This window comes from Channa argus, chromosome 7 (assembly GCF_033026475.1).
Source record: "Channa argus isolate prfri chromosome 7, Channa argus male v1.0, whole genome shotgun sequence".
NCBI classification, from domain to species: Eukaryota; Metazoa; Chordata; class Actinopteri; order Anabantiformes; family Channidae; genus Channa; species Channa argus.
The window spans coordinates 4,029,787-4,152,500 of record NC_090203.1 but is presented as its reverse complement, the minus strand read 5'-3'; the positions used below and the strand labels follow the sequence as shown (position 1 = coordinate 4,152,500).

At 40.2% G+C, this 122,714-nt stretch overlaps 6 protein-coding genes across 15 annotated transcripts in view; 4 read left to right on the top strand and 2 right to left on the bottom strand.

Annotated features, from left to right (window-relative positions):
• thsd7ab (thrombospondin, type I, domain containing 7Ab) overlaps positions 1–42,209 on the bottom strand; it is a 140,489-nt gene extending 98,280 nt beyond the window's left edge. For 3 of the 8 annotated variants that reach the window (XM_067510482.1, XM_067510487.1, XM_067510488.1), the window contains exon 1: positions 41,305–42,206. In XM_067510482.1, the coding sequence (XP_067366583.1) occupies positions 41,305–41,455 (151 nt within the window). In that variant the 5' untranslated portion in view covers positions 41,456–42,206. Of the gene's footprint in view, positions 1–41,304 lie in introns of all 8 variants that reach the window. The other 5 variants (XM_067510481.1, XM_067510483.1, XM_067510485.1 and 2 more) reach the window with 3 other exon arrangements.
• A 26,064-nt stretch (positions 42,210–68,273) lies between these two features.
• Positions 68,274–75,496, top strand: tmem106ba (transmembrane protein 106Ba). Its single transcript, XM_067510851.1, has 8 exons — positions 68,274–68,439; positions 70,210–70,420; positions 71,469–71,532; positions 71,669–71,828; positions 72,288–72,428; positions 72,982–73,031; positions 73,116–73,169; positions 74,265–75,496. Exons 2-8 carry the CDS (start codon positions 70,222–70,224, stop codon positions 74,380–74,382), a joined length of 786 nt encoding a protein of 261 aa, XP_067366952.1. The 5' UTR covers positions 68,274–68,439; positions 70,210–70,221; the 3' UTR covers positions 74,383–75,496.
• Positions 75,497–79,604: 4,108 nt separating this feature from the next.
• seraf (Schwann cell-specific EGF-like repeat autocrine factor) lies at positions 79,605–83,253 on the top strand. The gene is made up of 5 exons (XM_067510850.1): positions 79,605–80,085; positions 80,583–80,678; positions 81,440–81,544; positions 82,504–82,599; positions 82,902–83,253. The coding sequence occupies exons 1-5, from the start codon at positions 79,872–79,874 to the stop codon at positions 83,009–83,011; spliced, it is 621 nt and encodes a 206-aa protein (XP_067366951.1). The 5' UTR covers positions 79,605–79,871; the 3' UTR covers positions 83,012–83,253.
• Positions 83,254–108,586, bottom strand: vwde (von Willebrand factor D and EGF domains). Its single transcript, XM_067510849.1, has 31 exons — positions 108,173–108,586; positions 105,884–106,074; positions 104,457–104,688; positions 104,094–104,168; positions 102,941–103,170; positions 101,189–101,278; positions 100,703–100,850; positions 100,338–100,549; positions 100,079–100,152; positions 99,707–99,980; positions 97,486–97,682; positions 96,412–97,265; positions 95,999–96,135; positions 95,405–95,569; positions 94,772–94,876; positions 94,316–94,430; positions 93,332–93,588; positions 92,008–92,227; positions 91,772–91,909; positions 89,746–89,937; positions 88,797–89,204; positions 87,731–87,826; positions 87,471–87,566; positions 87,272–87,367; positions 85,694–85,789; positions 85,459–85,554; positions 84,987–85,082; positions 84,792–84,887; positions 84,349–84,444; positions 84,037–84,134; positions 83,254–83,897 (listed from the first exon to the last, which is right to left on the bottom strand). Exons 1-31 carry the CDS (start codon positions 108,246–108,248, stop codon positions 83,883–83,885), a joined length of 5,271 nt encoding a protein of 1,756 aa, XP_067366950.1. The 5' UTR covers positions 108,249–108,586; the 3' UTR covers positions 83,254–83,882.
• Positions 108,587–114,120: 5,534 nt separating this feature from the next.
• si:dkey-30e9.6 (uncharacterized protein LOC564083 homolog) lies at positions 114,121–117,914 on the top strand. Its single transcript, XM_067511170.1, has 4 exons — positions 114,121–114,641; positions 114,778–114,862; positions 114,978–115,120; positions 116,082–117,914. The coding sequence occupies exons 1-4, from the start codon at positions 114,204–114,206 to the stop codon at positions 116,178–116,180; spliced, it is 765 nt and encodes a 254-aa protein (XP_067367271.1). The 5' UTR covers positions 114,121–114,203; the 3' UTR covers positions 116,181–117,914.
• A 159-nt stretch (positions 117,915–118,073) lies between these two features.
• Positions 118,074–122,248, top strand: arl4aa (ADP-ribosylation factor-like 4aa). Of its 3 annotated transcripts, none has more exons than XM_067511172.1 (2): positions 118,074–118,179; positions 120,425–122,248. In XM_067511172.1, the coding sequence occupies exon 2, from the start codon at positions 120,514–120,516 to the stop codon at positions 121,111–121,113; it is 600 nt and encodes a 199-aa protein (XP_067367273.1). In that variant the 5' UTR covers positions 118,074–118,179; positions 120,425–120,513; the 3' UTR covers positions 121,114–122,248. The 3 variants fall into 3 exon arrangements, with proteins under 3 accessions (XP_067367273.1, XP_067367274.1, XP_067367272.1); XM_067511173.1 differs by lacking the exon at positions 118,074–118,179 and adding an exon at positions 119,269–119,440; XM_067511171.1 differs by lacking the exon at positions 118,074–118,179 and adding an exon at positions 119,271–119,444.
• The last annotated feature ends 466 nt before the right edge of the window (positions 122,249–122,714 follow it).

Genomic DNA, 122,714 nt, shown 5'->3' with positions numbered 1-122,714 from the left:
TAGTGCGGAAAATAGTAAAAGTTAAAGGAGAGAGGAAGAGGACCAGAGGCTAATACTTAACATCTGAATGAACACTTTGAGCAGCTTAGCATTCACGGATGATTGTTAACCCCGGCCTGCTTTCAGTGTGATCGGTGCTCTGGGCTTCGCTGCACTAAGCCACAATGACTAAGGCTTTTCGCTCACACTTCATCTAAATTTCATTAGCAGTAATACCATGATTGTGCTCGCATGGCTCGAAGGAGCTTCTTTGATGACTCTTTATTCCTCATGTCCAGCACGTAACTGCGAGGGAGGCAGTTCACAAATCATTCAATGTTAAACAGTCCTCTCCTGTCTGCATACAGTAGATTCCATATTACAGCTTAATAACAGCATGCAACAATCACTTGGAAATTGAGAGTAGCATTGTAATCTTTACATTATTCTTTGGAATTAAATGTGTAATCTATGAAGCAAATTTATACAACAAAGTGTGTGTTTATCATATTTAATGAAGAAAATCGAATGTTTAGAGGAAAACTGCCACTCTTGGTTGTATCCTCCAATATGTTCTGGCACTAAAGAGCATGAGGTTTACACACAATCATCCTGAAGAAGCCATACAGATGTGGATTACAGATCACCTTAGGATGACCTTGGTTACTGTTTGGCTCTCACCATCTTCTGGTCCTGGCTCGTTTACCCTTTAGAGAATTAAATGGAAAATGATGTGCAGATATCTCCGCTGTGTCGTATAACGCGTTCGGACAAAGCCAGCTTTTTCTGAAAGGAATCCGTCAGACATGTCAGGTCTGTGTTCTTCAACATATTTCATGCAGCACTGCAATAAAAACAGGCCTGATTCTCAACTGAGATGGGCTCAGGAACACTTCCAGAATTCACTTTCTGTGAACACAGTTCACTGTTCGATCCACAAATGTAAGTTAAAGCTGCATCAAAATCATCAACGTCGTGTCCTGCTAACTATAGAAGAAAGAGACCAACCAGCTTGCTATCAGCAGATTGTTCAAAAGCCTGCATCTCTGATGGTCTGGGGGTGCATTAGTGCCTATGGTGTGGGCAGATTACACATCTGGAAAGACAGCATCAATGCTGAAAAGCACAAAGGGATTTCAGCCAGAAAACATCTCTTTCAGGGGAGACCTCACATCTTTCAGCAAGACAATGCTCAATGAGCAGCTAGAATCCTGCATCAGACAAGAATGGAACAACATTCCTCTCCTAAAACTCCAGTAACTGGTCTCCTCACTTCCCAGACATTTGTTAAAATGTTACACAATGGTCAACATCCCCATGTTCCACCTTTTTTGAGTTAAAATTAGTTCATATTTTCCATGAAATGGTAAAATGTCTCAGTTTCAACATCTGGCATGATGTTTATGTTCTATTGTCAATAAAATATGGGCTGAGGAGATTTGCAGATCATTGCATTCTGTTTTTATTTAGCTTTTTCGCATCGTCCCAACTTTTTCTTTTGTAGGTTGTTGGTAAAACTTGTATGGTTTGTGTTCACTTTGTCTTGTCTGTTGACAGTTCTTCCTTCCTTTTGACTGAAACCGCTACAGTTTGTGGATATTTCTTTAAATGCTGATTATGTTTTTCTATTACGATTATAAAGCTTCGTTCAGCTGAATCCCCCTCCCTAATCATAATGAAAGTGACTTGATTTTGGAGACTATTATGTTTGAGGTGATGACCACAGTCGTCAGAGAAGCTGATACAATATTAGCCTAAGTAAGTTGACTTTCTCTCGACTGCCCAACAATAGCTTTCTACCATCACCTGGAACCTTCCATCCTGTGAGTCTGTGGGTGTCTGGGCTGTAGCTGTCTGCCTTGTAACTACACAAATGGAAAACAGTTGGTTTCTAAATGTCAGTCAGGAAACCTTAACTGGATTTTAAAAAAAGAAGTCTATTGCACAAAGAAATTAGTTAATCCAGGTCGGACACTGGCAGCCATTACACATTACACATGACACATGACGGACAGTCAGTGGTTGGTTTTATTGTCTGTATGGGAATTGTTTAAAATATCATTAAATTAGAAAATGACCAAAGTTATCCTTTAATACCGACAGTCATGTGAACACTTTCTAACGCTATTGCAATATTTCCCTGCATTTTAGATTTTGATCAAAGCTAATATGAGGCCCACACCTGCAGCCACATCAAGGCTATTGCACACCTGCAGTCTTTTAGTATAAAAATTCATATTCAAGTCATTAGAAGCAGCATCATTATATTTCCATGCACCTTGAGTTTAGCTCCAGCAAAAACACACATCAAGCGGTGGGAATAGCCAAAAGTAAGAAACGGGAACACTAGCTTGTTGTTTTGTGTGAGCTTATAAACAGCCCCAGAGGATGGAGGAGTGACAAGATAAATTAAAGAGAACATGCTCCAATCCGAGCAACACCCACGCGCTCGGCAGTGACGATATCACTATTGGCAACATCAAAGAAACTTTTCAAAATTCTTCCGAGTCAAAGGGTCAGGACCGGGCGCCGAGCCAAAGTGAAGCACCTGCAGCTTGACGCACCGCTTCTCCATTTGTCCACACAACAACACCAGCAACAAAGTGTCTGAGTTCAAATAAAGCTTTCTTTGCTTCACAATTTAAACTGTCAGCGTCTCACACACACAGATCCCCTGCAAGTCAAAAGCGATGATGTGTGTAGACGCCTGTCAGGAACAAAGCGGGGACTGTCAGATTCGCTGCACAGATCATTTCCCATTGCACATTTTAGCATTTTCTGATCAGCCTGCAAAAAGATTTTGAATGCAATAAATCAAACAATAACACAATGCATCACCGAACACGCTTGTTCCAGTGAAAAGGCTTAGTTTCCTTCTATGCTTTTGCCTACTTTTTCCACAGGAGACCATTGACATGAGCGCTTCCTTGTTCACACTGTACCAGTATTAGTGCTGTGTAACGCTCACTGATGCTGGTGTTCAGGAGGATGGCTGTACCTAACGTTCTGTCAGCCTCTTCTGAACAGAGGCCAAACACATTTCTGAATACTGCACTGAGGGCTGAATAGTGCAATAAATCCTTTAGTTCTACACTGATTTATGGAGAAATCTGTGTAACCTAACTGTTACAGAGACTCAGAAGTAACCGTGAGGAAAATATAATGCGGCTCCATTCAGACTGTGTTAGATAAAATGTGTGTCCAGCTGCTTATTACCAAACCTTGTGTTTGAGCTTGTCTCTGCAGTGACCATTTGCTCACACGTCCTAATCCGATTGTTAGCAATACACTCATTAGTCTCTGCTTTTCCCACCTGGTAAAAACTCCACCCTCACCCCCCACATTGAGCCAAGCTGTTTTGATTAATTACTGTGAAGCGAACGTACAAGACGACAGATCAATCAATCTATCATTATCCCCCACTGAGCTGAATCCGACACATCATGAGGCATCTCGTCTTTTTGTTGTTCACTTACTAGATGACAGTGGTAACAATTAGCTCATTAAATAAATGGCCTGTCTGTTGCTCCCTGTAAAAACAACTATCTACAGAGTGGGAAGTAGAGCACAGAAAGTTTTTAGAACCTCTGTATAACCATTGCTTATCGAAGAGTGAGGTCATAACGACTTGCACTTTCACTACAACGATGAATCGAATCGGTTCATCCATTAGACACATGTGCCAAATTCCCTCGAGGCATTTATGAGATATCATGTTCAAGACAATGGGGCGATGGATGAACAACCCGAAACCATAATGCCTTTGTTGACAATGTTGAATTTCGAGATGCACCGATTAATTCCTTCATTCTCCACAATCAGCCATGTGAAGTAATGGTTCCACTGTTTTTACATTAGCGTAAATTCATTTACCCTTTAAATTTTGGACTTTTTGTCAAGTAAAACGCTATTTTGTATTACGGGGTACTATGATGGAAAGTTTAGGGCAGCTGAACTTTGCAAAGTAGTAACACAAATGAACCAAATCGACATTTTTCTTGTAATGTAATAATCGTTAGTTGTCAATTTTTTTTTTAGCATACGGTTACATTTTTATTCCTTATGTCTCACTTGGCAGCTAATGCTAAATACAAATATTTACTAGGTGGACTGGAAGACAGTTAGCAACCGGTAATAGGAAAGAGATAGAGTTCGGTAGGAGCAAAAGAAATTCTGGTCTTTAGTGAAGCAACGGGGACACGAGCTTTTTGAATGAAAGGAAATTATGTCGAAGCATCCTGGAAAACCACAGCATTGGTGTTTGTCACAGTGTACAGTAGCTAGTCTCACTAATGAGGACATACAATATTATCTTCATAAACAGACTGGCTTTAAATATAAAATAAACTATTGATGGTTTTATGACTGAAAGCACGGCTAATGAGTTGTCTTGTTCTTTTTGGAATAAATGTTCTCTGCAGTAGATTGAAAACATACAACCTCTATCCCAAATAAAAGTGTTGTTAATCACGGTTAAATTGAATCGTCATAATATATGTGTAAACAGAAGAAAAAAATCAAGATATATGGAATATCAAAGTTCCCAGAATAGTCTTCAAGGCTGTGGCAAGGACAAATAATCTCTGAATTTTAAGAGGAGGAACTGAGAAGCAGCAGAACAAATAACAGTGGCCGTAGCCATCATTGTCAAGATAAAAATAAATACGAGTGTGGACTGTGGCACACCGTTTTATCTTTATTTACAGAGAGACGGATGCTCTTGTTCTGCAGTTAGGTGATGCAAACATTCTAAACACGTTGACACCCATGAGCTCTGCGATAAACCCTGAATCCTCCACTACTGGCCACTGAGCCGCTCCAAATGTCTGGTTTTGTTGACTTGTTGAGTCATATCTGAGCTGACAGGCCCACGGATGTCTTGCCTAAAGGGGTGTGATAGTTTGGCAAAGGGTATAGCAGTTGGGGGATGCGGGTGAAGAAAGTTTCTGTGCCACACAGGGAGTGTCAGAGCCTCAGTGAATCTGCCCTATGGATGAAAGCCTCTGGTCTGTGAGACACTGGTACTGGCAGATTTTACAAGAGCAGCAGTGACACAGACTCTTCAAGGCGTTTTACTGTGAGCAAGAAAACCAGAGTACACACAGCAGGGATGCTTGTTTTCCCAGTGGATTGTATTCTTCTAGTCAGGGTGTGGTATTTCATCTCCATCTCACCCTGACAAACATACAATATGTATTCAGCTCATTGCAGCTTTTCAGGCACAGAGGCAACAACAAAAGCGTGATGACATGTTGTAGCACTGATCTCAAACTAGGTGTCAGCCAGACAGTCTGCCCAAACCAGACTTCCAATCTGATATCCACTTTTTCTGCCGTCAACGATACTAACACTGAACACATTATACTGAATACGTAATACATTCACTCATGACAGATTTGTTTTCTGTCGATCTTGCAATACACTATCCACTTATGGCTACTACAGCTTTATCATAAACTGTGGTCCTATAATAGTGTGATACATAAAAGTCAGAAGTGCTTTTGGTAGCTAAACCCAACTACATACAGGAAAAATAAAACCCTGCCGCTAAATCCAAAAGCCAATTAAATTTGCCATAACAACAAAATAAAAAAAAAAAACACAATTCAGTGACATAGAAAAGTAATTTGTAGGAGACGGCATCGATACATGAGCTGGATTAAATTGCTCCTCATGCAAAACAAAAATGTCCTGCTGCTTTATGTAGGAAGTCTACTGTGAGTGAACCAGCACGAGGCTTTTATTGTGAAACAGCCACAGGATGTTGTTTTTAGGTAACAGTGGAAGGCACAGTTGCAGTGAACTGGTTATATTTGAGCAGCAGATGACATATTAGTGTGAACTAGCAACAACAATTTTTAACCTGCAGCTGAAAACCACCGACTTTGCCCCAGCAGGGCTTGAATAGAGTGGAATAAGTAACCATCCAGTCATATTTAGCCATACAAATATTTTTCATGTACTGCATCTGTCTCTGAGGTTTCTGCTTTCATGCCAATCCATAGGAGAAGTGCACAGAATTTCGCAAAGGTTTAAGAAATTCACATATCAAATAGTCAACAGAAACGTGTCTTTTTAAACACAATGCTCGTGTTAATCCACAGACCTCACTGTCAACAGATTTTATTGAAACTACTTTCAGAGTCCTTTTGAAAACTGCTGACAGAGTAGCAGGGACACTCTCTAAAAAGACACAGCTGTTGGATATGCACCTCTATTGTACTGGGGTGAGGACTGGAATTTTACAGACACATCCAGAGTACGAGGATTTAAATGCACACAGGAAAAGTATCTGCATACATAGATAACACTAAAGGTAATTGAGAAAATCCTAATTCCCGGTAATTTAGGATTAAACCGTTTATTAAAAATAAAAGGGAGCAGTTAGTGCAGGTGTTGTGTCATTCTGCAATACGTGAAACGTCTTGTAATGCTGAGCGAAGTTTTCTCATCTGTGGTTACAAATCTCTTCTTGATAGTGATATTCAGCCACGTGCATGTGGCGGTTGGATAATCTTTTGCATTTTTGTGGCTTAAGCTCATGCTGTATGGATTTTCTTGAAGAGGGATGCAAAAGAAAATGAATGAATTTCCACGAGGGAAAAAGTGCAGGCAGGATGAATCAGCTGGTGTGTTTTAATATTACTCGTGTGGGATGCACGTTGTTATGAATCAAAGGTTACAGGTGTGTGTGTGTTTTCTGCAGGTTTGCTGCAGCGTATCTGCATGTGTTGTTCCGTGCAGGTGTTGCTTTTGCTCGGGGAGGGGAGGAGGGGGAGCAGCTTGATGATGTAGCTGTCACTATATTAAGATAAATTTTCCAATCACATGGCAAGATCTCCCCCCCCCTCCCCCCCTTCCTCAGGAGAACCAGAATGGAGGATTAGATTACCGCCTCCCACAATGCATTGCGCTTTACATCACAATCAAATAGGAAAGTAATACTAGAGGGGCGGTACTCTGTGGCCTCACCTCCTAAAACGAGGGGTTTAAAATTACCTCTAGGGCCATCTAGGGAATAAATCACAACAATGAGAATCGACGCTATAACACCATTAGGAATCAATTTAAAAACACTGAATGCAGGATCAGCAAGAATATATGTGAAATTAGTGGTGTGAACTTTAATTCCATTAAAGAAACAACTGTGGCTATAAACGCATTAGAGACAATTGTTATTTGCTTCATGCTTTGATTTGAGCCGTTAACAACAAATGAAAACTGTGGACTGGTAAGGTTTGTAAGACACGATGAGAAAGTAATGAAATATGGCAATAAGTATAAGCTCACATGGGATGTGCATTGGAACATAACACCAAAGGTAATTAATACTGTTCACTCAAGACTGATATTTTTAGAGAAAAGCTGGTACAAGCTGCTTTTAACAAAGTCTACCGGCAATTTTATTATTTCAGTGTGATTAGATTCACGTTTTCCCACAGAGGCAGTTCATATCAAGCAATGGGTTGGGAGCAGAACACTTTCATTTTTCTGCTTCGACAAAGCTTGGAATGACATAGCAATAAGATTACAATCAGCTAACAGCTAACCACCACCTATTGCAGAAGAACTTCTGCATAAATTGTAATAATGTGAAAGGAGTAAACCCCATATAAGTTAAAAACACTTAAAATGATGAATAAAAAAATAATATGAGCCAGAACTGGATCAGAGATAAGCCAAAGCTGAAACAGATAGTTTGGTGCATATTGTTGGTTAACTAGTAATTAACTACTCTAAAGTTGGCAGATCATGTAGGAATCTAGTCTGTTCAATGTCCTTGGGAGTGACACAGATTTTGTGATACGAAAAAATCCTTAATAATCCACATTTTAGTCATTTTGCATGGAACAGCTTTAGCGGCTTTGTTGGCGCTTTGTTTTTACCAGCAGTTCTTTTGTCTGTCACAGTAACTATATTAAGTCCTGTGTTAATGGCACATTAACAAAGGACTTTGAAAGTGCAGGACCTGGTGAGCAGATTTCTGGATGATAAAATGACTTCCAGCCTTAGTTTCCGCTGGAATCCTTTGCTAGGCATTGGATCTCGACTCTGCATCAATCTGCAATTGCATAAAGCCTGCAGTGTCGCTCGGCTCTTGTCTTGCTGGGGATACACAGCAGAACAGTTGGCTTTTTTTATTCGCAAAGAATAGGCAGCTGTCACTGGTCCAGGGATGCCCTGTACATCGTAAACGCTGAGGCAGGAGCTTATCCACAACACCCAGACATAAGCAGGGCAATGTAGTGTATGTAGTTTGCAGAACGCACAGACAGACAGCGAAGAAAGAAAATAACCACTTTGCAAACACCTGGTACAACACAGCAGAGCCAGCTCCTCAGGGCCTGTGACCCAAGACGTCATCTACATCTGAAAGACAAGGGACAGTATGAAGACCCCAATGTCCACGTTAAGGCAGATGATTTGAAGAAGGAGTAGGGGAGGTCCATCTTTGTCAAACTCTAACAACCATCATTAAACAGACGGGATGGACTACTACACCACTTCTCACGATCGAATAATGTAGTCTTGGCATCCCTTCCGAGGCAGTTCAAAGCTGACTCGTGTGACGTTAATCATACATTTATTCATTCGTCCATTTGTGCCAATTGCATGGAAGCAATGAAAAGTAAAAATGTTTGCTACTTAAAAGAAGACAACTAGAAGTCCTGTCAATTCCCTAATACACGTCTACAGCAAACGTACAGTACAGCAGTATTTCCCCTCAGCCAACGTGTATGAATGTAGGTAAAACTAACTAGTGTGGTTATTGTCCTAATAAATAATGTTAAAATCTGCAAACTCTTATTAAACCCAACGCAGGACACAAACTACAGTGAAGTGGTAAGTGAACAATTGTCTGTTCCGAATTTCCTGCTCATCTATCCCTGCTCCTACACTCTAGTTGTTAAGGTGGCTAAATACCAAAATGTAACCAAAATGTTAAAGGCCATGGCTTTCTGTCTTACTGAGACATAAAAACCCCCAATTTACTCTTAACAAATTCTAGGACACTTCTTCACACGAAAGGAAAAGACACCCAGTGAATATTAGAAAGTTTCCACTCCGACAAAAGGCCACCAATATCAGGTTTGTTTTTTTTAACAAGGCGCCTTTGGTATTTTTGTATCATAAAGCATCATAGAGAAACATGTGAATAGCCTACAAAAGATTTTGGTGCTCTATTGTTTTTCTAAATCATGGAGGCGTAGGAGTGGGAAGGTGGCAATAACATGTTAAAGACTTTGTTGATAAATCGGCACTGAATTTACACAAATTTACTGCATTGTCCGCAACGGTAAGGCTTTGAGCACTCGCAATTATTTAAAATTCGAGAAATGAAGCCTGCTACGTTCTTTTGTTTCCGTTAATTAAAGCCCCGGTGATGCAACGTTGATGGAAAATTACCGCCTGTCAGGTTGTTAATTCAAGCAACAGCGGGGATTCGTGTTTTACCAATCAGCTGAACATCCGGGTTTAAAAAAAAAAAAAAGAAAAGAAAAGAAAAAGAAGTAGCACTTCTAGGGCAGTTGCTGCTAAACTTATTGAGGTGCAGGCCCACTTTTCGGGGCCTACAGGGGATCGTTCTTGGACACGGATTCGAAAGCAGTAGGGAGGTGGGAGGCATTGGACAGAGAATACAGATATCAGAGCCAAGCTTGATTCAAAGGACTCACACATATGCACGCATGCACACACACTCAAACATCCAAACACACACACACGCACGCACACGCACTGTAAACATGCACACAGCAGGCCAAAGCAGACAGACCGTCATCGTGCCACCACATCGACCCACCGCCTTCTGTTAGCTCTTTTCACGCTCGCCTTAGTTTCGTGTCACCCCGAAGTGTATGATGAAAACAGAGAATAAGGAGGAGAAATCAGGGTGAAGCCTTTGAATTTTATCATCACGACTCCAACTTGCAATAAGAAACGTTGCTTTGTTTCATCTCTGTTGCACGCGATTGTCTTTGTTTTTCATTTCCTGCCAAATTGCGAAGAAACAAATATTACTTCACTTGGCTTTATTTCCTCGTGAGTAAAATAGGTCATGTCATAAAGCTCTGGAATCTGAAAGACGCAGCTCACCTGTACGTTTTTAAAAACCTACAACTCAACCAGAGGACAGATGTCTCTGTGTGCAGAAGGGACAAGTGAACCTTCCTCGACCCTCCTCAACTGTGTTTCCCGGCAAAAAATACATGGGAGTCATTGATTCATCCTGGACTCTGTGGTCAGGAAGGGGTAGCTGCTGATCCCTCGGGTTGTTTCTTTCTAATGACTTTTTTTTTTTTTTTTTTTTTTGGACAGGACGGTTCACTCAGAGTTAACTGTGCTTCGTTGAGAGGAGTTTCAGCTGCTTGTGCTCAGCAGAGTAATGAGACATTTCCAGCCATCTCAGCTACCAAATTGACAGCGTCACTGACTGGTGGTCCACTGGGAGATCTTGTTAGGATGTTGAGCTATAATTGCACAATATGTTGGCAGGGGGGACATAAAGAGAAAGGGCAAAAGGAAGACATTTTAGCATCTTGTAATAATGTTATCTGCTATGTGTATATGGGCAGTTTGTTTTTTCAAACCTTTGAAGACTCTTGCATTTGATACCATCAAATAACAGGCTTCTTTTTATTTATCTCGGTCCTCACCCGTATTAAATTGCAAAACAGCCACGGGACAAATGATTGATTACTATAAAACCTGTCAGGCTCCCTCACTTCCCCAGTTGTGTGAAGACTCCCACAGCCAGGAATAGAACTGAAGACTGACAGCTGCCTCTCCCAGAGGACACCAGCCTCTTGCTTGTGCTAATTTGTGCCAGTGCCTACGCATGTGGAGGTGTGAGCATATAATACCAGAGAGGTTTTGGGCACACTTGTCAGATTCAGTCAGTCTGCCTTGACTGAATGAAAAGAATAGCTTCCTTGTGCAGGTGCTATTCATACTGCTTTATGTTTATTATGCAGCATATATGCATTTCTAAGTGTATTATGAATAGTACAGCAAAGATGTCTTTACTGTTCAAGCAGAAAAGTTGCCTGGAAACGGTTGCATTTCTATTTACCACCATACAGTATTGCATTGTCCATGGAGGATACCACAGATAAAGACCAACTCAATGTCAACTCTGCAACTATAAGAACAAAACCTTTGAATAATTCATGGGAGCCGCCTCGTGCATCTTATGTGCCAAGGAATAGGAGCGATACTCCCACCATGGCATCCCTGTGAGATAAAAGAAGCGCAGGGTATAGAGCACTGACGTTATTATCTGCCTTTCACAGAAGTGGTGAATAACTGTCAAACTGTGGAGGCAGATGAAGGCCTTCTCTGAGATGGGGTGAATTTGATCCAGTGCGTACCTGAAGGATTCTGCCAGATGAAGGTGGATCCCGATATCCTACTGCGAACATTAGCGTTCAGCAGGAAGCCATCTCCCAGTCAATTCAGTTTGGTTCATTTAAGGAAATTCGAGCTGTGCCCTTGCTTTTCTACGCTGCACTGCATATAGAGGTTAACCTTGCAAGTGAGGCTATTTCTCCTTTTTGCGCCAACGTATGGTCGCTGAGACGGAAGCAGCTTAATTGCAGGCAGGTGGTCAGGGCTCAGTGGCGATCCGTTCCACACCGCACCGGACTGACAAGTAATGTTGCACCCAATCAAGGAGCAGAAATGAACATGGAGGGAAAGATGCCACCTGGGTGCTGTAAAAATAACCGAGTGGAAGTGATGAAGCTGTGATCTCCGTCTCAAGGTTTTCCATTTGGAGCATGAAGCCCAGATCTCTGCTCCTCTGACCTGCTTGTCACACCCTCCTCACTTGTTAATTGGCTAGATGGGTAAGATTATAGAGCCCCTAGGAGATGGTTGCTAGGATATTGATGACAGAATGGACATGGCTCTGGACATTTCGTGCTTCCCTTTGGTGTAAAGGTCTCCCCATTCGATTTTTCTGAGGGGAATAGATGGATGTTTTTTTTTTCCATTTTCTGTCTGCAGTTACCAACACATTATTAAATATCACGTCCATGTCAGAGAACGCTGGCGACACCTGAGTGGTGAACGCGCATGAACAATCATTTTTATAAAATCACATAAAATCTCAATCTACTGAAAATCATTTTGCAAGTCTGAGAAATCAATGTCCATAATAATAACTGAAGAGAACCTTTTAAAAAATAATCATGTGACCTGAGGGCTTCAAAAAAGCTCCCCGAAGGCATAATTTAGTCAAGGCAATGGATTGACCGGAGGGCAAATCAATGCAAAAGGTGAGTGGACACTTCAGCACAAGCATAAATCTCTGTCCAACAACATGTATTGCAATCAGACAGTTCCACACGGGCAGATTTAGTGCGGCTGCATGAGCGATGGGGAAGCTGCCATCACTTCCATATGGCAGCTACAGCCATGTGCTTGGACACATATGCTGACTGTAAAGCACAGCAGAATAGACTGACTATATGTTCTTCTATTACTGGTGTTTACTGTGAACATGATAAAAACACACTGCCGATGCACAAAAAGGCCAAGCAAACAAGGAAAGCATCTGAAGCTCTTAAAGTGGTGAGGAGACAAGTACAGAGGGCTGACAGTGCATGCAAATAAGCTTAGGATTAAAGCTTGTCCTCAGGCATTATTTTGGTCCCTCATTAATTTATGTATTTAATTTGTGGAGTGAAGAGTTATGAGCTTTCAATTTTTGCATTAAAGCAATGCAACATCAGTTTCTTTCGGACACCTTGTGGATACGAGCTTTTCACGGGCAGTTTTACTGTCTCGTACCACAACCTGACATACTGTAATGTATATATTGGGGTTGCCGCATGATATCTACTTCAGTATTTGCTGCGGTTTCTGGCTTTCAAAACTCTCTCCCCAGCCTGTACTCTGTTTTAGAGCAAGAACTTTTTAGAGAAATTGGAGTTTCAAGTCACCTTCAAGCCCTTCTCCTTCTCATACTGTCAACGGTTCAGTGCTGGGGGACAGTGCCATGAACGAGCTTCTGGCACTACAAGACATTTCATTCCCCAGCAAGCAGATCAACAGAGAAAGAAGAAAACTATTTTTATTCCTGTATTTTGCATGGTAATATTTTATGTTTTTCCTCACCGAAGCATAAAGTTGACGTGTTTTGTGTGTTAATTGCAATTTACGAACATTACTAACTTTAAACACAACATGGCGTCTCTTCATCTTGAAAGTTTATCAAGTGTGTTTGTCAGTCTTTTACAAATCCCTGTCTGCCACCATTTTAACATCTCACTAGAAATCATAGGTCGGTCACCTGAACTGCAGGCTGTAGAATATAGTGACTAGAAAACTATATATAAATAACTAGGAGGCTCCACATGAAATAGAGTGAGCTGTATACAGAGATGAAGCATTAAGCATTTGGCATTAACACGCGACAAACAGGTGGATTTCAGCAGTGGCGGGTAACACTAAGCAAACACCGTGTTCAGGTAGTGCTAGCGGTAGTGACATTGGTCCATCAGCATGCAAAAGTACTTTTTTTTATTTAAAATGCATTTTAAATTAAAAAAGAGCCATAGGTCTTGTTCCCCAGTGCTTAACATTTCTACATGCTATAGTTTTCACCAGTCTTACTGTATTTTTTTATCAATCCCCACGTAGACGCTAAACCTGCCTCTACAGTCGGATCATCTCCGTCAGTCTACATCCTGCTTTAGTTTAGTCTTTGGTGCTGTAGACCGCTTAAGAAGTAAAACCACTATCTCCACTGGGTGAATTGTTCTTTATTCAGAAACACTAAGTTTAGAGTTTTTTTGGGTTTTTTTTTAACAACGAATGCCCCTAAATCACCATGACATGCACAAGATCCCTGAAGTTTGGTGTGGTACTTTTTAAGGTCATCCAATGTAATATAAATCCAGGGAAGCTGGCTTGAAAAATATATAAATTCTGTCTCACTCAGACATTAAGCTAAAAAAATTCATGAAACTGAACATAAACCAAAAGCAAATTGTAGATGTAAGAGTTAGAACCCAGTAAGAATAATAACATTACATTTGGGTAGATTAAGAAGGACAATTTCTCAAGACAAAAGACAAGTCGTCTACATAATCAAGATAAAAACACTGCAACCCTGAACCAGACATCACCTGGAGGACTTGTTGGACAAGGCAATGTCCCAGTCTGTTAGACTGGACAATGAAGACACTTCTGTCAAACCCTATCCCAGTACAAAGCCCATGTAATGTCCACTTTAGACATTTCTATCTTGCAACAGTCCTCTGTTTTGATGCACATTCATCCACCCTGATCTCCACACTAAGAGGACTTTGTCTGCCTTTAAAATATGTCACAAACAGTCCCATCGTTTGTAATATTTACTATGGCTCAGAACATATGTCTATTTATCAGACCTCTGGAAGGTAGAAGGTCACCTGCTGCATTATATTAATGGGCCAATAACAACTGATAACGTCCCATCAAACAGTAATTTCCACAGCCTACATTTTGCATCATGTCCTGCATCATGTCCTGCATCGTGTCCTACCCAGACACTATCCCTCATGTAAACTAAGTGTTTCTAGTAGGTGAAAATGTGTCTGACATGTACAGTCTCCTGTTGGGTGCCACATGTGTAAATGGGCAACATTCATTCATATTAGCAAATGGCTCAAGTGATGAGATGTGAGACTGATGTGATGGTGCATTTCACTTCGACCAGCTCTCTAAGGTACAGATTACAGGCTTGTCCTTGAAAGTGCTATACCTGTACAGTACATGCATTTAATCATGTGGCTCTCATTTGATCTTCCTTATGCTCTGTCTTCTAAGTTAGTGAGATAACAAGAAGTGACATCACAAGGAATATCATTAGGCATAAATGAGCCACCCACTGCCTCAGTTTCCTCCATAAATTAGCAGGCGTACAAGAACAAAGCTTTCAAGGAAGAGCAACATGATATTAAAATCCTGGCTGCTTACTGCAGTGCGAGAGGAGGAAAAGGACGACTCATATTGAGCTGCAAGAATATCACTGTCTGATAGCTCAGGTAGGGCATGGGATCTAAGGTGAGGGAGAACACACAAGCAACACACATGCTGAGTGCTATGATCGCACTAGGGGGTGTGAGCTGTAAAAACTGCCACCCTCCATCCGAAGGTGCTGAGATAAATGAGCACGCAACTCTGTGTTTCTGTCCTTTGATTTCACTGCTGCTGCGCTCCAGGTAAACATGAGAAAGAGAGAGAGGAGATGGGGCCACTGAGCATGTGATCTCATACACACAAACCAAAATGTATGTGCACGCGCGCACACACACACACACACACACACACAAAAAGGAGAGGGGTGTTTTGAACATATGCACTTTCTCGCACAATGTGCAGACACACTGTGCCATCATCTACCCGAAGACGACTTAGGGTTGTGTGAGCCTCTGATATTTTTACCTCACATAGACCCAAACAATGAAGCAGAACTCTGTATTTGCAGGTTGACACAGAATCATCATCAATAAAACACACACACTTTCTCATTTTCCTCCATCCTTGTCGTCAAGTCCTCAGCAGGGCAAACAAACAGGGGCGAAGCTGAACAATCATTCAGGTTCTGCTGAGACAACACAATCCAATTAAACACATATGAGGTAATAGCTTCTCTGTACCTGTGATTGAACAAGCCCCCTGGGGGGCCAATCGATTGTCTCAACTCGAACCGGAAGAGACTTGTGTGCTTCGAATCATCTAACATGGACACCTTTGCCTCTTACTCCATCCAGTTGAAACATCTGGGTAGTAATACGTTCGAGGTTTAATCAGGGGCAAGCCTCGGGACAGGAGGAGAGACTGTGCTGAATCCATTAAATATGGATTAGAGTGGTGAGAAATGGGACAGGAGGGCAGAGGGTGTGGGAAGCAGCCAGGTGGGCAAGCCGGTGGGACATGAACCACAACAGGGGGTGGGAGGAGATGAGATCCAGCATGGGTGTGGCAGCAGCAGCCCTGACTTGCAGACTTAGTAGAGAGTGCTACATGCTAACGTACGGCTCTGTGTGTTCAGGAGCAAACAACGGAGCAAAGCAGCAGGCAAACATGAATGAAGCATGCAGCATCTGGGTGCTGATAACAGCAGAAAGGAGCGGGTGTTTGGGGTCTGTACACGGAGCCCTCGGAGGGGTATGAGCTGCAACAACACTGTGCAATCTGGGAATAAATGTGGGTTAATGAAGCAGCAGACCAGATGTGTCACTCATATGTTGGACGCTGTGCAGATGCTACTGAAAAGTGAATGGCTACATCATGTGGCTGCATATTTTTACAGTGACTGCTCAATGTGTTATTTCAGTCTGTAACAACGCAGTGATCCACTGGTGCTAATAGGAAAATTATGCGTAAAATATTTACTTTAAATGCAGCAAATGAGGTGTTTAAATAGCGCTGTGATGAAAACCTTTAATGCATATTTGAGTAAGATTTAAAAAGATTTGTGGCTTTTACGTCTGCATGCAAAATATATGAAAACGACCAAACAGATTAGGATTTTCAAGTGTGGTTTTGCCGTCTTGGTCATATACTGGAGCAAACTGAATATCTGTTGCTGTCGGACTGATGTAGATAACCAGTAATTTTTCTACTGATTAATTAACTGTTTAATTTGGAACATTTGGAATCATCAGACATCAAAACACTACACAAGCAGATGACGATAAACCTGGACGTTCCCCAAAGGAGCAGCTCAATCATTTTAGGTTGATAATAGAATTATATTTGAATGCTCCAAAAATGAAGAGTTGCGTGAAGCCGAGTGGATTTTGAGTCAGATTTTAATGGTTTGGTAGACAATTTTTCTTACCATCTCCTGCACCTGAAGGCCAACCAAGAACAGCCTTACACGATTTTAGACCGCAATCCTCCTTCAGCCATACTGTAGCTATATCTAACGGACAGACACCGGATCCACAACCGTTAGATGCGTTTGCAGAACATTTCATTTTTAAGCTATTGGAAGTACAAAAAGCCAGCTCACATGAAATCCTCCGTACCAGAGAAGGCAAAAAACGAAATTCCATATGAAAGAGAGTTAGTGTTGGATTTGGCAAAGGGTGTCTGGTTTGGCCACCAGTGTGTTTTTTGCTTCAAGCACCGTCCTCGGCTGAGTTGTATTTTGTAGATTAGACCCTTGACAGAGCACTCCTCACTCCAAAGAGTCACTTTCAAAGGCACCCCAGTAGGTGGAGGATCAAAGCAACTCAATAGCTGCCCTGGACCGTCATCTTAAATGCCATGTTTTTTGGAGAATCAAACACTGCTCGGCAACGCTTTCCCCCCCGTACTCAGCAATGAGACTAAGCAAAGAAATTGGAAGGGATGAACAGGTGATGTGAACGTCTGCTTTGATACTGGATTTAGAAAGAACATAAAGCAAAACTACTTTTTTTTTTGTAAAGATAAGAAGAAAATGCTTCTGTGAAGAACTATTGCTCATGTACTTTAGCTGAGGTTGCTGTATTGGATTTAGCTTGATATCTACTTTGGAAGTAAAATTCTAGATTTTGGATCCCACATTCAAACTTAAGTAGTATGAAAAAGTCTTCCCTCAAAGGCCAACATGGCATCTTTGAAGGATGTTTGATGATGGCAGCTTAGAAGTCAGCCAGTTCTTTTGACAAGCAGGCTTTGACAGACATATCAGAGTAGACTGGCAATATCACGGATACAGTGAACCTGACAGATGGAAATACATTTCAGATGAAATGGCGGAGTGCTCTTCCCTCTCATGCTTAAAGACACATAAGAAAACCAGCTGCTGGCGATATATGATCAGCGTTAATAAAGACAGGAGCTCTGACTTGATCGGCCATAGCATTTGGCAGCATAGTGCACCACCAGCTCCACCACTCTTATTATTTCTCTCCCTTGAGTATGCTGCTCCATCCTGTGAGCCTGCATTCATTTTCACAGTGGGACTCTGTTGTCTCTGCTGCGCTCATCCTCTTTCACACCCATTCCATCATCTCTATTCTCTTAAGGTTTTTTTTTTTCTCCCCCTCTCCTTCTCTCTCTTTCCCTCTCATATTGCCTCCACTTTCCTTTTATAAACACAAGTATTCCAGTGGAGTAAACCCATACGTGAGAGGCATCTGGAATCGACTCTGACAAGAAACTATTATAGTGTCAAGCAGCACTAAAGGTTAATACTGTCAATTTCCATGCTAGGAGACTAAAGCCTTTGATGATAGTCTATTTCTTTTAAACGAGAAGGCTGAGCGGTGGAAGGGACAGGATGACACCACCAAGAGCAGCTTGTCTCGTCGGAATCTTCCTGTCTGTTATCGCCCCCATCACCCTTAAGCAATGTCAGTTTCTCTGTTTCAGTTTCTCTTTCCATGAAGTGGGATTAGCTGTGCTTTGGAGCAGTCATGGGGAGAAAGTTGCTATGCTGGAGACCAATGTGTGAAAAACATTTAAGTAACTAATTAGGGAGTTCAAATAATAAAAAAGTGGTGGCACTGGAATCAAATTTACAGAGGTGGTGATGCCCCTCAAAAAGCTTTAACGATATACTCTCCCCCCTATTTCTTCTATTTTCCATTGTTTAAATTTTGCTCCAGTCATGCAAAAGCCAAACCTTATTATATTGCAAACAGAACAAGAACAAAAACATATGCAGATGTTGTCAGAAACTGTTATATAACGATAGTAAGGTCAAGGGTCTCACATCAAGCAGAAAACACTGAGTTAAATGATCTGATTACAGTGACTTTTACAGAAAACTTTTAGTGTCAGCTGTTTGAGCCAAAATGTAGACAGATGGTACATTTAAAAATTGTTTCTTTCATCTTTATTTTTATCAGATAAAGAAGCATGATTCCCCTAACAGACATGCATAAGCAAGCCAAACTTCACTACTAGCCATTCTGGAATATTTGTATTTTTGCCTTTTTTAATAGAAATGTAACTGAAGACAGAATAGAATGTGTGTGCTCATGGTTATCAAGACTCTTGTCTAATAACTGCAGACCGTTACTTATACTCTTAACAGAGTGGGTCAAGAAAAAGAGGATGAAATTTCTCATTTGCTCAAACGTCAACACCCCAAGAACACATGCTGCTACTGAAATCCAAATGTCAAATTTCATCAACGTGTTACTTGAATGAAAACACTACTGACTGTGACAATTTAATTGGAATAAACTGAAAACAAAGGTTTGTCATTTTAATGCTAATGTGACAGTAAGATAACATTATACAACAGAATATGAGCAGATGTGGCATTGTTCCTCTCTGAGAAAGTACTTTCAGTCAGTTCCAGCTGCACATGAGTGGAACTCTGTTCCAGGGAACATCAGAGAACTGACCTCATACAATCTGTTCAAAAAACATCTAAGAAACTGGTTCATTAATAGTCAAACATGCCACCAAAAGCATTTGCGATTATCAGTGTGGACAATCTGTCCTGACCCTACTATGCTACGACTGCATCATGCCATCTTGTTATATATATATATATATATATATATATATATATATATATATATATATATATATATATATATATATATATATATATATATATATATATATATATATATATATATATATATATATATATATATATATATATTTTTTTTTTTTTTTTTTTTTTTTTTTAAACTGTTGAGACCTTTTAGGCCTTGTTCATATTTTATTTTGGGTCTATTCACTGCATTCATCACTATATTGTTTTATTTCATTTATTTTTTTGTTATTTTTTTAGGGAGACAATGTGAGCATCTGTCCAGGGACTGCAGATGAAAAATTGCCTTTTGGCTAATTCTGGGACATTTGCTAAAATGCTTATTAATGTATTAATGTACCTGCAAAATAAACCTATAAATAAATAAATACACAAACTTATTAGTATTGAAGTATTGAATTTGAAGCTGTTCACAAGAAATGTCATAGTCCACATTTACTCGACAAACTATCCTGTTTAGGATGAGATGTTACAGATGATGGATGGATAATATCAACTTAGAAAGTCATGGGGGGGTTACGAGAGGTGGGTGTACAGGTCGCCAGTCTACCTCAGGACCATTCCAGAGAGACATACAACCAGCAACCATTTACTGTGGACTGTGGGATGAAACTATCGACAGGGAGCCCATGCAAACTTCACACAGAAGGGCTGCAGGACCTTCTAACTTTAGATTATTTCTTTCTGAACTGCAGTGGTAAAAGTAAAATAAATTGCAAATATTCCAATAATGAACAAATTCCTCAAATTACTACTTAAATACAATAGTTAATTACCAAATATAGGCTTTGTAAAAGGTGGTAAAGATTAGACTAAATTACGAAATTTCTTTTGAGCTTGAACTTCGACACATCTGTATGACTCTGTCTTTGATAAACATGTTTGTTTCAATTTTTAAAAATGGCACCTATAGCATCCCACCACACTCACCAGCAATTCTGCACATATCCTTCACGTGCTGACAATTCTCGGCTCAACACTGTATTGAGCAGTAAAAGTCCATTACGCTGCTGTAACATGAAACTCATCTATCAGGAGGAGACACCCTGGAAACAGTCCTTGTATAACCTTCAGTGACAATGCAAGAAGCACTGTGACATTTTCATTGAGCGCAGTGAAACGCAGACATGTGGAGGTCAGGGTGATGGATAGGAGTGGACATCGGTGGCTCCAGTTTGTGTCCCAACTTACAGGGGTCAGCATTATTATTATAATTGATCAGGTCCAAGGTTTAGATTTTGAACGTCTCATACAGTGCTCGTGTCAGTATGTATATTGAAAGTCATTCCTGTCCTTTCTGCTGGTCCTATAGAAATGTATTCTGTGTTTGACACCAATGTAAAAGAACCATAGTACTTATACTGCGTGAAAATGTTTATCCACCCATCCATTTTCTGCCACCTCTCTGAGGCTGGGTCTCAGTGGGAGCAGGCTAACCACGCTGGTCCAGACGTCTCTCTCCCCAGCAAGGGTCCTGATGACATATATAATCCCTCCAGCCGTTCTGGATTTTCCCCAGGGTCTCAGGATCCCTCAACCATCGCATGTTAAACAATTTTAATATTAGGTGGCAGCAATTGCAAGAAAGGTTACCACTGGGGGTCTGTATTCACCTGCTTACACTTTCAGTCGCTATGCAAAGCTCCTGAATCTAGGTAGAAAAGCCCCCACCAGGATTCAAATCCAGACTTTGTAGCTGTAAGGCGCCAGTGCTAACCCCTGCACTACGCGTCAATCCAACTGTCAATTTCTTGCTCCATTTCTTTCACTCATGAACTAGAATCTGAGCAACAACAACACAGAGATACTTAAACTGCTTTACTTAGGGCAGCAACTCACTCCCACTTTGAAGGAAGCAACAATCCACAGCAAACCACTGAACAGGAGGTGCTGACTTTTTATCCCAACCGCTTCACAATGCACGACGAACCATCCCGGTGCATGGTGCCGAGTAAACCAGCAAGGTTCACTCCAGTCATATAAAGACTGGATGGCTGACAGCAAAAGCCCTAATACACCATAGTCCCACAGCACCTCCCACAAGACTCCCCGGGGGGATATGGTCGTAAGATTTCGCACAACCAGAATTGTTTTATACTGGATTTGTTGACAAAAACAAAATTGTTGCAAACCGTCGCTTTTATTAACATTGGAATTGCTAAAGTAAAAGAGCAGATATGAAGGAAAATAAACCAAAAAAATGGGATGGATTAAGGTGATGGCGGGGGCTTTGTTTTGCTGTCCATTTACTGAGTTACTGTATATGTCAATGGTGTTTTTAAGTTGAAAACTAAATTCAATCTTCTACCTTGAAAGTGACAGGTGTTCAAACTGTGCTCATTGTGATGACACGGCCAACTGTGAAATCAGATATGTGAGGATGGGCCCACTGCGTCTCAGGGGGTGGGAATACATAACTTAGATAGTTTGCATTGCAAGGTGGCATGTGGGAAGCACTCTTTAAACGCTAACTATCCGACGATCGTTTAAAACAAGCACATCGTTACCTTCGGTTACTCGGCTGAAGGGACACAGTGTGTGTATTCATTTGAAAAATGACAGCAGGTTCTTCCTCCTGACTGGTGGTAGTGATTATCCCTACGTAACTGCTATCCGACACGGTTTTCCAGTGGTCGCCATGATGTAGATAGAGAAACAGCATAAGAAAGTGAGGGAAAGCTGGGGGAAGTCGCGCCTTGAATCAATCGGAGAATGTCATATTTTTTAAACTCTGTATTAATAAAAAGTATTTAAAAGCGGCCATAATGCCAGCTCTTTAAGGTTGCTTTGCTCAAGAAAAGATCGAGGTTGTTGTTAAATGTTAACAGTCCAAAGAAAGCTGTGGTTTACTGAGAACAGAAACAGGAGATGGACACCGCTGCTTCTTATTTTGTAAAAGTGGATATTCGGTGAAAAATTGAGGGAAAAAAGTAATCTCCTTTCTTTTTTCCCCCACTGCTTTTCTCAGTGTAATTCATCCGTGAATCAAATCTCTTTTGGTCATCCACTCCTCAATTTCTTCCTCATCCTCAGTCTCCAATCATGTAAACAGCAAAGCGCTGCAGGGTCTTGGAGCTGCAGTTTTACTCACTGGGGACCTGACAGTCACAGAGAAAGGCCGTGAGCGCGGACGAGCAGGCTTTAATGATATTAATCCTCGGTAAATTAACAGTGGACTAGGGGAAGATTTCATCAGTCTCTCTTAAACAGTGTGCATGAGGCGCGGAGAGTTGACCGATTGCTGCCACTTGCAGCATACTGCTCCCACCCTGGCTCTTCCTACTATGATTTAGATTTCTTATTTCTGGGCTGGAGTGCACTTTATGATGGTAGGCATACTGAAAATGCGGAAAAATAAAAAACAAGCACACACGGAAGCTCGCTGGACGTGTGGGTTCCTACAAAGCCATGTGCCCGTGTCTGAGTGCAAACATGCCATTTCAGATTGTCCACAGTCTGACTGGAGGGTTCACCAGCAGGCTACAACAGCAGGACTGACCTACATTTCACACACAGACAGACCCACAAGCATCCACACACACACACACACACACACACCGCACTATTTCCACTACCATTTTTTTTTTCTTTTTTTTTTTTTTTGGTGGATGGAAAAGCCTCTGAAGCAGCATCTGGATGAACGGTGGACACTAAAACTCCCAGCTGACAACCCAGAGCGAGAGTGGATGTGTCTTAGGTAGAGTGACCAATTTCTTATGTTTAATGGGGAAGTCAGATTCACACATGCTCACACTAAATGGCCTTGTGAAGTCAGGCTGAAACACACAAACCAACTGTGAGAAAATGTAGCAGCCTGCATTACACATCACTTATGGGCTTAAGATCTATGATTAAATGCCATTTGAGGTGCTCGTTTTATTTTTACGTCTTTAATTGTTTTCTATCTACTTTGTAGGTTAAGACTTCACATTACACAGCAGATCAGAAGACGTCATTTTTTTCAGCTTTTCTGAATTAAAAAAAAAAACAGGTTTACATTCATTAATTTGACCGAATGTGACCTCGAAAACCTCTTTTAAACCTCAATTACAACAATTATTAATTCGATTCAATTCATAGCAATTTACAAGTAACGGCAGATACTACGGCAACTCCCATTCGTGGACCTCAGTTCTTTAGAGAGTTCATGCACAACACTGACGACAACCAGATTCCAGATTTTATATAAGTCACACCAAAACCCTGAGAACATGCCAAATTGCCAACTCTAATCCTTAAAAACATTTAATTATTATAAATATGGGAGGTAGAAATCAACTCAAAACATTATCTAGAGGCTAATGAATCATCATCAAGGAAAAGAACTAAAGATTTCTTTGCAATTAGTACATTTCATAGCTCATACATATACGTGTTTACTTTTAAGTAGTTATTAGAAGAGTATTACTAGTATTATTATACAGCAGGACTGATTTTATTGTACTTTTTTTCCCCCAACAACTCACATGTAAAACCAATGCAAAACAATCAACTAACTCTGTCTTTCAACAGTAGCGCAGTCATGGTCCATTTATTTTTACTGAAGTCACATATACTGTATATACTTTATGTGGTTTTAGGGAATTTTTTGAAATGTATTATTACAAAAACAGGTGGACAGGAGTTTTTAGCAAACTGAAAAAGCTAGGAAAAGGTCATCCAATGTAACAACTGGCCTGATTTGCATGCTTTTACTAAACTGTGGACAATGATGGAGCACATGCAATACTTAGGCAACTCTCTAATATTGTAATCAACATTTATTTTCATCACTGATCGATCTGCTAAAGTTTTTTCAGAGTAATTGTTCAAAATTTGGTTAGAGCATTTCTGACGGCCACTATTGTCAGGACCACATATTGAAGGCTGCCCCCCCCCCAAATTCAGTACTGAAATGCTGCTGCTTCTACTTGTGTAAAGCATATAGGTTTTTCTAAAACCACGAAAACATGCTATACAAATCTTATTTCTGCTCTGATCCTTTCAGTTAAAATTTATAATTACACTAATTCAAAAATATTGAAAAATAAGATTTTACCAAAAAACATATCGTTCTCACAAAACATGTCCCTGTGCATTGTAAAAGAAACTGCCTACTAATCTACCACATAATTAACTGTATGTGGTTAAAATATTCCAATTAAAAAATGTCAAGTGTGCTAGACAGGTACGGTAACAGGTAATGGGTCAGAGGCTTTGACATGCAATACACAGTCATCATATTATCACTGTTGCCATGACTACAGATGTCAAAAGCTCAGATGGAGTGGGGGATGGATGTGCAGGGGTGGCGGGGGCCGCTCGAGCCTTGACAGACAGCTGTGACAGCTATATAATCCTGTCGGCCGGGCTTTTAGAGAAACCCACGAGCGCACAGGCTATATTCACTGAGGCAGGTGTGCCTGGATGAATGAGGGCTGGGTCAGCCTGTTTCACTCCGCGGCCAGCGACAGCTGACGAGAACTTCTAATGACACACTGCGCCAGGAATCCAAGGGCCCGAGGACCATGAGTCGTGTTGTTTCTCTCTTCTTGTTTTGCTCGTTGGCGTAGAGCAAGGCAGAGGCCAGAAAATTGCATGATGGATAGTCTAATAAATTGTGAGCAAGCCGTTGCTCACCAACCTCCAACTGGCTAAGTGATGGAGAATGTGGCTAATACATCTGGGGGAGAAGATGTAAGCTCCAACAGTCCCGCAGGGGATGTTTAGCCTTATTACTCTTTCTTGCTCAATTACTGCTAGCTCTGTCTTCTTATTTTCAGTAGGTAAAAAGAAAAAAACATCACCCCATAAAACAATCATCCATTTAATATTTGTTTCCAATTATAAGAGTAAATGATTTCTGGAGAGCTGACACAAATGAAATGCCTACGAGAGAGCGAGAGAGAGAGAGAGAAAACCAACCTGCAGTCAATGATGCCAATTCATCAACTGACATTTATGACAACTTGGGTTTCCAGTCTGTTATCTTTTTTATTCTTCGTTTCTCATATACAGCGAAAGCACCCTTGTTCTCTAGGACTTATTGAAAGTAATTCTGAAAGTAGAAGAAAATGGGACAGGTTCAAGACAAGCCGATAACCCGGAGAGGTAAATTAGAATGATTTTACACACACACACAAAAAATAAATAAATAAAACTGATATGTAGATGCCTAACACTGTGAGATCCTCAAAGAGAGCACAGCAGCACGCCCTCAAAGAACTGACACAGCTGTAAATCCACATAAGTTCTCATCCTGAGTGTTAGCGTGTGCCAGAAAAGGGATGAATACTTGTATTTTTCATTGCTTCCAGGAGGAAGTAACCCCATTCTTCCCCATTCCTCTACGTGACCACCAGGTTCTCAGCATAGGCACTTTTAGAAAAATGAACGGGGAGAATGTAAACATGGAGGTGACGGATGACATTTTCCAAAGCTTTGTCTTGCAATTAGTTGTGGTTCAAATACACTGAGGCCCCTTCAGAATCCTGCAGACATTTTTTCTTTGATAACAAAGATTTCCTGCTGTGGAGTTTGGGGATTTTTAAAAGCCAGCAACACAAAGGTAAGAGTCTCCCCAAGTGATTTGTGTAGCCTCCATTCTTCACCAAGATCAAAGTGCCAAAAAAACATGTTTTAATAAAGATCCTGCTGGGATCCAATGTTACTGCTCTAAAAAAAAAAATATAAGTTTGTGAAATATAAGGTTTTGAAATAAGCTTAGTTATGAGAGTTATGAGAACAGAGCAAGACGATTAAGGTTGAATTACTTCTATTGGGCAAATTTCGAAACAAACAGCTCCCAACAAAAAGCAGCAGGCAAACACTGCGAGATGCTCCTCAAAGATTTACTACATGTGCCTTCAGGAAAGGCAGGAGCCAACGTAAACATGTGCCACATTTGATCAGACAAGTCTCCAGCGATATGCAATGACATCCGTATTACACTAACTGGTCTGCTTCTAGCTATAGGTCATGAGGAATGTATGGAAAGAGCAGCAGCAAAACTAAGGCTTAGTTGGAACATTTATAAGATGGAAAAAAGTTTGTCAGCAATGTTAAGTAGCACAGGCAGACAAACAGCTCACACAATAAAATAATAGAAAATGCACAACGGAGGATGAACCTAAAATGACAGAAATTGAACATTTAAATCCGGAAAAGAAATGGTGCCACAGGGCGTATCATCGCACATTCCTGTGAGTCCATGGAGGATGAAGAAGGGCACGGTGAGAATAGCCAGCAGCACTAAGGAGAGAGGTCACACGTGCCAAGATGAATTACAGTAGCCAGGGTTGTCTCGTCTGCTTGTTCATTAATGAGTCCTCTTAGACGAGTATGCCATGTTCCCGTGCTGCACAAAGGGACACATCATTTGCTTTTTGCAGCACGTCTGTAGTGGGCTGCCTGTTTGGGATCCAACTGTGTGCTCTCATAATCAGATAAAGCTCGGCTAATCTTGAACTGAAAAAGGATTTTTAATATTTTATGATGCTACTCTAATTGATCGGACCACTTAAGACTGGGAAACACACATTACAGTGACACATTTTGCAGTTATTGTCAAAGACTTTAAAAATTTGTCTATCAAAATTCACGTTGATTATCAAAATCCATGCCCATGGGTATCTCAGCCACAGCATATGAAATACTTGATGCCTTGCAATGACTTTTACAATCCAGGTACTAATGATGCAGTACTGGACTTCTACTGCAAGTCTCTCTACAAACACTTGCTTGACTTTATATACATTTGATATATATATATATATATATATATATATATATATATATATATATATAGATATAGATATAGATATATATATATATATATAGATATAGATATATATATATATATATAGATATATATATATATATATATATATATATATATAGATATAGATATAGATATATAGATATATATATAGATAGATAGATAGATAGATAGATAGATAGATAGATATAGATATAGATATAGAATATGGCTGTCAGACTGGACTCATCAATTCCAATAAAAGTTTAAATTATTCAGTATCACAAGTGCATAATGCACCACCCACCAACCTGACAATGACAGATGCTGTGAAAACTAAAGGTTGACTTGGTTTAACAAACAGCTGTTTTGCTGTGTTGGACTTAATTAATAAAAAAAAAAAAAGTAAATTGCTGAATATTTCCTGTCTATATTAGGAAAAGACTAGATACTGACCTGTACTATACACGTGTTAGATCCAAGACAAGGGATCTTTATGGATTATATCGGGAACTCAATTGACTCAGCTGCAACTACACGCCATTTGCTGATTTATGTGCCCTTATTGAGAGTAGTTCAATGTACAGGCTACTTGAGCAACCTTTTAAAAATCATATTCCCTGTACACCCACAGGCTGTGACAATGTGCAGGAATTACAGTCAGTATCGGCGTTGCCATTACAGCTATTGACTCTGGAGATACAAATGCAGTTATTAGCCAGTCAGGTGGTTTTTATTGTTTTCGTTGTTTAAAATGAATAGGACAAAAAAAAAGACCGATCAAAATGAGACCTAGAGGTTTTAGGGATCTACACGGATATATAATGAGAAACAGCTTTTGCCTCGTGTCTCAATAAAATATGATAAACTATTCCACCCACCACCCCCCAAAAAAGAAAACTAATCTCACATTATGACTACCTGAGGAATAAATACATCAGCTAATCAGCAGTCTTGGTGAAAAATTACAAGATATAAATGATATACAAGATCCTTCCTGTCAGCAACAAAAAATGTTATTTATTGTGTTGGGAAGAATAAGACAAATTATTAATTTTAATTGTGACCCCTCCCCAGCGATGCAGTGCCGGTCCAAGCCCGGTAGAAATTGGGGAGGGTTGCGTCAGGAAGGGCATCCGGCGTAAAAACTGTGCCAAATCAACATGCGGACAATGATCCGCTGTGGCGACCCTGAACTCAGGGGATAAGCCGAAAGGAGAGTAGATTAATTTTAATTGTGAAGTTTCTATGCCTGTTAATGGATCATGCTGCTGCCGTGTTGGTGTGGCCTCTCCATTAGGTTCTGTTTGAGTTGGTCTCCACATGTCCATCATGGACTGCGTCCAAAATTCTAGACTTTGCGGCAAGAAGTCAGGGCCAAAGTGCACAGCTCTTGGTCTTTCCAAAATGTACTTCAAAGTTCCGCTGAAACTCGCTTGAAGCTTCAACAGTCGCACTAAGCCAGTGGTATTTTGGCAAATAATTGTAATTTAGTTTACGTCCAGTCAAAAATGTAAAAAAGCTGGAAATTTTAGTTATTTGATTGTAGTTTGTTTTAGTCAACAAAAACTAAAAGCATTTTTTCATCTGTGATAGTTCTGTCTCGTTTTCATCTTGGTTTTTTAATATTTATGTGTATTAAAATTGAAGATTTGAGGTAACAGTTGTCGCCATTTGGTTGTGTACAGTTTGTTCACATTAGCATTTAGTTTTTATTCGTTGACATAAAATGTATAACACATTGTTGAAGTTTTCACTTATGTTAATTAATCAATTTGGTTTCCTTGCAATCTGTAATGTTAGAACATCTTATACCACTCGTGTGCAGGATTGTTGTTGGCTCCTCTTGAGTTGTGAACAGTTTACTGCGTGAATTTGCACTTTGCGGATTCGATAGCTCATGTGTTAAAACACTTCTCTTAAAAGAGTCTTAAACAGGCAAACTGATCAGATCACAGGCAGAGACCAAACTCTACTGTAGTTTACATATAAGCACATTTAAATTGTATTAAGACCTGCTTCCAGAATCCCAAAGCATTCTTTTTAAAACCTTTGCTAAAGCAATTATGAGTAGGATGCAGATCAAGTTGAAAACACAAAGTAGAGACGGGTGATCCAGCCAAAGGTGGAGGAGTGAATAAACGTTTTAAATTGGTTTTTAAAAGGCAACTAGAGCCTATGTGAAGCTTAACATCAAAATGTGCCTCAGACTCCTGATGACCTGACAGGCTGAGTGGGTTCATATAGTGAAAGACAGTCTGGGATGTATTTTGCTCCTGAGAGATGCAGAGACACTTTCAGTGATTTGTGTATAAAGACTCTCGGAGTAGCATTTGAACGAGCTGAATAAACAGACCTTGGTATTGGACTGTAAAAATGTTGATCTGAGTCTATAATTACACCAATGTTTCTCTCTCTGTTTGGACTCAAACACAGGATGTCAAGATGCAGCATCTCAGCATTTATTGTTTTGCAGCAAAGAGTGGTATCAAATTATATACCTTCAGAGTGTATTTATATGAATGAAGGTGTATCCAATCATTGTTGAATTCATACAGAGAGAGAAATAACAGCTATATTTGAGTACTGTCTGCACACTGGGAAAAGTGTGAAGAGTTTGAGGGATTAATTCTTCTGTATTTCTAAATGTCATGTTGGGTCGAATAGAAGCATGGTTGATGAATCACATACAGTAAAGAGTGCAGAGGACATTTTTAAGTCTGTGTCCAAAAGTCTGCAGTGCAAATTAAGGTGATCAAACAGGAGCGTCCACATTGAAGTAACCACACTGAAGTTTAGTGACTTTTTATTTCTTATCACTTATTAGGTGGAAAATTTTTGGATCTCAATATCCATGTCGTTTTTTTCGTGCTCACATTTTTTCTCTTTATATTAGCAAAATGGAATCGAAGTAATTAAGGATATTGTAATTAATAACTGAAAACAAACATTACCCAATGATAAAGAGTGTACCTCATTATTCTAGTTTCCAAAATGTGTTGCTTTTAGATACTAAAACATAATTTGGGCAAACCGACAGCATCGCTGTTGTTCCCTAAACCTTTTGATGTAAACAGACAAGTGCATACAGTATATGCATATTTATGGTATCATACAGAAAATGTTTTGCAAACTCTGATCTCGAGAATTATCCATCCATCCATCACGTCTAACCATTTATCCTGTTCAGGGTCACGGGGAGCTGGAGCCTATCCCACCTGTCACTTGGTAGGAGGTGGGATACACCTTGGACAGGTAACATGAATGTCTTTGGACTGTGGGAGAAAACTACAGTACCTGGAGGAACACGCAAGCTCCACACAGAAAGGCCACGGGCGGTCGAGGATTCAAACCGGTGACCTTCTAGCTTTGAAGCGATGGTGCTAACCCACTCCACCCCCTCAGAAATGATGAAATATCACATTTATTCTCACTTAAAAATAAACCACCAAACAACAGACCTAATGACTAACTTCCACACCAAAATGACATGAGACTTAAACTGGATGAGAAACAGCCTCTCACAATCTGTCGCATGCTACCACTGAGCTACATTTACCAGGAGGTGTGACCACCGATGACTGTTCTTGCATGACTGTAACTGCTAAATCAAGTAAAAAGCTGCCTGCTTGTCAACACAGCATCGAAGAAAAATGCAAACCCCCCTCGTGTGGAATTCACTGAGCGTGTGCACGTTTGTGTGTGTCAGTTGAGGTAAGTATTTGCCAGAGACCTACTGTGTGAAGTGACACCCGTGAGAGCGGGCCCACGCCAAACACCCACGGTACAATGGGTAGTGTGAGGAAAAGCTAATGGATGAACAAATGAATAGACATTTGAATCAATGGATGTAGGTTTGGTTATGAAACCATTTAAAACATTAAAAGACATAGTAAAATAACCACAGTCTACACTTATCTAGTTACATTTAGACAAACAGAGGAAAATATTGTATTATTTTCTCCTGTATTAAATAGCAACTTCTCCAACTTTGGACTTGCATCCTGTGGTTCTAGCTGGGGGAGTAAATGTAATAGTATTAGACGTCGTCTGCCTTTCATGTATTAAAATGTTTTGCAGTTCTGATGATGACGACATCTGGTTGCTCATACTACAGAGGTTGCAGTTGGGTCCAGCTGCCCGAGAACTGTTTCAGATGACATGATCCTTATTTCTGAAAGACTAAGCTTCTCTGGGATGCTCCTAATACACATTCATAATACTGACTCATTAATTGTGAGATGTTCCAGTAGGTGTTTTTTTTTTAGCTTTACACCACTTTCCAGTTATTTCTTGCCCCTGTTCCGACTTTTCTGAGAGGAGATACACGCAACAAATGCAAACTGAGCAAATTTTGGAAAAAACTATGGATTTTCTACATTTTAACATTTAATATGTGGTCTTTGTATTTAAAATAGGTTTCAATGTATTTGAAAATAATTGTGTTCTCTCTGTTTTTACATTTTACACAGGGTCCCAATTTTGTATTTTTATGAATGAATAACTTTCCTCTGTCTTCACTGTGTTAAAATATCTCCACTTCCAGCTGTAAAAACATGTGAAAAACCTCATCTTTGATGATGTAAAGCAGTTTGACTAAACCTACAGTCTTTAAAGTATAAAAAACTAGATGACAACCAGCAACCACACATTTATAGTGATGGTGTATAGTATTAGGACTGGTCCCGAATATTTAACTATTCAAATAATTGTCCACTATAAGCAGCACACAGGATGCTGCTGTAGAAAAAGAAAGCAGAGGTTAAGTTTTCTTGGTACATAAAGGCAGTGTGCTGATTGTCTTTAGAAACATGTTAACTCATTATTGTTTTTACTGCGATGAGGTGAAGGAAGTGGTTAGGTTTTGCACTGGCACTGGGTTTTGTGCACAGTGACCATGAATCCAGCAAGACTCTTCTTGGATGTCCAGTCAACCCACTTCTCTATGTTGCGTCTTCCTCGTGTGAGGCTCCTTGGCCTTTGGCAAACAGCTTTCTGGTGCATTACTGCCACTGTCCCCACTCATGATGCCAATGTCACCACAGTTCAAGTTCAGATCCATCCGGTATCTGGTTCTCCCTGGGAGCACGAGCCCATTTTGGTTCAAAATACTTTGAAGGAGAAGGAAACTGGTTCTGTGGTTGGTAAAAAAAAACAAAAACTTTTGGTGAGTAAATAAGCATATGTGTGGGCCACCACCAAAACAGTGACAAGTACTGAACATACACCAGGCTTGTCTGCTGTAGGCAGAGGAGTTAGTGAGCCTGATCAACCTAGTGGGGTATTCATGTACAGTCAGCCTTGCCCTGCCTGGGGCCATCTGCCGCCCTCCCTCTAATCCAGGGGCTTGTCACTGGTGATTAGCCAGGCACTCTATCACTCTCTCTCTTCCTCCGCCATAATATATTTGTGGCTTATTATGTTGATACTAAAGTTAAAGCATGCATTGCTGTGCTCTCTCCCTCTAATCTCTTTGTATGGATTTTTGATGCCTACAAATCCTCTATGCTTCCCCTCGCCATCTCTCTCTCTCTCTCTCTCTCTCTCTCTCTCCTTGCCTCATTATTATTTCAGGCCTATTATGCTGATCTTAGGGCTTAAATGAAGTGTGCTCTCTGAAAATTATTTTCTTTTCTATGCATTTTTAAGTTGGCAAATTAACCACCTTTTCCAATTTCTGTTGGCATATGCATCTTTAATGGGGCTAAGTATTTCTGGGCACAAAAAGACTTGAAATGCGGTTAAATTTCATCGGTTTCAAGAATAAAGTGCACACTAATATAACAGCCTAAATGCAAAGGAGATTAACATTATCAATCACATTTATAATTGTCAGGTTTACTAATAAGTGCTGGAAATCTTTTTCCGTCTTGAACCATGTATGTGTGATTAATAAGCATTTACCATTACTGTGAAGGTTAGGTTGGCTGGAAAGCACAGGGTCACTTGGGTGCTAGGTTTAATATGTTAAAATTATAATTCTACTCTATGCAATCAACATCCCTTTGTGTTTATATGCACAAATTAGTATTTTGCTTAGTCACCTTGGCATGATGTCAGTCTATCCACCATTTTGTCCAGACTTACATACACCCACTGGCCACTTCATTGGGTACACCAATACAATCTGATGCCAAAACATCAGAAGCCTAATATATTGCTCCAGTATGACTCACTCACACCCATTATGACCTCAATAATAAACCTTTCTGACATTTCATGTGACAGACAATTTAAAAACTGAGAAATTATAACCTTGCAAAAGAAGAATTCATGTCAGAGCTGGTCTATTTGATGGCATTAGGTTGTACAGGTGTACTTAAAGAAGTGGCCAGTGAATTTACATGTCTACAATTGGTATGAACTGGATGGGTTGTCCGGAAATTCTGTACTGGGTCCAGAAGATGGATCCTAATGACCTAGTGACCCCTGACTTTTGCTTTAGCATCACTATGAGGTTGACACTCGGGTTTTGAGGGAAATTAACTTGACAGAGAGTGATAGGTGGAGTGGTGCAGCATCAGCAGTAATGCAGGCACCGCATCAGGCTGCTGCGATATTGCTGAGCTAGTCAATCTACAGTATGGTCCAAACCTCACCTATGGCAGTGAACTAGAGAATGAAATCGCAGATACAAGTATAAACATCAATTTGAAGCTCAAAATACATTTGCTGGTCCTTTAAGTTGCAAACAGCCAGGTGACGTGGTTTGGGAGTCAGGATGTTTCCTGGATGCCTGGCAAGTATAAGTGGTAGGAGACCAAGTGGCAGATGCAGAACACATTGGTGAAATTACACATCTCATCTGGTCTGGTAAGGCCTTGGTATGACCTGGAGGAGCTGAAAAAGGTTACAAAGGGAAGGGGGGTCTGGAATACCCTGATTCTGCCAGGAAAAGATACAAAACCAGGATACTAGCCCACATGGAAACACTCATTGTCATTGCGCCCATTAGCATGTTGATATTAGCATATGGCTCAGAGCACTAGCATTCCTAATTAGTGTACACTCTCACAGAGCTACTGGCATGGCCCTAGACTCTTAATCTGCTTAATTACCTTTCTTTAATGACATTACTTCTGCATTTTACCACTGTGCAGTCAAACCAATGTAGGACCGAAGCACGTCGTGTACAAGTCAGGAGACACTGGGCTCAACAATATTCCACAGGCCAACACCATCAAATCAAGCATTGGCAAACATTGTCACAAACAATTACCTAAAGCCACTATCCTGACACTGTTTCTTAGAGCACTCAGAAGAATTACTGCACCATTTCTACTTACAAACCAAAAACAAGCAGAAAACGATTCATAAATGGGGTCACAACTGCAGCACTACAGTGGGACTTTCAATAACAAAAGCCGTGTAGCTATATGAGACCAGCAGGAGCTCAGTGTTCGGATGTCATATTCTCATGGTATTCAGATAGATTTAATAGCTTTGATATATGATTCCTTAACCCGCAGATCATAGCAGTCTTTGTTTACAGCTCATCACACAATCTAATGATGAATTAATCTTCTTATAGTGCAACAATAGGCACTTTCCAGAGCATCAAGCTTTCCATCAGTTTCACTCACAAGAGAGCAATGCACAACACCAACCTACTATGAAACAAGAAGCTTTTATGCTAAAAAAAAAAAAAAAAAAAGTGTATCTAAAATAAATTCATGACTACTGCACAGCTGAGAATAAAACTACTTATGGCCAATGGGAGAGATCAGCGATTAATGACAGGGCTGCAGGATGGACAGAAGGATATTTGCTCCTAAGCCTTCTCCATCTTTTTGGCTTTATTAAAATAGCATCGGAGGAGACAGCCCAGGCTCTTTTCAGGTAAATGTCACTGCTTTCTTCAATGATGCTGCTTTTCCTCTCGGCCCACTGAAGCTGTCTTGTTGCATCTTGTGGGAGTCAATGGCCTGTTTTGAATGCCACTCCCTGACCACGGAAGCCTTTGGTTTCCCCCCCAATATGCGATAGGATTTATTTGTGTTGAGCGCAGATTTAGGTCCTTGTTTGTGAAGAGACACCGTGGGGACACGACCTCTGTGCAACTCAACGAACTAAAGCATTCTCTTCATTTTAAAGGGGAATGTGGAGAAAAACGTGTAAAGGAGGAGAAACTAAAGAGCAGAGTTGTGAAGCAAGACTGAATTAATTAAAATTACCCTCAAAGAGCCTTTGAGCAACAGCACCTAATCTGTAATTACAAACTCCCAATTAAGTGAGATTGTAATACAAAGGAGATTTGTATTGGAAAAATGACAAAATTCTGATGTGATATACACACAGACACACACACACACACATTTTTTTTTTTTACAGCAGTACGTTACTTTGATGTAGCTGGGTGAGGCTAAAAATCAGAGCAAATCATCCCTACATATCATAAATCTAATACTGATCTGCTTACTCATGCCATGTCCATGCAAAGTACACTGGTAGTGTAGATCAATGACATAGTGCCCCATCTAAAACATGTTATGAGCTATTCAAATATGGCAAAATAAGGCAGTAGGAATCCTCTTATGTCACTCTAAATAAAGTATTTTGGATGAAGTGTAATCTCTAATCCAGCCATCCCTCCTATATCAGTAATAGCCAGCTCTTAGTGTAAGCTCTGCGGTTTAGATTAAACAAACTCTGGCATATCTTTGCCATTTTTCTCTGCTGGATGGATTGGCCATTTCAAAAAATGCAGCAGCCTAGAGCAGGGAGCGGTGGGGTAATATGTCTAAAGCCACACATCAGATCAATCTGGGTCAAACATGACGTATTGCGCTGCAAATACCTTTAAAATCAAGTGCGATGTCACGGTCCATCGTCGAGTAGCTCTGTATCATTTCAGCTGCAGCGGAGCTTCAGCCACACATATTCTTTCTCCACTGAGACAAAAAAAGTCCCTTTGAAAAGTAGCTTCCTTCCTCTTTTATACGGAAAGATGCTGAGGCCACATGGCTACTGTTGCTGCTGCCTTTCTAAAGCAAGGTTCCGCATGCTGCTGAGTGCTCACTTTCAGATGGTTGTAGGGCCAGACACACACAACAGACACACAATTAGCTTCCATTTCCACTTTAACTGAACTAAAAATGAAAACAAAAACAGAGGCATACTGAATTAAAATAAACCCATTGGCACAATCTGTAATGAAAAATGAAAATCCCAAGGAAATGGTCCTAATTTATATGCATGGCCTTAATTTTTTTGCATGTTGCTAAGGAATTTAAGCAGTGGCCAGCCAATTACCTAGCAGACTCCTGTTTGCCCTCAGGTGCTATGCTAATTAGGGTCATATGGGGTCATGCTGTAATGCACTCGCTGAAATGAGGCTGGGATCTCCAAGGGATATTCTCATTTGGGATGATGCCAGTCACATTCCTCCTGCCATCAAAGCTACAGCCACTCAGGCGCCAGTTTGTTTCTGGATCATTTAAAGAGAACCGTCGGACATAATACACATCGCAGGTATTAGCACACAGCTATTTAGGGAAAAGGATTTTCGGGGCGTGCAGAGAGAGCAGGTTCCAATTTACACCGGTGCCCAGGTGAACTAAGGACGGGAATCAATTATGTACGCAGAAAAAGAAACCCATTTATAGAATGACAAGCCATACTGTAAATGAGAACTTCTGATCAAGGACAGTCCAAATACATTTTAATGATTAGACAAAATACAACAATCTATTTTAAGTAGTCTATGGACAGATGGTGTCGTTATACTGTGCAGATTTTATAGACATATGCTTAAATATACTGCTGCACTTGAAAGAAAGAAATACTTTACATTTGTTCTTGGTATCTTAAGGCTTTACTGTACTTCTAAACTCACTCCGTCCCGCGTTCAGTTACTACACCCAGTTTGGCTGAAGGCTCTTTGCTATATTAATGACCTTGGCTTTCTGTATTGAACTTGTGAACCTGTCACACCCGCTCTCCCTCAATTCCGTGGATGGCCTCTTCAGTGGGTCTCCCATAATAGCAGGTGATTGTGGGAGAGGCACTAACAACCCTCAGCAATGGTGACATCTTTCACTGCTAGTGCCTCTGTGAAGGCAGGAACGAATGCGCCTAACAATAGCCTGCCAGTGCTAGTCGCCCTGTCCCCATGTACTGAAAGGTGACATCAGCGGGATGTGGTGACACACAGCACCACGTTCGGAGTGCTGAAAGCCGCAGTGCTCCTCATTGTATGATTCTGTGTAGAACTAAAACGCCATTGTGTCTGAGAAGTGGCAGGTCATTACAAAGGCGAGGCTGCCAAATGTACAGACCTACACACAGAAACACACTCACGTACAGACACTGTAGACACACGGAGAAATGTGTTTCATTTAAACTCTTTACTGTCTTAAACAGTCAACAATGAATAGACGTTTTTAAGTCTGTGATTAACTTTAACAGCACCTACAATGCTCCTGCTCTGTGAAGAGACCATAAAAGGTGGCCAATAAGAAGCCTGTGTGATGCAAAGCCATGGGTTTGCTGTTGCCTCTTTAAACTTTGGTAACTTATCTAAATGTGATGGCCATTTTGGAAACACGATTTTGTGAGATACCAGCTACTTTACACTGGATGGAGTTGAACTACAGCAAAAGTTCCCTTGAGCCAAATCTAAAAGTAGTACTTCAGACTGCTTTCCAAAACAATCATGTTGACAATGTACAATAGATTAAAGATTATTACATAATGCAAAGAAATCCCATGACAGAAACCCCTCCCTATCCTTTTATTGCCCCCAATGGTTGGCAGTTTAAGTAAATGGTAAACAGTCTGCACTTATATAGGACTATAGGTCGCCCCAGTAACAGTTAACAACACATGGCAGAAAAGTACTTAAACTACTTGAATCACTATGAAAACATGCTGATAAACTACCACCGAGCTACTGCAAAGTGTAGTTAAACTAGTAGTTTCTTTAGGCTTCAAATAGTTCACTACTCCCTGCACTTGTGATAGATGAAATCTGTTAGATTATCCATCAAGCAAGGATTATTTCCAGCATGATGCCGTGTGTTAACACACATACTGAGAAACAATCCCATGTGTGTTAAGTAGGTGAGCTGGAGCAAGAACTTTGAATAGGCTGTGCATGACTCAGGTGACTTAAAAGGACTACAGCAAAGAGACACGTGCTGAGAAGTGTGACTTCACCTTCTCAGATAAGATGGTAGGTGAAAGGAGATTGGCCTGATCAGAGACAAGGGGTAACACCTGGGTAATCTGAATGATAGCTAATCCGGATCAAAGTAAAGATTACAGGCCCGCATTCGGGTGAGGGGGGGTTTAATCAGAATGTCAAATCAGACTGATAAATTATTCAACATTAAAAAAAAAAAGAAAAAAAAAAGCAGCTTTTCTTTGCAAAGTTCATCTTCTTTTTCTATCAATCGATATATTTAAAGATCCGGTGAAAGATTACCTACCTGCCTAATCTTCAAGCCACATTCAACCGAACACAGTCAGGCATAGAGAGAATTGCAAGATATGGAGATGTAACAGTGTGTGTTTTCTAAAATTCACCATCACCACCTGTAATTGCTTTGTCCTCAGGCAGACATGTGAGGTCCTGACAGCTCAAACCTGGCAACCTTGTCTCCCCAACAACACTAATGAAGCACACAGATACAGTTGCACCAGAATTGCAAAGATGCACCTGCTGTGTGTGTGTGTGTGTACAGTAGGACTATGCTTCTACACGTGTGGCAATTAGCAATTCTCTGTTGAAAATTATTACACAAGATCTCGCAGCATTTGTTAGACACATTTTCATCCACGTGTTGGCTACTGAGTACTGGCACCAGAAAAGGTTTTTTCTAAAACTTGAACAACAATGGTGGAAAAAGCCATGACTCTTAAAACAGCAATGCAAAATATAGCATAGAGTGCCAGACAGTGAAACAGTGCAATCGAGCTGCAGAGGAACAAGTGCAAAGGGAGTGCACATTTGAGAGGAAGCGACAGAAGAAAAATGGTGTGAAAATAGCATCTGAGAGGGAGACAAACTCTCGGCAATCTCTCAAAGGCTCCGGAAAACTGTGGCGTGCCATTATCACCATCATCACCACCATCATCCTCGTGGTGGCTATAATCATTCTTCTTTTTTTTTTCCCCCCTCTCCTTCAGAAATATCAGTTGCAGTGTATGGCAGAGCATGTTGTCTCTCTCTGCCTCATTTGAATAGTATTCCAAGAGGAAAAAACTGCATTGAAGTCTCTCACCTTCTAAAACAGATACATCATATTTTCGGGGGAGGCAATAAAGGCAATGCAAGCCCAATTCCCCCCAGTTTTGAAGACAGGGGCTGTATTTCAGCTACACTCATCAATATGCAAAACATCAGAGCATTGCTTGCCACAAGAATATTCCCTCCACTGCACACTCTGCCAATGTGCACAAACATCATCACATTTTGTGTTTTTGTTTTTTTTAAACAAGTATGCAAATCTTTTTCAAACATAATCACATTTCGATTAAAAGCACTGGGATTCAAAGCCCTAAATTGCCCTATGTGTTTTTGATAGTCTACAGGCAATTGTCAAACCAAAAAGGCAGAAGAAGAAAAAAAAAAAAAAAAAGGACACTCCAGGGCTGAAATCAATGAACTACCTTTTATTTGGGAAGAAGTGAACAATTTCCCAACATTGGATTACATTTCAAAGCACAAAGCCTAGAGCTTTCCAGTCGAGGAGCATGTATAGTGTGGGAGAAAGGTGCCGTAGCGTGGGAGAGAGGCATAATCACAATGACCTACAGTAGGGTGGATGTAGGTTAAGTTAGTCCCTCACTCTGCCTGCAGTGCTCACTCTGCCTTTCTCCTTCTCAAGTCTGTTCCCTGGGCTGTCTTTCCTGGGTTGTTAAATCCCTGCTCCTTTAATCTCCTTATTCAGCTACATCCTCTTTAAAGATGCAGAATCACAGGAGAGACGCAGGACACGTCAACCGGGGACGGGTGCTGGGCACGGCTGAGCAGGACACGTGGGTGGGGGGGTGTGTGAGTCAGGGTTTGGAAGAGAAATTGTCCTGTTCTTGACAAACAAAAAAAAAAACAAAAAAAAGCTTTCAGTAGACCACACCCCAACCGCCTGAGTGTTTGTCTAATTATGAACTGGAGAACTTTCCAAGAAGGCTCAGAGATAACCAAATTAATTTTCTCAGTGTCCATTAGAAATCATCGCTGCCGTAATCACAACTCACTTGACTCTACAACGTTAGCATCCGTGATTGATAGTGGGCCTCTCCTGCATGTCAACACTGATAACACACTTCACTAGATGTCACTATCAAACGCAACTGACTCCAAACGATCCTTTCACTGATAGTTAACACAGCTACAGTACGTTTAGTGCACAAAAGCAAGTGTGTGCTAAGAAACACTGTAGCTACACATCCTACACACCTACTGCATATGAATGAATTTCACACACACAACACACACTTATTTACCGCTGCTATTGTACCATCAAAAACCATTTCCCTTCACTTCCCTCCCCAATCACTCCTGTGCAGCAGTGTCCACCAATCATCTGAATGCTGTAACACATAGCAGCGACATTTCAATAATGGGGAATGTAATGAGACTCAGGGAGATGAAAGTAATCCATTCAAAAATGGATCATGTTTGTCCTGCATGCCAGAGACTAGTCAGTATGAGGAGATTGTTCTGATGGGAGATTTCTGGGTCATCTGTCAAATGAACATATCTTTGAAGTTCAGCAGCGTAGCGTCACATACCTCAAATAACACATTTATGAGACACGAAAAGCGTGTCAACTGAAAGCACTGTAGATCAAGTCAATTAAGCCTTTGAATAATTCTGTTACTGTACTAGAGCCAAAAATAAGCTTCAAAAAAGAAAATGCTGCTGCATGCACTGATTTGCATGCTCCCTAAGAGGATACATAAAAAGTTAAACACACCATTCAGCACACTTCCCACTAATAATGAAACGAAACAACACATATGATTAGCTTTAAGTGATCATTGCTTCTGAGTGTGGGAGGTCACATACATTACCAACACCACCAACCCTCTTAAACACTCCAAATGCAAGTCACGGGATCACATATAATTAGAGGTTTAGCGATACCTGTTTCCCAGAAGTAGACAGACTTCCCATCATCTGTCTGTGTGTGAGCCTTCCAGAAACCACAGAACAGCAGCAATGTCACCAAAAGGTACCAGCTCCCCTCTGTCCTTGTTTGGAGGGTCCCTGCTGCACCCCTCCACCCCGGCCCCATGGTCCGCCACAGGGTAAAAGTAAATCCACTCAGCTCAGAATGTCACCGAAGGCAGTGAAGAGAAAAAAGAAGAAAAAAAAAAACCCCACAACAACAAAAACACACTAGTCCAAAAGGCAGCGAGAAGTGAAGTGTGCTTCAGGTTGAGAGCGACGGTGTGAGTAGGTGTGTGTGAGTGCGAGAGAGAAAGAGAGAAAATGAGGTGTGTGTGGTGTGTGTTGTCAGTCTCGCAGGAGTTAAGGTCCGATACTTGGTCTTGTGAAGGACAAAAAGAGTAGTTTTCTCCTTTTTTTCCCGTTTTGCTCCCGACTTGGCAGGATGGTCCCAGAGGGAGGCTGTCAGTGACGGGGACTGAGCTGAAGATGGATGATACAGTCCTTCCCCTCCATCGTATCCACTTCCACGGTTGCCGTTGCTGCCTCTGTCCTCTGGCTGTGGAGCAGTGACAGTGGGCGAGTGTCTGCAGTGTTGTTCGCCTCCCTCCCTCCTGCTTGCTCCTGCTCACTCTCTCTCTCTCCGCTTCCTATTCGCTCACTCATTTGCCTCTCTCCACTGTGCTGCTCTCTGTTTTTCTACTCTTGTTTTTGTTCTATTTTTCTATCCAGCTATCATCTCCTTTTTCACTCATTTTCCCAGTTTTATTGACACTGCATCTCTCACGTGCTCACTTCCTACTGTTCTCTCCCCTTTCCTCTTTTTCATTTAGGGCACGAGCACAGATTCTCCCCTTTTCCTCCTCCTCCTCCTCCACCTCCTCCCACCCCCCACTCGTCCTCCACTTGCAGTTCTGGGGAAGGCGACTGGAGACCAGCAGTGCGCGCACTGGTCTGAGGAGTTCCCATAAGCACTGCTACCAGGATCAGAGAAACAGAGAGACAAGCAGGGCTTAACTCTGAACGGAGGTGGGGTTGATGGAGGAAGCAGGGAGGAGCAAAACACCAAAGCAGAGAGGGGAGAGCGTAAAAAAAAAAAAAAAAAAAGAGAGATAAAAGAGAGGGGATATTTATGCTTGTGAGAAATGGTTGTGAAAGTAAAAAGGATTAAATATGTTTATTGGAAAAAGATTTAAAATAACAAAATTGTGAGTGACCTTTACTTATTTTTATGTAGGCACAGCACTGGAAAGCTGACAAGCCGCTGGTTCCAGCACCAATCTTTGACTCCGAGCAATTAATTTATTTCAATATTCCTGAAAGCAATGGGCATTTAGCATGATACCCACACTTGCTGAAGAGATAAAGAAAAGAGTGCCACCATGAGGAACCCCAGCAAAAAATAAAAAATAAATCCAGTTTTAAACATCGCACACGTCGTTGCATTGACACTGGGCCGCAAGTTAAAACTTTAAAGAAAGTCCAAAGAAGTCTGGCCTTGCTGATTCAAACAATATTTCTTTAAATCCCCTATCATTTCCATGGCACACAAAAAAAGCTTCTTTTTTTTTTTCTCCTAAAATAGCTGAGCACTGTAGTTTTTAGCAAATGCTGCATCTGCTGGAGACTATTTTGGGCAGCAGATTAGTACACGTTTGGTGCACTAGTGAGTATTTATGGAAACAGGATGTGTGTGTGAAACTGGCTCAAAGTAAACAACAGCCCCTCATGTTCTTGGTAATGAAGGAAAGTGTTGTGCAACTAGGAAAACTGATGTCATTTTAATAGTTCATGGACAACAACAGAGCTCCAATAACACAGGGCAATGAGCTATGACAGTCTTTAGCTCTAAACAATAGTTTTAGTTAGTAATTAATTTCAGATTTGGTCTTTCCGTGGGTTTTTTTTCCAGTGAAGATACAATATATTGCTCTACTCTTAATGGCAATATTTATAGTAACATTGGATACACAATAATCCGTTAAACCAGAAAAAAATAGGTTATGTGTGCCAACATTTTGTATCCACAACAGGAGAGAGTGACTTTAAATGGTAGAGTCAAATAGAGTGTGGATGAGATTGTCTTTAAATCTCGAGCACAGCCAGCACACAACCTTCAATCAAAGAGACAGCTAGATTAGAGCGGGGCAATGCAGGTGGAATTCATTTGCCTCAGTTTAATGTCCCTGTGCTGTCTCAACCGTTCTCCCTGCGCTACTGACAGAGCAGCAAGGCTAAGGTCGTGTCAGGGCATATGACTGGCAGGCTTTGAGGTTGGTAGAGTCAGCCTGTCATACCTAATTTCACCTTGGCTTTACTAGGACAAGGCAAGTTGAAGGGATAGGAAGCCTGGATACTGCCACATTTCCAAAGGATTCAGCGAAGCCCAGTCTTTTTCTAGGAAGTGTTCTTTGTTCTAATTAGCCTTCTATCATGTATCTGAGGAGAACAACTGAGCATTGCCAGTTGAGCTAGTGTCCGTGTAAATGCTGGCTTTCAAAATACCACTGAAATGTGTTTTTTAAGCTCTCGCACTCATTTAAAGCTCTCTTGCCATCCCAGTAGAACCAACTGAACATTCTCTTGTTCAACAAATGTATACAAATCTATAGTTTCAGGTAAATGCACATAGCATAATCTACCCACCCAAACCGTCTAAGGTGCTTCATATGACAGATTGCATCTTCCACTTTGAAGGGATAAATATGAAAGTATTAGTTAAGCTTTCTGGGAAAGCTTATGCAAAGAGCTACTGGCCGAGTTTGGAAGCTCACATTCAGGAGAAGCAGTGCAGATTGCATCCTGGTCATGAATCAGCCAGTCTCTCCAGGAACTTGCACTGCCCCAATTAACAATATCAACCGTGACCTTGCAAATTGAACCCTCATAAAAACACTTCAACATGCATCACTTCTTTTTTTTTCTTTTTTTTTTTTGAGAAGGTGTTGTGAAATCAGGCATTAGAAAGGTGCTGGAAGCGAAAACCTGGAGGGACTGACCAGTGAACAACCTGTCACAAATATACCAGATGGATCATGAGACCTTTAGCATCTAGACTAAATGTGTGTTAACTAGAGTAGTGTGGTGCTGCATTAAGGCTTTTGCTCGAAGCCCTTTCCAGAGATGTATCCATTTAAGGTGAAGTTTCTCCTTTGGATTTTTTTTTTTCCTCTGTCAAGGTTATGCACAAATCTAGTTTCTAAACTTATTTACCTTCTAAACTTGCAACCTGAGCCCGTGGTTGTCCATTAGAAAATGGTTTTATTTGGAACATGTTGCTATCTCGATTGACGGAGCATCAATGTGGTGTTATCATTGATCATAACTAGTTTGTAAGTCATGTTGGAAATCAGCAATGTTTACAGCTGTTCTGAACAACCACTATTTAAGAGAGGGTGAAAAGCCCCCAGTCACAAGAAGGGCAGGGGTGTGATATTCTTTCAAACTGAAATGAGTTTGACTGTGCTCAACTTCTTTACACAAAAAGTTTCTATCCTGTGCCTGGGTTCCATCACCCACCCACACTTTTGCTATCATTGCTATGCTAATGACACACAGCCTTTACATTGCGTGACTCCACTGTAATCACACATTTCTGCTCGTCCCTCTGACATCTCCGCCTGGATGAAACGATGAGATCTTTAACTCACTCACTCTCAAAAAACAAAAAGTTCTGGCTTCCCCTGCGAAACAAAACAAAGCATCAGCATCGACATAGGATAGTCCCCACAAATTCTGCCAGAAATCTGCTGGTCACCACTGACAACCAACTAAGCTTTGCTGAGGACATCTCCTGCATCTCTCAGGGATGCAGACTTGCCACCAGAAAGATCCAACCCTTACCTTCTGAATATACTTCCAAATGTATCGTGTTGTACTAATCATACCTGATCTTTACTAATGATAATTGCATCGTCCTCCAGATGATCCAAAATGCAGCAGCATGTCTCATTGTGATCTGGCAAAAAGGACAAAAGTCAGACTGGCTGCCAGGGTCTAGCTCCGTCAGACTCAAAGCTCAACTCAAAAGTACCCCCCTGCATGCAAAACCTCTCGCTCACTGTGCTCTGCCAATGAAAAGCACTGTCCTGGTCCCTACACACCTACACAGCAAATGACCCCAAGCAAAACTCTTAAGCTCAGTGGTCCCATAATGGTTTACCTACCAATTTTTCCTCAGAATGTTTACAGAAAAAAGACAAAAGACAAAAGTCTCCTACAACTTTCTCTGCACTTAAAACAGAAAAAAAAAAAAAAAACACAGAGAGAGAAAAACCTCTTATCTCTATTCTTTCTACCTGGCACTTTTGTGAAAACTAAAACATTTTCTCCTCTGGCACTTTGCTTTCAAAGTCTTCTCCCTGGGTTAGCATTTTGGTTTTGTTTGTACTCTACTTGTAAGTAGCGTTGGATAAAAGCATCTTCCAAATGACTAAATATAAATGTAAGTGTTAGCTAATGCCATAGGTTCTGGGAGTCACTGTCTTTGCCATTAAGTTTCAGCTGTGAGCAGTGCACTGGATTCATTCAGACAGACGGGGAAAACCACATAAGACAGGTGGGTGGAACTGGCAGGTTGAAAAGTCAACAGCAGCCACCACCTAAATACTGGCAGACTAATCTGACAAATTAACGTACTCTACAAATCAGCTTTGCCGCTTACATAATCACCAATTGAGCGTCCTTCAATCAAAACAGTTTTCCAAAATAGTGGACGGGGCAGCTACAGTACTATCTCCATGGTAGAAAAACCAAAAAAGGAACCAGATACAGAACGATGACACCAGCTAAGCCGTTGACAGGACACATTCCTTATCTGTATCGCAACATATTCGATACTTTTTATCACAGAGCTGGCAAGAATAGCTTTTGACTGAAATCTGAATAGGATGACAAGCCATTATCTGGCTGTCAGTGTGAAGAGACAACACTGGCTGTCTTTTATTCAGAAATCCATTGTATGAAGTCACTTCCTTTGCAATTAGCTTTGCAATCACGAGAAACTACTAAGAATTAGATGCCAATATTGTTTTGTCTTTGCGTTGTAGGATCATTTCTACAAAAAAGACCAGCTAGGTTTTTCAGCTATTGCTTTATATTTGCAAAGACAAAACTCTAGAGATAATAATCACACTTTATTTTGTCCCTAAAAGTGGATTGTTCAGCTGTTAATTTGTACATGATTTGGTGCCAACTACGAGACAAACTAACCAAGAATTTATTTCTTTATCTTCTAAGGAAGTTCAGTTGAACACAGACTTCTTTTTATCGATTGGTTTTCAATCCCACACCTAAGTAGGACAAAGTGGATGTCCAGGTTTTGCAACGATAAATGTTTGAATAATATTTTTAGATTTTGGATTTTTCACTGAGGGAAAAAAAAGTAAAGCTCTTCAATTGAAAGTGCATTTAAATGTAATTGAATGTTTAATTGGTTCACATTTATGAAAAGTATTTCTTTGACCTTCTAGTGTTAAACTACTATATTATACCCAATTATAAGTTGCATTTGCGTATAGGATTTGATTTTATTTTTTTCAGAAAGAATTACTTTTGAATTAAATTGCTGGACACTGGGACAGTGAACATTCCACCGCTGGAGTGAAATGTCTGAAGCATTAATGACATTTTGACACCTTTTTTTCCCCCTTATGTTGAAAACTAGTCACTACTGGGCTGGGATGGACAAACTGTGCTGAGACTCAGTTGTCCATAAAGGACATGAAGGACACTTCCCTACAAGCTTACAGGGATGTTTTTCAATGCATTAATTTTGAATAGAGAGGAAAATATGTATTTAAATGTTATTAAACTAAATTCACATTTATCAAGCTGAAAAGCAATAAAATAACAAAACTGTTAAGAGATGATGACTATATATATTATATTCACAAAAAGTAACGTGTGAATCAGATATTTTATTAATATGAATAGTGATTTACTACTCATTTGCCCAAGGCTGTTTCTTGCTTGACAAATTTTCCAATGCAAATGTCTTTTTACAAACTACTCTGCTTATTATTCAGCACAAATGGGATGTTCTCCACACAGTTCTTAATGGTAAAGGAAACTATCTCCAGTGTTCAGATAATGACGGTTATAATAGACAATAATTTGTTTTGCACAAAGTTTTTTTTTTTTTCCTACATAGTAACTATAGTTTTTAATGACATACATAACAAATTCAGTCTATTCTCCTCATCATTTACAGGCGTAGCATCTGTAAGTGAATATGTTGACAAGGTGGATATTCATTATGCACATCCTGTGTATATTTATGGACATCTGTAGGCATGTTTTTGCACCATGTACTTCAGCTGCTATCACTAGTAAATATTGCATATATACTGCAACTGTCATATTATAGCAGTTGCAACATCATTTTATTAATATTATTATACTCATAATAATTTAATTCACCTTGAGACCTGTGTAGAATTATTCTTACACAATAATTACCATAAATCCATACATATAAAGCTTTGTGCTGTAAGTTAATATTATTTAACTCATCATTAACACATATTTTGATCATTCTAACTGTTGCCCTGTGTTGCTATGCTTCAGGGGGTGGAGGGGGTTGCTTATCAGGGATTTGGTTTTTATTTGAGTAATAATTAAAGAACAGGAAAATCTACCATCAGACTACAGCACGGATGTTACATTATGTAGGTCTCTGTGCGTGCTGCATATATTTTTGTGTTTTCTCTTGACACTTGCACTGATTTGCTTTTTCTTGCTGCTTGGCAGATAAATCTGATGGATCTAATTTGATTAGTCACTTAAAGTTTGAGAAAAAAAATCCACTTAAAAAGAGACTGCGACTTTGAATGTTTTTTTTTTTTTAATTAAACACAATGAATGAACCAAATATTACTGCAATCTCTGTGGTCAATCATAAATCAGTACTCAAGGAGTCCGTGCTATGTGATGATTTGATAGTCAGTGCAAAGCAACACAAAGATCCAAAGATCAGCTTTGTAAAGCCGCATTAAGACTCAGCCGGGCTTCTACAAATTGATAAGCAAAGAGCCGCATTTGCAATAAATTAACACATGATTTTGGGATTTGTTTTCGAAATTGTTTTAATTTCTATGAAATTAAAAATAAAAGCATGCATGTATAAGAAATTAAATAGAGACAGAAAGCATTCTAAACAAATTATAGTCCTTTTACAATGACAGAAGATCTAAATCAAAACTGTTGTGAGTTTATTAAGAGCAGCTTGTAATATTATTTTTTAGATAATGTTTTTTGGATCTGTTAATTAAGGCTGTCTGAGTGATTCCCAGGCCCGTTGCCTACTCTAGACTTGTACAGAGCACTGACATGTGAACATTATTTTTGTGTATTTCAGTTTGTTTATATGCACACACAGGAAATGGTTATTGACTAACAAAAATGTATTCAGATTATGCAGAAATGTCTTTCTGCCGCTGAGAACAGTTTACCAAAATGTCCTGTCTGTCAGTGGGTTTTCATCCAGAGACTCAACAGTTTACAAGCAAATAGTTGGGAAAACAGCCACCAACTGAGCAAAAACCAGAGAGCACGGAAGATGGCTTTTCCAAAAGTATTACAATTATTGCTCATCTCCATGTTTTGCTGAAACTGAAATGTGGGCAGCCATCGCACGTTTTTTGTTTTAATCAGAATTAGTATGACGTGGTACCTACACTCTGATTCGTCTACAGCTATGCAGCAAGCTACAATGCACTTTATGTTCTGGCACCTGTGAATCATAGTCACCATCACATTCTTCCCATGGTGACCCTCTGTCTACCACAACATTTCTGAACAGACGGAAAATCAAAAACATGACTTAGCTAAACATTTGTCCAAACAATGTCAAACCTAATCATTGAGTCTTTGTGATAATTAACTGTCGGAATAAATGTCACATATTTGAAGACAATTGTACTGCATCACGCTATCAGCGCTATCAGACAAAATGAGAGACTGCCAGACCTATGCCACATGCAACTGCTGTAGTCTGCTCTATTGATTAGAGCTGTGAAGGGGGATTGAAGAGTGAAGTCATTACAGTAATCTCACAGAAGGCCAAACACCATTTGTGGGTAAACTGAAGATAATCACATGATTGGAAAAATAAACTTGTTTTTCACACAGCAAATAGAGCCACTGTGCTGGCTGAAAAGTCCTGTGACAAAATGACAAATACCAGTTGTCAAAAAGAAAAATCTATTTGTGGCGTTAGCGAGGAGTTCTTGAATGACTGCGGTGTTATTAAAGCATCTATAAAAAACGTTTTTGGACAACAGGTGATGGTTAAACCAGAATGTATTATGTCACATTAAAAATGTGAGTTTAACTAAGGTGAATGGCATCTCAGCTATTGCCACAGTCAACCTGGATTCTCTGCATACTTTACCTGCGCACGTGTATGAAACTTGGCATCATTTTCAGATCAGAATCAGATTTGTCACGACAACTGCGTGATGCTTTATGGCACCACGTAAGGAGAAGCAAACTCATCATGGCAGAGGCAAAGAAATCCAAGATGGCAATGCCAGATAATGCGAGATGTGACTAAGACCAGAGTGACCAAGTAAAAGCAGCACAGGGGACTAAATATTGGACTGGCTTTCACTCACTGGCAAGAGCTGAAAGAGACAGAAGTTGGCCTTCTTACGAGCTGACAAGTAAGTAATCCTTTTATATATATAAAAAAACACAGTTCAGTAACAGCTTCAGCTTCAGCTTCAACAAGTGCATATTATCCACTGTCCATGAAGACACTCAAATTGCCACCTGGTATTTATGTCAGTGGTCTCATAGTGAACAACAGCAATGATAGGGGGAGTCACATACCAAAAGAACTCTGATATATTACATTTCTAAACACGTGATGCCCATTTTTGGCTTTTGTAGCTCTCGTTTAAAAATTTTTTTAACTAGTTAAAATAGGAGGATAATCAAATTTTCACAATGATGAAACATACAGTTTTGTCCTGCAGTGGTGTACTGTAGCTCATCGTTTCGGAACAAGAACAACAGAGGTCTACAGCGGAGACCATTAGGCTAAATCAGGATCTGGATTCATAGACATTTGTGTGAGAGGTTACACGTCTTTGCGTGTTTTATCGCTGCAGTGGATGTGTGGATAGATAATCAATGGCGCTTTTCTTTAAGTTGACAATTGAGTTTAAAAAAATGGATCAGTCTTCCTTCCTTCTTTACAGAACCAAATAAAACCCTTTGTAATAATGATGAATATCGTCCTTGCTATTGTTATTGGTTGCGTGTTCCAGGACAGTGTGACTCACAAGGCAGAGGACAATGACAATGACATCAATGATCAAGTCAAACAGAGCGGCAAGCCCAGGACTCCCTTAACACAAGGACTCGAGAGGATGACTCGTGAGGATGACTCATGTAAACTGGGGACACAATGATTCCAGAGCACTTGGAGATCTCAAGCCAAAATATTCCTTTATACTGATGCCTTTAGGAATCGGTGACCATGCTCCAGTATGTAGGTATGAACGCACTGAAAGTGACATAATGAGATCAGTGTGCTGTGCAACAGAGAATAAAGCTTTAGGACGTGTACAAAAACCTTCCCCATCGCTATTCTGAACTTTGTTTGAGTTGATTTACTTTGCACATTGATAAGCTGCTGAGGTGAAGCAATACAAACACAATAATGCAAAACAATAACAAAAAAATCTATGAGAGTTGTATGAGACACCACCTCTGGCAGTGTGTTTTTTTTTCCCCTCCATACAACTTGGTGCAATTTGATTAACAGCTGAACGAGCTTGTCTCTTGGCATGTTTTGACAAATAATTAATTTTGCGGCAGCTGCAATAAAAACATTCTGCTTTGTTTAGTCGGGATTTAACAGAGAGTCTGCTGCTTTGACAAAAGGCTAGTAAATATATTTAACTAGTAACTTTATTTGTTAAGCACTTTAAAACCAGTGCACAAAAAGAAAACAATAAAACCAATATAACAGATAAAAACAATTAATAACGGACAGATATAATGTATAATTTAAGATGTATAAGACGTTAGTATGTTCTCTTTGACTATTTCTGTTTTTTCTGATGATAAAATAACAATGTACCAACAGAACATGCGTTAATATTATGTTGGGCTTAGGTTTTCATTCCCTTATATTTAATTTGAATGTTCTTTCCATAGTAGAAATTAAAAAAAAAATGGTCAAAGGAGTGTATTCAAAAAAGTTATAGTAACATAATGAAAATTACATTGGTGCAAAAGTTTGAATTCCTCTTGATACATGAAATAAAAATGTCCTTATTAATTTATGATGAAAGAACAAATGTACTAGCTGAAGGCACAGATGATGACACTTGAAAATAAGGGGATCCAAACCTAAATGGTTTTTATTCCTTGCCTGCTTGTGATTAGCTGAGAAGTCTCTGCTCATATGTGTTTGATGTCACACAAACTAAAAAGTGGGTGGGTGAAATTGATTAAACATAATTTTTCCTTTCTTCCTACAAATATTCAACATTAGCAGGGAGTGACCCTGCAAAAAAATTGCCCTTGCAAGGGAGCTTTGCCAACAGGGGGGGGGGGCTAACAAAATACTACACGAACAGCAGCAACAGCAGCGATGATAGGTGACTGTAGCATTTACAGTGGAGTTTAAGACAAAAACAATTCATACATTCATTAGTGAGAATTTGAAATACTGAGAGAAAGACGAAGCTCTTTTGGGTTGAGTTCCTCTTGATCTCAGACTCAAACAACTCAGACTTGCAAACAGTGACCAGTCTGAAACAATTACAGTAATATCAACTCACACAATGCTCATTTTATTTAAGGATCGCTGGAAGGCACTGCTTCACAGCAACATCACTGACACACATAATCTTGTAATGGATTCGGTTTGCCCGGAGCTCTGTTGGAGCCGCAGGAACAGGGACAGATTGTAGGAGAATCTTACATTTCATTTATTTCCATTGCACACAGCAACGTAAATCCAGACATAAAAAGCATAGAATGTCAGAAAAAAAAAAACATCGGCGCTACTAACAAAACTTCATGTGGACATGGATTACAAGGCTCAACATCAGACATCCGACATCGCAACACAGAGAAAAATTGTTTGTTTACATGTATAGTTTATCTACAGTCGCAGTATTTTCTTTACTCCCTTCATGTGACAGAAAAAAGATTTTAAGCTTAAGAGCCTGAAGCGACACACGCCAGTGGCACACAATTACATATATACTACTGCAACACTCCACTCTGCAGCAGGAGGAGAGAGGAAAGCGGTGTTTGATTCCTTGACCACAATGTTATGAAATTGATTAAATGCTGTATTCTGTGAAATGGTCCCCATACATCTTTGCTCAGACAAAGCTGCTGCCTGTGGTAAAAGTGAGCGCCAAAGTCACTAGGGACGGTTTCACAGTGAACTAGCTCACATTAAGATTAGCACAATCTGTAGTGGTACAGTATCCACGGAGTCTGAGATGATTCAGCACAGTTGGGCTGAGTAATATTTGCAAGCAAAGCATAGAGGTTTGTGTAAGGAGGATAAAGATGAAGCAAAGCAACAAGTACCTGGAACGGCAAAAAAAACTCAAATTGTTCAAACCCCGTCTCCCCTTCCGACAGGTACAAAGTACAAAGTAGTGAGCCTCACAAGCTCAACAAGTAAAAAGGTACAACTCCAAAGCACAACTTAATAATCAGAAAGTTATAGTTAAGGCCCAATATGATCACTATTCACAGTAACAACATTTATAGTACCTAGTGGCTTTAATGTAAAGATAGTTTATGGTTTTATAAAAAGAATATTGTGAGCCAATAAATGCTGATGTATCTTTATGGATTAACTACCTCTCAGCACATGGAGTTTAACATCAGCTCCACCTTTAGCAACAGAGGCTGTTTTTTAGTGATTACTGTACATAAAATACACTGTTTTCTTTGTGGAATGCTGTTACATTTCTACTTTACGTAAAATGTAGACAATCTGCTTACTACTTTTACTTGAGTAAAGGATTGAAAATAGTGCTTGTAGTGTGGAATATTTTAAGGAAAACAATTGCACTTTTACTGGAGTGCGTGTGTAGCTTCAGGACTGCTCAGACTGACCATGTTGACCTTTGTCCTCCGTGACATTATTATGGCCCTCAGTGTAAATACCCTCCATCTCACAATATTTAACTCACTTACACTGAGATGAGATCTGATTGGGAAACATGTGGTTGTCAAACTCTGCAAGTCATATCAAAGTAATCCAGTCTCAGAGACTTGTAATCCAACTTCAAGAATCTGTAGAGAAGCACAATGTGGGTAATGGCTTAATGAGATCAACTCTGAGGTTGGACTACTTCTAAATCTTTACAGAAGTCTTCTGCAATGCAGATCACAGACCCTGGCTTGCCACCAGGGAGAACGACTGCAGCCATTTCTAAACATTTGACTGAAAGCCATATGGCAAGATAAATATTTACTCAGAATTGCTGTAATATGCAGGCACAGTGAACTTGATGATGTGAATGTTCTCTCTCTCTTAATGTAATGTGTACACATTGCATTGCACATACGCCAATGTATATCCACGCTTTCACCATCAACCAGCTGTCATATTCGCTCACACACAAACACACACACACACACACACACACACACATTCCTTAAACAAATTGCACAAACACAGTTTTCTGATCCTACTGAAGCCAGACCACTTTGAGTAGTTTACCTTCCAAAAAAACAAAAGCACTTTAGTAAGACTGAATTCATGGGTGTTCTGAGAGCAGCTAAGGTGAGTGCACTGTGTATTATAACCATGTGTATCGATTTCAAAGTGCTCTTAATTAAAGGGCTTTAATATTGTATTTCCAAGAAGTTGAGTGACTAAACATGAAAAAACAATGCAGCTAAATCCTCACTGCACACACTGATACACTAGATGAATACGTTAGAGGAGTTCATCTAAGCAGATTATCGACATTTTAAAAATTACTCCGCTAACAAAACAATGCATTCTGAACAATGCTGACAATGGTAAATATGGCAAAACATGTTATTACACCAACATTTATTAAGTCACAATATCTTTTATTATAAATAGTAATAAAATCAGTGGGTAGTGTTACTGTGTTCTTTGAGGTCAATGGTTAAAACAATGCTCTGATTATGGAAAAATGGCCGTTCTTGTTTTGCAAACTACTACTACTCAGCCCAAACTGACATTAATATCTCAGACTCGACAAAGCTCCCTCGAGATTCCGTAGGGGATTCTGTTGTCCTCTCACGGACCAGTGGACTAACCGTTGTGTGTTCAAGTTCCCTTCTCAAATTGGGAAGATGTTCATGTTCAGTTTCACAGCAGATGTGGAGCTACAGCTAATGACAAACAAAATCTCAAGTGTATTCTTGCTTTCAAATATTTGAAAGTGGTTGGAATATTAATGCTTCCTGAGAACAGCTCCAGATTCATGCATACTTACAGGAGACCCATATATACACCAAGTATAATTATTTTGTAACTATGAAGTAAATTCGGACCAAAAAAATGTGACAATGGACTATTCTTCACTGTCTCGCATTCATAACCACAAAAATGTAAAGTAAATACATTATTTGTGTAATAACTGTGCTCTAACTAACTAGTCGGGGCAAGCAAATAGATCTGTAGTCCTTAGAGTCAAGAAAACCATAAGATAAAGGGTTGACTCTATCCAATTTGCCACTCCCAGTCAACCTCAGCAAGTGGTCATTAGCCAAAGCCAATTAGTCTGATGACACACAGGAACGTGATCCATTAGCATCAAAAGGTTTTCTCCGGGAAAAAAGGCCGTTACTTTATTTAGTTCACCATTTATTGAACGTAGTCCTCCACACTAGCTCGACTTTCACCTTTCACTATTAAATACAACAAATTAATTCATTGAATCCTTTATCAATATGTTAAACTTTGTACCACTGCCAGAGTAAACAAACCTGCATATTAATGCCATAATTAGTTTGATATTTACTTAAATGTCACAGCTCTGCTCGGTTTTCTGCTCTTATGTCCATTTTTCCCAACGTATCTCACAACATCACAGCATCTCCGGTTCATATAGGGGGCGGCCATGGCTCAGGGCGTAGAGCAATGTTGTTGACCAATCACAGGGTCAGTGGTGCCTTGGCCAGGACACTGAAGGTAGCGTCTTACAGTCATCAGTGTGTGTGTGTGTGTGTGTCTGCGAAAGGGGCCAGCAGACCTCTTGTGCCTCGACTTTGTTACAGCTACATCACTTCCTGCATTCTGGCTGGCTGCATGTAACCTACTGTCAAAGTGGTGGAGGGGGCCAGACAAAAAGCAGCATGTTTTGCAATTCTGAAATTCTTTTCCTGCAAGGGGATGCATCAAGATGCATTAGTGTATACACTGGAGAAGCATCAGTATGTCGTCAAAGGAGTCCAAGACCTCCTCTTCAAGTGGTTTGAGTGATTAAAATAAAACATTAAAATAACCTAGTGATGCTGTGGCTCCTAGAAACTGGACGTTTTCCTGAGTTAACTGATCCTGAGTCTGTTTTAATACATATCAAAGCTACTTTTTTCAGTACTTGTTGTTAGAACTTCTAAACCTGCTAGTAACTCTCCGTTTAAGGATTTCCAGTTGTTTTAGCCTTTTTTGTTAAGAATAAAAGCTGTTGGGTTTTTTACTGTATATTTTGTTTTGTGATTATGTGTTTGATTCTGTTTCCTAAAATTTTTATAAGCCAAACAGATAATGAGAAGACAAACTCTGGGGTTTTATCTCTAAAGTAGACGTACTCAATAATTAAACTACAAATTCCTCAAATACACATTAGTGTCTGTCAATGTTAGTAAAATGATCCCAAAGTTCAGTGTGAGCTGTTTGCGCCATTTAAAATTGAGATGATTATTAAAACAATTGTTCAATATAAAACATAAGACATGACATAACCACTGTTACATCCTTTCAGTTTACTCATTTCAAAGTGTAATTACTACTACATTAGTCTGGTTATATGATTATATTAGGAACTATAGATTTTCAACACATACAATCTGACATGTAACATAAAGAGATAGGAGAGACTGTAATATAAAAAAATGGACAAAGAAAACATGTAGACATCAATAGAAAGAAATTGCAGTGCAGCGTAAACCAGTGTGCTATTGATTGGATCTGTCTGGGTCTTTGTATAGGTCTGTATAGAAGAAGGTTTACTATATTTAGTGTTTATGCTGTGCACAAAGATGGGAGAATGGCAATCTGACAAAACATGAAGAAAAAAAAAATTTAGCCATGTTTTGACCAGGATGAACAACCTGTCTGTTGTCAACAAATCTGTGCAATCACTGCGATAAAAACAACGCTGACAAGTGCAGCTTGAGACACATTTAATGCTCCTCTCAAAGGGGCAAATGAATTAAATGTTGTCAATGACTGTAGCTCAGTCATCCAAGAACCACAGGGTCAGGGGTTCGATCCCCGTTCGCGGCTACATGTTGAAGTGTCCTTGGGCAAGTCGTCACTGAACCCCAGGTTGCCCCCGGTGGGCCAGGTGAGCACATTGCATGGCAGCCATCAACACTGTAAAGCGCGTTGGATATAAGTGGCCATTTACCAATGAGAAATTACTCATTTATCAATGAGAAATGTTTCCTGAATTTAATTTGATGACATTTAAAGATGCTTGTGTCATTATACAGCACTGTGTTTGATCTGCAAATAAAGTGCTTCATGTGGGTGTAAAATACATCAACTGCCATCAAGAAAACTGCAGTCTGTCACATCCAACAACAGTTACCTTCTGAAATTACAGTCTGTGAGATTTCTTACATTTGTATAGTGCTTATATACTGTAATCTACAAGTATAAAATATAATTAGAAACATCCAGGGGTAAATGAGGTTAAAGAAGAAGAGGCTGTCTACAACTTTGGACCTGCAAGGTGTCTGTCAGGCAACATGGACAGGGCGTGAACACACAGTCCACCCCATTTAAAATGAATGGGGTGTCCAAAGCATTAGGAGGACCTGTTCTTATGAAGCATCCAGTATGACTCCACCATCCACTTTGCCCTCAATAATAAACACATTCCACATTTCTGACAGTTCCATCCTAAAAACTGAGAAATTATAACCTTGTAAAAGTAGAATTTATGGCAGAGCCACTTTATTGGATTGCATTACATTGTACAGGTGGTTATAATGTTATGCCTGGCCGGCGTATAAACAAAGTATTAAAACTGCGATAAATATTTTTTTTTTTACCACCAGGTGGTTTTGTGGTCGTTTTACGCTTAAATACATGAACCATTTTTCGGTTCAAACGGATGAAAGGCTTCAGTGCTTTAACATGGATTCATGCCACATTGCTTTTCTTACAGCAGAGCAATGATAAAGTAACAGGGCAGCTTTTATTGGCTGTGACAGTTAATGACAAGTCACTCGTGCCAAGTTTGGTTTCAGTTAACTGCATGTGATGTTACAGTAGCACCTGGTGCTTTATTCCTCAGACGTCAGCTGTTATTGCTTTCTCCTCTCCACACGGGAGATTGTTTTTTTATGCCCACTTAAAAATATCTTGTGATGTCATAGTCGGATGTTATTATTAAGCTCACATTTGACAAACATAATCTGATTTCTGAGCATATCGTTTTGAACAAACTTGTGTCCTAAACAACTTTCTCCATGAATAGCCACATACGAATATGGGTCAGTGTCATTTTCCAAAGCGGCCATTAAAGGGGCAGAAGCTAAATCAGGTCAGATAGGGCTGCTTTTTAGTGGCCACCCTGCCAAGCCACTAAAAAAAAAAAGAAAACGTTGACCCACATGCCAAATCTCTGCATCCGTGTGATGCAGGCATACAGCATCTTCCTGGCTTAAAAACGTCTACAGCAGATAGACACCTCAGATGAATATGAGACAGTGGAGGAGGTGTCACATGTCAGTATAAGGTAAAAGTTGCCACTGCAACTTGGTGATTTGTGTAACACTGCGGACAAGAAATGCAGTAGTAACTTTTCTTATGTGCTTATTGTACTTTATTAAAGAGATCTTCATTCCGGATTTTACTCCAGCTCACTTAGCAGTAAACAACATGTGCTTCCAGATTATGACAAAAATGCCTCGGCAAACCCATTTTTTCACAGCAGTAAAACAACAACGACACAATGATCACATCATTGCATTGCATCATTACTTTCTATAGAACATCATTGGCACAATCTGACCTAAATAGATATTCATTATTTTGACATGTGCCAAATGAAACTAATGTAATTCGACTGGAGGATTCCTGAGGGCATATTTTAGATTTGGGACAGTATGTGTGACTTCAGAAAGTTAACACACTGATTTAGATTTAACTGGGGCCAAAAACTAAGGAAATTAGCATGTGTATTATTTGTGGTTTACATGCATGGATTACACCATCTTATCATTATTAAAAACAGTTTTATCAAGTCAAATATTCTTATTAAGACACAGTTAGGAAAAGAAAATGGGCTAAAGCGAATAAGCAATGGTTTTAGTAGCAGTAGATTTTTTTTAACGTTGCATCTGGTGCTTTATTAGATCAGCTACCTCAGTGAGAAATATTAACAGAATAAGCTTTTACAATGCTTTTAATGGATAGATGTGGAGGCCTAAAAGGCTGTGCCCCCTTTTTACAATGACAAATGTGCACTTTAGTTATGCCTGCATTCTCGAGTCACACTCGTACAATACATTAAGTAAAGCAATGAGGAGCAAGCTCTTGTGGTTACACCAATCCTGCTGCTGCACCCTGTTGTTGAGGCGCCTATACGGCCCATGGACGGCCATTTTTCTCTCACTGCTGCCATAGCAACCAGCTCAAAAAAAGCAGCCCGACCTGATGTTAATATGATTTGACAGGGAAGAGTGTGTGTGTGTGTGTGTGTATACTTTTTTGTGAGGACGTGTTCTGGACTATAGTGGAAGCATATAAATGGGTGTGTGTGTGTGTATGTAAAGCTCATTAACTCCTCAATGTGGCATTGCTATGCTACTTAAACAAAAACTGGAGTGAAGACAGCCCTTACTCCCTGCGCTCACTTACCAGGTTGTGCAGTTTTGTGCATGTGTGGTACCTAAAATAATCTCTGCTTTTCTGGAAAAACCTCATCGCCGGACACAAAATATCCCTAGTACATCTATAGGGAATTATTATAGTTATTGATAGATAATTACCCCCAAATAATTCATATTCTTACATACCACAGGTGAGTGGCAAGTGTTTAATTAGATTCTGTATCCTAACACCTGTTAGATGAAGTAGATCCTTAACCACAAAAGCTAGTCCAGGTAGCAAAATGCTCTGTGTGTTTTGTTTTACTCACAGAAATAAAATCATTTCTGTCAATAGAGCAGCAACACATGAGCGACCTCAGCCAGAATGAAAAACACTATAATTTCTCGTTAAACAATTCTGACTCAATTATTTTCCAAATCTATTCATCAGAAGTTTTTGACAATTTTCACACTGTATGCTACATTAACAGATTAAGCGGTGTGAATGAAATATGACATGAATATTAAACTCTTCAGTAGTACAAGCAAACTTATTAATACATAGGCCTATACATCATTTCACTTTCAGTCTGGAAGACACTTGACAGCTTTAAAATAACCGCTAGCTACATGTATTGATCTTAGTTTTCAGCTACCAAACATAAAAGCAAACATGAAAAGATGCCCTCTGTGTTAAATGTACATGCAATCCTCATTATGGAATGTCACATATGAACAGGTAAAACTGTAACTGTGGTATTTAGGCTTCTCTAATCAGCAGGGTTTCTGCTTTACACTGTTCTTTTATGTAATTTAGGTCATAGCAAATACAATAATAAAGTTACATAAATGTAGATGCACAGTATGAGGGAGAAAGAGATCCTTTCTACTGATACTGTCATACATAGAGCTCTATGGCCCAAGAACCAAGACCTTTTAAGGTCAAGGTCAGGCCAACATGCCGGATAGCCACTCAGCCAGCCCTGCATTAATGCCGAGCCATTTTTGTCTCTGTCCTCTCGTATACAAGCTGCAAATTAGAGAGATTAGAATAACTGCGGACTGCCATATTTCATTTGCCATGCTAACATCAAAATAAGCTCTCAGAGAGAATAAAGAGCCTTTATTTTATGCCATCAGAGCACCTCTTACCGTACGTCTTCTTTCTTTTGTATTCTACACATCTGAACGCTGCACAAAAAATATTTGTACATTTATTTTTTGAATCTAAATACTGTTGCTCTCCATGCAGGACTGGTACCATTGCCATGTGATAATAAGACCTGATGAGATGCATAGTCAATTTGTCAAGAGGCAAGCTGCAATATCTTGTTGAAATCAAAATAAAAGCCACAATATTGTGTTTAATAATGATTTTGTTCAAAGTCCCTGTATACAAAAATGTTTTAATTAAGGTAAAGTATAATTTAGCTTTTTATTAACTATGCCATACAATGACAGATCACAAAGAGGTTCTTATAATGATGAAAATTACATTTTTGTTAAATTTAGTTTGGGGACATAACAAGCCTTGCCAAGGCACCTGCCTCCCAACTTTGCCAGTGTGTGGTCCATCTACATGGCCTCCTAATTTCCCCTAGTCCTGACTTGAATGCCACTAATCACTGGTGGATAATGAAGACAGTTTCTTACTCCACTGCTGGTATTACTTCGATGGCTGATGAACTTTTGTGTTTGCCACATTTTCAGTTAGATCATCGTTAAAACTTCTGATACTCATTATGAATTTCTCTGTGACAAAAATGTTCAGTGTAGCCTTAGTTTTGAGTGTAATGAAACTATTCCTCATGTCCACCAGTGATAGGAGCAGATTACAATGCTCCAAAGCTGAAGATTAATGCAATATATTTCTGATGATTGCCTTAGTAACTGACCTTGACCAGAATGGGAACCCAATTAGATCACAAGAAGGCACACAACTGAGAATTTAGGAAGAAAAAAAGTGACGTACATAACTGGTTTCTAAGTGAAAGCAGTTGAAACTGGGCGATCAGTTTCCCAGCTAAAGCCTTATCTTCCAGACATGAGAATATATGAGTTGAATTACTGGGATTCTTCCTCCGTCTTTCCTGTTCTTATCGGCCTTCTAACAGTCTTTGTGGATCCTGATATTGTTTTTGCCGCATTGCAACCATAGTATTCTATCTGTAGCTCTCCCTTTTTCAAATTGAGCATCAGATTGGATTCCAGCGCACGTTAATCAGAAATGTTGCATGGTGTTCAAAGATGACATGCTTTATAAGCAGAGTGGAAAATAACCATCAGGCTCCAGCCTCCAGACAACATGCTGGCAGATTCGGACAGAAACTAGTATGTGCGTCAACCGTCCACATTGGCAGGCACCCAATCATTGTGTGATTCAACCATTTCTGATTCTAAAAATTCTAAAACAGTAAATGTCAGATTTAGTGGCTTTTGCTTAGGCTACATTGGTCCCAATGTAGCTTTAACCTGCAGCTAATCCCAAAGCTCAGCTAAGATCTTCTCTTTCAGTGGATGCATGTCATGCCAGAGTCAGACAGATGCGAGCATCACTGGCTGAACGGGCCAGAGTTGAATCACAGGTCGGTTGCACGAGGCAACAACAACCAGAGGATATTGTACACTTCCACCGCATGGTAGATATGCTTGGAAACATCTGACAAGGCTCCCTGCTGGGGTCTATCCAGTCTCTAAAGTGTCACGGCACTGCCAGCGATGAATGTTGGTTAAGTGCCTGGATGCATAAAATAACCCAGCTATTGTAAATCCCCACATCTCTGGTGCCTTTCTGCTGTATTTACCATGTTTTCCTCATGTGTCATAACAGTAACAACTGAGAGAAAGAAAAAAAAAAAAGATGATCACATTGTGAAAAGAAAAAGAGTTGTTCAAATGCTTGTTGTCTAAACTAAATTCCTTATTTTTTATGTCTAAAGAAAGGCATTTCTTTCATCTGATGATACATAGTCACAAAGCAAAAGCACGTCGGAACAAACGGAAAACTTACTTTAACATTTACAGATCAGTTCTGAAAACATGCCTTCACACGTGCATGCATTTCATGCCACTGTGGCAAATAGGCAATCAAATTCCTCAAAACAACATTTTGTTAAAATCCACATCACAGTTTCATAACACCAAACATCACTCATTTACAAATTTGGGTTTCAATTTGTTCTACATATTTAGCCGATTCAAACGCAGTGTGCAGCCGTGTGGCTAATTCTTTTTTTATCCTTTTCTCAACACTTGCTTCTGGTTTCTGCTGCGTAGAATCCTTTGCAAAATAAAATCCTTTTGCTGGGTCAGACCATGAGGAATCCCCATAAAATTTAGTTCAACGTGCCATTTTCCAGCCTGCTGTTGTTAAAAAAAATTTGATTTCTATTGGCAGTGCAGAATTCCTATAGAGAATCAATTTCAAAACGGAAAGATTTTGTGTTGAGTCATAATCCTACATTATGATAATTTTTGGGATGATTCCACTCTGACCCCATATTTGATCTCAGACAAAACAAGCCCATGATAAATGCTATTTGTGCTGCCACCCGGCCGAGCAAAGTGATTTTTTTGTGAAGAAATTGTTGCTAGTGATATCATAAAACCATGTGAACCAGTTTCATCCCTTAAAACTTTATTCCATCAATTGAGACCAAGTGTGCTGCAGTATTAAAGTGTTAATGTGTTTGAGAGCGCAGTCACTACCGTTTATTTTCAATGACGCTGCTCGGTTTTTCAGCCTGGGACATATAAATAAAAACCTTTTTAGTAATTTCCCATTAATTCAAACAGGCCTAGTTTTACATGTCATCAAATGTTTGACTACTTCAGAAATAACGCGGCCTTATACTGGACTGGTATAAATGGCTGTAATATAAAACGAGAGGCTTATCAGTTAAACATGAAGTGTTTCGGTGAAACGTCATGTTTTGTTCTACTCTAAAGACGGGAAATTTAGTGAACCACCACTCTGCAGACTCATTTTCAATTTAACACCAGACATTAGCTCATCAAATACTATAAACTCAAAATATCCTCTACTTCACCTCTGCAGTGTGGAGTTCTACACATTCCTTCTGAAGCCGTGCTTCTGGTTTGAAGTGCTGACACCTGAAGTAGGCTGACATGTCCTCACCGCTCGCTCCCCCTTATCAAGGACACACAGGCAGCTTCCTCGCACTGCAGACTGGACCAGCGCTGCCACTTTTAACCTGCCGCCTCAAACTAGTGCTGAGGTGTTTTCATACGCCTCATGGTGATTCGAAATGAATTAGCCCTCTCTGCGTACTACACGACTGTATCGGTACTGAGCTGCAGTGACAAGGAGAGGAATCTGAGATTAGGGAAGACACAGCGCTGCATGAATAAACAGGGCAGGAAGCTAACCTGTGTGCCTGCTGGCAAGCATGAAGTTTTAACAAGCATGTTGACAGCACATTTACTTCTTAGGTTAGATGGTTTGGCAGGTTGTGATAACAACAATGCCTGAAAGCCCAGAATCCTCCCTCTCTCAAGCTAACTGCACTCAGTTTATTAGGCGTCACGATGTGATGCAAACTAACTGCACGAAAACAATCACAACACACACACAAATCTCCATGGCTTTAAGGTAAAGAATATTGACAATATTGACAATATTCCCATGCTTGGAAAATTGAGTATAACACATAAAAGACCGAATAACACAGTGTGCAGCAAGGCTCAATTTTCCTACCCAAACTTCCTAACAGGAAAGAGCACCAGAGGGAAAAAAAAAAAAAAAAAAAAAAAAAGGATGTGCAATCTATAATGCCCAGTGAAACAATCACAGAACGGAAATCAAGTGTTAAACATCTCTAACTTGATGGGAGGAAAAATGACCAAAAACAGGTCCTGGTCAGGGAAAAGAAACTGCACTGATGGCCTCCTTTAGATGCACCTAGTGCTCGGAACAATGCCTGGTTTCCTGCCAAAGTGCCTAGTGAGCTGACAAATCCAACACCGCACAGTTGGTGTAACTTCCAAGCCACCTAATAACAGAAGAGGAAATATTCTGACCCTGAACTCTCCGATCAGTAGCACCAGATCTGCACTGCATTGTACACATATTCCGGTCCTCCGTGTTAATCTTGGCTCTTGTTGCACGTTCACATTTAATTACCTGGAGAGCCTAGGTGCTTCAGAAAACATTTAGAAAGGACTGTGAATGGACATCAATAAAGACACATTTTCTCTAAAGTAGTAAATCTGTATTTGGGGGCCACTGCTGGTGCTGTTGTGTCATGTAGTTCTGTCACAGTGGCGTTGTGACATGTTGATGTTGCCAAGTGGGTCGTGGTTACAGCCAACCTGTGTCAAACAGCGATTTCCATTATTTTTAATGTGACTACCAGATGGCAGCTGCACACAGCCCTGTACAATGACTAAAATGACGCAAAGTTAAACAATCAAAAAAGTGGGAACACTGAAAATCAATATAGTCATTAAACTAGAGTCATCTGGTACTCAAACAAACACTAATTGATATTTGCAAATATCAGCCTGACTTGAGGTTTTCAGTACAGTTGGAGCGAGTGTTGCTAATTTATGAGCCATTTCCCACGTGCACCTTTCTCTTGCCATGCTAGGTTGTGTGTATTATTCAGAGGGGTTGCTATGAAATCATTGAGATATTAAACTGACTAAAATAAATGTAATGTTTGCTCACAGGAATTAATGACCATGCTGTTGTTGACATGAGGATTCACCTGGCTCAGTGCTGCTGACTCATACAGTCACATGTGGCAGCACACTGCCATCATCTGGTTCATCCAAGCTCTACAAGTTGTTACAATAAGAGTTGACTGTTTTTTGTGAGTTGAGGTTTTTATTTTTTCAGTGCTCTTAATTTTCTCTACTTGTCATTGGTCTCAAAACAGGTGTTTTAACTGTCCCAAATACATTTTAAGAGAAATAATCCTGAATAAATTATTTTAATATAATAAAGTGCTCTGACCGTTCTATACTAAAAAAAAACATTCATTGCGGCTTCACAAATAAACATGTGATTTAAATGACTTAATTTAATAATATGATGAATTCTAGATGATTAAGAGTCAGAATGGTCATGTCCGTGGCAAAGCTTGCTCACAATGAAAAACCCTTTCACATGTTTCTGTCATCTGACAAGATTTTCCAGGAACTGCAGCAGCCCCTGCATCCAGGACGTCGTCTGTATATGTGGGACAAACTTTCCAAACACTAGCTGTGATGCTTGTTGGTCAGAGGATGAAGCTACTTTTGGTCTCTATGCTGTTGCAGCAGCATACTAGAAATCCTGATCTACTGCCCAAAATGTTTCATGTATTTAAGAATTTTGTCGCTTTTAAATTGAAGGCTTCAGGCTATTGTTACATAACTTAAATTGACAGCATCAACTTTTTATTTCATTCAAAAGGTGTATTTTTGTGTGGTAATTATGATGGACTCTGTCACTGGTGATGATAAAAAATAATTTATACATATTCCTTTAGTATAACATTCCTAAAAAGAAGTACTGTACACCACTATTAAGAGGCAGGGTTTCATGATCTTGGCATCAGGACATCATGCATGTGTGAATTTTAAAATTAAAAAGATTTTAATTTTAATTTTTTTTTTTTTTTTACATTACTAGTGGTGATCTCAATGTCTAACTTTAGGAAATTAAGGGAACATATAAACTCAAAATCCCTCCATGCTCCACCCAGCCCTCCCTCTCCCTGCTCCACTACAGTTTGCCAAGCATCTATTAAGTCTGACATTATTAGGTTATTATTTTTTATATCCTGTAGTGTCAATATTTTTCCAGTACAACTACATTTACTTAAGTACTGCCCTGCAGATTTTTATTATCTGTGCTACACTTGAGCATTTCCTCTTTGTAGTGTATAAAAACTCCTCTTTAAGAAATTGTCTAAAATTCATATAGTCGAATACATTTAGTTGACAGCTTAAGTTGCGCCTTAATTTTCACACCGAGCTTTTAAAAATAAAACATATTATTAACTTTTAAAATATAATGCTTTTTATAGTCTACATTCATTGACCCATCAGTATATAAAACATGAGCTTCACTGTGACCAGCTATAATATTAAAATGCTCCATAAAAGATATGAATGAATGAATGAATAATGATCCTACTGTATCTATAATAAAGGTGGTGGAATGTCATCATTTACTTAAGTACTAAGTTGAACTGAAAATATTGAGGCATGTCACTTCACTTTAACATTGAAAGTTTCAGGTTACATTTTTAAATATAAAACACAATCAGTTTCTAAAATATTGTTAAAGATCTAACTACTGAACTGTAAGGGGCTTTAAATTAGCCCCACCACAATATCAAAATGCTGCATCAATGGTTGCGCATCAGTGACTGAATTAGATAATACACATAACAGTATATTAGCAAATGAAATGTACGTACATTTACTCAAACTCCGCACTTAATAAATTTGTACCTTATTTTAATATTTCTATTTTATTCCATTATTCTTCAGCTACAATAGAAAGGGAAATAATACGTCTGAGAGAAAGAGTGAGTGGTTATGCAACAAATAGAGATTACTTAACAGAGATAACCATTACAAAGTGCAGGGAGCACTGCTGTTGAGTTGGGGCGTTTACCACAATGTAAGTTTTTTGTTTTTTTTTAGTTCAGTGCCCGCATGTAGATTTGGTAATGTTTTTACACTGGATGCCCTTCCTGATCCTGATGCAACCCTCCCCAATTTCTACTTCGCCTGGACTAGTTTAACAATTCAAAACTTCATATATTATATAGTATAAGAATATTCACAATCTGAATTAGTGGTACAAGCAATGCAAGGCATACAAGGACTTTGCTTAATTCATTGGTTGCTCTCAAGGACATGTTCAAGGAATTCATGTAATACAATACAATACATATAACAAACAATGAAACAGAAAAAAAATGAATAAATTAAAAAGGGCCTAAAGAAGGCAGACCCCGGTGCAGGGTGTGTGGCGGATCCAACATAATCACTTGTGTACTTAAAGGGCAGTGTGTGCGTTTTTGTGTGGGCATGCAGTGGTTAAGTGTTAGTGTATCCAGTGTCTACAATAGTATATCAGCAATGTATCAGTATGTATGAGGTCAGCTGTTAATGACTGCAATGGCCTGAGGAAAGAAACTGTTCTGGTGTCTGGTGGTTTTGACAGTAAGAGCTCTGTGGCACCTGCCAGAGGAGATAAGCTGGAAGAGGTTGAGTCCAGGGCGAGATGGGGTCAAGTAGTGATTTTATTTGCCCGTTTCCTGGCTCTCAATGTGTCCAAGTCCTGGAGAGTGGACAGGGGAGCACCGATGATTCTTCCTGATGCAACCCTGCCCAGTTTCTCTCGGGCTTGGACCGGAAGAGCAGAATGACAATTTCTGCTTGATTAGTATATTATTATCTGAACACCATTACTGATACTGACAAGTTAGAGGTCACTCTGCCTAACAAACACAAATGCTTTTGATACTTTCGGAAAATAAAGTACTACTTCTGTGTACTTCTTCCGCTGCAGGCATCCCTATAGTAGTTTTTAGAATAGTTTTAAAATAGTGTGTTTCTAGTGGTTTCTTTGTACTTTATGGTACAGCATGTTGTACATCACTCGGTTTTTACATTTTGCATTATGCAGGTATACCTGCAGACTTCATGAATGAAGTCTAAGTAAACGGGCCTCGAACAAATCCTCCGTTTTTTGCTTACATTTGTTTAGAGAAGGGCTCATTCAGCTGTGTATTCATTTTGGGGCCTGTGCAATAGGGAGCGTGTTTCTGTTCTTTACACTCAACACCATTCATGACGTCAGTGTTTATTCCAAAACTGATATATTACACTGCATTACTTTTACCGTGATGTACCGAATAACCTGCCATATTGAGTATGGATGTCCGTTACTCTAGTTATGGAGGAGGATGCAGGGAGGAAGCACGCACACATACACACACGGTCCAATGAGCGGCGGCGGCGGCAGCGGGGGGGGTGTGTGTGATACAATCGGCTCCATTCCTCACTGCTGTTAACCACAACAAAACAGCGACGGTGCAGCGAATGGCACAAAACTCCGAGTGAAGTACAACACAGGTAGGACGTTTGGTGACGGCTAAAAGCGCGTGGCCTGCTCACTGTCTGGGGAGGATTTGCCGTCACTGCTTGTTCGGTTTGTCTGCGGTCGCCCAAACGAGCGATTCGTGCCATTTATCAATCAAGTGGGCGTTAGACCAAATTTCATGTCGCTACGTCGATCGATTTCAAATAATATACTAAGTGATTAAATGTGGCATCTGGTGGTGAATCGAAGCCGCTTTGATCCGGCCTGTACGCCGTGTTCCCTGGCTGAGCCTCGGCTGCCTAGCAGCATCATGGCGGCGGCCTGGCCTGTGCTCGCTGCGTGTTATCTCACGCCACACATCATGAACCGTGTCTCTGCGGTTTAACTGTGACACCTCGCTTTTGGTGTTTTTTCCTGATGATGCGCTTTGCTTGTCACGTTAGCGGTAACTAGCAGCGGTTGCTTTGGCCTACAGTGATCCGTTTCTACCAGTGGTTGAAGCGACTGAACCATTCGGGATTAACTGCTTTCGTGTATAAATGTGCCCTAAAGTGTGTCTGGATGATCATTTAAATAAAACTACGAGCGGTCTTTTGTAACAAACACACACACACACACACACACAATATTGCATTGTGCTACTCTATAATAATTACGTCATTGAAATGTGCATTGTTTTGGTTCCTCTACAGACATTAACATTAGCTAATTAAAGTCAGAAGTTAGCAAACCTCGAGTCTACTTAAACCAACAAGATTGAAGATGAGACTTCTGGCTACTTTGAGCTTTTCAAAACCTTCTCACACCTTTTTTTTCTCTGTTATTCACAGGAGGTGTTTATTTTTTCAAGATATAAAAAATATGAGACTACTTCAGATTATTAACTTAACTCCAAACTGTAAACCTAAATTTGCAATAACCTGGAAAGTAGGAGTCTTTTGATTCGAATACCAAGGGGGGAAAGAACACGATAAAAAAAGTTACCTTACTGTATTGCAAGACTGACCTGTGACCTGTGACCTTCAAGTCAGAAATGTGATAAAAATGTTGGTTATCCGGTGAAGCGTAGGTTTGGTAATTGGGTTTTGTTTTTCTAATTATCAAATCAGAAACGGACTCAGTTGTGTTTTTCCATACTGATCCGGATTATTTATAACTCAAACTTCTAGGAAACTTGATCAGGAAAATAGCTTCAGAATTAGGTTTGTCAAACTATTATTAAATGGTCCCCATGTATGGTTTACCTGGGGAGTGAGGCACAACGTTGGCCTAATACAAAGTGTGGTACAAGGTTGTATGGAGAATGATGTCCGTGGCAGGTAAACTCCACACCTGGAGTGGGATTGTTTAGGGACAACGGTACGTTTGGTACAACAATAAGACGCAACAGAGAAGTACAGTAGTGGCTAACTGCAACTACTAAAAGTAGTAAAGTATTTTATAAAGTAATCTATACTATTTCTGTGTGTGGTAAAAGTCCTACAGTCGTAATTTTACTCAAGTGTAAGAATAAAAAAAATTGTCGATTAGTTTTCATTTATTTGTTGTTAATTGTTGGTCCATAAAAAATACAAATATCAATGCTAGTGTAAACTAATACTTGGTTTATTCTGTGCATTTGTTTTTCACCATCACTGTGCACCAGCTAAAGTGTTTTCTCCTGGGAAATGCTTCCTGGAATTAGTCCAGGCCCAATTCTACATAGCTGTGAAATAGATGTGTTGTTAGTCAGCATGTCCTGCGGCTCCTAACATTGTTTGGCAGGTTCTCTCTGATTATGCTACATTTTGTGTTGCACACAGACAACTGCAGTTATGGGCAAGTCCCAGTCACACTTGGCCAAGCACAAAGATGAGAGTAAGGATGCGTTAACAGCTTCTGGCGAGTACAGCAACAATCACGCAGAAGATGAAGTTAAAAACGGGGATGTGTCTCAGTTCCCTTATGTGGAGTTCACTGGACGTGACAGTGTCACGTGCCCTACGTGTCAGGGCACCGGCAGGATCCCGCGAGGTAAAACATACTTCTTTCATCAGTTATTACTCACATTTTAATGTTTGCCTAGAGAGCAATGCCCTGAATATTTTGTTTCCATATAACATGAAATATTCATGAAAAATTAAGCAATGATCACATCCCTATTTTTTAAGTGTTCACCCATCAAAAACTTTGCTAATTTGCTTTATCAGGACAACATGTGGCAATTTAAACTATCTACACATTTTCAGTCCAAATTTGCTGAGCTTTGGTGCAAAAACAGGCATCCTGTTTTCCCAACCTGTCCGTGCTGACTTTAAACGTCTGAGAAAAACAGGAACAAGAACCCCAAATACACAGATATGCAGTGAGAAATAAATCATTTGGAAAAAACATTTTGTGTACAAGGACTCGTATGCAAAGTGTTTTCAGGGCATTTAAAGCTGCAGAGGGCAGCTCTAAGCTGAGCCATCAATAGAAAGTTCACTCTCCACTATTCAGGCAAGTTTTGGTTCAATTTTCACATGCCCCTTTAGAATTTTACTGTGCCAAATGGGTACACAGAGGGTGATACCACGATGGCTCAAAGTCGGGTAAATGGTTTTGTACTATTAAAAAAGTAAAGAAGCATTCACATGCTTCAAAAACATGTCTTAAAGCAACAAACAAGTGCTCATATGAATACTGAAAGAAGTCCCATTTGCTGTAATCAGTCATCCTGGTCATACAGGTCATGGGGGGCAAAATCCCACAGTTCCTGTATTCAGATGTGTAGAATTCTAAAACCAGGCTTAAAGACTCTGAGTTTGTATTTTGCATAAAAGTCCTTCTAAGTGTTTCCGTCCAGTGTTTTCCTGCTGTGTTTCAATGGAATGAAAAATAAAAGGAAGATTTGAACTCAGAAATCTGCAAGTTTGTATGATATCTGCTTGATATCACTGCTTTCAAAAGGTTGTAGCCTATTATTTCGCTCTCTGCTTACTTAGTAAGTTGTAACAGCTGTTGTATACAGTAGCATACTGAAATACAAAATGATCCTTTTCTGATTCTGATCCTGTCTTTTTTTGTTGTTGTTGTTCATTAGGTCAAGAGAATCAGCTTGTGGCTCTAATTCCATACAGCGACCAAAGGCTCAGGCCAAGCAGGACGTAAGCCAGAACCCTTTTTATAAATCAACCGTCTTAGCCGTCCGTGTGATGAAATGAAATGAATGCACAGTAGCGTGAGACTTTGAACTAATCAGCTGCTTTCAGGGTCTCACTTCTCTTTTTCCCTCTCCTGCAGAAAGCTGTATGTCACGATATCAGTTGTCCTTTGCCTGCTGCTCTGTGGCCTGGCTGTTTTCTTCCTTTTCCCTCGCTCCATTGATGTCACCTATGTGGGAGTAAAGTCTGCCTACGTCTCCTATGACCAGGACAAACGAATCGTCTTTCTCAACATTACAGTACGATTATGCAGCTATGCTTCCGTCACTGAAGATGAAATTCTAATAATACTCTGTGGGAGAACTTCAGAATTTGGCTGGTGTACAATAACATTTTAAACTGTAAAGTTGGAATCAGTATTTTTAACAAAAGATCACATGACTGCTCATAGTGATAAACACACAGTACTTGGTTCGGTCTCACTGCTCAACACTAGACAACGTTAGCAACAACATGATGAATACTGTAGAGCATTTAGCAGTAGGTGGTGAAGAACAAAAACATGCCAAACAGTGGCGACTCCGAATGAATTCTTATGTTGCTCTATGCATCCTTATCAACTAGATTTGAAAATATATCAGTGTATAGCTAACTTCTGCTGATTTCTGAAGCTCACATTAGGTAAAAAAGTACATTTATTGTCAGTTGTATTTTAGAATGACTTACTACAACGGTCACTTTTGTTCCCCTCCATCCAGAGCACTCTAAACATCACCAATAATAACTACTACACAATATCTGTGACCAACATCACAGCACAAGTGCAGTTCTCCAAGACGGTGATAGGCAAGGCCAAATTCAAAAACAGCACGGTGATCCTGCTACTGGATGAAAAGCAGGTAGGCCAAAGAACTCGTGCACACAAAGACCACACTCAAAATTCAGCATAGCTATGCTGGTGAGGAAATCGTTACTACTATGGGTTACAGAAAACGGAGTCTAAGGAAAAAGCCAAGGATTTCTGATGCACTAGTTAAGACTTACACGACAGATCAGTGTGGCTACGCCCACAGACCAGACCAAGGAACCTCAGGCATCTTAACAACTTTCTATCATGTGCCTACAGAAAAAAACGTCAATTATACCTTTGTACAATCCAGAACTTTAAACAAATGTTTAAAATCCATCACAAACACAGACATCACAAATCTTGGTACCACTTCACTCCACTGATTAAGAAAATTGTTAAGGAAAAACCTGTATTAATCAATAAGCTTTTGTTTACATTATTACAATAAACTACATACTGTAGGCGCTGTATATTTTGCACTTCTGGTTAGTTACTAAACTGCATTTCGTTGCCTTGTACGTGTGTAATGACAATGAAGCTGAATCTAATATATAAAAAAAGATTTTTTTTTTACTCATTGTGTTGTTTCTTCTTATTTACAGATTGATTACACAGTCCCCACTACTATTGCTGATGAGATGAGTTACATGTTGTAAGTATCTTATTAGAAATTTTAAAAATGCACTGTTTACAGATTAATCATTTTTATAATCTTAATTCATTTGTTTTCTTACAGTGACTACTGCACATTGCCAACCATTAAGGTTCACAACATAGTGGTCATGATGCAGTAAGTGTGACTTGATGTACATCGTTTTAAACATTATTTTTACAGTAACATGCTGTCATTGATTTCTGCCTTTTAACTCATCACGTTTTGTTTTTTTAACATTTCTGTCCTCCACACTCACATATAGTTTCCCCCACACTGAAAACTGAAGAGCTGCTCAGAAAAAACCAAAACACAAGCAGAATGTAAATTGAATACAGCAAACATTTACGGCGTAAAAACTGCCAAATCAGCATGCGGACAATGATCTTCTATGGCGACCCTGAACTCACGGGATGAGCCGAAACGACAAAACAAAATTGTAATACGCTGAAGGCTACTTGTGAGTGCTAGTGTATTGCCACCTTGCGTCTTGTGCATTTACAAGATAGTGTATTTATCCCAAAAGGGGACCAATGGTTGGTAAGCTTTTGCTTACAAAAGGAAATTTGAAGAAATATTGGATAATCGAAATAGTTGCCGCTTCGTTTTCTAGTTCTTCAGATTGTCAATATATCAACTAATTGACTAGTCTTTGCAGCTATAACACAAGTATACTAGAAATCACTTTGTAAAATATAAGTCGTTCCAGGCCATTGAAAATTTACTTTCTATCAACCCAAGATAAGTAAAAACCCTGCTGACAAATGATCTAGACTATAACTGCCATGTCATTTTTAGAATGAATATGTTCAAATTCTAGATATTTATTTAATCCGGTACCCACCTGTGGTGATTTAAATAGAAATTTTGAAATATTCTGCCCCAATGAAATATTCATAATTACGTAAACTCAAATTATAAACCAGGTAAAAGTTAACTTTGTTCATCCTCTAATTGTATTATCAACAATCCCCATATGAACAGTAAAACAAAAAATCAGTTTCTTCTACACACGTGTAAAATCCAGTGTTGTCCATAAATGATTAAACACACACTGCTCCATTCACTTCAGAAGCTGAAGTTATTCTTTAAGGAAGTGAGGCTTCTATCTACCTTCCTCAGCCAGATTCTCTGCACAGCTGCAGGAACTAGAAACCAAAGTCATCCTGAACAGCTCACCTTATCCAACCTTCGTTGTTTGATGTGTGGTACTTTCCTCTGGTTATTTTTTAGGGTGACGGTGACGACATCGTACTTTGGCCACGCGGAGCAGGTCTCCCAGGAGATGTACCAGTACGTGGATTGTGGGGGAAACACCACCTCCTTGCATGGGCATGTGCAGGTCTACTAATAACGCAAGCAACAGAGCCCAAGCATTAGATATAGAGGTTAGCTGGACTGGTTTGCACATAGCACATTTTTGCTCGGTGACAATGGAATAATAGACAGTGACACAATTTCCTAAAATAGTCAGTGGCTCATTCATTCCCAAATTCCCAACCACATCATTCATTTTCACTTTAAATGTGGTGTTTATAATATTGTGCAATAAAACCTCTAACTTGATGGTTGCTTATTTGTCAAAGAGGCTGATGAAAGCGGACACACCTGCTACAGCGACAGGTTTGGGACAAAGAACTCAAAGAACTTAAGTCATTTTTCATCCCGGTGCCAACAAAATCGAAAACAGTCACGTGACTTAAAGGCGTTCCCATCGTGTTTACAGGTAATACTCAAGAAATTAACTGCTAAAAGCAGATGCACTTTAGCCTAATCCTTATTTAAGTAAATTAATAATGCAGCATCTCACCTCATGCAATGAGGTGAGATGAGAAAGCCACAAATGCTACTGCCCCCATTTTATTCTATACAACTGTGAAGCATTTAATGAAAATTACAATTGTGAGAGGTGCATGACTTTCGACACAATGAAAACCACTTAGTTTGCAAACACGATGTTCTATCCTGTTTTCATTCCCCCCTCCCTATATTCCTTGATATTGTGTAGTGTAAAATGGATGATGTATAATGTTTCGTATGTTTGCCTCACTTTCTCTTCAGCTTGTCTGAGAACAGTTTCTTTTATTCATCTTATGTTTGAGTTATTTAAAGGCAAATGTAATTACACTGAAGATAATTACATGGGCATAGCTTATTGAATAATTAAAACCATTTGTCATTTAATTAGTTTCATAGCAAATGTGGATTGAAAAATATAGGAATGTGTAAATGTAAAATATGTACCTTTCTCCTGGTTTGCTTTAAAACACATTAATCTCTGGTTTGTTCTATTTTTGTGAGCTATTGCCATTTTAATCCACTCCGTATATTTAACTTGTATGGAGTTTACTGCTGTTCTTGAGTTTTGAAATGACTGGCCTTTGTCATGTTTGTCCTTTTGTGGCTTTTATTACATTATCTTGGACTGGCTGATGGTTATGAGAGAATAAACAATTTGAATTATCTGATCATTTTTTTTTTTTTAACAGTGAAGATTGTAAAAAGTTTTGGATGACTTATGTTGGATAGGAGATGCCCATAACACATTTTCAAATAAAATACATTAACTTGAACATCTCTGATCCAAGTTCATTTGTGATCGCACAGGTAGAATATTCTGTTATTCAGTTACTACATAAAAAAAGTGTAACCCTTAACCAAACCTGACTGTCTAGCTGTAAACAACATACTGTGGCTGTCTTAACATTTTCCATGCATGAAACTACAAATCAAAATAAAAAATTTTGACTTTTTATTAAAAGATTTTTCCCATCCCCAGCTGTGCAGTGCCGGTCCAAGCCCGGTAGAAATTGGGGACAGTTACGTCAGGAAGGGCACGATCCACCGTGGCGACCCTGAACTCACGGGATAAGCCGAAAGGACAAAACATAAAAGCTTTTTGTGTGCTTGTAATAGTCTCTGTACACACTAGGTGGTGTTAAGTGTTCATCTTAACTACAGTATTATTCATCTCTGCTGAAAAAGGGTTCTTTTGTTTTGATTTACATAAAACCAATACATTCATCAGACAGCATCAGCCAAGGTTACTGAGTTTAATAACTGAATCTTCATTTTGCTTATAAAACTATTCATTTTCCCTAAGAACATATCTAAACAAATGATATTTACTGTATTCTTTAAACAGTAAAACTGAAATGATTTTCAGTCCTTCGGCAATATACATTTGTTCATGACAGTCTGATCCTTACATTTAGAGATGTAGTGATTCATCCTCAAGTGACGTACTGTTCTTAATTCCTGACTTTGGCCAGTGGAAATTTCCAATGGACAATAGAAGAATTCAGGGAGGCTGAAACACTGACATTGTGACCAGTTGTTGTTCAGACACGCTGCTCTGGAATATAGAATGAATAGACAAGCTGAGTCAATGTCAACCTCCATCATCCTCACCACGTTAGAGCCAAAAAAAAAAAAAAAAAAAAAGCCCATTTCCAATGCAGGTCTTTTTTCCCCCCCCCAATCTTAAGCTTAGTCTGTGTGTTTTATAGCTGGTGCTAAATATGAGTTACAAAGTTACCATTCATATGGAAAAACTGCAGAAACAAGTTTAACATGTCATTTGTCCCCAAATATCTCTAATTTAGCAATGTACATACCAATTGTAGTGTACAGTATGTGATTGAGTTACTCAGTCCAGACTCCTCACTGGGGCTACAAGCACACTGTCTCCTGTGTATCATGCTATGTTCACATCTGTTGCACTCATTAAAGCACCACCTCAGGTCAGTGGTTTGGAGCTACAGAGCTACACTGGAATGTGTGTGGCCAAAAAAGAAAAGCCAAACACAAACAGTAGGAGTTGAGATTTCAACATGCAAAATTATTAAAGAAAATGAACTAAATGACTGAATGAACTAAATCCCAATATACTGGGAGAAAAACGGGTTTAGCATTAGTTTGAATGTAAACTAGAAGTCGCATAATAGGAGTCTCAATCCAAGCTGTTGAAAAACAAGAATTACTAAGTTTCAAAGATCTGTCGCTCTGCTAAGACTAGATTCCTGAACATACAACAAATCAGTTCTTGACACAGGGTTTTGCTGCTGTAGTTAGTCCGAGGGATAAATTGTTCAACTTCAGACAGTGGAGCCGCTTATCCAGAGTGATGTGCTGCATGAGGAATAAGCAGAAGAGCAACAGGTTTAATTATACAGACTAATGCAGCCACATCCACTGCTGACTTGGTTGTGTTATTCCCATTAAAGCTGACCGAGCTCTCTAATATGGGCCCAGCACTTCCTCTCACCAGGTAAAAAGGAAATGGCTTTTCCACGTGTGTCTCACATTGAATCACATCTTAAAACAAGTCTCGCTTTCTGAAAATAAGAAGCCATAGCACTCAACACAAAACCAGTTTTCTGCGTGTCACACCCCACTGGTTGTACTTTCCCTTCACAAGCATGCAAAACATGCAGTATGTCCACTAGATATCATCCTCCTCCTCATGACTATTTCCATAAAAGCCTCATGACAAAAACAGACTGATTGTCTTCATGTGTTTCTGTTAAGGCAAATTACAAAACTGTACATTTTGCCTAAATATAGTAACTTCTACTGGGATCAGGACCGATGGGTAGTTTTGGTTAATTTGCACAGATTCAGAGTTACTGACCACTGAGGTTTCTGTTGTCTTTAAATATGCTACAAAACAGCAGTGCACTAAATCAAATTTTGTTTAGGGAGCACAAATCCTGGAATTTATATTGGATCATTTTTATATCAATGTATTTATTTAAAGCATTCAAAAGCAGCATGCTTTAATTAAACATGCTATCAATAGCATTAAAAGAATTAAACCAAAGAAAACCGCTCACAGTGTCTTAATTAAAATTTCATTTTTATTTTTGCTATACAGCGTCAGGGACACAATTATTAAATTCTGAGTTACCAAAAGCTCCTGCAAAGCCCAAAATCATCATAATGGGCCTAAATTCTTTACAACTGAGCAAAACCAAAGCGCACGGAACAGTAAAATAAAATTATCACACAAAATACCCATAAAGAATGTTTTTTCCTTTTGCTGACTAATTGTTTTCATGTCTATTTTCATACCTTGCTGCTTCTACATATATATTGGTTTTATGCACATTAGTAGTTTACGTTTTGTTTATCTGTAAATAGTACACAGTACTGGGGGGGGAATATTTGGTGAAGTAAAAGGGAAGGTTATTTCAAAAATAAAGTCAAGCAGCTTGTATTTATGAACTATGAAAGAAAAGTGCAAAAAACAGAAAACATGTCTCATTTGCATAAGAATTCAGAACGTTTGTAGAAGCCCCTCTAGAAGCAAGTGCAGCTTTGGGTCTTCTTGTGCAAGTCTCTACAATCTTCACTAAACTGTATTTGGACAGTTTCTTCCTGGCAGGTTCTTTCAAGCGCTATCAGATTGGATGGGGAACATCTGAAAACAGACATCTCCAAGTCAAATGTTCTAGAAAGTCTGGGCTTTGGCTGGGGAAAAAAAAAAAGTCAAAGGTTTGTCCCGTCTAAGCTGAAGGGGACAGTTCATTGTCAATGAATGACAACCCAGTCCCAGGTCAGGGTTAGGAGCAGGTCTTCTCCAGAGACGTCTCTATATTTGGCTGCATTTATACAGAGAACTTATCTGAAAGCCAAAAGATGTGTTTTGCTACGCTTATATTGTGGAGGTCTACAACAGCGGTTCTCAAGCCTGGTCCTCGGGGTTCCCTGCTCTGCTGGTTTTTCAGCCAACCCTTCTTACCTGGATCAGGTGTGTTCAGTCAATCAGAAACTGGAAAATACCAGTTAGCTCCACCCTTCCCACTTCTGACTGACCAAACACACCTGAAGCAGGTAATCAGCAGTGGATAGCTGGAAAACAAGCGGAGCAGGGATCCTTCAGGACCAGGACTGACAACCGCTGGTCTACAGGACATTGCGGCTTATTTTTGGTGCTATAATTCAGTGTGATTGGTGGGATCGTGTTTGCCCAGTTGCAGGCCTTTCTCAACTCTGTCCGTTTAATTCAATTTACCGAGGGTTGACTCAGGTTCAAGTTCTTGACTCCTGAAGGAAAATTACAGCAAACGAGATGCAGCCAATAGCTACTTGGACTACTTTGTAAATGAGATTTTAGTTTTTGTGAAATAAATCTGCAAACATTTCCATTTTTGTCTTTATGGGTGACTGAGTTTAAATGCACGAGCATGCATTTTTTTGTTTTTTTAGCTACAGTTAAAATACATTTATTGTTAGGCTACAAGTTAAAACACTAAAAGGGTCTTTTCCTTCCAGAAGCTACTAGCTAACGTTAGCTTTCGTGTTTTAAAAGTTAATGTCAGATCATTAAAAGCTCATTAATTAGCAAAAGAATAAAAATGTATACTGAATGACCCAATACTGTCTTTGCAGAATACAAATCCTTTATATTTCAGGTTAATGGTTTTATTCCCGAAAAAGTACTTTCAACTTAACCTTAGCTAACATTAGCGCTAACTCCTCGCTAGAAATGGCTAAACATCTAACTTCCGTATTAGCAGCTTTAGCATTAACGTTAGCGTAGCTAAAACAAGCTCCGAGTTCGGTTAAAAAGTAAAGTATCGTGTTTTCTGTGGTAGAAAAAGAACAATCTGTGCTAAGTTACAGTGTATCTGAGGCCAGGCTCAAAACTTACCTCCCGTCCAGCCCCCACACCAGGACACTCGACACTCCCCGCCCCCCCGGCACTGAGCTGCCACATTTGTAGTTTCACTGCAGTGGAGGCATCGGCTCTTCGTAGGGAATTTCTCCTCCATCAGCGTCCACCTTATCGTCTGTCTGTCCTTGCCCTCCTTTCACTCTCCAGCTCGGTGACCGGCCATGGCCCCTGTGCGTCTCGGCTCCACGGTTCTCCTTCTGGCCACCATGGTCGCTCTTGTCTCCGCGGGTTCGGACGCGCCCCGCGGAGTCGCCGTCGGGTTCGTTTTCGACCCCAAAGCGAAGTGCGACCCGCCGTGCGAACACGGGGGCGTCTGCATCCGAAACAACACATGCTTCTGCTCTAAGGGCTACGAAGGGGAGACCTGCCAGTATGGTGATGTTATAAACCTTCCGTCTTCCTAAAACGTGCACCAAGGTGCAAACATGTACAAAAGAAATGCATGAATTCTTTTTTTATATTTTGTGTACGAAATCAAAGTAGAAGAACCAATGCTTATAGATGTGTGTGTGCGCGTGTATAAAATGGAGTAAATGTGTTTATGAGCTACTTATGAGCGAGTGCATGTGCTGTGCTAAATATAAAAAATTCTCATATTACAATCATTAGTTTAATGCAGAGCTTGTGCGCCAAAGACTCGTTGTAGACAAAAGCAAACAGATCAATGGGGAAAGAAATCATCCGGATTTTAAGACCTACATAGCTCATTTGTAAATTCAAAACTGAACCTTTAATGTAAATCCACGTTTGGCGACTATTTCAAAAATCCTGGCTACTAATTTGTGTTTAAATATCTTTGATTAAACCACTGAGTGTAAAGATGACCCCAAGTACATAATGTCAAAGTCATGTCCGTCTCTTTATGAATGCAGCTAACTGTTATCCCAAATGTAAGAATGGGGGAGTGTGTCTTCGCCCTGGAAAATGCAGATGTCCTCCTGGATTTGGAGGAAGATACTGTCACAAAGGTAACAGAGTCATTTGGAAATAAAATATGTGGAAGCCAGGAAGCTAGAACCCCCCCCAACTATATTACAGACTCGTTCTAAGTGTGTGTTGTCTGTGTGTCTTGTTTTCTTCCACTTGATACTGTACAGCTGCATCCATTTTAAAACAGCTGTCCCTCAGGTTTCCTTTAACTTCAGTCACAATGTAGAATAGCAAGACTTATTTCCAAGAACACTGCAGCTGTAGTTAAAAATAAATGATTAATGTGGGAGTTAAGAGTCTGTATTTTCATATGAGACACTTTTTTGCAAGGGATCAAAATTCCGGCTGCACTTGTAAATTAAAGACCATCTTTATTGTGGGAGCCGTTTGTTGTGCCAAAAATCCCTTGGACGTCGTGGGGATTTTGTGTTTTTGCATTCATGTCAGAGTTTGAATTCTGTAAATCGCCATTTAAATGTTCCTTAGCCTGGGGGTTGGGACCCTCTCAGAGCAATGAACTTTACTTTATATCTACGTTCACTGAGTAAATTGCTAAACAATGTTATTGCATCAGGCAAAAATCCCAAAACTACTGAGGGACATACAAAACTGACAAGAAGGTGTCATACAGTGTTATATTTTAGTAATTGGCACAATTACAAATTACAAATGATTGTCAAGCCTTTAAATATAAAATCATGCAGGGTGGTGGCATTTATATTGAAAATAATATAAAAATAAAACCGTCTCATATCTCATCAAACCTGGCTGCTGACAGGCGCTTGTCTCTCTTTTGCAGTGACGTGTGACGGAGGATGTTGGAATGGAGGGGAATGCATCGCTGTCAACGGAGTGGCCAAGTGCATCTGCCCCTCAAGCTGGAGCGGCTCAAAATGCCAAGAGGGTCTGTTTAAACCTGTATCTCATTACTCCAATACAACCAAAGGTCAAAGTCACTAAATGGAGCTGGTCTCTCATCTCGAGCCATTCATCATCATCATCCTCAGCAGCAGCAGCATATTAAAATGTTTCTAATTTTTATTCTCTTCTGAGTTGATGCTGGATCAGGAAGCAACATTCAGTGTTTGGCCCCTGCAGCGTTATTTCTGACATAGTGGTCATGAATGGCATGAAGTTTTAACAGCTTGTGCACGATGACTAGCTCATCCTTGGCAGTGAAGTGCAGTTTAATTATAGTTTTTACAAAGATTTCTGAACAGGCCGAGCTGCCGTGGATACAGGACTTCCTGAAACAATATGCTAAGTCAGCAGAATATAAGACATGCACCAAAGTTCAAAGACCAAGACCTAAACCTTGTCCTTTTTAACATGTTTATCTAAATATTTTATCAAATATAATAATATAGTCTGAATCTTAACAGACAAAATGTCAAGTTATCAAACAAATGTAATGAGGAAAAGGTACAATGTTTGATGTAGGCTACATAAAGTAGGACTTAGCCCCCATTTATAGAACAATGCTGACGCTGTCCTTTGGTACATTATTACTTTGACCCGCATGCTGAAGTTAAGTAGTGTAGCATGTTTGCAGAGCAGCTGAGGCTGGTGTGAATGTTCTCACTTTGAAATGATGGCACAAGGTGAGAAATTAAGGGGTCACTGTATCAATTACCGCTGCAGATTATTAGTGCTGATGCATATTGAGACTGAAACAGTGAGGGAACGGTCGAGAAAGCCGTCGGCTTAAATTAAAGGATTAATAATAATAGCAATAGTTAGTAGTAATTCGATTGTCATTTATCTGCGTCTAAAGCAGTTTGGGCTCCGATAAATAACTTGGAGCTTAAGCTCAGATCTGCTTCCTCGCATGCTAAGAATGTCCTTGTATGGTCTGTTCCCCAGCGACTTGTCCCCAAGGCTGTAGAAACGGGGGAATCTGTGTGGCTCCAGGAATCTGCAGCTGTTCAGAGGGATGGTTGGGTGGTGCCTGCCACACTGGTGAGTTCACACGGTTTTTACAGTTTACACGCTTGACTTCTTTTTTCCTGTCCATTTCAACTCCATCCCAGCTTTGTTCACAAATTCCCTCGACTCCTGTAAACTTACATCACAGATCAGTCTGCCAAACAGATGAGCCTGATATAAAGGATATGAGGTTGTTTTAAAGGGAAGCACCTCTATGGATTTATGGTGACACAGTTCACATTTATTTCCACGTTCTCAGGCTTTGTCTTTATGTCTGACAAATGATTAACACTTTTGTGGTGTTTTTGTCTTGTCTATCATTGTCCTGGCTTTAGCCGTGTGCACTCAGCCATGCCTTAACGGAGGAAAGTGTATTTCTCCCAACAAATGCCGCTGTCGCCCCCCTTTCTCCGGCCCTCGCTGCGAGGAGAGGAAGAAGTCTTAGTAGTGTGACCTGACAGGGGTCCAAGGTCACTGAAGTTTCTTCAGGGACACAATGCTTATTAGAAATTGGTTTTGGCTGAACAATTTTTGTTTTTTTGTGTTTTTGGTAAAACGTGATTCTTTTCTTCTTTTAAACATTGAACCTGTTTAATGTTCTTGACTGTATAAACCAGTTATGTATTATACTTCCATTTGTGCTAATAAATGACTTAAAGTGTCGGCCAAATGCCGTCAGCAAAGCTCCTTTAAGGTAACAGCATCTTTATTTTGTCACGTAGTTTGTACCACAGTGTAACCTGGTGTTGATGGAAGATTTTTAGATAGACAGCCCATGATACATGTGTGGTAGCACAGTATGACGGTTTAAAACAAGCTATTTAAAGATGTACTAATAACAAAATGTATAAAACTGCATGTGTCTTCAGTCTAAAACAAGGTACTGACATGTACAATCTGGACAACAAAAACAAACACCTTAGTTTCCAGCTATAATTTGCCCAAAGTGTGAAACCAAAAATTGAAAGTTTGCCTTCAGCTTACTCAAAATCATGAGGGAAAGAGATTCTTTTGTCACCTCCTTCTTTTATACAATACTGTGCAGTAACAGTTGCATATCTGTATAAAACCTCTGTAAGCGCCACTGATGCGTTTAACAGATGTGTGTTCCTTTGAGCCTTGAGGTAGTGATATACAGAGACAAAAAGACGCGTGCAATCCATCAAGTGTCCTCTGTTGGCATTCAAATGTGCACAGAGCCACACACATCCACCAACACACACAAACGCACAGACGTGTAGTCACAATTCGTGGTGGTCTCTTCTCTACTTTGCGCATTTTGCAGCTTCTCTCATCTTATTTTAATTTCTTCTCCATCATGCTTGTGATGCCTGTGGAGGAAACATCGATTTAATACAATTACATTTCACATACATTTTCAGACAAGGTAACAGATGCAATTATTAGCACTGTTTAGTACTTAGCCCACTCAGCCATGTGTTATATTTGCACTGAGATCCCACTTGTCACCTTTATTGCGCAGGTAAGGCCTTTGTAGCCTTTCCGACAGTGGCAGTAATCGGGTAGCACACACCTCCCTCCATTCAGGCAACGCTGTGTACAGAACGCTGGAGAGAAAAAAGAATATTAAAGGATTTATTTTAAACAATCTGCGCCTCAACATAACCAGCAATACGACACATAACAGGACTGTAAACATTTTATTTAACTAATATAATAACTTTACAGAAATTACAAATACATGTGTCAACAACACAAGATGTCCTCAGGTAAAAAAACGAACACTGCCGTAGGTGGTTGTTTTATGACTGCTAGACTCACGTGTTTGACACTGTAGACCTTCCCAGCCAATCTGACAGTGGCAGGTATTTGGTCCAATGCACTCGCCACCATTTTTACACTTTTGCAGACATACAGCTACAGCGAGAGCAGAGTAGACAACATGAATGGTCAACGATTTGGCAGAAGTTTCGCTATAAATTCTACCACACAACATTCCTGACATGGACACAGCGACAAATCCATTCACAAAGTGCAGCCTTGTTATGTTCTTCACTTTCATGGTTCCCTCATTATTGACTCCACCTCAATCTACAATAAATGACAATTCTCAACTCACAATCCAAATGCTGAGCCTCGAATTACTGAAAAAAATTAAATGATTTTTCAAACATACTAATATGCAAAGTGCACCTTTAAGAATACACGATGTTTGTTAGCTGTGGCATATTTGGAATGTATGAATAAAACGTACAGTCACTTACGTATGTTACACCTCTTCCCTCTCCAGCCTGACGCACAGGAGCATATGTTGGGTCCCACACATTTGGCTTTGTTCATGCACATTGGCTCACACACACCTGGATTGATTATCACATTACATTTTCAATTTTAAGCTGCCAGTGGAAAGCAATACAAACAGGCCTGCATTCAACTACGCAGGCAGCAAACGTACTTACTCTTTTGACACCTTTTTCCTGTGTACCCTTCAGGGCAGGAGCAAACGTTGTTCCTCATGCACTGACCTCCGTTCTTACAAGGAGGACTGCACACAGCTGAAATACACAACAATGTGTCGCTGTCGCCGTGAAAAAGCATCAGATCTCTTCTTAGCCATTCTGTCTGAGTGCAATAATGCAATCCCCTTAGCTAGCTGCACTTGACTCCTTTATTTGCATAAGGGGGAAAGGAAATAAGTGCCTGTGTGAATCGGTGAACAATCACCATTGCGTTAACTAAAATACACTCACAGGACTGCAAGCAATGCTAAGAAACATGCAAGCAAACCTATTACTGAAAGTGGTATTTTACAATTCAAATCTTATTGTGTACGAGGCGTCTGGATCTTTCTTTAAATATATATTAATTTCCTTGTGGTACAACAGCAGAACAGGATGAAAAAAATAAAAATAAAATAGACACAATTCTCACCAATTTGACACTGGGAGCCATAGAAGCCACTGGGACAAGCACAGATGTTTGGCTTAACGCACGTTCCTCCATTCAGACACACAGGGTTACAGAGAGCTGTGGAAAGTACAATTAGCTTCATTTAGATTAAAGCTCTTCTACAGAAATGATTTGCTAGTTGTACTCTAAAAAAAAAAACATTGTTTTAAATCTACAGTGAGACTGTGCAAAATGTGTGCATCCACACACGTTGTACCTGAGTTACATGTTGGTCCGTACCAGCCAGGTTTGCACTGGCAGACATCAGGGGAAACACATTCGCCTCCATTTTCACAGTGCCTGTTACACACCACTGAGACAGAAAAATGGTTATTATGGTCACTATATAAATGTTATCACTACAAGGAAACTGACGTGACAGCATAGCAGGTGGTTTAGCCTTATATATGTGTATACAACATATTTGAACAGCTGCTGATATTTAGGTGCTGACATTTGGCCCTAAGGATGTTTTATAGGTTGTTTACGTGCTGTTACTAGACCGACCAACCTGCCCAGCATTTTGTTGTTGCTTCTTGTTGCTCATGGCCAAAGATGACGATCACGATCAGGCGTATTGACTTCAGAAGTATGCAATGTGTCAACTTATATATTTTCCTCATTTGGAATATAAATGGGGCTTCAAGTTAGGAATGATCCATTCAATTTTCATGTAAATTTTCCTAAACGAAGGAAGAGTCTGACATTTTAGGAACTATGCTAATTTGCTTTGTGGCCAAGTGAGCAACCAATTACGTAAAGACTGAAATTGGGTACAAACAGCTACACTGACTTTGCCCAATCCTAAAAAATATCCACCCACCAACAACTCTGAAGCTTCCTAATTAACATGCTATATCTCATTAGTTTAATCCATTAAATTGGCTGCACAGCACTGTCTCATTTCAGACTCTGGAAAATTACAGCTCCTGGTTGAGAAATTCCAAATAAAGGAAAAACACAACTTGTCCTTTTTACAATAATGTTATTGTACAGAGCAAACAAACTAGACATAACATGTTATTTAGGGAACTTGGATTTTCTATTTGGCAGAAGTTTTAATTGTGGCCCCATATTTGACATGATTTTTAAAATGATTTTCAGCTGTCATGTAGTTTGTTGTTATGTTTGGAAGTTGGCATGAGACATTGCTAGACAATCGTGACACGCAGAGTGTGTGAAACATGACATTTTGGGACCTGTGGACCTTTGAAAATTCTTCAGTCTTCTTTCAGTGAGAGGCCTTATAGTTTGAGCTGTAGGTTTCCGTTAAATTAACTGGACAGACAGAGCTGGCACTGAGCAAAGAGCAGCAACACATGGCAGCATGAAGCCAAATCCAGCCAAAGCAGACACCAACTGGCCCACACAAAATAAGAAAGGGAACTCAACGGTTCGTGGACACTGAGCTACCAAATGAGCTACAGCCAACCCTAACAGCTGGCTAGTCCTATGCCTTAGACAATCGGCCATCTTTACAAGTAACAAGTGTTATCGTGGTGGCTTTGACAGCATTAGCATAGCATTCCAGCATGACAGTGTATCAATCTCATCTAATCCTTTGTGAAATTCCTTATATTTGGAACTATTCTTTCAAACCAAAGAAGTGATTGCTTTATTTAATCACGAATTCGCTCAAATAAAGTATATCTTTACAATACAAAGTTTGCATTTTTTTTGTGTGTGTCACACTGTTTAGAGACACTATAAATCTCCCAGACAGCCATTTTGCTAACAAATTAACTATTACCAAGTTCTAGTCAACTGTAGGTTATATACAAAAATTATAACTCACTGATTTCACATCTGGGTCCCACGTAGCCATAGGGGCAGGTACACAGGTTTCTGGCCAGACAGGTGCCACCATGCTGACAAGGAGGCTCACAGCTTGCTGCACACAGACAAGGTTGTAAATAACACACTGGTACTCATCAGTATTCTGCGAGCAGTGTGTGTGAGCATGTTAGACGGGCGTAAATAAGAGTTTCGGCTACCTTCCTCACAGGTGGGCCCGCTGTAACCCACAGGACATTCGCACACATTAGGCTTCACACATTTCCCCTGGTTCTTGCAGTCAGGTCGACACAAGGCTAAGAGGAAAGAAAAGTGGCGTCATTGGCGAACAATATCAGTCCCAGTAAAATGAGCCAAATCTTAGAACAGCAGCTTCAGTGTGCAGAGAACTCCGCAGTTTGAAGAGCCTTGTTTAACGCTAAAGAAACAAATCCCAAAATCAAAACACTCTCAGTCTCACCTATAAAACAGTTGTATCCAGTGTATCCTTCCTTGCAGGTGCAGGTGTTGGGTAGAGTGCACTCCATGTTCCTCCCACACTGATACCTGCACACAGCTGATACAAATGTCAGCAGTTTAAATTTATTTATTTATCAAAGTGTACAATTTTCATTTGGTTGAATAAGTTCAAGTGTTTCTATGATATGTCTCAGATAGCAAATTGAATAAAGTGAATACAGGCTGTACATAGGTCACATATGTCTTATCTTTTTGTCTTATCTCGTACCAGCTGTTATGTTCTGTATTGTGTTAATTGTACGTTTTTTTGTTTTGAATAAATAAAAAATTGTTGAACGCGGTGTTTGGTGCAGGACGAGGAGCCAACCATGGGAAAGTTGGGGCAGAAACTTCTAACACAACTTCATCTGCTGTCAAGGTGCTTGGATGAGGAAACGCAAACTGAAAAGATCAAATTTCCAACAAGACTTGCAGATTATCAAACAACTGAATTATTACATCAAATCATATCACCTGTGTCCATCAATCTTTGCCAATTTGAGAATACAACTGGCCAAAAATCACATGACCATATGCAAACCCAACCATGTAAATGCTTCTGATTATCTGATGTGTATATGTTGTGATATGGTCAGTTGACTTTTTTCTTTTTCAGAATTATTCTGTTTTCACGTTCTTTAAATAACCTGAAAAAGCCACAAGCCAAAACCTTTTCCTGGAAATTTGATCCTACCAGCTGTGTCAGATAGGTTTTAAAATGGGTAAAAGGTTGATTGATGACAAAGATGATAGTTTGTATATCATTTACATGATGAGGCACAAATATTATATGCATGTAATCTCTCTCTAATCTTTCTGACTTGCTTTAGAAGACATCTTACCTACATACAGGAACAGCATAATAATCCCATCATAGTATTCAATGCCTTTTAGACCCAGGTAGCTTTATGAAAGTAATATGACATGAATTATAAAGTAATTTTTGTGTGGCACTGCATTATTTGTATGCCTGAGTCAACATATCAGTTTCTTTATTATTGCAGACCGATTCATGTAAGAGTCACTACCTTTACACGTGATTCCATCTCCGGTGTAACCATGTGGGCAGCGTCCACATCTTGAGGGCCCGGTGATGCTGGGCTCACAGGGAACCCCAGGGAAGCATGGAGATTCGGCACAGTTCACATGAGAAGACGGAGACCCTAATTTGACTCCAGTGGTGAGGTCGGGGGTCAGCTCCACCTCGCTGGCCTGACCTCTGAGGACAGTGGGGGCGAAGACTCTGGTTGCAGTTTGATTGTAAGGGGTCCTTCTGTCAGTAATAGAAATTCTCCTGATAGTAGAAGTGCTGGGTTCCAGTCTCACTCTTTTGTCATGGGGTTGCCTTGGTGAAGTGGGAGATGATGTAGAGGAGGAAGAGGAAAAGGATTTGATGTGAACGTGACCATCAGCTCTGTTGGGAACTGTTCCCTGACCTGTAAAACACTGGAAGTTAGAGGATATGACTTAAAAAAGAACATATAAAGCCTTGGTTTGTCAGCATTAAATCATTCAACCCATAGATACCCACACAGAATAAAATCCTGAGTCTCAACTGATTTTATTTGTAATAAAGACAAACGGCTTTCAGCTTGTCCCTTCAGGGGTTGCCACAGTGGAATGTGTTTGGCATGTCAATTTGGGTTTTATGCCAGATGCCCTTCCTCCCGCAACTCTGCAATTTTATCCGGGCTCGGACCGGCACCAAGGGGGCACGTGGTGGCTGCGTGGGGCCACACCTGGTGAGGTGGGATTCAAGCCCGTGGCCTTCTGCATCCCAGTCCAATGCTCTACCACTGAACCACCAGGCCACCCAGCTAATTATACTTGTAATAAAACTACTTCATTAGCTAGGCTACAAATAGTATAATAATACATTTTCATACTGTAACTGAATTGTGTCACAATAAAATAAAAACTAATTTGTGTAACATGTGACGTTTCAAACATTTCATAACTGACCAGCTTAACTCTCACCTGTTGCTGTTGTGGCGCATGTTTGTCCATTTCCATGGAAACCCAGAGGGCATGGTCCACAGGCAAAGCCTGAAGACACATGGATGCTCTCAAAACACTGAACCCCTGGGTGACACGGCTTTCTGCTGCACGGCGCAGGGCCTGAGGGCTTAGGCCTCACTGATGCTTGCAGTACTCTTGGCGGCGGTGTCACTGTCATGGAGTCATGGTTACCAAGGAAACAAAGGATGAAAGCAACCGTTGGCTGCACATTATTTGATGAGATGAATACCTCTCAGATTTAATAAATTATATATAAGAAGATATAGCCAATAAATTCAGCAATTCTACAGAGTCCATACTTGAGATGCCACAAAGCTCCATTGCAGCACATAAATCATATACAACACATCAAGTAAGCCATATTTGTTTGACAGGGTCACATATCCTTCACTTCGCAGAACACTCATTACAGTTAAATTTGAGTGAATCCTACACACTGTAAAACTTTAGAAAGCACCAATTCTGCAACGGAAAATGATTCCCAGATGTTACTCAGATCGATTCCAAAAAAGCTGGGACGATGTGTAAGACGTAAATAAAAATCTGAATCCAATGATTTGCAAATCTCGTCAAGCCACATTTGTTTCACAATAGAACATAAACAACATATCAGATGTTGAAACTGAAACATTTCACCACCTCATGGGAAATATTAGCTCAGTTTGAATTTCATGGCAGCAACACATCTCAAAAAAGTTGGAGCAGGGGAAACAAAAGGCTGGAAAAGTAATCGCTGCAAATAAACAAACTAATGGAGGAGCATTTGACAACTATTAGGTTAATTGGCAACAGGTCAGTAACATGACTTGACCAACCTGTTACAAAGTGCGTCTAAAGATTGTGGGAAAATTTCAGAAAAATCTTACTCAACATAAAATTGTGAAGATCCCATCATCTACAGCATATGATCATCAAAAGATTCAGAGAATCAGGAGGAATCTGTCTGAAAAGCAAAAGGCCGAAAATTGGATGAATGTGATCTTTGGGCCCTCAGGCCGCAATGCATTACAAACAGCCATGAATCTCTACTGGACATCACTGCATGGGCTCAGGAACACTTTCAGAAATCACTGTCTGTGAACACAGTCACTGTTCAATCCACAAATGTAAGTTAAAGCTGTATCATGCAAAGAAGAAGCCATGTGTCAACGTGATCCAGAAAACCTGCCATGTTCTCTGGGCCAAAGCTCATTTAACAAATGATCTGAGGCAAAATGGAAAACATGGAAAACATAGATGCCGTGGACTAAAGCGGAGAGAGACCATCCAGCTTGTTAAAAGCCTGCATTTCTGATGGTATGGGGGGGCATTAGTGCTTATGACACGGGCAGATTATACAACTAGAAAGGCACAATCAATGCTGAAAAGTACAAAGAGGTTTTAGAGCGACATATGCTCCCATCCAGACAACGTCTCCTTTAGGGAAGGCCTTGCATATTACAGCAAGATGATGCTAAACCACACACTGTAAAGCAGTTAGGATCCTGCATCAGAATGGGACAACGTTCCTCTGCTAAAACTCCAGCAAATGGTCTCCTCACTTCCCAGACATTTACAGACAGTTGGTAAAAGAAGAAGGGATGTTACACAATGGTAAACATCACCCTGTTCCAACTTTTTTAGGATGTGCTGCTGCCATCAAATTCAAAACGAGCTAATATTTTCCATGAAATGGTAAAAAATGTCAGTTTCAGCGTCGGATATATTGTTTATGTTCTATTGTGAATAAAATATGGGTTGATGAGATTCCCAAAGCATTTATATTCTATTCTTATTCTGCCATCTGTTTTAGAAAATAACTTGCATATAAAAAAGAAAACATTTGTTTATGATAAGGATTTACATGTTCAGTAGGAAAGAATAACTAATGTATTTGTTTTTTTTGTGGGATTGCTGGTAATAGAACTATAAAAGTTACCCAACTTTATCTCTAAACTAATAGCACTATTGATTTTCAAAATAAAATGTGAAGTAGAGGACTTACTCGTGCAAGTTTTCCCATTGCCACTGTATCCTATTGGGCAGACTCCACAGATGAAGGAGCCTAGTGTGTTGTTGCAGCCCACTCCAGCAAAACATGGCTGAGAGGTGCACTCGTCTATATCTTCTCTACATGTACGTCCTGAAAACACATGAAAATACTAAAGATACTATAGTGTGTGTGTATACGTATATATGTCAGTATATATACATACACACACTAGGCCAGCGGATCCCTACCTGTCATTCCTGGTGGGCAGATACAGGAGAAAGAGTTGGGGCCATCAATACAATGGCCCAGCCTGCAGGGGTTGGGCTTACAGTCATCAATGTCCACCTCACACCTCTCCCCTTTGAATCCTTCTAGGCACACGCACAAGTATCCCCCGCTGCCGGCAGGGAGGTTGCCATTGGTTACACAGGAAGCTCCATTCAGACACTCACAGGAGCGCACAGACACCTGGGGAAAAAAGAAGAAGTAGTTGTCTTTCTGGCACAGATTCTCTCAGATAAACCAAGTAAAGTCACCCAGGTTTGCTGCCCATGGAAATATGTTTTCCAACACAGTAACACGTTTAAATATTTTTTTTGTTTGACAGTTTTTAGTTTTTAATTTGTTTAATCAAATGCAATACGAGTTAACAAATCACTCTGTATTATTGTCCAAACTTGAACAAACTAATACACAGCCTACAACATAGGCTGCAACTGGATAAATAAAATAAAATACTTTCACACAAGTTTTGCCATGCAGAGTATGCCAGTGTATTTTACCGCTTTGTGCTAACTTATACAAATCATACAGGATATATATGATGATTTATATCAATCTTTACATTTCCAAAGCTCAATCTTTTTGAGACAAAAAACAAATGTTTATATATTTTCTAGAATGTTTCTGAAGGTGTTTTAGTGCATTCCACAATTATTTGGAGTGTTTTTAACTGTGAGCAGCTCCTCTATTCCCTGTCTAACATCAAACTAAACATCAAGCAGATTAAGAATGCATACTGACATCTTTGACTTTGACTGTACTAACTTTTGTCAGCTTTTCAGCGCGATTATGCTACATATTGGAAGAGAGATCCTTCTTTTGCTGCTATTTCTGAGGTTTTTCTCTCATAGTTTTCTCATTCAAGTTAAGGATCTAAGGACAAAGGATGTTTGATGTTGTACAGATTGTAAAGCCCCATTAGGAAAGTTTGCAATTTGTGTCATTTGGTATATACAAAAAAATTTGATTTGAATAACATTCAAATCAATTAACATATGCTGAGGTAAACGGTGACACAGTTTCTTTAGTAGAAAATTACCTCGGCCCCCTCTAGTGGGAGGTAGCAGCAAAGACTTATCAACTGAACACTAAGAGGTAATGAAAAGAGGTGGCTGCTTTGGACCCCTCAAAAATTCACTGACACCCAGGTTTGCCTCAGTCGAACCCTTAAAAAAACTTTGATCCTTTTAGGCTAATGATGTAGTCATATTAATGATGTGGTCTTTTTGTTCCAATTACCTACATCTTTTTTTCAGGTTAACAAAAACAAAAAAAATAACCCAGTCATACCTGTACCGAGGCTTTTGTCTCAGCATTACAGTCATCCATCACAGTAAACTTGAAAGTGTGTGTATCTGTGGTTTCAGCAGTGGCCTTCCATGTCAGCAGGCCAGCTGGAGACAGAGATGCACCTTTAGGACCTGATACCAGCGTGAAGTGAACTGCAGAGCCCTCGCGGTCCTGAGCTTGCAGGTGGTAGATGAATTTCTCCCCCTGAAAAGCCCAGAGACGAAACGGCAATGACTGGACGACTGGAGGCTCATTTTCTGGAGGAAAATACAACAAAGGTAAAAAGCATGAGACTGAATGAACTTACAAGCCAACCGACATGTGGCGAATGACTGACTGGATGTAAACACGAAAATCAAAAAAGACTGAAAGAAATCATGTGACATAAACCACGTTCTTTTCAGAGAAAAATTACACTGAAGAATAAAATACCAGCAAGCAAAACAAATTGTCCTTGTCTACTTATATGGGCTTCTGTGTTACAAGCTGGGAAAAGGTTAATATCTTACTAACTGTGTGTGTGTGTGTTGTCATATATTTATGAGTAATTATAATCAGCCTAATCGATCATCATCACCTTATCCTATTAACATGATCCAATAATACCTCAAGTTAATTCTACATGTTTTCTCATTCTGTTTGAAGGGAGCAGAGCACTTTTTGACCTACTTTAAGTTAAAGAAGTAAAGTTGGTCAGTAAGACTAACAATGAGGTAAGCTGTCCTCATATCAGTGCCAGAGGACTAAAGCAACTTCAATGGCTTTAATCTGCACAGAGGTGCTGACAAATTACCAAAACAGCCCCAAGCAAAGACCAGCCACAAAACTCAGTGACGGCTGCCCAACTTCAGCTCCACTGAGAAAGTGACGCATTAAAAAAAACTTTGTTCAGTACAGTTTAAACATTTACTGTTCTATTTATAAGAATATGAATGAGCTGTGAGAGAAACCAGGTTAGAACCACTGACGTTTATGTTTACATACTCTCTGCTATGGACCATGTGTGTTTGGAGGAATCTGGGCGGCATGTGAGGCATGGGCTGCTTGGACTGGAGTCTCCCTCACTGTAACACACACCATCAATGTTGCAGGTTTTCTCCTGGGAAGCAAAACATTAGAAAAGAATAAGTTCAGTGTAAATGTACAGTAAAGCATGCACAGAACATGGTTCGTTTTGGTGAAACCCCCAACACATTTGGTTTCAGGAAAACCATTCTAAATGTTTCATGCATTTAAGAGCATCTCAAACATTCAGCAACATTAAATTACAAACACATCAGTGCTGTTTTCCTGTGAGTTCAGGGTCACCATCATAATTTACAGCTGCATGTTGTGCATTCTCCTGTTTGTTTATTGCAATATTTTAACTTTTGAACGTTAATCAAAACTTTGTTTGAACATAACACAATTAAAAATCAGTATAAAAGAAAGATGTCTTACCCTCAGGGTACAGAGGACCTCAGTGTTGAGGCTGCAGGTCTGACAAGCTCCATCGTACAGAGTTAGTATCTTGGCATTACTGTAGCTGTAGCCATCATTGGACACCTGCCATCAGAAAAATAGGAACAACTATAAATTACTGGAAAGGGAATTGCGCAAATACACTAAACAAGGTCAACTGCATATACTCACACTGAGTGATTCTATAATTCTTTAAATATTTCAAAGAAGCAATATATACAGCAGAGGCCATATAAACTGTGTGTACTGTGATCATGGAAAGTCCTCTGCAGAGATTAAAGTTCTTACATTTACCAGATCAAACCTGTATCAAGAAGTATTCCCACTCTTTGTTTGGTTTTATATCGGGTAAATCAAATTCATTTTCCCCCTAAACCAGGTAGAAACTCGAGAAAATCTCCATCTGCAATCTGGGTACCCTTTTTGCAAGTTTAGCAAACAAATAAAAACTTCCAAACTTCGGTCAGTTTCCTCCTTCCTTTACAGTGTGACATAGAAATCTTGCAAAATAAGGGCACAAACTGGAATGAGACAATGGATCGATACTTTCACCGCAGTTTCTTAGAAAAGTGCCATTTTCTGATTGCAGAGAATGCTGGAGATGTGACTAACTCTGATCTGCCAGCGGACCAATGGCTTGCTTGTCATGGTTTCCAGGTCCATGCCTGCAGGAGTCCACCTGTCCTCCAGAGGGAGCTGGCACTCCAGAGCTGTTGCATCCCCAAAAGTGGCCAAGACAAACTGGGGCTCATCCAGATCCCACTGCCCATCTACAAACTTGACAAGAGACACAGGAGGAGAGACAAGAACAAAGTGGAGAGATTTTATTGTTGTTCTTGTCTTATCCAGATTTAAATTTAACACATGTAACCAAACCTGCTTCTGCTCCAGCAGAGCTATCGGAGCTAAATATGGATATAAAGTTTAGATCCACTGGGTCAGAATAATAACAACATACAAGGTCTAATTTATGTACGTGTTGGCATTTGACAACAAAGAACAGCTTTATAATCATATGCTTTGCATTCTGGGTGGAATAAGCTCAGTCATGCAGCTCACTGCCTAAGTGTGGAAGAAGTTATAAACATTACCTACATAAAATGTGATTTCATTTTTCGAGGAAGTGCCAGCAAACTGAACACCTACATAGCAGACAAAAAGAAAACAAATAGCAACCAGAAAAAAAAGAAAAGAAAAACAAAGTACCTTTTCTTTAACAAACTCACACTTGAGCTCGTCGGAGTCCTCGAAGCCTTGACCATAGACCTGAACGGTAGAGCAGTTTTCATGTCGGACATCACACAAGCCCCCTTTCTCCAGCTCAATGATCTCTGGGATCTGGTCTTCACAATATCAGCAACGAAAAGCACAGACGGTGGAATTCAGTCCCAAGCAAAAATGTCTGTCTTGTAGTCATGAGTCTGTCATCAAGGCAGTAAAAAGCTAGATGTGCAATTAACTCCTAAATGCACTAAGTCTTTGAAATGGCCCAGTCGTTATAACGCATGTACCAATATACCCACAACTTTAAAAACTAATAATGGCTGATGTATCAGCTCTACCAAAGAGCTCTAAGGTTCATTTAAATTGTCTGTGTTATCATGTGTTTCATATGTTACCAGAGAGCACACTGCAGTCATAGGACCCAAATCCTGGGAAGCACACACAACCCCGCTCTGAGCACTGGCCATTCCCGTTGCACAGACTGGGACACCTGAGGACAGCCAGAACATCTTGGTACTCCTCTTTTCTCCTTCTCTCCTCTGCCAGTCTTCTCTCACACTCATTCTCCAGCAGAGGCAACATTGCATTCAACCACGATGGCTCATCCTTCAGCTGCAGGTCATTAACACACATAGTCACCGCACGGTAAATTAGCAACTCCTCTAACAGGCGCCTGCAACCTAATGCTATGCTTGAGTTTGCCACAGCCTGGTGGCATTGAGTCCTGGCTTGCTGCTCGGTTAGACCAGAAGGTGTCGGCCACATTAGGGAAGAGTTTGATTGAACTGCAGGTTCATGGTCCTCTGGGAAAAAGTAGGTAAAGCCCTTCAGATCAGACTGGCCGATGCTTTGCTTTGGGGTGCTTGTAATGTAACGGTGTCGCCTGCCTCTGCGCTGCCGGTGCTGAGCTCGCTCTCTGGATCCTCTTTCATGGGGCTGTATGTGACGACCTTGACCCTGAGCGTTCCGACTGGAGTGTCCCCGAGGAGGCGACCGTCTTTCATTGCCCTCATCTTCGACTAGTTCTACTGAGCCAATGTACTCCGCTGTGACGTCCAGAGTGGGGATGATACTGAGGAGATGCAAGTTGTCGTGATGAGGGCAGGTAGGGTCGGAGGAGGTGGCTTGTTGAGATCGGGCTCTGGGAGATGCGAGGTGGGATTCTGTTTGACACATACAGTACTTACGGAGGGTTGGTGTGCTCACATGGGATGGCATGGTGTCAAACAGGCTACTACCTGGGGGGAGTCTGACACACCCAAAAGAAAAAGATTTTAGTAAAGAGGAACGAAGGGTCTAGGAAGGTCTTTGCATGATTTAATTAAATAGATTAAATTGATAGGGGGTCCTAGACTCATGTGGTTGGTGTTGATGGTGATAAACGATGCAAATCCAAGTAACCACAACTGAAACATCACAACTGTAAGTTGAATAACTAACTAACACATGTCATTGTAAAAGCCACCGACCTCCATTCAGAGACAAAAGCATGCAGATCATCCAGTGTGGCGCCCCCCGCTGAGTGAAGGTCGTTGTCTGACTGTCCATCATAGGTCCCACATAGACCCTCAGTGTGACCCCGGTCTGTACTGGGGGCTCTGAGTGTCAGACTCATTCCCCAGTCAGACACATCTGCACGGACAAATGCTCCCGATGAGAAGGTGATCTGCACACAGGCACACATGTTCATATCATGTTGTTAAATTATACATGGGTTTATCAAACTAAAACAGTCTTATCAGTCTTCGAACAGCTATAGGGTAGGTGACCTGGCCTTTCTTTAAAGAAACATATCTGTCTTTTAAGAAGTATGTTTATGAGTGTTCTTGCAGGGGGTTCCCAACTAGCTTAGCATAAAGACTGTACAAAGGGGGAAACATCTTTCTTCACTCTCTAAAGTTCATACTGTAACTGCCCCTGCCAGCACCTACACATTTTAATGGCAAAAGTATTCATACCCCTTCAACTTTTTCACGTTTTGTCACGTTACAACCACAAACATAAATGCATTTTATTGGGATTTTATCTGATGGACCAACACAAAAAGGCACATAATTGTGAAGGAAAATGATAAATAGTTTAACATGTTTTACAAATAAATATCTGAAACCACTAACTAAAATCCTGTGTGTAATTTAATCTCAGCTGTTCTGTGAAGCCCTCAGAGATTTGTTAGAGAACATTAGTTAACAAACGGCATCATAAAGTCCAAGGAACACAGCAGACAGGTCAGGGATACATTTGTGAAGCTGTTTAAAGCAGGTTTAGGTTATAAAAAAATATCCCAAGCTTTGAACATCTCATTGACAACTGTACAATTTGTCATCCGAAAATGGAAAGAGTGCGGCACAACTGCAAATCTACAAAGACATGGCCGTCCACCTAAACTGACAGGCCGGGCAAGGAGAGCATTAATCAGAGAAGCAGCCAAGAGGCCCATGGTGGCAGAGAGCTGCAAAGATCCACAGCTCAGGTTGGAGAATCTGTCCACAGGAAAACTATTAGTCGTGCACTCCACAAATCTGGCCTCTATGGAAGAGTGGCAAGAAAAAGCCATTGTTGAAACAAAGCCATAAAAAGTCGCCACAAGCCATGTGGGCGACACAGAATATGTGGATAAGATGCTCTGGTCAGATGAGTCCAAAATTGATGTTTTTGGCCTAAATACAAAACGCTATGTTTGGCAGAATCTTGAGACTGCACATCACCCTGAACACGCCATCCCCACCGTGAGACATGGTGGTGGCAGCATCATGTTGTGAGGATGCTTTTCTTCAGCAGGGAGAGGGACGCTGGTCAGAGTTGATGGGAAGATGGATAGAGCCCAGTACAGGGCGATCTTAGAAGGAAACCTGTTAGAGTCTGGAAAAGACTTGAGACTGGGGAGGAGGTTGAGCTTCCAGCAAGACAATAACCGTAAACGTACAGCCAGAGCTGCAATGGAAAGGTTTAGATCAAAGCATATTCATGGACTTGAGAATCTGTGGCAACACTCAAAAATTGCTGTTCACAGACGCTGTCCATCCAATCTGACTGAGCTTGAACTTGGTTGAGTGAGCAAACGTTTCATTTTCTACATGTGCAAAGATGGTAGAGACAAACCCCAAAAGACTTGCAGCTGTAATTGCAGCAAAAGGTGGTTTTACAAAGTATTGACCCAGGGCGGCTGAATACAAACGCACGCCACACATTTTGTAAACCACTTAGCATTTTCTTTCACTTCACCATTATGTACCACTTTGTGTTGGTCTATCAAATAAAATCCCAATAAAATACATTCACATTTTTCATTGTAACAGGACAAAATGTGGACAATTTCAAGCGGCATGAATACTTTTGTAAGACACCATACCTGTGTGTATAATCCCTGCTTCTTTATACTAAGCTAGGTATGTCCTGCTCTAGTGTCATACTTACTTTCATACCTATAGACAGGATATAGTATTAGGCCTATACACACGAGTACTATAGGTTTTGTCTGACTCTTGACAAGAATGCATATAATTTTCTAACAGGGTTTTGAATCTGTACTAAAGTACTCTGTCAGTAGGTTGGTGTTGTGCATGTGCTAGTCATGATATAGTAAGGTAAATAAATACATCTAACATAATGATATATTTATAGGCTGTACCCTGCATACTTATTAATCTGTGGCCATATATTTGATGCATTTGACTCATTCCCACTCACGGTGATTTTGCGTCCCTGGTAGGACTCTGTGATTCGAATGCCGCTCCTACTCAAGTCTCTGTTCTTCAGAGACAGATGGGGGTTGGTTTCACCCATTTCTCCATTGCACATGTCAAAAGCAATAACGTCACCACCGTCTCTCGCCACAAAACCACAGACGCAGGAGGCAGCGTGCACCAAGCTGCCACACTCCCACTGACGCACGTGCACCTCAAACGACCAGAAAGTGCTCTTATACAGAACAAAGGTGCCTATTTGGTAGTTTTCATAGTGCCTGGGAGTAAACAAATACAATTATTGATAGATTTTTTTTGCCTGAATGTTTCTGACATTTTCAATTGAATTGTAGTACACACACACACACACACACACCTGCCATCAAATGTGATGATGTGAGGATCAGTGAAAGAAAAGCAGTAGGCTGAGGGAACATCCTTTACCTTTATCTAAAATATTAGAAAGCCGTTAAAAACAAGTAAAAAAAAATCAGTGGACAAAAGTATTAACTGACAGTTATAGTAATACAACAATGTGCAAAGATCTAAAAATCTAGACAGACCAAGAAGTATGTGATGGGCTGCGATTACCATCAACAGACGGTCTCAAAAGTTCCACCACTGACACTGTATACCTGAACAGGTTCTGGTGAGTATCCACTCCAGAGAAAATTTGGTGTGACAATGGGCTTGACTGAAATTTGTGTTGTCCTGTTGTCATCGTTGACAAAGTCAGCAATGGCGCTAAAGTGGATCACAGTCCGGCCACAAACTCCATCCTTGCAGGTGCCGCGGGCCAAATCCAACGTGCAGGAGGACAGAGCCAAATCTGCACCCAAATAACTTCCTGCAGTACAAAACAAGAAGGTCCTAGTTAATTTGCACAACAAAATTTAAAAAGAAAACTGAAAATAAAAGCCAGAAAAGTATTCTCTAGGTAATGGATCAGAACAGTTTACAATCAAGGAACCTGGAGTACATTCTGTTCTTCTTTTACTACCTTCACTGCTTGTGCTGAGCTGCAGAGACAGAGTGCACTGCTCAGGAGACGAGGAAGAGTCTTCCAGACATGGGACAGGAACTGTGCTCTCAACCACCAACTCATACAATCCCCCATCCTCAGACACAGTGCTCACCTGTGGAATCAGCTGCGCAAAACAAGGACAGACATGCAAGGTTATAATCACATAGATGATACTTAGGCAAATAAATCACTTCGTTTAATTGCACCTCGACTGGCACAAACACATCTAAAAGTTTTTCTGAGGTCAACAGGCTAAATGGATCGTCACTGAAGAAACTGAAACATTTCATTTAACTATCTACACAAAAACAAATAGGAGTTGTGGTAAAAATAAAAATAAAATGTGTTTAAAGACGCCACCTGGGAAATCAGTAAAAAAAAAACTACAGTATGTGTTTAAAACCATAAAACTTTAGACCTAAACAACACGCAGCTGTAAAACTTAAGATGATTGTGATTTACCCTAATTCCAACGAAGAACTCCTGACTTTCCACTGAAGCACCCAGGATGTCAGGTGAGTCCAAGAGGAAACTGGAGCTGGAGCAGTAAATCTAAATAAGCCAGAAAAAGAGGCAGAGAGGTTCCCAATGTTAACCTTGTTCAGCTTAAATGAACAGTTTGAAGAAAAGTTTGAGAAAGGAAGAGTGAACTAAATTGCAGAAAGAACCACACTGAAAAAAAAGACACATCCCTTCTATAATACCTTCAGTGGTCTTCCAGATAATTAGAAAGTCAAATTTTTTGACACCGAGTCAAAAAAAATGATACCTTTATAAAAAGACTTCTATTTGTTTAGATCCGTCACTTTGACCTGGATTTCTCCTCGAATGATCTTCACTCATACATTCTGGTTTCTCCCTGCCTTTCTAAGAACTTTCAAATATCAGAATGTGTCTGGTTAAAGGATTTTAATCACAAATGTGGGGATAGTGTATTGCTATCCTTACTTTTCCATACAGTAAAAATGGCTACTGTGGTCAAAAGGGAAAAATAACAGGACACTTGTAACTGCTGACAGCAGGTCAGGGAGAGAGGGATACAAACATGTATCTTGACAGATAAGAATATCAGATTTGGGGAAAGTCTGGAACATAGACCTTGGGCTTACTGATAATTCTGGGCTAGAGACAGCTAAGGGCTAACGTATCCTCCTTCCCAAGCCAAAATGTATGTAACGCTATTAAGAAGCTACATCCTGACTGTTCGCTTTCATTAGCATCTAGCTATTTCCCCAGAATTAGATAATAATATCAGTAATCAAAAGTTAAACACAAAGATAACTTTACCATTAATAAAAGGTAAACCTTGATTGACATTAAGCGAACATTAGCCCTGTTAGCTTTCATTTGCCTACAGTTATTAGCCCAATGCTGACAACCATCACAGCTTAATGTAGCAGATATTAAAGTCTCAACTATGATTCATTTATAAACAAGTCTGAAATTAGGTTAAATTGAACCTGTTAGCTTTCCTTAGCATAATGTAGTATTTAGCCATTTGTTGCAACCTTTGACTAAGGAAGCGTTGCAGTTACTACCCTGTGCTCCTAGCCTAGCCTACAACAGCTAACAAAGATCAACGGCTTTCAGCTCTAAATGATTAGCTAAATGATTCTTAACTGTTGGCTTGTATTAGCTTATGGTAGTCAGCTGGTGGCTAAATGGGTAGAGCATCGAGTTGGGATCGAGAAGGCTGTGGATTCGGCTATTTGTCATGACCAAAAAAAAAAAAAAAAAAAAAAAAGACGCTAAGGGAGATAGTTACCTCTAGCTATTAGCTATGTTTAGGCTGGCACCAGTTGTCTTTATTGCAGTGTCACAGCAATTACCAAAGGACAGCTGTTAGCATAATAAGCTTGCAGTTATTAGCATTAGTGCTACTAATATTACTGCATGAAAATTGTGTTGCTAACAAACTTTTAACATTTAGGGCTAACCTAAGCTCATTTAGTATTTTTAGTAGTATTAGTATATTTAGTAGTAGTATTTTTATTTTTTTTGTATAAATTGGAAAAGCCAGGTGTAGAATAAAATCCTGTTGAGAGGCTTTTACTGATATCTACTGTTGTTTTGTTTTGTTTTTTTATTTAAGATTAACTCTGCAAATTTGCAAGAAATATACACTTTTGTTGCCCGTTTTGTTTTCGCTTTAGAGACTTTTGTTTAGGAAATCAACCTGGAAGAATAAAGCAGAGCGGCCGCCCTGTATCACACCTTGTCCCCCAGACGGAGGTTGAAGCCGTCCAGTTCGATGAAAGCGGAAGTCTGGATGGTGGTCTCTTGTTTGAGCTCCTCCTTCCTGCCCTCAGGTGAGAGGCGTGACCAAGCCACCACGAAACCCAGGGAGCTGTTGGAGCTGCTTTCAAAGGTGCACTTCAGGTATATGATGTTACCTGTCATCTCTGACACTATCACGGGTACAGATGGGGTGGGAGGCTGCTTGGCTGAAAAGGGGACAATCAGACAGAGGAGCTACATTAGTTTGTTCCCAGATTAGATGATCTTTGCATTTGTATCTGCTGTGTGTTGGATGTTTTATTTGGTCATCCAGTCTATAGGCTACTCTACGTGAAGACCTACATACCATTTCTTCAACTTTGTTCACATCTTATATATTTCGGCTTGTCCCTTCAGGGGTCGCCACAGCGGAACATGTTCCGCACATTGATTTGGCATGTGTTGTTATGCCGTCGTCCCTTCCTGCCACAACCGTCCCATTTTTTATTTTATTTAAATTTTTATCCGGGCTCGGAAGGTCACCCTGGGTGGGGCCACAAGCCAATGCTCTACCACTGATCCACCAGGCCCCCATTTTGGTTGTTTTTTCGATCTTACGGTGAGTTTGTGTTTATATGACCAAAGGTATGTGGACACAGTCTCTATACTGTCTAAGTGGCTTCTTGTTATTTCTGCATTCAGACCAATTAAAGACCGTGAGCAATACCAAGTGCTTTGCAGATGCTATTTGTTACTCAGGATGGAACATCTTTAAACACCACAGGTCTTTTTCAAAGATTAAATAACAATTGTTATAATATTATGTTTTAACATATTCTAAAGTGAGCCTACATGCAGTGTTCTCACAGAAACATCGATGATCATTCATTTATCTTTAATTGAACCTCCCTTCTTCTTAAACAGCCAGCTTCCTAAAACCCGCCATGGCTTCACTCATGACCTGGCTGACGGCTGTTACCAAGGCGATGCAGCCCAGCAGACACTGGGACACAGCTCATTAAAAAGAGGTGCCATTGCATTCTTGACTGCACGGCAACTCCTTGACCTGCTGATTGTTGGTGTCCTGTTGGTGTCTGGCCTAACACAAGGAGACAGGCAGAGGCCGTAAAAACAGCAGCGGGGTCCTCACATTTGCATGTGCCCTCGACGTTTACCTCATCGGGGCCACAGGTTAGCGATGCTGTGGGTAAGGAGTCCAACATCTCTGTTTGACAGATAGGAGAGTAATTACAACTCAACATTAAATACATTTTAATGGCAACATGCATTTTTGCTTTGGCATTTTGCTTTATTAATGATGAAACCTTCTCATACTGGATGCATTTGGGAAAAAATGTTCACCTAAACATGACTCATTATTTATGGTGATGTTTTAAGCCTCACACCACTTCGTTGTTATCACTGTGGTTATTAATTAAGCAAAGTGGAAAGAGATCACGTTGAGTATTTTTCATAGCAGTACATCAGAGTATAATCTTCTGCAGTGAGATACCTTCAGCACAGTATCCCATGCACCCCTGCGTGGGCTGGAGCAGATAAACATAGAATTCTCCACAGTTGCGAACAGTGACTGGGATGCGAAACATGCAGCAGTCTTTGCTGTTGCTCTGGAAGAACTGCCACGCAGCACAGGCCGTCAGCTGTCTGACCTCCAGAGGCCCCGGCAGGGATTCACCCTCACTGAGAGACAGCCACACAGGGGCCTGGGTACCACAGTGGTTCACCTGGATGTTTAGAAATGTAACACACATTAATACGAGATTGCACATACATACATGCAATACAAGCCCTCGAGTACAATAAGTGATACACTGAATTTAAAAACACCAACAGTTTTGCATCCATAAGCAGAAACAACACATTGCCATCATTGCTGAACAAAATAATTAGTTTACGGCGGAAAAGTTATGCCCAAAATCCTATGACCAATAAAGCTGGTTCTGTTTCTAAAAAGAGCAGAAAAATGAGAAGTTCACTTTTTTTGACGAAGCTACAGTTTGCGACAATTACTTCCCCTTTGAGAAAATCCTTGGCCTGACAAATCTGGCCATTTATCCACCATCATCATAAAGACAACTCCTCATTATGTAACACATGTTCACAGCGATCCTGTCTTCCTTCCTCCACTCCACCCCTGTGGAAATCCATCACCCAGGGAGAGCGGCTATGCCCTAGAAAGGCAGAGGGAGGCTGACACTTCAGATGGATCCTGCAGGCTCCACACAGCAGGCCACCTTCAGGAAATGAGACACATTCCAGCTCTCCTTGCACTCTCCTTCATAACTGTGTCCGAACACACAAACACACACACACACCAATAACTCCGTGTCTGCACAAAGTCATATTTAGTCTGTCCCAGCCTGCACATACAAACACCATTACTTTTGATACTCGATCATGTTCAAGTAACAGCAAAGAAGCCACCTCATGGCTTATGTGTGTGATCCTCCCTAAAAATGCTTGTAAGGAAAAAGTCTAACCATATGTTGCCTTTTGTGTAAGAGCTTTATCTAACAGTTGTTTCTTGATGATGAAGTAGATCAACGTTTAGACCAGTGGATTACAGATTGAAGCTGGAAGTATCTTGCAATGGTGAAAACTGATGAAGTGAAGCTACTAACGGGGAATCTGCCATCACCTTTCTGCATGAGCAATGTGATGCAGATGCCTAAACTGGCTGACAAAGGTTCAACAAGCATTCACTGGATTTGTTCATGTTATAAGAATAGATTTGGAAAGACATTTCCTATTTTTGCAAAGGGGAAAGAGAAATTCAATCCCATTCTCATATCTGCACACAGATGTTACAGCAGAGTTAGCTTGGCACAGCGTGAAGGGTGAAAAAGAGTATTTTTAAATCATTGGCACATTTGGTGGTCCAAGTCTTCTGAAAGATGCTTTACAGTAAAGGTTACTTACCTCTACACAGTGGGTGGGCATGTTGGCCGGTTTGTCAAAAATCTGAAACTGGTACCACCCCGGAGTGAGGGAGTGGTCGCAGATGAAGTCCTGCAGGGACGACTGCTGCAGCCAGCTGGAGCTGAAGGTGGTGCTGCGGTAGGGATTCTGGAGGATGGAGTGCCCGCCTGGCGCACACTCTGGGGGGAGCTCTGCAAGTACAGCCAGAGAGACAACATGAGCACTGGATGCTCACCAGGACTGTCAATACCAGTGATCAAATATCTGGAAGCTTTCGTGGACGTTCGCTGTCCAGCTGGTCTAAATTCAAGATAAACATTTTTCAATTGAATTTCAAAAGGTCATAAAGAGGTAAAGATCCACCTAGTGTGGAGCTCTGCACATGGTTTTCCTGTAAGACATTTATGTGTGTCACACATTGGATAGCTATGTCATGTTTGATTTACATGCTTTAACTATAACTAAGGACACATTAAAATAAAAAATAAAATGAACGCAAGCTGCAGGAAATAGGTTTCAGAAAATAACCCTCTAATAATGATGAACCTGAGCTGAAGCCAAACCAAACAGCATCATTTTCCCAGCAGAAAGTGACTGCTGATTTACATATGGTCCATTTTAGGATAAGGTTTAACATGAACTGTGTCAATAAGTGAAGACATACTTAGGATTTGTCAGCCTGTGGAAAAGACCACCATTCTTTCTGCTGATGTCAGTAGCATTTTAAAAACGACGTCCAGGCGCCTCATGTTTGTCAGTTGAAGGTCAAATGTTAATTTAAAACAGGAGGGCAGAATCCATTTGTGACAAAAACTACATTAAATTAAATCTATTTAAATCCATATTCAAAAAAGAGAGACATACACAGACAGACAACCATTCGCATTCACGCCTATGGACACTCCTGCTGTGCATGGAGCAATAGGCTGAACAAAGCACTCTCCAGACTGCAGTTGTCCTGGCCCATGGTTCCACGCTGCAGCTGTCACTCAATTCACCCGTGGTTCCTCAGTCCAGACGTCATCTTCCATCACAGTTTCTTTTCAGGAGATGCTACTTTTACATTAATGCTTAATAAACTCTTCCTTTGTATCTGATTAGAGTGTGTGGGCCTCGCTCGTCAAATGTAAGCACAGTCAAACTCATGATAAAGCAACAAGTGAGCAGCCACAGTAGTGTGTCATTGCAAATAAAGCACAGGTGAAACTGGGAGAACTGTCTGCATACAAAATACATTTGCTGTATATTTCCCCGGTGGTCTAGTGGTTAGGAATTGACCCTCTCACCACCGCGGCCCGGGTTCAATGATCAAGTGGCCTTGTGGCTCAATGGTAGATGCAGAAGGCCGCAGGTTCGTATCCCACCCAGCCACCTGGGACTGGTCCTAAGCCCAGATAAAACAGGCGGCTTGCGGTGGGAAGGGCATCCGGCACAAACACTCATGCCAAATAAATGTGCTGAACGCGTTCCGCTGTGGTTGACCCCTGAAGGGACAAGCCCGAAAGCAGTTTATTTTCTCATTTGCTTTTTTATGGTTGCTGTTCAAGAGCTTCCATAAATATGGGCTTATGATGCAAAGTCAAAAAAAAAAAAACAACAACTGTTTTTATGAGTTATTACTACTGAAGTAGTAGTAGGGGCAGGAGCTACATAGGGAAGGAAATTGGAGAAGATGGAAAGAAGCTTGAAGCTTTAGGTGTGTGTACATAGAAACATGATTGCCATAAGGCAAATGGCCGCAAAGGTGACAACAGAGAGAGACAGAAAAAGACTTCCGCTGGACCAAAGATGAACCAGCCTCAGCGTCTACGCAAACGTTTTCTGGCCCTGACTTGAAAGGTGATACCCTGACTGAATGTACCACTGCAGTGATCAAAAGCTGAAGGAGCTGCCAAACGTGCTGTCCTCATCACATGAACAGGACCTAAGACAGTCCTCATCCTGTCTGCCTGTCAGACGAGGCGACTGCAGAGCCAGAAGCGCTGTGAGCGTGAACACGCACTAAAGCACTTCATAGCTGCTTTTCATGACAGAGTGACACAGTACACTGCGACCGTGAGAGGTGGAGGTTTGTGCCACTGGATGACAGCTACATGATGTGTAGGTGTCAGCTTCTCTTCGGCTCGCTTCAAGGGATTCAAGTTTGCTATGTAAATTGTTAGTTTTCTGAGAGGAAGGCTGCAGCCATCATCATCATCATCTTCTTCCTCATCAACAGCGTCGATTGAAAATGTGAAAGCAGTGTCAAAACAGTCCGAGTTTTTGAAATACTTGCAGAGGTGCACTGACCTGTTTGAGCGCGCATCGCGTCAGGACGTAAAAGCACAATCCAGAGAAGAAGTTTCACCACACGTCCAGGTCTCATCGTCCTGCAGAGTCAAACCGAGGCGCGACCAAACGGAGCAAGCTTCGCCAAAACTCTTGTGTCTGCCGGGAGGAACTGGAGTACGATGCGTAATTTCTTTTCCCTTTTCCCACCAAGAACCACTGACGCTGGCGGAAACCCGCAGGTTCTCCGGACTTGTCAAAGTTGTTTGTGGGCTGTCGGCTGATCCGGCTCACTACGGAGCTCCTGCTGCATCGCACTGTGTTAGGAGGGGCATCAGATGTGCACCTTCTGATGACCCATATCCCCAAACCTCTGCACACATCTGCCACTGAGCTGCAAGACTCACTTCCATTCCACACGAGCTTTACTGTGAAACTACAGCAGGAAACTACCTCAAATAAAAAAAATAAAAAATCATTCTGACTTCTCAATTTGTATATGTGCATAAAACTTAAGAGAAATTACAAAAGCAAGGGCATAAAACTAATTTTAAAAACCTATATTTTGACTGCACTAAGTCAACACTTTTAAAATTTGGTTTGTATTTTTATTTAATTCTTCTTATAATTCTTAGTATTCAGCATACGTAACAGTACAAAAACGAAGGGTGCTTTAAAAATAATATCTGGTTCTTCTCAACCATTTTGGAGAATGCGTGACTTTAATCTGTCTCAGTGTCTTCTGTCTCTTTATGTATACATGAATAGAATCCCAGACTGGCTCCATGAAGTAGAGATCTGGACTCTTTGGGGGTCCATACAATCACTTACAGGACTTCTTGTTGCTAAACTTAGTCCTTTCGGAGTCTGGCAATGTGTTTGGGCTCACGGTTAAGCTTCAGAATGACTTTGGAACAGACCAGACACCACCCCGGTGGCAATGCATGATGGAGGAGAATTAAAGCGTCTACAGTGCTGCATCAAATGTGCATGTGACAAATCAAAGCTTTGAAAGTTGGTCATTCAAGCTGAAAATCAACTAAACTGTTAACTTTGCATCTTCTATCTGCAGAGAGAGATTAACAACTATTCACACTGTAGAGATGCTCAAAAACACGCATTCGCAACAACTCAGTCTAATTATGCTGATACTTGATGTTTTCTCTTTCTAAAATAGGGACCAGTGTGTAGACCGATGATCTAATCATGGAATTTCACTACTGGCCAGCCAGTGATATTTCATTAGCCTCCACTCCAAACCACTTAAACAGATGGCCCACATGCTGCATTTGTTCAGAAAAAACAAATGCCAAAGAGTTGGATTTTGCATAAACAAGATATCACATTCACATCATTTTTCCTGCCTCACACTTTAACTGCTGCAGTGCTCCCCACATATAACTCCACCGTCAGGAACTGGGTGCTCTGTAAAGCGCCTGAAACTGATCTTTTTTAGAAGCATGAAATATGAAACGGAGCAAGTCTTGGCTTATTTAGAATTGTGAAACACTTCTAACAAATTCTGGAAGCAGTTTGGAAAAGCAGTGCCATGTATTATATAGGTGGTGGTAATTATTATGAGACATTAGAGATGATGACAGAAGCAGGCAATACATGCTACATCCGTTATTATACTTCTTTCCCCAAACTCACACTGGTGATTTTGCCAAATATCAGTGGACATTTCAGTAAAGGCACTTAGACAATACTGTGTTAATAATGATGAATAAACCTCCTGCACATCTAACGGGAACTAATGGGGAGCTGACAGCTGTGCGGGTCGTATAGTGTGCTGCTCTTGTCTTCTCCCAGTGCAACATGAAGGTGCCTGGCTGTCTTATTAAGGCTCGTAAATCTCCTTGACCAGACTCCTGGTAAGAGCCTGGAATAGCCATCAGGTAGAAGCCCACTTATTTGTTCCCATCTGCTCACTCCCCGTCTCACACAACCTGCAATGAAATCACAATCAGGCGCCTGTATGGAAAACATGGATCCACGTCCAGTGAACGTGACATGTATGAGTTTGTACAGTTCGAGTTAAACCCAAAGAGCAAAAACAAGTGGTGAACAAATAGGGATAACTGCTTTGTTGTATACTTTAATCTACACACACACACACACACACAAGATCATTTTGTGCAATTTTCTGTCATTATAATCAGTTATGAAGACGTGGGAAAAAGTAGCAGCACAGCAGTGTCCCCTGGGAAATTATATCAGCTAAATGATGCAAGGAATGTAAACTGCATATAATTACCGTTACCCCCATGACTGGCAGGAAATAAAATGATTGAACAACTTAATAATCTTCGAGATGAGCAGACAACTGGGTTCTTAGCCTCAGCCCAATCTACAACTTTTAATCTTTAACGCACTTTCCTAGTTTGATCTCTTTATTTTTAGCATTCTCTTTTTTCTTTTTTCTCTGCCTTTGTAAAGCAGTTTAATTTTTCATTGCCCCACAGATACATGCACTTAATTGTGCTTTATAGCGGCAAAAGCGCTAAATGTGTGATTGTTCTGAACGCAGTGCTGCAGAAGGAACTGGTTTCTGTTCAGTGATGTGACCTTGATGCAGCTGGGTCGTGAGCTATTCCCGCTATCCAGCTTCTGTCACACACCCCAACCCCCAACCACAATCCACCAACAGTGAAAGAAAAAGAAAAAGACAACAGCAGTCATGCCAGAGTAGCTGATTGTTGGTTTTCTTGTTGGTATTTTCTTTCTCCTGCATAACTGACAGCACAAAGGGGCTCATCACGTCATTTGACCCTTTTTTTTATGGGTTGTTTTTCCTTGATACCCACCCATCAGAGCCAAGATCAAAGTGAAGGAGACAGGTAAGGAAGAGCGTCTGATCTGAAGGGATGGGCAGTGATGGCGGAAACTGAAACTCCTTCCTCGTCTCAGCAACGGAGCTCGTTCAACAGTAAAAACAGATGGAGCTCCTGAGACACAGTCACATGCTGGAAAAGGACGTAACAAAGTCCAGAACTGTCAGTTTAGGAACATGCTGCATCTTTTTTTTTTTCCATTTCTTCCAGCAGACAGAGCTGTAATTTACTTCTGTGTTTTACACTGCGAACCATTTGTTGCACAATTGGGCTCCATCATGTTGTCATGGTGACATGGAGATGTCTCTGAGGCCACTGAAAGGCAGGGTCAAGGCCCTTCAACGTCTGACAAAAAGCCTCCAGGGTTGTACGGTGGCTGTAAATGTCACTGGATACAGCCTCTAAAGGCAGCACGTCCTGGTTTTAAAAGGGGCAGAAAGGTTAGCGCCTCAGATCAGGTTTCCTGTTGCCTTTGGCCCATTGTGTCAGCTGTCAGAGTCAGTACAAACAAAGCAACTGCAGCAACAACTGCACACAGATCAGGGTTTACACCAGGGGACATCCTCCGCCCGCTGTCTGGCTCAGGAAATCCCAACTATGAGCATTGAAGTCCCTGTTTTTCTGATATGGATGTGACAACATGAGAGCATACATTTTCAAATAATTCTATCCTTTTTTTTATATTGTTAACAACTGAACCAAAGTCAAAAAGTCAGAAAGAGGCTACTTGAACTATCAGCACTGTCAATTTTCAAATGCGTCATGTTCAAAGCCACAAATAATATTTGTTTTTGAGTTTTTGAATGATGATGCTGTGATGAAGATCACTTGAAGTTCAGGCTTTGTGTTTTGGACTGGGTTATTCAACAACAACCTGACCAGGTGTGCATGTTAAATATCATGTGACGTTTTATTATTATGGGCCTGGTGTATCAGTGGCAGATGCACAAGGCCGCAGGTTCAAATCTCACCCCGCCAGGTGTGGCCATGCCCAGCCACTAAGGACCACCTTGGTGCCGGTCTCAAGCCCAGGTAAAATGGGAAAGTTGTGGCAGAAAGGGCATTTGGGGTAAAACTCATGCCAAATCAACGTGCAGAACACATTTATTATATATATTTATTAAATAAAGTAACATTAAAGGAAAAGCACTGTGAATAGTACTGTAGACATCTGTACAGACTGGACAAATCACCATAAGCTGGAAAATACTTAAACACTCTATAGAGCAAAGCAGAGCTGTGAGGTAAAATGACATTTCACAGGTCTTCATTGGTAAAACTTAAACTGCTTTTCACCAACACAACCAGGCAGCTTATTCATGCAAAGAATGGATTTTTACCTCTTAACATTTATAATTAGTTTGACTACTTGGAGTTACATATTTGACATTTGTGACACTGAACAAACACATCACAAACAAATTATTATTTTTGCCTGTTGCATCCCACCCACAGGGATATTCTAATGCTCGGGGGAAGGTGTTGTGATACGGATAACTAGAATGTGTATGAATAAAATCAGCAGCTGTGAATTTCACAAAAGAAGGGTTAAGCAGCATTCAGATACATAAATGAAGGAGGAGAAACAGCGGTTGTTTAGATAGAGTGAGACTGTTGTTCCTTACTCAATAAAGCTCCTGAAATAAATAAAAAAAACGGAATCCTTTCTCTTTTGATACAACCGCCTTTTCCTGACTCCTCTGGGAGGTTGAGTTTGAAAAAATGATGGACATGACACAGACTGATTGCTGTGTGAGGCTCCCACCCTGACACTCCCCGCATACAGTACTGTAAGAATTCAGGACACTTTAAAATAGTTTAACCTCTAACCTTTATTCCTTCAGGTCACATGACAACCAAGTTCACTCTGACCACAGTGTCTGTCTCCATCTGGTGGATTTACTGACACATTGCAAACCGCAAGCTACTAATTATGCAAACCGGAGACAATTTTGACTGCTGAATACGCTCCTCTCTGCACCTGGAAGAACTTACAGAATGATTTCACACTGTTTCTGCTAAACTTTACTTTATTTGGATGATGCATCCACAGCTTATTGTCTTGTGTTGCATGTGGCTGCTTAATGTCTCTCAATGTTTGTATGAACCTATGGTTACATGCATTGTATGTGTATGTAACTGGTGTTAAGGACAGAGTTTTTATCGCTTTGGAGAAAAATATTTTTTCTAAAACTAATGGAAAGTTATATAAAAAATGAAAACACAGTGAAACAGTGCATTTTAACAAAGCACAGCTTTACCTGTTTGGTCCCAATGTCATAATTGCTAAATAAAGAATCCTCCACATATTAGTTCTTTGAAATCAGGGACTTTCGTGTTTGCCAGTGCTTTTAATTGAATCAGATTCTTATCTTGTTTGATCCGTCCTAGTCCACGGCATTTGTAAAACCCTTCTTATATTACCTTTTGTTTCTTGTCTTAGTGCCTTTTATGCTGTATACAAAACGCTTAGAAGTGCCTTGTTGTCAAAAAGGTGCCACACGAATACATTTGCCTCGACTCGCCTGAGCGTAATTCTCCAACCCTGAGACTTTGCTTCTATTCCCAGGCGTAAGACAACCCCCTACATTGTGAGAACAAAATCCCAAAACACAGTGAAACCTTGAAAAACAGTGTCACACACCTCAAAGTTACTTGAAAAAAACTAATATTCTGTCACTTCTTAGGTTTATTAGAAATGTCACCAAACATGACTAAATGAAGTGTCTGACTCCTGCAGTCGGGAAAGTGTGTGCTGCCATTAAATGGCCTAACTAAAGTGTGTCCTAGTGAATTAGGGGGAGTTGAGCTCAACATCAAACACGTTTGGACTTATTACCAGCTTAACACTGGAAAGTGTCCATTTTGACTTCATAGTCACTAATACTGTTCAAACAACACATATCTTGTTGAATGAAAGTGTCTCCTGAAGCCTCTTTGTCAGATTTCTATGTGCTATAATACTCCATCTGCTACAGTACGTCCTTGGTGAGGTTGTTAAACTACAAGGTGCCATGATTTCCACTGTTTGTCCTGTTGCTAAGTTGCTGTTTTGAGCTCAGCCCACTTCACTTGATTGTCTTTGTTGAGAGGACTCGAGTACTTTTTATGTGCTGCCTGCTCAGTCCTCATGTCTCCTTTCTCCTGGGGTTACATCTCGAGAAGAAATTGTGCAACAACGCCAATATTAATTTTGTAGAGGTAAGCACGTACCTTCTATGTCCAGAATGGCTCCATGTGGTTTGCTGCATCCACTGTCCTCAGTTGGCTTTGAAAGGAAAATCCAGTTCTCTGCAAGTCAGGATCTCTACTTTGCAAGAAGCAAATACTTTAAGCTTCCAGAGCCTGAAAGCTGGGGTGACGCGTGGAGCATCAAGCCGCCAGATTTCTCTCTGAGAGTCTACACATCTGTGTCCGTTCCTCAAAGCAAAGAAAGACAGGCACATTTAAATGTACAGCAAAGAAGTGACACAAAGAGGAAAACGGCCAAAAGTCTAACGAATGTTTTACATGAGCGCTACAAAAGGAAAGACCCTCCAAAGTTCATCACATCCTACAGGCCTCCAGGTGCTCTCGAGTCTGAGCTGATGTTCATCAGGACTGGGAAGTATCCCTCAGAACCCTACCAGAACCCCAAACCTCACAACTTCAGACCGGTAAGTATCTAAAGACACACAAAATGCTTTAGAAGAAAATGGTGACACTGAGACTGATGGTCTGTGTTTGATTTGAGCACAAGGTGGCGCTAGAACTTTAATGTTGAACTCTGCGTTTTCTTTTCACACATTTCAGCTTGATGAGACCCTTCCGGTCATTGTGACCACATATGAGAGAGATCCTGGTGACCTGATTTTGAAATTAAAGCACTTGGACACATGTTAGTGGATTCATTTGATTATTTTCGTCATTCTTTCAATTTGGTTTGATTTGCTTTGAATTATTAAACACCATTGTCTGCCCAAACGACTAAGTCATTATCTTTTCTTTTCCAGTGCGGACGACTAACACTGACCCCCACTTTAGTTCAACGGAGACCAAGACAAAGATGGACACATTTAAACCTGCTGAGCCGAAATGGGACGCAAGGCTCATACTTCCTCAGCTGCCTTGGCCTCCGAAATCTGCTTCTTTTACAGTAAGGAAGTAGAACTTTATTAGCAAGTAACTTAAATACAGTACTTTACTTAGGTAAACTTCAAGAAACTCAAGGAACTTGAGCATCTTTTGTGTATTTCCATTTTGCACTACTTTATACTGTAACTGCACAATATTCAGAGGGAAAATATTGTACTTTCCGCGCTTTAATTAACAGCTTTCTGTTAATTTCTTTAAAAGAAATGTGTTAACTTTCATTTAACACATACACGAAATGGCCACTTTATTAGGTACCTGTGCAATCTAATGCAATCCAATAAAGCAGCTCTGCTATGAATTCTACGTTTATGATGTTATAAATTCTCAGTTTTTAATTAGTAATGTATTAGAAAGGTGATAATTCGACTATGTGTTTATTATTAAGGTCAAAGTGGGTGGTGGAGTTGTACTAGAGTGCATTATAAGAAGATGTGGTTCTAATGAATTGGCCAACACAAAGTGAGAAATTATAATTAAAGTAGAATTCATGGCAGAGCTTCTGTACTGGATTGTGTTAAAGCTTACAGGTGTACTTATTAAAGTGGCCAGTGAGTCTACATATTAACACATCAAGAATGATGCTCGAAGAACGAGAAGTGCTTTCCTTTCATAGTTGCATACTTATGAAAGACTTTTACTTGTAATGGAGTACTTTTATACATTGTGTGGTTTTGCTACATTTTAACTAATCATTTGAATATGACCCCTGATTGTGTGGTCACAGTTTTGTCGGAGTTAATAATGTACAAAGTAGTACACAAGCATAATACTTTTTTATTATTATTTTAATAACAATAATGTACATGGAGGGAAATTATTATAATGAACTAAAAACACGGTTTCTGGAGCATTGTGTTTCCTCCGTGTAGTCGTCATTTACAGTTCCAGGATTCAAATGGAAACACGGGCATTTATTCGGGTTTAACTTGAAGTTACACGTTTCCTAATACTGCCTTTCACAGAGACACCGGCGAAGACGAGGAGCGCACAGTGCATTCTTGGACCGAGTGGAAGAGAAACTATCGAAAACCTGGAAAGATAGATCACGACCCTCTAATTAAACATATCCTTCCTTAGTTTTACACGTGTGTATTTGCAGTCTTTCTTCTTGTGGGGTACATTGAATGAGTATGATGCCACACTTTGCTCCACCTCAGTAATATGGTGAAAACCTCATGTTACGCCAGCTTCATTACTGTGGCTGAACTCAACAGCATATCAGTTATGAACAGGGCATGGGTGGTCTCCCACCCGATTTTCTTTATCTTTTGGTCACTCCCAGGACTCCCAGAATTAGCCACTATCTGTGCCGTTCAGAAAAAGTCTTACAAGACTGCTGTAGTTTTATTATTAAAAATTCTTTACACTGTGCAAACCTGCTTTTATATTTTCCACATGGTTTTTACTGGTGTTTGACTCAGTTTGACCCCGGAGCGAACTAGCACCACCAACACACAACATTTGAATGGATAATTGACTTACTGGAACAGGGAATAGGAGTGTAAAACAAAATTAACTTTAAATGAGGATAGAAACACAGTGAATCTTTAGGAATTTTATTAAAAGTGTATTAGAACATTTAAGAATTGCCTTAGTGACCATTTAATATAAAAAAGCACATATTCCATTTTCCAATTTTGGATCTTTTCCACTTCTTCACTCTTTGACTTAACATCAGTACAACATAAATGAAATACTACAAAACGTGAACATCTTACTTGTCAAGGTCATGTTATAGTTGATTTGTGGTGAAGCTGAAAGCTCAGCACAAACTGGACAGGGCAGAACTGATGGAGATGTCAGAGATAGCATGAAATGTGTTGCAGAAGTACTCAGGGAATGCTGTCATTCCCTGAGGCCATCTCACCACTTTATAAGGCCCACTGGCCCACTCACAGCTGCTTGTTTGAGTCCCCAAGAATTAAAAACACGTCGAGTGTGCACATGTTTGAAGCATATCTGAAATAGCTTCACATATGTGTTTAATGAGAGCACAGAGCCCTTGTGCATAACTCGTGGACTAAATATAAAATGAAAGGAAATTCAGTCAGTGCATTAAACCACATCATCCTTATGCTGACATGTGTTTTACTTATTATAATCCCTTGTTTTTCTTCCTAGTGCCTATCACTATCATAAAATCTGGCACGTCATAAAAGTTGGATTACTGCTTGAATTGCAAAGCGTGTCCATGTCATTGTTCTTCACAGTTTGTGCAGAAGTCTTACCCAGGACAAACTGGGTAACACGGAATAGACTGGGAGCCACAATAAATGGGTTTGGATGATGACTAAGAAAAGAGTCTTCCTGCCCGTCGCAGAAGGAATAGAATACCTGATGCTTTATTTTGGATTGTAAGGTTCCCTGTCATATTTTGGGCCATACACTGTATACGGTCCTGGGATGGTGGGTGGGTGGGATAGAAATATGTATCCCAAAAAGGGTTGTTTTATATTGCTTATTTATTTTCTTTACTCTCTCTTATTCTCTCTCTTCTGTTGGGTTTGGTGCATTTGTGAAGTGCTTTAAACCAGCTTGGACAGCTGGGGGGGGGGGGGGTACTCCAAAATAAAGACTAATAATTCATACCAATAATACAAAATGAGTACTCATCAGCTAAAACGACCAAGCTAAAAATCCTACCTCATTAAATTAATCTACATAGGTTACAATATAAGTAATATCTTGATGCTGTGATGGTTTTCCCTCTGCTCTCGTGTGTATGTGGCCAGTATAAACTGCATGTCTATGTTTTGTCTTGTGGCTCTAATCTTTGAGTAAAATGAATCCAACAAACTACCAAAAAGAGGTAAGAAACTGCAGCAGGTTATGTAAGAAACTGGCCGTAAGCCACTTTCTGTTTGTTATTCTTGGATGGGGGGGCTGCAGTGAGGATGGTGCTTTTCCTGCTCTTTGGCCAATCATTTCAAACAAAAACACGAATGAATGGGGCGGCGCTGTTGCACACACAGACAGACACACACACACTCAAACCCAGAGTGGATGAACACACCCTCTGTATCTCTGCACACACAGAGCCAAAACTCACTGAGCTGAATGGTAGGTTCTATTTGATTTCTTCTTTTTGCTGTTTATCGCAGGTTCTGGATCATTTATTAGTGCTTCTCAATGTTCTCTCATGGTTTAACCTAATATGTTTAATGTGTGATTAATGGTAAAGCCTCAGACTGGACACTAGTTCCTCTAAATTGTATTATAAACTTGTTTTCATATTTATTTTTTCCTTTCTCTGCAAGTTGTACTATAGATTTTGTTAAGAATATTATCAAAAAAGTATAAATACAAGATTACTATGAGGTATTTAATAAATACATGTATTGTAATATAACTACTACTGCTACTACTACTTTACTTTTCATACAACTTTTTTCCCCACTACATTTTAGAGGTAAATGTACTTCTTTAACAATAAATTTGTTTCAAAACTGTAGTTACTTTTGTATGATTCCTGGAAAATGAAGACCTTATCAACAGGATGCTTTGGCACTAAACTACCCAGCAGCACATGCAAATATACAACTGTTGGATTGGTCAGTGACTTTATTTAGGTAAATGGCAGCTACTTTGATAAACACATCGCTACATATTTCATCCCAATTCACGTCCAAACACTTCTCAAAATTGAGTATTTGTACGTTTAGTACTGTTAGTATTTTGCTAATTAGACCACGGGCTAGAAGAGACAATGGGTTGCGAAGGCAACATTTCTTACTGTTTACAGACAATCAACGAATTAATAAAGAAATTAATAGTTCTTATTTAATTAATAATAATTACAATTTGATTTTTTCTAATGAAAACCCTAAATATGTTTGTAACTCTGTGACACATCTAAAATGGAGGACATTTATCGTTTGGCATTAACACGACGTCCACTTGGTTCAGGTCTTGGTCTGAAACGTTTGCGACTCGTCAAGATAAAAACAAACGCTAACGCTGTGTGACAGACCGCGGAGCAACAGGTGATCGTGCTTCCCGGACAGACGCTTGAATGACAGCCATGACAGCCAATCAGCTGACACGGGCGGGAGTGCGCGCACCAATCGCAGGCGTCCGCAGTGTCCGCGTGGGCGTCGCCCCGGCTGGGTTCAGCCAGCAGCAGCAGCAGCAGCAGGATCGGTAAGTCCACACGGGACATCGAGGACGGACAGGGAGTGTAAGTCTCTACCGCGCCACAGCTCTTCTGCCGTCGGCGGACAAGTAAGAAGCGGAAGTACGGCGTTCGGAGACGAGTGGGTTCGCGTTCAGGTCGGCGGGTTAACGCTAGCGTTTCTGTCTTCTCCACGGAGAGCTTGGACTAGTAGGTAAGCAGTTAACCGGTTAACCAGTTCGGTTTGGGCTCAAACACTTGTCAGTCCTCTGGCCACTTCTCAACGAGCCTAAGATCTGCTGTACATTTAAATGACGGTAAACCCTCAGGAAAACAATAATTCCCAGGCTACTAGAGACGCGTTCTTTTGGACTAATCAATCGATGTGAAGCATTATAAGGTGGCGGTTTGTAGACTGTGAAAGTAGGAGCTGAAGTAATTAAAAGGGAAGTTCGCCACCGGTCCTCGGTTACAGTAGGTGACACGTTAACTGCCGCCGTGAAACCAGAGTAGGTACAGTAAACAGCTCAGGTGGCTTTTCAAGCTCTTAATGGCTGCACTGCTTCTACTTTGTGGACCTGACCTGCTGTGAGTCAGAGGAAAAGTGCTTTGCTTGCGTTCTGGTTGATAACCTTTTCCCCAGGATGCCTTTATACCTGGGAAGAGCTACAACTAGCACCGCTAATCAGTTCTTTATCTGTGCATTCCGTCAAAAGAGATGTGTGAGATTTTTTTTTTTTTTTTGCCTGCAGATGGAAAGATAAAGATAAAAAAACAAAAAAACATCTGGCACAGTCCCTTTTTATCATGACAAACAGCGACATTAGCATTCACTTAGGGCTCATGTTTCGAGCCACAAGATAAATGGAAATCTAATCACGATCCTGATTTTTCTTTCTTTCTTATTTTGTTTTGCTTAAAACAAGATAAAAACAGACTTATGTGGTCCATAAAATGCCAAATGAGCTCAAAAGCTTTATTCAACTGAGAAGCTAAAGCTGGATGATCATTCTGTTACTTACTCAGAAATCCCATTAGCCTACACAGATATTGTGTAGTGTATGAGACTATGTACCATAGAAAAACTTGACTAATAACCTTCCTCTCTTGAATCTGTTCATGCATTTTCCTATGTTTCGGTTTATTCAGATGTCATATTGATGATAAAAAACATGACGTGCTCTCCGCTTTCAGGTGACTGCTGACAATTAGCAACTCTAATGACTGTTGCTGGGCAAGTGGATCAAACGTCCTGAATCACCAATCCTTCCTCATGAGGAAAGATGGGGAATGGATTGTCAGAACAACCCCTCCTCTCAAACATCCCGTTCCTCCAGTCTTTTCACATCGCCATCCTGGGTTTGGACTTTGCAGGGAAGACCACCATCTTGTACAGACTGCAGTTCAATGAGTTTGTCAACACGGTGCCCACCAAAGGTTTTAATGCAGAGAGGGTCAAAGTGTCTCTGGGGGGCCACAGGACCGTGACATTCCACTTCTGGGACGCCGGTGGTCAGGAGAAGCTACGGCCCCTGTGGAAGTCGTACACGCGATGCACGGATGGCATAGTTTTTGTGGTGGACTCAGTGGACGCTGAGCGCATGGAGGAGGCCAAAACAGAGCTCCATAAAATTGCCAAGACCTCCGAAAACCAGGGGGTGCCCCTGCTGGTTGTGGCTAACAAACAGGACTTGAGACACTCTTTGGGACTTGACGAAATCGAGAAATTGCTGGCACTGAAGGAACTGGGCCCCGCAACTCCCTGGCATCTGCAGCCAGCCTGTGCCATCATAGGAGACGGACTCAGGGAAGGCCTGGATAGACTTCATGACATGATCCTTAAAAGGAAGAAGGTGCTCAGGCAGCAGAAGAAAAAGAGATAAACTTGTTATGAGACTGACTTGTCCGCTGTTTTATGTGAAGGAAACAAAGGATCTTCTCCTGAGGGGAATCAACTGCAGGTCCAGATTCAACATGCTGAGTTTTATCAGTCCAGAACAGAACTTTTACGTTTTCAAGTCTCGGTCTCTTGATGATACCGTTGATCAGGAAGTGACACATAAAGGAATACAGTATGAAGATAAGAAAGTTTAAGACATGTGTGGATATGTTATAAAGAGTTTATGTGGATTGAAGCACAGAGGTTTTGGGGTCTGGAAAGGTGATAGAAGTTGTTTTTAAGGATGTTATGTTTGACGAATGGCTGTTCCAAACAGTTTTTACCAAAAATAACCGAAGAAAAAGCTTTGTGTAGTTGAAGGGTGTCAGTGATTTAACTTAGTTGCCGCTGAAGGACAGTGAAATGAGCATCAGTTTTATTTTACTGTTTTACATGTTGCTATTAGAATTAGCAAATTAATAAGTTTTTACACTGGACCTTCTATGTAAAAGAGTATTATTGTGTATTACCACATCATTATTGATTGGCTTGCTGTCTTATATCTCTCGTTTTTTTTAAAGCACTTTAGATAATCAATTTGTATTAAGTTTACAGTTTTTAAATAGAGCAAATTGTGTTGGATTTTGCAGAAATGTTTGGAAAAAGTGATTCTGCTGTATTAGTAGGTGGTTCTTATAGGCCACATTGTCATTAGACAGGTTATGCATTATGTTTTGCTAAATAAAACACATTTAGAGCAATGCCGACCAGGGAGGCTATTATTACATCCACTGTGTTATCACGGAGCCTGTATTTAAAAGCAGGTCGCAGCTCAGTCTTTGGCGATACAAGGTTTGAGCTTCATGAAGCTTGTGTGGATCTGCAGATAGCGGCGATGAGAAAACCTGTCTTTTACCAAGGCAGCAAACCAAGAGTGGAGCTGCTGAAATCCTGACACTACGTGATGAGTTGTTCTGTCCCATGAATATGATGCTAGGGGTTTCTGACAAAACAAAATACAAGCTCAGGCAACCTACCCACTAATTATCATAAAAAAAAAAAAATGGTCCTTGGTTCCATTTTAAGCAGCTGGGATTATGATTGTGTGGATGTAAGAACACTCAAAATCTGAGAGCAAATTTTAATATACAAAGACAAAATGAATTATTTTATCCAAAAAAAAAACATAAAAGGAAGGTATGAAACGTCAGAAATGTGTCACGTCAGTGTGAATGTGCTATGGGGACCAAAAATAACTATGAAAAAAATATTAATATTGCTTTAGCTAAGTAGAAATTGTACTGCAAGATTGGGTATTTTGAAAAAAGTGTGAATATCAGTATTAACACAATATTTGCAACTTATCAAACACGCAGAGAGAGAACCTCCGCACTGTGTTTATAGCAACACCAACACCTGAAATAAAGTGTAAATGTCTTTCAACACTTGGCTGCTGCAGTGTAAAGGACTTTGACATGCACTGATGCAGTGTAGCTGACGGACCCTCCTTGACAATGTGGTCTGGGCACTCTGGAGGAAAGACCCCGTACGACAGGCTGAGGCAGGAGACTGTGAAGCCAGATTATTTTTGGACTGAGCTGGGTG

Coding starts and splice junctions, on each gene's coding strand:
- tmem106ba (XM_067510851.1), top strand. CDS start 70,222: ATGGGCAAGTCCCAGTCACACTTGGCCAAGCACAAAGATGAGAGTAAG. Junction 71,533..71,668: donor AGGCTCAGGCCAAGCAGGAC/GTAAGCCAGAAC, acceptor CCTCTCCTGCAG/AAAGCTGTATGTCACGATAT. Junction 73,170..74,264: donor AACATAGTGGTCATGATGCA/GTAAGTGTGACT, acceptor GTTATTTTTTAG/GGTGACGGTGACGACATCGT.
- seraf (XM_067510850.1), top strand. CDS start 79,872: ATGGCCCCTGTGCGTCTCGGCTCCACGGTTCTCCTTCTGGCCACCATG. Junction 80,679..81,439: donor AGGAAGATACTGTCACAAAG/GTAACAGAGTCA, acceptor TCTCTTTTGCAG/TGACGTGTGACGGAGGATGT. Junction 81,545..82,503: donor CGGCTCAAAATGCCAAGAGG/GTCTGTTTAAAC, acceptor TCTGTTCCCCAG/CGACTTGTCCCCAAGGCTGT.
- vwde (XM_067510849.1), bottom strand. CDS start 108,248: ATGAGACCTGGACGTGTGGTGAAACTTCTTCTCTGGATTGTGCTTTTA. Junction 96,136..96,411: donor TGACTGCAGTGTGCTCTCTG/GTAACATATGAA, acceptor GATATTGTGAAG/ACCAGATCCCAGAGATCATT. Junction 87,827..88,796: donor AGATGGAATCACGTGTAAAG/GTAGTGACTCTT, acceptor CATTTGTATCAG/CTGTGTGCAGGTATCAGTGT.
- si:dkey-30e9.6 (XM_067511170.1), top strand. CDS start 114,204: ATGTCCAGAATGGCTCCATGTGGTTTGCTGCATCCACTGTCCTCAGTT. Junction 114,863..114,977: donor ATTAAAGCACTTGGACACAT/GTTAGTGGATTC, acceptor TTTCTTTTCCAG/TGCGGACGACTAACACTGAC. Junction 115,121..116,081: donor CGAAATCTGCTTCTTTTACA/GTAAGGAAGTAG, acceptor TGCCTTTCACAG/AGACACCGGCGAAGACGAGG.
- arl4aa (XM_067511172.1), top strand. CDS start 120,514: ATGGGGAATGGATTGTCAGAACAACCCCTCCTCTCAAACATCCCGTTC.